Source organism: Lontra canadensis, unplaced genomic scaffold (genome assembly GCF_010015895.1).
Source record: "Lontra canadensis isolate GAN:19392208 unplaced genomic scaffold, GSC_riverotter_1.0 scaffold2, whole genome shotgun sequence".
In the NCBI taxonomy this organism is placed as follows: Eukaryota; Metazoa; Chordata; class Mammalia; order Carnivora; family Mustelidae; genus Lontra; species Lontra canadensis.
Window position 1 is genome coordinate 27,375,275 of NW_022630996.1, and position 144,179 is coordinate 27,519,453.

General features: G+C 38.8%; 1 protein-coding gene, 1 long non-coding RNA gene and 1 pseudogene across 2 annotated transcripts; 2 read left to right on the forward strand and 1 right to left on the reverse strand.

Moving 5' to 3' along the window:
• Window positions 1-14,451: 14,451 nt before the first annotated feature.
• Window positions 14,452-101,637, reverse strand: MDFIC (MyoD family inhibitor domain containing). Its single transcript, XM_032871003.1, has 5 exons — window positions 101,517-101,637; window positions 101,055-101,240; window positions 82,557-82,679; window positions 48,521-48,796; window positions 14,452-14,951 (listed from the first exon to the last, which is right to left on the reverse strand). The coding sequence occupies exons 2-5, from the start codon at window positions 101,137-101,139 to the stop codon at window positions 14,704-14,706; spliced, it is 732 nt and encodes a 243-aa protein (XP_032726894.1). The 5' UTR covers window positions 101,140-101,240; window positions 101,517-101,637; the 3' UTR covers window positions 14,452-14,703.
• On the forward strand, window positions 15,994-48,102 carry LOC116875462. The gene is made up of 4 exons (XR_004384197.1): window positions 15,994-16,029; window positions 36,597-36,639; window positions 42,257-42,476; window positions 48,037-48,102. It is a non-coding gene; the product is annotated as an uncharacterized LOC116875462 (long non-coding RNA).
• Window positions 101,638-130,283: 28,646 nt separating the features above from the next.
• On the forward strand, window positions 130,284-130,801 carry LOC116872402 (annotated as a pseudogene).
• The last annotated feature ends 13,378 nt before the right edge of the window (window positions 130,802-144,179 follow it).

Here is a 144,179-nt window from a genome sequence, read left to right on the forward strand (position 1 = left end):
TATTATTTATACCAACTGCTGTACTCTCTGGATTAATTTAATATTGCAAATTATTCTTTAAATTATTGTATACATAAAGGCACCATGATGTACAAAGTAATGTGAAGTGATTTAAATGGTAATTTCTATTTTGAAAATATTTTGCAAATTGAAATTTGCCTTTTGAGAATCTCGAGGCTCTAGGCCTCTATCTCAGAAAGACTGTGGGCCTCATTTTCTGAGTGTTTGCTATTTTCCCTGATCTCAAAGCCAGAGAGGGAGCCCCAGAAGCAGTGGTATCTGCCTGCCAAAAAGTTGGAAACTCTCAAAAATAAAAAAAAAAACTGGACATGCTTCATCATCTAAATAACTTCAGAGGAAACAGATTTGATTTATAGTGTTAATTTCCCTTGCTAAACTATGGCAGACAAGTAGGAAAGATGAGAAAACTTTTTTTGATTTTAATATAGAAGATACACTGGAGAGATACCAGACCTATTATGCTGTCTGAAGTTTCTGAATTCCTACGGAAAAGGATTTCCCATAGTTCCAATAAAAGCAATTTTCCCCTATGAGTGCAGTGTTCTTTTTCACTGTCCTGTAGACACAGAGATATAATATTCTGTTGTGCCACTATCTGGTAGTCTTATGAATCCTCTTTTTTTTTTTTTTTTGGATACTTTGCCAATAGTCTCGTCATGTTTTCTTCGTAGAGTATAATTGCATGTATTTGTTCTCTGTCGTGTCTTCTGTTTATCTGGGTTTTTGTCAGGGGTTTCTCCTCTTAGACATTTCTTTTCTTTTTTTCTTTTGAAGATTTTATTTATTTATCTGACAGACAGACATCACAAGTAGGCAGAGAGGCAGGCAGAGAGAGGGGGAGAGAGAGAGGAGGAAGCAGGCTCCCTGCTGAGCAGAGAGCCCGATGCGGGGCTCGATCCCAGGACCCTGGAATCATGACCTGAGCCGAAGGCAGAGGCTTAACCCACGGAGCCACCCAGGGGCCCCTCCTCTGAGACATTTCTCCTCTGTTTTCATGTCTATATTATTGTCAGGTTTTCCTAGAGAAGATTCGGTAAAACCTTCTTCAAGTCAGTTGTTGTGGACATTCTTCCAAGATCTGTAAGTCGGACATCAAACAAGGATACACAGACACACGCCACACACACGCTAGAAATTCATTATTTTCTGGGGTCTTTTTAACTTAGATCTTATTTTTTTAATATGTGGCTTACCTGAATGTGATAGAAATTTGTATTTCTAGCGGAACTGAAAGCAATCAGAAGATAGAAAAGGAAAAGTGGAAAATGATCTAGACACACTTTCTGGACTAAGTAAATAGTATTGACACATTGCAACTATAAACCTAGAGATTATATGATTTTTATTCTCTCTTGATGAAGTTCAATATAAGTTATTTCTCTGTGAGGCTGTATATATATATATATATATATACACATATATATATATATTGTGTGTGTGTCTGTGTTTTGTGTGTATACACATGCATGTGTGTGTGTGTGAATACACACACACACACACACACACACAACCAGTTTCTCCCATTAGCTGGTAAGAGTTCCTAGACCATAAACTATCGCTGCAAATTGATTCTACATTCCCTCAAATATGACTTCTCATAAGCCAAGTCCTTTAAAAATACAACATTTCATATATTTCTCAGACTACATGTCAAATCAGTATCACGCAAACATAATACTTTAACTACTTTCTTAGAGCATGGTGTTGAGAGGAAAAAATTTAATATATCTGTGCTACATCTACATTAATGCAGTGGTGCAATATTGAAACTGCTTTTATCTGCCACATTTCTCAAATGAAAGCGGCAGCTAAATTTTATGGTAGTTCAACTGTGAACCTTGCACAAAATCTTGCCTATGTGGATGTGGCCCTTTGGTGTTATTAAGGCTGTGGTCTTTATTCTGGATCTTAGACTTTAAAAGTTGCTACGGACATAAGAAGCCTATCATGTGGTCATGTCTACACCATAAAATCTTTCTGGGGTGCGCAGCAAATTCTTGATAGAATTCATAAGCCTTTCAAGAAATCAGAGTAAAATTCTGCCTGGTATTTGCGAAGCAGGCAGCAGGGGAAACTGTGGTCTACCTTGGCTCCCAAAGATACTGGACGTGAACTGAACGATAGTTCTTGAACGGTTCTGGAATAACCCACCACTTGTTGGCATCCCCTGTTATCTACCTATTTGTACTTCACACACAAGGAAAGCACAGATTCCACCATTTAAATGTATGATGGCTAATAGTAAGCATTTTGAGGCAAATATGGTTTCTATTAGAGTTCAGTTCAATCTTGCAGAGAAGTTTACCAGAGAAGAGGCCGCAGATAAACAGCTTCCCATATGAGTATGTTTAAATGGCTTAGAAAGGAATTATGTTTTAAATATCCTCATACTTCTTAATAAATGGAGTGTGCTGGAATCCTTGCTGTGATGCTGATAAACTCCTTGTATCACTCACAGTCAACAGTACCTTTTCCTGAGCTGTTCCAACGAAGGGAGTGACGTTGACGTTCACTCTTGGCAAATCCCCCACGGAGTAACCTGAGCTCACAGGGGCCTCGCCACAGTACCAGTAATGACAGGATTCTGAGAGGATTTGAAACCCTACCTCAATAAATTTTTTTCTGTTTTTCAACATACATTCAAAGCAATACTTTGGCATTGTAATGCGATTCTTGACAGGGCTAAGGTAAATGCATCATGCTAAACTGAAATGTTTCTGGCAGATGTCTACTCTGTAACAATCAAATTGTGTGTACTGTGATATATGACAACCACAGTGCTACTTCTGGTTGTAAAACTTACAAGTGGAGTATTTTATTCATGCAAACTTGGAATGTAATTATGCAACGTATGATCCCACCGTGTATTTTCATTCAGAAAAACTTTTGAAGACAATCTGCCAACTTCCAAATGGGATATTTTAGTGCCTGTAGAAAGAATGGAACTTTTTCATCACAAAGATGTGCAGCATTTTGATGCTTTGATGGGATGTAAAATCATATACTTGTTGAAATTTAAGAAAGCATACAAGCAAAGTGTTTACTCTTCTTAAATATTAACTTTGATCCCCATGGAAAGTTGTTCAAGGTTGTTCAAGGCAGATGCTCTTCTTTAAAGAAGAAAGGATTGCAATGCCAATGTTATGTATCAAAATAGTTTAAAAATAGATGTTTTGGGATAGCCGCTGCTTAATTATATGTATCACACATACCCTGCTGTATAATTTAAGTCAAAGAGCCTAAAGTTTTGTTTAAAGGAAAATGTAATCCAAATGAATGGCAACTCTGACTTGGATGATGCATGGAAATCCTAGCACCTGACTCATTCTTTTCTGTGACACAATCTCTGAAAACAACCCCCTACCCCAGGAATTGGAATAGACAACATTTTAAGAATCTGGCAAATCTAAGTTTTTATATTATGGTTTGGATTCCCATTGCCTTGTCCTCCACACTTTCAACCATTAATAAATATTCTGATGAACAGATAAAAGCCCTTGGTTCATTTTTTAGGATATAGTTGCCAGATACAAATCACAGTAGTGTCTGGGCAACTTCACTGTCCTTCCCTTAAAGTATCAGCTTGAACCCAAGTGGCTTCCTTTTGCCCTGGTGGCTCCCTCCTCCCTGATTATTATTAGTAAGCACCTATATTTTAAAGATCTCCTTGAAATTTAATTAGTATTTGCAATGTGAATTTAAATATTTACATTTTGATGTGATTACTTTTTAAGAAAACAGTCTAATTCTATGATCTTTTTTCTATTTTTTGTGGGTTTTTTTTGTGAAGCAAAAAATAGTTAAAGGAGGCTTGGGGGTATTTTTGGTTTTTTGCCCTTTTTTTTTTTTTAGAGGGAAACATAATGTGTGAGGCACAGAACTTAAGACAAATTAGACAACCTCTGGGGGCCAGTAAACACCCTCCCAGACTAACACAAAACTTGGAAGCTGCCCAATTGAAAATTTGAATCAGGTTGTGCAAAAAGACAAAGGCCGGCAAGAATATAACTTTGGAAGATTTACTCGCTAATTTTAGAGCTGCTGGAGGCCCACCAAAGAGATTTGGGTCATGCATTACCTAAGACTTATGATGGGAAGTGGACTTACTCATTAGGGCAATTAAAGAATGACTCATTTAACTAACCGTTAGTAAGCAGTAACTGAGTAGTGATCAGTTTAGCTAAAAATGATCAAACCGTTGTGTGTATACTCAAGTGGAAATTGTCCTCTCTTTCAGTGGTTATGCTTACAATCATCATCCCGTGTGTTATGGAAATACACGTGTGATTCTGCTCATTGTTATTCATGCTACACACACACACATACACACGTTCATTTATTCATTCATGTATTAATTTAACAAGTATATAAATGAACACCTCTTACCTGCCAGGAACACTGGAGATCTTTGTCCATGTCTCCTTACTCCTGTTTTCCTCGTACTTCCTCCCTGCACCCCCTGCCCGTTACATGCATTAACATCCATATGGTATTTTTCTCACTGGTTCACCACCAGAACACCAGGTATGCAACCATTCCTACCATGTAAACCCTAAATGGATTTCTAATATTGGTGACACTGTTGATAAGTACTTTCAGACCCATTATCTCACTGAGTGAAAACATGACATTTGTGACTTTAAACATTAATGGACTTTAAAACTTCTGTGAACTTGACTTTTGTACAACATTCATGCAGTTGGTTTTGTATGCAAGCACTGGGCACATGTAACATGTCCATTCTCCAAGGATAGTCTTTCAGTTCTCTTCCAGAAATGTCCCTCCTCGGTCCCTCCTCTACCCCTATCTGTTCCTACAGTTAGTGCCTTAGTTTAGGCCCTCACCATCTTTTGTGTAAGTGAATACACAGTCTTTTAACTGTCTACCTAAGTTCATCTTCAGTCCCCTCTAATCTGTCATTCATACTGCTGCCCCAATAAAATTATATTAAAATACAAATTTGATCCTGTTTCTTGGATTACAGTCCTCACCAAGCTTCATGTTGCCTACAGGTTTGAGTTCAGAAACCTTCAGCAAAGCATTTATGGTGCTACCTGTTGGGCTCAGTTGTTGTTCTTGCCCTCACCTGTGCTCTGTCCTTCTAATATTATCGCAACTTGAGAATGAACAGATAACTATTTACTCTTTCTCCAATCCTGGTTTTAATAATCCCTCCTTTGGGAAACCTTCCTGGCTCTTCCAGAGACCTTAGTCACTCCTACTCTCTACTCCTGCAGCAATTCTGTCTCTTAACTCTTGAATTCTATCAATTTAATGTGCGTTCTCTGGGAACTCATTAATGGACACCTTGCTGTCCCTACTCACAGTCCTGGGTCTGGCACACATAGGTGACCAGTAAATGCTCCTTGACTAATTGGGTGAATATCTGAAATACCAATTAAAATGTTGCCATTTACCTATCTAGTGTTGAACCAGACAACTAAGGCTGATGTTGGACCTACTTTAACTTAGAAGTATCCAACTCTGAAGGCATACAGATTGCAAATTGTTTTATTATTTTTGTTGACATTCTTATGGCATCTCTAAGACCTTTCTGGAGGGACTGATTTCCAGGCTAAGATTTCTATTGTGGGTCTGCTTACATCGATAATGATGTTGAGTCATTCCAGGATGTATGGAACAAAGTTAAACCTCATCATCTGTTGGGATCCTAGAGCTCTAAAAACTCTATCTTAGATTTTGGATCACTCACGGTAATGATTCCCTCTTTCTTTCCCTGTTCCCCTGCCAGCTTGTTATAGTATCAGATGTTAGCATGAAGGTGTGTAATCATCAAACCTGAAATTGCTAAATTAATTTGTGGAGTGTCTAGTGTGGTTCTTGTGATACTAGATTTGACTGTCAATGCTAAAGAGACAAACATCTAAGAAACCACCAGAGTTTACATTATTTTGATAAATCTGAGAAATACATGATAACAAGATTGGATTCAGACAACATGTGCATTTGCACACACACAGACTCGCTACTTCATTAGAGGACTGGTAAAAAACAGATGGCTCACTCAAAGGCCTTAATTAAAGAGCACTTAATAAAAAGGACTGTTCACAGAGGAAGAATCAGTCGTAAGGTAACTAACAGAGGAATCTGAAGTGCCAGGAACTAGCCACAGTGGGAGACGTTACTTCCCCATGCCTGAAGGGGCAGAAGCAGGGAGAAGGATGACTACATAGCAGCACTTTATGTCCGGGAATGGAGTTGTGAAGGTCATTACCTGGCAGAAAGGGGCCCAGGGAGTGGGATAGGAATTAATACCTTAACCTCTCTCTCCTCCCGCCTTCTGATTGCCCATCAGTACTTGCCATCCACCAAAGCCAACTAGAAACCAGAAAGCAAGGGAGCCTGACACAAAGGCAGAGACAGAGAACAGACCTAGAGAGACAAATGGAGAATGACCAGCAAACAATTCATGAAGAACATCTAACTCCCGATTCCTTATCCATCTAGGAAAAAAAAATTTTTTTTTTGATGACTAGGCACAAGATAGCAGAATATTGTGGGTTGACAGACTTTGGGTCAATGCATGTAATGAGAGTTAAGTAGTACAGTGGCTGTGATTTTCAGTCTCTAGGAGAACCCATGCTAGGACACCACTCCAGGTGACAAAGATGGGAGACGGGAGTAAGGCTGGTGAGACTTCAGATCCCCGTATCCTCAAGCCGGCTTCAAGCAGAGCAGTTGTGATTGAGTCTATTATATTAAATAACATGTAAAATTTCTTAAGCAAAAAACGGTTGTAATAGCAAGATCTGGGAGATCAGGTTTCCTGGGTCTAAAGGAACTACTTTAGAAAATGAGCTTAAGCAATCCGTTGTTTCATCTGCGAAATGGAAGGAAAAAATGCATATCCTAGATGAATCACAGGGTTGCAAAGATCAAATGGGAAAGTAGAAATGGCTTCCTTCTGAAAAGCTAAACAAGCGCTACAAATGTCAGGCCCTACCACTTTTGGATAGTATCTTACAAAGCTGGTCCCCGAGTATATGCTTGCAGTCATCACATCCGCGGTCTTGACTATCTTGCCTCTACACATGGAGCACTTCAGTCGACTCCAACTTAAACAGCACATACAAAGAAAAGATAAGCAGTAAGAAAATCCAAATGTGTTGGCAATATCGCTGCATGTTAACAAGAAAGAACCAGGTTTCACATTGAACTCCGTTTTCGTGGCGCATAGCTCTCCTTTCCATAGGTCCTATTAACTTCAAAGGGAGCTCCGTGCATGTAAATGATTATATTTATTGGATGCGCCAACTCCTTCTTATCCTCTGGGCACAATTAGAAATATCATAGAAAAATGAATGTTAGAGACTTGGATCCATATTTGATATTCTATGGGAAATTTCCCATAGTTACAGATGTTAAAAATCCTGCCCAATGGTCCAGTTATGAATGTGTACTATTTCTGCTTCTATCATCTTTGGAATTATTTTTACTCTTGTTTTAGAATATTCTTTTTTACATTAAAGGAAAAAATGTTCTCTTTAGGTCCAGATCATCCCGTGATAAAATCTTGGCTTATACAACTTGGTACGGTGATAAAAATTTGGACTGCATGGCCCTGCTCTTTTGGGGAACCGTTTAGTGCTTCCCAGAGAGTCTATCATTAATACTTAACAACAGTCCTGTTACTGCTTCAAGTTCACTCTGGGAACTGTTGGTTGGGTCAGTGTCTGGGAACTAAATTCCTGGATGCCCAGTTTAATATTAGATCCCCTAAACTATGCTGTAATTTCAGGATTTGTTGTAAATTCAGACCATTATTAATATTCTTAGTAGCGGGGGGGGGTGCCTGGGTGGCTCAGAGGGTTAAGCCTCTGCCTTCGGCTCAGGTCATGATCTCAGGGTCTTGGGATCGAGCCCCTCATCAGGCTCTCTGCTCAGCAGAGAGCCTGCTTCCTCCTCTCTCTCTGCCTGTCTCTCTGCCTACTTGTGATCTTTGTCTGTCAAATAAATAAATAAAATCTTTAAAAAAATATATTCTTAGTAGGTAGCTGTACACTCAGGTTTTCTCCAGTTCAAATTGCCACAGTCAATGAGAACAGATGGTCTAGGTGTATGAAGAGCTGCAATTTTCACACCTACTTGCTATTTGTTCTTTAAATTCAGTGGTCTAAATGAACCTGGCTGGCTCAGTTGGTGGAGTGTGCAACCCCTAACCTCCCGATTGTGAGTTCGAGCCTCATGTTAGGTGTAGAGATTACTTACAAATAAAAATCTTAGATAAAAATAAGTAAATTCAGTCGTCTAATGGTTCTTGGTGGAGGTGTCCCTGGAACTCATTCTGAGAATGACTTCTGTCCTCGCCCAGACTCCTCAGTGAACGTTAGGGCCTTGGAAGTGGTACAGATAGGACTCCTTGGCCATATAGATTATTATACATTCTGTACTATACAAACAGTATGTGTGTCAGACAGCCAAGAGGGCAGGTTAAGTCTTTACCTGTACAGTTCTTTAAAGTGACAAAGGAGGGACAAAAGTGGAAGAATCCCCTCAAATAAAATATTGAGAACGCTGATGAAAGAGAAGATGTATTCTATGAAAAGATGAAAACCTTTACTGGAAATGTACCCGCATGAGGGGTGGGGTGACAGATACAGAGACTTATGTGATGTTGTGAGAAGCAATTTGATTTATGAGAAGAGTCATTCTAAGTAGTCTTACAGACAAATAAGACCATATCCACAAAGTAATTTGGATCCACTGTGAATTATTCGTAAGAAGTAAGCAAGCAAAGGGAGTCTAATTTTAGTAAATATTGATAGAGCAAAACAATCATATTTCTAGTGAAAATGTGTGTAAGTGGGTTTATTTTGAAAGGAAAAGTCCTACTCCCAGTGTCATAACCAATTAAATTCTCCAGGTAATGACCCCATTTGCATAGTGAGCGGAACCCACAAGTGGGAATTTTAATGGGCACACCACCTGAGTACAGTAATTGAGAGTGACACAACTTGAACTAGTTTTGTGCTTACCCCACTGAAAATTCTACTCATATTATTTTTAATGTCAAGCTACAAGTCAAATTTCAAGATGATGGATTTGTTCTTTTTTAAGCACCGAGTTTGAGTAAAAGAAATGCTTTAATTCTGTTATGCATTGCATATCTTTGCTTTAACTAATCTGTAGTTCTGATTCTCACCATTGCTTCATTTTCTTCAGTGATTGGAATTTAATTTTATTCATTAATTTGTGAATAATTAGATAAAAAAAATAATGTCCTCAGCAGCCAAATTGCTTTTGGATTGCTATTTAATGTACTTTTACCAGGATATGTATTCTCGTTAAACCGGGATAATAGTTTACTAAAATGTAATTGTGTAAATATGCCCAATTATTCTTTGATGATCTAAGAAAATCTAATAGAATATGCATTCATGAATATTTCTCTCCTCTTCCGCCTCAACACCAAGAAAACGCCCCTCCTGCAGAGCTGATCACAGATGCCTTGTCATCTGAAGGTGTTACTTCTAAAAGATACTCTCCTTATCTCTCAGGCACTATTCATGTCCTTGAAAGAACTGAGCATTCTGATGGAGGGATCATATGACGTCCACATCAAATTATATAATAAAGGTGATCTCCAGACTCTAAGAGTCACACATGACGAACTGCGCTTTCTAGGTTTTGAGATGACATTTTAAAACTTCTTTTGTTTCACTCTAAGATTGCTTGAGATCCTAACTATTTGTAGGTGTTTGACACCACTCGGCCACATCTGTAATTGGCATTGCATCCAGCAGACAGGCTCTGTACATCTTTACACTGCAACCTACCAAGTTAAGAAATGTATTGGTTCAATATAAAACAGCAGGCTGTTTTTAGACATAGTTACTAGTGCACAAGCTTTAATATGGCTTGGCTTCATCCTATAATGAGATCTTTTGGTTCCCTGCTCAACAGGCTTTTATTCCTTTGCAAAAGGCTATGAACTATGTCAAGTGGATCAGCTGCTTTTGTACACCCTCTTTCTTGGCTTTGGAACGTAATTCTTTTGCTTCTACCCCTTTATGCATCAGACAGAACTTAAGAACCTTTTCAGTTTTTCAAGCTAAACTTAGAATTTGTTTGAATTTGCTTTTTACTATTTTCCTAATAATTATATTCTCAACCGAACCTCACACAAAGACCTGCCTGGAAGTGAGCACTTAATTGCAAAGCTCCACTTTGTCTTTAACACGTTATCTATACCCCATGTCGGTAACGTGTCAAATGATGGTTTTGTACCAGTGATTTCTTCCCGGTCCCCTCGCAACTGAAAGCAGCACTCAGTTTCAGCAAGCACCCAGGTGAGGGCCCGAGGGCATAAATAACAGACACACAGTGGAGCCCAAACTAGTGTCCCGAGTTCAGTAGGAAGGCAGCAAACCGCTCATGTTGTCATTTGGCAGCTTGGCAGTATCGGTGTAGCCCCCATGGCCATTGTCCCACCATTGTCCCCCTTTTGATGAAGAAGGGGCTGGTGCAGGTTTCTGCTTGCCTAGGTGAGGCGCGGCTGTGCTCATAATCCTTTTCACTCCAGAGTGCCTAGTGACACCATTAAAATTTGAATATTTATATGATATTTTGATTTGCAGCCCTTTCACGGTCGGTCGAGGAAGCAATCATTGTTGGGCATTTTGAGATGCAAAAATTTGTGCTGGGTTTAGTCACTACTGATCATTTTTGCCAAAACCACCCTCCACTGGAGGGTTGCATCGTTGCAGTGTTCTCCCCGCTCCACACCCACTTCTGCAAAATCTCTAATATTAAATAAGCAAGTAAATACTGGCAGTTTTCTCACGAGAGGTACCAAACTCCTTACCTAGGCTGAAACTATGTGAGAGTCCTGACTCCTTACTGAGGTACCTTGAGAAAACAGACACTGGAAATTTACTGGTGACAGTGGGGCATGGAGAAAGGTTAAAGAGACTCCTTTGTAAAAAAAAACAACAAAAAAAAAAAACGCTTGATCAAAAAATGTAAACTGTAAGTGTGCAATAAACCCTATCAATAGGTTAACCAGTCTTTAAAACAAAAATGGTATGCTTTAGGGGTGCCTGGGTCGCTCAGTTGGTTAAGCGTCCCTCTTTGGCTCAGGTCATGATCAGGGTCCTGGGATCAAGCTCCCCATTGCATCAGGCTCCCTGCTCAGTGGGGAGCCTCCTTCTCCCTCTCTGTTTGCCCCTCCCCCTGTGGTGTACGTACTCTGTCATATAAATAAATAAAATCTTTAAAAAAAAATGGTATGCTTTACTACATTAGTGTAAAAGGAAAAGAAAAATGGATAGTGTATTATTTGATGAAATTTTATCTTGCCTGTCAGATTAGATGTAATAAATCTACGGGCTTACAAATCACAAGTAATTGGAAAGGGCATAAAGGTCTTGAATAATTTGAAAAATAACCTCATTAATAAATAAACTTATTCATTAGGTGGTTGGGTAAATCTAAGCATTTAATCCAGAATTCCAGAAGGCAAGCCACAGACTCAGGATTCCAGTCTTATTTATGTTAGGCAGTGACTTTGACATTTATAACATTAGAATCTAGGGCACTGATAGAGGTTGTATGGATAAAGAATGAAAAGTTATTACATAAGGTTGCCTTGGTTACTCCTTGAACTGTTCAGAGAAACCCTGACTAGGTTAGGAAAAAGGATATAGTTGATAGACTATAAGAATGCAAAAATCCGATTCTATTCCTAAATAAAAAGCCTTCTAGCTAAAGTGATTGGGGGGTGGTTAAATAGTAACTATAAAACACTACCTCCTACTTAAAAATTGCACTACTAAAAACCCTAGATGAAAATACTTCTGATGATTTAACTTTTGGATGAAATTCATTAACTCTAATACCTGATTTCATAGTTTCTTTTGTGTTTAATCTCAGTGTACATATTAAAATGAACTTTGTTTCCATTTACTTCTTTTGGAATTATCTCCCAACTTCTAAAAACCATTTATTTAAGACCATGTTTTAAAATCATATGTTAACTATGATCTGCAGTATAAACGGATCTGAATCATTCATAGTTTATTTAGGAGCATGAGTCATGTAATTTACATAAGGAAATTAGGAAATCTTCAGAAAGGGAAGTAACAAGATAAAAGCCTCAAGTTTTAAATGATAGTCAAATTCATTCAAATATCAATGTATCAATTAGGTAGAAAATATGCTAAATCACAAGAGAACTTTTTTTTTATTTCAAAATAATGTATTCAGGATAATACAGGTCCAGTTTAAAAATATTAAAGGTTAAGTTTCCACATTTAAAAAGAGACCAAATCTGTAACTGTAAACTCTAGCACTTAGTACTTAGTCATGACGGCCATATATTCAACAAAACATTTTACATACAGAAATTCTAACATATACTGAAACTATTTTCACATTTTCCTACTTTGGTTTTTTTTTTTCCTCATTTAAAAAAATCATACAAATACTTTATGGAATGACTAGAGTAGACAATAGAGGAAAAGTACTGTGAATATAAATATGAAAAAAAAATTCTGCTATCAATTAATGTTCTCTGTTATGGAGAAACATTCCTTCAAAAGTGCTAATATTTTCCTTGCAAACAGTGGCAGAATATATTTAAATATTAGATAAACCACTTGGTTGAAAAATCTTGCAAGATAAAAAGTGACACATCTTAACAATTCCAGGTCATTAAAAGGCTAATTTATATGTCAATACACAGATGATATTCCTCTATCCTAATAGATACACATAACTTTGAGTATACGTAAATATTCAGATTCTGGCTACTATGAAATAGTACAAAGATTTTTTTATATTTACTGTAACAAAAACACTCTTTAGACAAGAGAAAGATAGCGGTTTTCTATAATTCTATTTAAACCTGACAACTTAAAGGGTATGTGTGTGTATACGTGTGTGTATGTGTGTATGAAAAGGGGATTCAGAAGTTTGCTTTTTTTTTTTCCTTTAAGTCCTTTAAGTAATGACAGAAGTAGAAGCTAGGTTTTATCTCAAAGGAAAAACCAGAGGTGACATTCCTGCGCTTTGGGTTTAAAACCTTTCTTAAAAGGCTAGCCTTGCTATGCATTTGTTTTCACTATCAAGTTGAATTTCAGCTGGAAGAATTAAAAAATAACTATTAATCCAAAAGTATCCTTCCAGAATTTCTACAAGGAATTACATTAAATCAAACCAAACTACAGTTCTGGGAAGATCAGACTTAGTAGGAGAGCACACAGTATGGAAATTTACCCCCACCTTCATCTGGGCTACACAAAGTATCTGTGTCTTATTAACTATATACTTCAGTCGATTATGAGACTATTTCTTTACACTGCAGCATCTTGATAACCTGCAGTGTTGGTTTCGTTTCACACAAAATTGCAGTACTAAATAAAATCTGGTCACAGTAGCAGATGTCCAGTTTCCCACTGTATTGGAAGGAAGGGTTTACATTTAAGGTGAGCCCTGTTTATAAACATTGTGTACGAAGCAAAACAACCTCCCCCTCCTGCGAAAGACTGAAAGCTCTCAAACGCTCCCCGCAAAAAAAACCAAAAAACAAAAAACAACAACAAAAAAAAACCACTTTTGATCAAAATCAAAATCAGAATACTGAGATTTTAATATTTTTTAAAAAATCACCTAATTTAAATGCATTTTGTCAAAAGTATTCCACATTCTTAATAAAATAGAGCTATTTTAATAAAGCATTATATTCTTATCAAAACTTTATCATAACATTTAAATGATGTGTAAAAAATTGCATATTTTTCATTAAATTTTATAGGCTTTAATAAAAAGGTGTATTCCTGCAACTAAAGAAAATACATACTTAAGGCATTTTTCTTTTAATGGCTTAAGGGCACACACAGTTCAAGCTCCCCACCTAAAACTTGGTCTTACTAAATCTGATTCATCCAAGCCATGGATGGATCACTCATCCTAAAAGTCCTCCTTTCAAATGCCCCCTTTTCTTTGAAGCTGTGTGCCTATGCCGGTAGACAAGAGCTAGTCTCTTCTGTGTATTCCTAGAGCCTTTTTAGCCTCTCTCTCACATCATCCACACGTCAGTATGCCTTGAGGACTGGTGTGTACTTGACGGGTGTCTCTCCTCTACTAAACTGTATAGTCCTCTGGATGGCAGTTCAGTGGCATCTGTCTTTGCATCTGAGCAGACCATTACACACAGTAGGCGCTTAGTGTCTGATGAATGAGGGGAGAAAGGGAGAACCCAGCACAGAGCTGAACACTAGGTGCCCAACTATGGTGTGGCTTTTTCTCCCAAAGTTCACTTTAAAAGAAGGGATGCTTACTTGGAACCATAAACAGATAAACATCAAAAATATAAACTGGTTTAAATACAGAGAAATAATACACTTAGAGCAAGAGGCTCTTAAGAATGGTTAAAAGCAACAGAAACATGCATAAAAAGGAGACATTTAGTTTTTTTTTTTTTTTTTTGGTCAAAATGTCCCTCAGTCATTGTAACTTATTTAGTTTAGAAGTAGTTAAAATTTCACATATTAAAACACGTAGATTCGGTTAGAGAGAAAAGGCTTTCAGAGATTACTTAAAATAATGAGTTAACAGTGCAAATACTGGGTTGCTTCATGAGACTCTCATCTTGTGATTTTCTGCCCCCTTCAAAGAGAAATTGTAAAACCTCCAGTTTTAACACAAACAGAAGATAAATACCTATGAAGGAAAACAAATTCCACAGCATTCCATACAGATTTCCAAGCAGTCCGATGATTCACAACAGGCATCCATGATGCCACAGTCCATGTCACAAGGGCAGTTACAGTCGTCCCCCATCTCGTCTCCACAGCAACAGCAGCAGGCTTCTGAGGTGCAGATGCCACAGGAAGCCTGGCCCAGGACAATATTGCAGAGGGTGAGGAATTCACAGAACAAGCAGGCCAGGATACAGTGGACACAGCAATCTTCATTGTCAGTTGGGAAGAGACCATGTAGTGAGGAAAAAAAAAATGAACACAAATAGAGAAATCATCAATGGGCTGAATGATAAGAATTGATCAAAATAATCCAAAACCCCATGACATGCAGTCTCATAAGCCTTCCCGTGGGCTGGAAGCTCACAAAGAAGCTTAAATTTTAGGAGAGCCATCTTTAGAAGTCGATATTGCATTCAGAAAACAACCAACCAACCGAAAAGGTGGTGGTGGGGTGTGGGTACAGATGTGTGCATGTGGGTGAGATTTTGTTATTCTCACACACTGTACAGTGGTTTTAGTCCTTTGTTCTACTGCTCTGTGCCTCTCACCCATCTTCCCTACATCCTATTGCTCTCCATCACACAGGCTAAACACTTCTGTGACCTCGCAGTCCTTTAGAAATAGACATTTGACTGCACCACCCACCTGCTCCCAAACTGGAGGAAAAAATATTCAGTACGATACATTCAGTAGATTACTGAGCTTTTCCAGGATTATACTGTTATCATGGTTTGTAAGATAACTGTTATAAAGAGCTAGATTTATTATCCTATGAAGAAAATAGAGTTACCTTTCAGAAAGCCAGTTCTGTTCAATATGCCTTCACAGAGATATGAGTACTAACTAGTTCTAACACTTGTGACCTTAACTTTCTACTTCATTGGGAACACTGCTATTTCAAGGCTGAAAGGGGAATCTACAAAAACTCACTTGATGTTGAAGAACCTTTAACTGAGTATTCTTAAAGCCCTAAGAATCTTGTTGAACATAAGATTCTTTATATGTTAATCACAGGATACATCATATACAGAACTATCCGTATTGGATCTATCAGTTTCAAGGGGGGAAAGAATGGCCATTCCACCCAGCCTGAGAAGGACATGCTTACATCTTTGAAGCCTCCTTTGGTCCCTTCCTATGTAAAGCTCCCTCTTCCACAATATAATCAATGTCTTGAATTTTGACTAAATCTTTCCCTTACTTTGCACTATACTTTTCACAACAGTAAATGTGGAAACATCCCTTAGTAGCTCTCAGAAAGGATAAAGGTACCTTCTGGATTCCTGTGAGTAGCATTTTTTGCTCAGTACTGTGTATTTCCCCTCCAGGATCCTGTTGCTAAGTTCACTTGTTTTCCAGGTGTAGAGTATCCCAATTGATTAAATATACCATAATTAATTTATCCATACTATTTGTGAATATATTTGTCATATCCAATGTTTTTGCTATTCCAGACATTACTGTTTGGAATAGTTTTGTGCAAGTGTCTTAGAGCTCCCATGCTAGGTCACTGGCAGAGCTCTGGGCTCACAGGATATGCAAACTTGTTTCCAAAAACACTGCTTCCTCCAAAATGTACTCCCCGCAAACCAAGCTTAAGAATGCTCAATATCTATATCTTCATCAATCTTGGAGATTGTCCTGCCTTCATTAATGCCAGCTGAGTGTGAAAGGGCATCTCATGGTGGTTTTACTTTGCATTTATATCTTCACTAGTAAGTCTAGACATATTTTTGTGTTTCCTCTTCTTTGAAACAGGTGTTCAGGCCATTCAAGTTCCCCCTCATTTTTCTAATTAAGTTACATGTTTTTTTTCTTACTGATTTGTAGATATTTAATTTAAATATCAGTCCTTTCTCAAAAATGACTATCTGCTCTCAGTATGTGGCTTTTTTAAGGTAAAAATAAAATAACAAGAGACAGATGAGTTAATTTTTAGACCTTGAGAGTTTAAAGTAATAGATAAATCTGAATCAAATCTTACAGTTAGCTAAAGGTATGGGATTGATTACATGGCTGAGGAGGCATTAATAAGATTCGGTAGCAGAATGAAATAAAAAGTTTTAATGCCTGATTCAAAAGAAGGGAGCCCAGCCATGCCTACACAGAAAAAAAGAGGAAGAAACCAATAATCAGGAGGGGAGAGACTGAATGTAATTGTTAAGAAATCAAGAGCCTGCAGGATAAAAAGGGACAGGAGTGACATTCCAAACTAAACAGTTAATCGCCACTCACAGGACCTATCCATTCACCGGAAATTAAAAGCTCTTCCAGATTTTAGACAATGACAGTTGTCATACAGAAATGAGAAGCCCTACACCCAGAGTAGGATCTGTCCAAACTCCTACTTTAAGCCAACAAGATTCACAAATTAAAGTCTATTAAACTATTTTTAGTAAACAAAATGAAAAAGTTCTTCGCTGCCAAGAGATCAAACACTCCTTTCTAGACTCTCTTCTATAACAAAATGTGATTTTTTTCCCCAAAATGTGGTTTCTATAACAAATAGGTATGACTGGTTGTTTTTCATAGAATGGAAAGCCTAGTGTTAATGAAGGAAAATTATTTATTTGCTGTTTTCAGAATTAAGAAATACGTTTTTTAGGAGAGAGATGTTTTCATCACTATTTTTTTAAACGATTTATTTTTAAGAGAGAGCACGCACAAGCAGGGGCAAGGGGTAGAGGGCAAAGCAGACTCCCCACTGAGCAGGGAGCCTGATGGGGGGACTCGATTCCAGGACCATGACCTGAGCTGAAGGCAGATGCTCAACCATCTGAGCCAGCCAGGCACCCACACCATTTCATTTTTTTAAAAACTATTTTAGATACTTACTTTGTACTAAACTCTGTGTAAGGCTCTTTCCAAATATGAATTCCCTTAATTCTAATAATATGTTCAAGAAGCAGTACTGGTATGATCCCCATTTTACCAATATAGACTTAGAGGAATTTTAGAAAATTCGCCCCGAGTCCTAGAGGCCGGCTGCAGAGTCAGAGTGAGAAGCCACGCGCCTCGCCAGAATGGGCCAGCCTCGAGCCCAGCATGCTGGGCTGACCACAGGGGTGGAGCACTCGGTTCATCTTCCTTGGGGGAAGATCAGTTATAAATCCAAAACTTTCTGATTTGTCTTGATCTGTTTTTAGCCTTGATTCATGTTCCTTTCCTTTCTAAAGATGAGTCTGAATCTCACTTTTAATGAAGAGTTGGTAGTAAAGGCTATAACCCTCAACGAGAGCAAAGTTGATGAGTAGGAGACCTCTGATACGCAGCCGGTCACGCTGTGGAGATAGGAGACGGTAGGCAGCCAAGGGAGAGCGTGTCTCAGAAGAAACAAATCTGTCAATTGAAAGGATAAAAGTTCAGGTCCATCCTTACCTGCACAAAAGCAGTGAATGGATGACATAGGAATTCTGGTCAAACACAGTCATGACACAGGTCTCAAAAGAAGAAGTTCTTTATATAAATACTAAAACTTACACAGACACAAAAAAGACATTATCTTAAAACACCGGTTCTACATCATTTACTTGGAAACCACTCTGGGCTACTCCGAAAAACCAATCAATTCAAGGACACCTAAAAAAAGCCACAAACCAAAACACAGTTCAGAGAGAAGAGTGATACTAACCAAGGTGCATCTGTACAGACGGGGACCACAGACACAGTCATTATCTGTCCTTTAGAAGTAAAGAACTACCTAGGTACGACGACAACAAGAAGATCCCTAAATGCTCACTGATCAGTTTTTCTTTTTAGTTGTGCTCTAGAAAGGGCAGTTGGATCACGTGGTGACCTGAGGTAAGGAAGAGGTTAACGTAAGGCCAAAGAGCTGACAGTTTCTGCCGAGGTCACCCCACCCCCTTCAGGGGAATCAACAATCACAAACAGCATTACCACGCTGGTTTTATTTGAAGCAAAGAGAGGATTAGAAGTATTAGCCAACTAAGAAGACAAAAGAAGAGGAGTCCTCTGCATTGATGTAGTTCACAGTCAGAAATAATTATTTTCCCCCCTGTTCTTGAGGTTTTTCATTTTTCTGGTTTTATTCAGTCATATTTGCAGTTTTTGCCAAAAGTATTTAACCTCTGAGAAGCCAACTAGGTTCTGGGAAAGATGCCTGTCTCAGACTGGGCCAAGCAAGAATTGCACAATTCGGTGTACTACTGAGAGGGGAGCTCAGCGCAAGACTGACAGCTACTGTAAACTGAGGGAAACAAAGGAACACACCAGCAGCCAGCAGCCACAAGAACCCGTAAAAAGAAAGCTTCAGCACAATATTTGATTAAAAGAAACCAAAACCGTTACGAATGACTGCAGACAACAAACCCAAACAAAATCTTTTGAGTCCTGTGAAAGGTCATCTATCTGGAAAGCATCGAGCTGTCCCATGCCATGAAGGTAACACCGGAAACCTAGATAACCAGCATCCTTAGATGACTGGTAGAAGCCTCTGTGACTGGTCCAAGGGCCTTGGTTTTGTTTAAGATGAGACTGGAGGCTCATTTTTAGAAGAACAGATTAGTTTAATAAAGAAATCCCAAATTGATTGACTCGATCCTATGTGACCCAAAGTGCTTATGTCAGATTGATTGGCCCAATCCTATGTGACCCAAGGTGCTAAGAAAATACGAGGGAAGCAGTTACAGTGAACAGACTACTGACTTAAGAGCCATCAGAAAACCATGTGCACCCTAAACTCTGCTCTGTTCTAAGGGAGCCTCTTAAATTTCTTTGGTTTTCTTTTTTTTAAGATGTGGTAGGACAGGTGCTCTGAATTTCTTGGAACAGAGACCCCAAACAGCAGAGTACTGGGAAGCACAGAGCAATGAATTCTGAGAATAACCCACAAACCATTTCTGAGTGCACGCAGATTTGTATGTGTTTTATCTCATCTCTAATAGCATTTCCTATGACTTAGACGCTTGAAACGACTTTCTTAATCAGGTCCCCAACAAGCAAACTGTATACGGAGAAAAAGAGGTTACCATTTGTAACAGACTGACAGTGTGCCAAAAAGCAACTGCAGACAAAAATATAAGCAGTCAATTATGCATAATTAGTAATTTAGGAAATTGCACAGAGATCAAACCTGACTTTATGACCAAAGCTACAGAGAACCCACAGGTGTCGCCATGTCTTTAAGCTGCTAAGGCTCACATCTGCCCGGTGGGGGTACAAAGGGGCTCATTGTACAGGGGATGCCTAATTGGGTGGAGGCCTTCTTGTGCCCAGACGCAGCTTCACTGCGACCGTTGTTTCTCAACGCAAAATCAGAAAGCAGGCTAGAAGTGGGGTTTAGTAATCCTGAATCACAGCCAGGAGAGCTAAGTATGTGGCCTCTGTGAAAAGCCAGCTGTGAGGGATGAGACACAGACATCTCCAGGGAGTTCTGCTCAAGTGTATTCGGGGGCAGGAACTATTTACTAATACAGCACGGTAGCTCAGCTCCAAGGAGGCCTGTGTCTCCAAGCCAGAGGACACGCAGCATCTGGCCTACAGCCCTAGGATGACCTGCCGCCTGCATAAATTGGCCCAAAGTGTCCCTCCTACCCAGAACTCTCTGGCACACTGCTGTCCCCGTGAGGCCATGCTTCTCAGCCAGAACACAGTCAACATTTTCCTAGTAGGGAAGAAAGTGAGTTAGGTCAGGAGGTAAAAGAAAAGAGCTGTATTTTCCACTGCAGTACAGAGAAGACCACACTTAGGAAAACTGAACAATTATCTTTACTATTATCTTTCCTCTCAGCAAACTCAGAACAACCTTGGAAAAAAAATATAAAACCGTTCTCCCACCTCCCACAAAGGGACTCCTTGATTTTCCTCCCGCATGTCCAAATTCTGGATTCCATCTTGCACCTATGGGAAGTGCATTTGCATTTTAAATTACACTTAAGTGAATAGCACAGATTTTTTTTTCTTCTCTTACTCATTTATCTTGCTGCCTGTTCCGTGTCCGATTCATTAAATATTCCAAACTCTGAAGGATTTGATCCAGTAATTGTTAGTCAAGACTTAACTGTAGCACTGAGTCACGGAGTCCTTTCTGAAGAGTCGCATCTACTAAGTCTAGGAACACAGCCTTTTATTTTATTTAAAGATTTTATTTATTTATTGGACAGAGAGAGAGATCACAAGTAGGCAGAGAGGCAGGCAGAGAGAGAGGAGGAAGCAGGCTCCCCTCTGAGCAGAGAGCCCAATGCAGGGCTCGATCCCATCACCCTGGGATCATGTCTGAGCCAAAGGCAGAGGCTTAACCCACTGAGCCACCCAGGCGCCCCGGAACACAGCCTTTTATAACAGAACACCCCCTGCCCCCATGCCCCTCTGCCCCCCTCGGAAGCTGTACAAAGAAACATGAAGAGGAGTAAACGCTCAGTTAGTAGAGGTGTTTATTTAAAACATTTTACATGTACAGTTAGTACCTGAGCAGAGAAGAGGTAAAGAAAAGCTTAAAAAAAAAAATACAGATGGTGCAAATAACATTTACATTACTTTAACCAGACAACAAGCTGGCTAGCTGGTAATAAAAGCACTGTCCTCAAAGGGTTACGATGAGGATGACCGTGCCTATAAGTGCTCAAGAAGGGATTTCTCATAAAATACTTACTAAATATTGTTACTGTCATAGTGACAGAAATAATACAAGATTTCTTCTAGGGAGCCCACCCCTCTTTACCTACCAATATTTCATTACTCTGATCACCACACTAAAATCAGGCCATTCCATTTTAACTGAAGGAGGGTTATAAAAGGCTCAGTTTATAGTTGAAACATTTTGAAAAGAGAGACCCAAAAAGGCAAGAAAGAGAATCTGTAGAAGAGTGAAGCAGGCAGAAATCTGCCCAGGAAAAATTAGGAAATTTTATGTTTGGCCGCAGCGGAAGACTTAAAATAATCATCTTTTTCCATATTTAAATTACGTCCATTTACTTTTCTCTGGAAGCTGGAAGGCTTAAACAGAGAAACACTATACTTTACATGAACCTAGTCAGTGTTGACTTTATTCAGTTGGCCAGTTGGAAAACCCCTAATCCAAAAAGTTTAATTAATAAAGTTGAATGTAACTTCTGGATAACAAGATCCACTTTAGATCTTAGAAGAATCTTCCTAGAAAGAGTATGTCTAACGGTCTGCTGAAATTGGTCACAATGCCATCTATGGCCAGGAAAAAAAATATTTTTTTTATTAAAACTAAGATTTACTTTTTTTTTTTTTTTTTTAAACTTGTTCTTTCTTTTATTAATGTATTGGATCACATTGGTTGATTTGCGGACGTTGAACCAACCTTGCAGCCCAGGAATAAATCCCACTTGGTCGTGGTGAATTATCTTTTTAATGTACTGTTGGATCCTACTGGCTAGTATTTTGGTGAGAATTTTTGTGTCCGTGTTCATCAAGGATATTGGTCAGAAATTCTCCTTTGTGACGGAGTCTTTGCCTGGTTTGGGGATCAAGGTAATGCTGGCTTCATAGAATGAGTTTGGAAGTTCTCCTTCTGTTTCTATTTTCTGAAAGAGCTTCAGTAGAAAAAGTATTAGTTCTTCTTTGAATGTTTGGTAGAATTCCCCAGGGAATCCATCAGGTCCTGGACTCTTGTTTTTGGGGAGGTTTCTGATCACTGCTTCAATCTCATTACTGGTTTTTGGTCTACTCAGGCTGTCAATTTCTTTGTGTTTCAGTCTTGGTAGTTTATAGGTTCCAAGAATTCATCCATTTCTAACAGGTTGCTAAATTTATTGACATATAGTTGTTGATAATAATTTATAGCGATTGTTTCTATTTCCTTGGTGTTAGTCATGATCTCTCCCCTTTCATTCATAGTTTTATTAATTTGGGTCCATTCTCTTTTCTTTTGGATTAGTTTGGCCAGTGGTTTATCAATCTTAATTAATTCTTTTAAAGAACCAGCTTCTAATTTTGTTGATGTGTTCTACTATATTTCTGATTTCTAATTCATTGATTTCTGTTCTAATTGTAATTACTTCCCCTCCCATCCATGGGTTTGGCTTAATTTGTTGATTCTCTGGTTCTTTGAGGTGTAAAGATAGTTTGTGTATTTGGGAATTTTCTATTTTTTTAAAGTTATTTTTATTAACATATAGTGTATTATTTGCCCCAGGGGTACAGGTCTGTGAATCGTCAGGCTCACACATTTCATAGCACTCACCATAGCACATACCCTCCCCAATGTCCATAACCCAACCACCCTGTCCCCACCCCCCCAACACCTCCCAGCAACCCTGTTTGTTTTGTGAGATTAAGAGTCTCTTATGGTTTGTCTCCCTCCCAATCCCATCTTGTTTCATTTTTTCCTTCCCTACCCCCCAAACCCCTCACTTTGCCTCTCAAATTCCTCATATCAGAGAGATCATACAATAATTGTCTTTCTCTGGTTGACTTACTTCGCTCAGCATAATACCCTCTAGTTCCATCCATGTCATTGCAAATGGCAAGATTTCATTTCTTTTGATGGCCGCATAGTATTCCATTACACACACACACACACACACACACACACACACACACACACACACACACCCCTTCTTTATCCATTCATCTGTTGATGGACATCTAGGTTTTTTCCATAGTTTGGCTATTGTGGACATTGCTGCTATAAACATTCAGGTGCACTTGCCCCTTCGGATCACTATGTTTGTATCTTTAGGGTAAATACCCAGTACTGTGATTGCTGGGTCATAGGGTAGCTGTATTTGCAACTTTTTGAGGACCCTCCTTTCTGTTTTCCAGAGTGGCTACACCAGCTTGCATTCCCACCAACAGTGTAGGATGTTTCCTCTTTCTCTGCATCCTCGCCAACATCTGTTGTTTCCTGACTTGTTAATTTTATCCATTCTGTCTGGTGCGAGGTAGGATTTACGTTCTTAAGACTGTTCAGAAATGATCTCAGAAATCTCTCCTCAAACCTTAACGTTCTTCCCATTTTTCCTGTGTCTCTTTCACAATTCACATTTCAGTTTCTCTTCTTACCTGTGCTTGTCTAAATACTGTGAAAAGTAAATTAAGATTTTTTTTTTTTTTTGGCAAAATAGTGCCCAGTGGGGTGGGAAGGTGCAGAAGTTTTTATTTAATAAAACAAATTTATTTAATATTAATGTACTTATTGAGGTATAATTAACATGTAACGTATTAGATTCAGGTTTACAACATGATTTATTGTAATTGCTCTGTGAAATCATCACCACAATATGTCTAGTTACTGTCTGTCACCATAGTTTTCTCAGGAGAACTTCTAAGATCTACTCTCTTGGCAACTTTCATAGAAGTAATATGTTAACTATAGTCACCATGCTGTATGTTACGTCCCCATGACTTCTTTATTTTGTAAGTGGAAGTTTGTCGTTCCTTCATCCATTTTACCCACCCGCACCTGCTGCCTCAGGCCACCACCAATCGAATCTGTTCTTTATACCTGTGAACTCATTTTTTTCTGTTTTTAGATGTCACATATAAGTGCGATCCTATGGTATTTGTCTTTATCTAACTCACACACTTAGCATAATGCCCTCAAGGTCCATCCATGTTGTTGCAAAGGCCAGATTTCCCCCTTTTTTATGGTTGGATAATGTTCATTTGTGTGTATACACACACACACACACACACACACACACACACAAAATTATATGTATTGATCATATCCTCTTTATCCAATCATCCATTAAGAAACATTATTTCCATATCTTGGTTATTATAAATCTCCAGTGATCATGAGGGTGGATTTGCCTTTTTGAACTTTTCATTTCTTCTGGATAAATACCTGGCATTAGAATTACTGAGTCATATGGTACTTCCTTATTTATTTAAAAAAAAATTTTTTTTTTTAGATTTATTTATGAGGGAGGAGAGGGAGTAGTAGACTCCCCACTGAGCAGGGAGTCCAATCTGATGCCGGGGCTTGATCCCAGGACACCAGGATCGTGACCTAAGCTGAAGGCAAAGAATATGACTGAACCACCCAGGTACCCTGACAGTTCCATTTTTAATTTTTGAACAACTTCCATACTGTTTTCAATAGTAGCTAAACCAATTTACATTCCCACCAACAGTGCACAAGGAGTCTCTCTTCTCCACAACCTCAACACTTGGTATTTCTGTCTTGTTGATACTGGCCAATCTGACAAGTGTGAGGTGGTATTTCATTGTGTTGTTGACTTGAATTTCCCTGATGATTAGTGATGTTAAGCACCTTTTCATGGGACATGTTGGCCATCTGTATATCATCTTTGGAAAAATATCTATTGAAATCTTTTGCCCATTTTAAATCAGATTCTTTGGGGTTTTTTGCTGTTGAGTTGTAGGACTTCTCTCTATATTTTGGATACTAACCCCTCATTCAATATTTACAAATATTTTCTCCCATTTGATAGCTTGTGGTTTTGTTTTATTGATGGATTCCTTTGCTGTGCAGAAGACTTTTAGTTTGATGTAGTCCTACTTGTTTATTCTAGGTTTGCTTTTGGTAGCAAATCTAAAATAATTGCCACCAGAGTAGAAATCAAGGAGTAGCTTACTGCCTATATTTTCTTCTGAATTTTATGGTTCAGGTCTTACAGTCTTTATTCTATTTTGAGTTAACTTTTGTGTATGGTATACAATGGTGGTCCATTTGCATTCTTTTGCATGTGGTTGTCGAGGTTTCCTGGTATCATTTACTGAAGAGACTTTTACTCATTGCATATTCTTGGCTCACTATGCATGCATGGGTTTATTTCTGGGCTCTATATTCTGTTCCATTGATCCATGTGTTTGTTTTTATGCCAATACCATCATGCTTTGACTATTACAGCTTTGTAATATAGATGAAATCAGACAGTGTGATGCTTCTAGCTTTGTCGTTCTTTCTCAAGAAAGACCTATTCAGGGTCTTCTGTAATTCCAAACTTTAGGATCGTTCTATTATTTCTATTAATGCCCTTGCCATTTTGCTAGGGATTTCATTGAACCTGTCAACTGCTTTAGGTAGTATGGACATTTTAACAATATTCTTCCAGTCTATGAGCACAGAATATTTTCATATTTATGTTGTCTTCAGTTTCTTGCACGAATTTCTGTTTGTACTCAGGGTACAATTCTTTTACTTCCTTGGTTAAATATATTCCTGGGTATTTTATTCCTTGATGCAAATGTAAATAGGATTACTTTCTTAATTTCTCTTTTTGATTATATACATATATATAAATGCTACACATTTTTCATACTGATTTTTGGATCCTGCACCTTCACAGAATTGGGTCTAACAGTTTTTGTAAGAATCTTTAGGGTTTTCTATACATATTATGTCATCTGCAAATACTGATAGTTTTATTTCTTCCTTTCCAATATGTATGTCTTCTGTTTCTTTCTCCTGACTAATTGCTCGGGTCAGAATTTCTAATACTATATTGAATAACAATGGTGAGAGTGGACATCCTTGTCTTACTCCTGATCTTAGAGGAAAAGCTTTCAAGCTTTTCACCATTGAGTATGATGTTAAGCTGTGGGCTGGTCATATACAGCTTTTGTTACATTGAGATATATTCCCTCCATACACAAGTGTTCAGATTTTTAATCATAAATTTATGTTGAATTTTGTCATAATTTTTCTGCATCTATTGATGATCATATAATTTTTATATTTTATTAAAATGGTATATACATCGATTTGCAGAAATTGAACCATCCTTGCATCCCTGGAATAAATCTTAGTTGATCACAATGTATGGTCTTTTAAATGAATGTTGAATTTGGTTTGCTAATATTTTGTTGAGGCAATTTGCATGTACGTTCATGAGGGATACTGCCTTGTAATTTTCTTTCTTGTAGCATCCTTGTGTTGTTTTTGTATCAGGGTAATGCTGGTCTTATAAAATGAGTTTGAAAGTGTTTCCTCCTCTTCTATAATTTTTGGAAGAATTTGAGAAGGATGGGTTTTACAATTCACCAGTGAAGCCATCTGGTCCTGACTTTGGTTTTTTGGGAGATTTTTTTCTTACTGATTCAAACTCCTTACTAGTAACCAGTCTCTTTATATTTTCTATTTTATTATGATTCACTCTTGGTAGTGTTTCTTGGTTATGTTTCTGAGAATTTATTTCTTCTTGGTTGTAAAATTGGTTGGAATGTAATTGTTCATAGTAGTGTCTTAAATCTTTTGTATTTCTGTGAAATCAGTTGTAATGTCTCCTCTTTATGATTTTTGAGTCTGCTTTTTTTGTGAATTTAAAGGTTCACCAATTTTGCTTATCTTTTCAAAGAAACAGCTCTTGGTTTTATTCATCATTTCTATTGTCTTCTAAGCCTCTACTTCATTTACTTCCACTCTACCAACTTTGGTCTTCATTTGTTTTTCTAATGCCTTGAGGTATAGAGTTAGGTTGTTTTAGATTTTTTCTTGTTTCTTGAGATAGGTATTTATCATTATGGACTTCCCTGGTAGAACTGCTTTTGCTGTATCCATTATTTTTGTTATGTTGTACTTCTGTTTTCATATTTTCAGGGCATATTTTTATTTCTCCTTTGACCCAGTGGTTGTTCAGTAGACTGTTTAATTTCCACATTATTTGTAAACTTTCCATTTTTCTTGTAATTGCTTTTTTTTTTAAGATTTTATTTATTTATTTGACAGAGATCACAAGTAGGCAGAGAGGCAGAGAGAGAGAGGAGGAAGCAGGAACCCTGCGGAGCAGAGAGCCTGATGCGGGGCTCGATCCCAGGACCCTGGGATCATGACCTGACCTGAAGGCAGAGGCTTTAACCCACTGAACCACTCAGGCACCCCCTGTAATTGAATTCTAATTAAAGACAACTACAGTTAGAAAAGATGCTGAATATTGACTTCAATCTTTTTGAATTGATTTAGGCTTATTTTGTGGCCCAACATGCTTTATCCTGGAGAATATTCCATGTTACTTTTGGGTGTAATGTTCTGTGTATATTAAATCCATCTGGTCTAATGATCTGCTTAAGGACAATGTGTCCTTATTGATTTTCTGTCTGGGTGATCTATCTATTGATGAAAGGGGGGGTATTAAAGTCCTGTACTATTAGCATATTGCTATTTCTTCTTTTGGGTCTGTAAATATTTGCTTTACATATTCAGGTGTTCCCATGTGGGCACTTAAATTATTTAAAATGTTAGAGAGGAGAAGGGAGTTGAGGGAAATTGGAAGGGGAGGTGAACCATGAGAGACTATGGACTCTGAAAAACAATCTGAGGGTTTTGAAGGGGTAGGGTGTGGGAGGCTGGGGGAACCAGGTGGTGGGTATTGGAGAGGGCACGGATTGCATGGAGCACCGGGTGTGGTGCAAAAACAATGAATATTGTTACGCTGAAAATAAATTTAAAAAATTAAAAAAAAAAGTTATATCCTTTTGTTGTATTGCCCCCTTTATCAGTATGTGCTTCTCTTGTCTCTTTTTACAGTCCTTATTTTAAAGACTATTTTGCTTGATCTAAATACACTTACTCCAGCTTTCTTTTGGTTTCAATTTGCATGGAAGATTGTTTACCATCCCTTCTCTTTCAGTCTGTGTGACTTTACATCTGAAATGGGTCTATTGTAGGGAGCACATAGATGAATCCTGTGTTTTCATTCAACCTTTTTAATAGAAGAATTTAGTCCATTTACATTTAAAGTTAATTACTGATAGGCATATACTGACTGCCATTTGTAAAAAAAAATTTTTTTTTTTTGGCTGTTTTGTAGCTTTCTGTTTCTTCCTTTCATTTGCTCTCTTCCTTTGTAACTTAAGATTTTGTACAGTGGTATGCTAAGATTAATCTCTTTTCCATATTTTGTGTGTGTATCTGCCATAGGTTTTTGCTTTGTGGTTAGGAAGAGGCTTATATATAATAACATTTCTAACAGTCTATTTTAAGTTTATAACTTGTTTAAATGCATTCTAAAGCTCTATATTTTTACTTTCCCCTCTTCCTTGATGTTACATTTTATGTTTATCTTAACTACTTATTGTAGTTTTACTATTTTTCTAACCCTCATACTATCTTTATAAGTGATTAATCTGCCATGTTTACATTATTCTGAATTTTACTATATATTTACCTTTACCACTGAGATCTGTACTTTCATATGTGTTTCTGTTGCTCATTTGTGCCCTTTTACCTCAGCTTAATGAAGTCCCTTTAACGTTTACTGTAAGGCAGGCTTAGCTTTTGTCTGTCTGGAAAATGCTCTCTCCTAAAATTGAGAATGACAACTTTGCTGGAGAGTGTTCTTGGTTGTGAGTTTTTCTTCTTTCAGCACTTGAAATATATCATGCCATTCCCTTCTGTCCTGCACAGGTTCTGCTGAAAAATCCAAGTATAGTATGTAGGGGTTCCCTTGTATGTATGTTGTTTTTCTCTTCCTGCTTTTAAGATTCTCTCCTCTTTAACTTTTGACATATTAATTATAATGTGTCTTGGTGTGAGTCTCCTTGGGTTCGTTATATTTGGAAATTTCTCAGCATCCTATATCTGGATGTCTGTTTTCTTCACGGGGTTAGGAAAATTCTCAGCCATCACTTCTTCAAATAACTTTTTTGCCCCTTTCTCTCTTCTCCTTCTGTGATCCCTTCAGTGTGAATATGGGCCCACTTGATGTCACCTAACTCCCTTAAGCTATCTTACCCACTTTTTTCCTTTCTATTGCTCTGATGAGGTGAGTTCTACTGCCCTGTTTTTGAGTTCACTGATTTTTTTGTTCTGCTTCAGATATAGTCTGCTGCTGAATCCTTCTAAGCATATTTTTCAGTTTGGTTTTGTATTCTTCAGCTCTGTGACTTCCATTTGGTAATTTTGTATATTTCTTTCTTCTCCCAAGTTTGGTGAACATCTTTAAAACTATTACTATTATTTTGAACTGTCAGGTAAACTGCTTAAGAACTTTTTCTTAGGTTTTGTCTTGTTCTTTCTTTTAAAACATACTCTTTATTCATTTTTCTTGACACTCTATGTTGGCTTCTATGCATTAGATCAAACAGCGACCTTGCCCAGTATGAAGAAGTAAAGTGGCTTTATGTAGCAGATAAATCTTATTGTTCAACCCTATCCTAGCTCTTGGTTGTCTCTCAAACCTTAGTATTGTACAATAGCCTACTTTATTTTCAGTGGCTCCCAGTGGTTGACCGTATGCTGAAAGTTATCCATGTTCCAAAAGAAAGGATCTCAGTCAGCACCTAGACTCAAAACTGTTTCAAAGACAGACTCGCCCCCCCCCCCAACACACACAACAGCAGCTTTTAAAGTATGCAAACATATATAATCCTGTAGGACTACAACTATGACTCCCACTGCCTTCCACAGCTAGGCAATCTAGAGGTGTCCACTGGGTGGAAGTTAAAAAATCAGGATAGCAGGTGGGTATGCAAGTTCCTTTTGGAAGGATACTGGTAATCTGGAACAAGGCAGAAGGGGAGCTCGAAGAAAGCATGCACAGGCCTGTGGAGTCCATATCAGCAGGCCCCTAGATATATGCCCCACCTGAAGCCTGCCCAAAGTCTAAGCTCATGTTAAGCATATAGCCCCTCTTGCAGAAACACTAGGACTATGTTTCAGTCTGCTATCTATACAGTGCCCTAAGAGTGGCAGCTGGCCAAGAACGGTCTCTCCTGTGTTAGTCTGTGGGACCCAGGAACACAGTCCCTGCTGTCCAACAGAGCTAGACAATCCAGTGGTGTCCTTGGGCATCAGACACAGGTATAAGTTCATAGGCAGTCTAGATGACAAAGATAGTGACCCCACTGTGAGGTTTCTGGAGAAGATTACAGTAGTTTAGTTGGAGGGAGGCAGAGGGAAAGCAACCTCCCTAAGGTAGTACCTGCCAGCTTACCCTCGATGACCCTTAGAGGTGTGTTACATTAGATGCCTGCGCCCTTACTGACACTTGTTTATGTTAGAGAGTATTTGCCTATCTTAAGGTTTAGATCTAACCTATCAATCAGCTGCCTCTATACTGGGCCATGGGGCCTGTGGGTCCAAGAGCACAAGCCCATTAATAGCCTTTCCTCAGCTCAGCATAGTCTTCTTTTGGGTCTTAGGGACGCAAGCACCGCTGATTTAAAAGCTAGATGTTTGGGGGCTCATCCATCAGATGCAGTCTTAAAGGTTAGGGTGCTGAATGTGGGGGAAGCTCCAGGTTTTGAGTTCCCTCCTAAGTGTGCATCACTGCGCTGGAGTGAGCTTTACTGCAGGATAGCCTCAGCCTCTTCTGCTTGCTTTGGATGTGGGTTTTTTTCCTTGCCAGATGGGAAGGATGCACAGCTAGCTTGCAGGTCCTTTTCAGAAGAAATAGTTCCAGATGTAGCTGTAGATTTGGGGTGTCCATGGGCGGAGGTGAGTTCAGAATCTGACACTGCCATCTGGAGATGCTTAGTCACCCATTATTAGTCTATTACTGAACCCCCCCAGAATGGGCAGGGTTACTCATGACATAGATCTTGTGGGAACAGACGGACAGACAGACACACACACAAAGAGAAGCTGACAGTGTTCACAGGGCTGGGACCAGGCCTCTGCACCTCTGTGATCCAAAGGGTTGAGAGGCCCTGGCAATTCCTGTTCCTGCAAGCTCAGATGGAGGCAGGACTGCAGCTCTGGCAGGGGGAGGGGCCTCCTACAGGCAAGAATAGCCTTGCCTTGAGAAGGCTCAGGATGTGCTCCCCCCTCCTGATAGAAGAGCCGGGCCCCAACCAAAGAGACACAGCAGTCTGACAGACACCCCAGGCAGGATGAAGAGTAAAAGCCTAGTGAAATGAGACACCAAAGCACATTTCAAAGCAGTGCACAGGAGGTAAATCCTGTTATTTATGGAATTAATTTGTGAATCAACGATGGCATTGTTACTCTTTCCACATCCCTCCCTCTCCACCCATGTTATCTATTAATACCATTTGGGTTTTTTTGTTTTTTTTTTTTTTTAAGCCTCAGATGAACAGGACAGCATGACATTGAAATTATAAGGTATAAATACCTCCACCTTAATTTAGTGTACAAACAATTTCAGAGCCAAGAAAATCCAAGAACATGTTGTTTGCAAGGACCCTAATACTGACAAACCTGGTTTTCTCATCCAAAAAAAATTCTGTAGCCTCGTTATTTTAAATCATAGAAAAGATGATAAAAAACCAAAAAAACTCTTATTGTGCTGCCTCTCACTGCTCTGCCCTTCACCCCTCCCCACCCCAACCCCACTGAGGTTTCCCTGAGTCACAGTTCATTACCTAGGCTGCCCATTCAGGCCAGCAAATGCCAGAACGACTGGGAGGAATACCACAAGTGTCTGTGGTGTTTGTCTGTCTGTTTGGGTTTGGTGAGGCTTCTAGCAACCAGGAAATGACATTCTATTTTCTAAGTCTTGACTTGTCTTGACTCTGTCACTAATTGGCTAAATGACCTTGAACAAATCATTTCACTCGGTGTCTATATGCATATAATGCAGAAGAAAATGATCTCCAGATTCTTTCCGGTTACAAGATTTCTGTTAAAGTCTAGCTCAGGGTCTTTTCTTGGCCTTGAACAGAGCCATTACTTGGCTTCACACAACAGTCTAAGTACAGTGGAAAGGTAATGAATGCTGAATATGTGTGGGGCCCCAAGCTGGCTAAGCCCCAGAAGCAGGTGAGCCCAGGGCATGTGTTGGGTGAAGAGAAGGTAAAGGTGGCTCCAGGTAGTCCAGAGGTTATTCAAAGGCACACGAAGAACAAGATAGTTTTAGAAATGCAAGTGGCTCAACATTTTGGGGGCAGAGAAAACCCTCAATTTTCCATTTTGGAAAGGAGGAGGCAGGAGCAACATCAATGATAATAATATGGTGTCAGGAGGGTCAGGTAAGGTGACTTTAAGGAATATAATGGGGGCCCTCGGATTCGTAGGAGTTGATAAGACAACAGATGAGGCAGTGATGGTTAGAAAATAGTGAAGTATGACTCCCTAGTTTCTGGGGCCATTTACCAAGAAAGAAACATAGAAAGAAAAATAGTGTGGTTTAAAATACTTTGGGGAGGTGCCAGGATAGCTCAGTCAGTTAAGCGTCTGACTCTTGATCTCAGCTCTGATCTTTATCTCAGGGTTGTGAGTTCAAGTCGCACACTGGGCTCCACATTGGCCATGGGCTCCACACTGGCCATGGAAACTACTTAAAGGAACCTATTTAAAAAATAATAATAGACATGGCAGTCTGAAGATACTCAAAAGGGAATGTCCAAGAGGTGGACATTTGGACAAGAGTGGAGACACTGGCCTAGAGTATAAGAGACAGCTCCAGGGTAGGAAGCCACTCGTGGCTGAAACTCTTATAACGAATGAAATTATAAAGTTGTCCAGGGAGAATGACATCATTTGAGAAAAACTGAGGACTTACTAAGGATGTAGAAACTCCAGGGACTGGAGGGGACATGGAAGCAAGAAAGAAAAAGATTTCAAGGAGATTGTGTCAAATACAGTGCTTAGCCAGAGACATTTCAGTGATGTGACAGGGAAACTGAAGAACAGTGGGAAGAGGAGTAATTGAAAAATGAGGAAGTAGAGACAGCAAATGCAGATATCCTTTCAAGAAATCTATGCAGAGAAAGCATCTCCTGCCCCTGGAGAGTGAGGGAAAGCTTCCCAGAATTTCATTTAAAGAGAGTGGCAACAGAATAGAGCAGCCATTATGGAAAACAGAGAGAGCAGGTCTGCTTATCTGCATAGTCCACTGCGGTGTCCCATTCCCCAGCAGTGTGCCTGCCCACGAGCAAGCTTGGTGATGTTGAATGAATGAGGGGCATGCCGAAGGTCTGCTGAGGGATTCTGAAGAGCCGGTTGAGACCCAAGATCACACATGGGTCATGATGGTGATTTTTATGGAGGTTTAGGTTTCCTCAGTAGTGCTCAGCTCCCTGGTATGGAGAGAAGTTGAAAAAGTCTAGATTTTGGTTCTGAAAGGCAGGTATGCCAGAAGGTGAGGGTCTTAAGCAAGTTAGGAGGTTTAGCAAGGGATCTGAGTATCAGTTAGGAAGATGATATTTGGGAGGCCTAATTTTATTTACATACACACACACACACACACACACACACATATAATGGGCCCACTGGGGTTCAAGAGCTAGTATGTTCATACTTTGTAAAAAATTATACTTTTAGTCAGAAATAAGTGACCGAATAACCAAAAGCACTAGATTAAGAAATAAAATGGGACTGCTCTACACACTCTCGTACCCAAGCCTGGGCACAGGGCAAATCCTTACATACCTGTTGACTTTATGAAATTCATTTGTATGGCCTAAGGCGGAGATGACTTTTGGTTTTACTTCATCTTCTCCTGTCACTCCACAGAACACGTTTTCCGGGAGAGAGCTACCACAGACATTGAAAAGTTCTTTCTAAAAGAACTGCTCTTCTGTCATTCCAAAATGCAATTTCTGCATCCCTCACTGAGCATAATTATTAGGAAAAAAAAAAACAAACTTCAGCGTCTAGTGTCAACTTTAAATTATGTTATGTTATGAGGATATTATTCCCCAAGAGGTCCAGTTCTTCCACTTTGATTTCCCAAGAGAATTCAGAGTAGAAATTTAGGCAGGTTTAATATGTCTTTGGGAAACTAGTATATTAATCCATTTTGCTCTTTACTTTCAATTATCTTCACATTTCCCCCCCCAATTCCTGGATTTTTCAATCTTTGAGGAGACAACTATTTATTTGTATGAATGTTTTCCCTGTCAAAGGAAGGAATATCATTAACTTACCTGAGCAAACTGTTTTCTAATTATTCCATATTTTCTTCTAATTGCCTCCTCTACCTCCCGAGCCAGCATCCACCACTTGACATTTTCGCTTTGGTCAAGTGTACAAGAAGTAGGGAAGCCAGTACAAACTACCAGGGTCCTGTGCTGGGAAGAGGGCCTGAAGCCACACTGTTGTTATATATCAATTAAAATCTCTTAGGAAGATTTCTCTGAGACCACGGGAACAAAATTCTCACCAGGTTGTTGACCTCTGTTTTCTCCTGTATTTTTTATGGAGAGTTAACATTACCCAAATTGTGGCATGCAAAACCACAGAAATAATTTTCTCCATGCCTCTGTATCCCAATATTGTTGACTATGCTCCGTTAAAAAACAAATAATTTTACAAAAGTATGCATGAAAAGGTAAATGTGAGAACAACGGCTACTTACTATTTAACAGTTTTTCAAGGTGGAAATTTGGATATGTCTTTTACACTTATTCCAATTTCATGTGAGCCAAAAAAAGCTATTAAAAAATCTGCATTCTCTGCATTATGAAAACTACACACAGAAATGCAGGATTACAAAGGAAATTATGCTTATAAAGAATGCTTAGGATGTAGCAAAGGAGGGTAGAGCACTTTTTGTTTTTTTGCATGCCATGGACAAAAGATTTTTAAATGTGTAAAACAGAAATGATTTCATAGGAAACCAATTATGTTGAAATAGTTATTAAAAGTGGAATAAAAGTATTGTTAAGTATGTGTTTTTTCTCACACATCAGTAACAAGATTCTGTGGTCATCTGATAACTACTATAATTTTACAGTAGTGATTAGCATAAACAGTATTTCAGGATTTCTGCCACAATGGTAATAGGATATGAAAATATCAGTGACAGAGTCAGAGGTACTATTAATGCTACTGAAGTTTATTACTTCCATTTATAGATGAAGGAAATGCTAGATTTCAAGTATAGAAGTTAAGTGAAAGTCACAGACCTCTCCCAAACTAGGAATCTCTCAATTGGAGGATCCTAGTGAATCTTTCAAAAAGCTTCCTACTGTATTCAACTTAAACCTTCTATATAAGAAAAAATGAATGCCTTGCGGATTTTTTCAGAAATAAGGCAAATTTATACTATCAGCTCCTCCTCTACCCTATTTTATACTATACTAATTGAGAATTATACAAATTAATTACAAAAGGTCCTCAAAAGCTGTACTAGTTTTACACTATATATTGGTATTAGTGAAAACATTTCTAAGAGAAACTGTATATATTTGTGTTACTTCAATTGATCTTTTAAAATTACATTCTTAAATGTCCCTGTGTAACTCCATGAAGCAACTATGTATCCTGAAAGACAACTCAAATATCACCAGAGCTTAATTCAATCTAGAAAAATAAAACATTATTTTTTTTAAAAAAGTGGGTCTCAGCTTAAAAGAAATAGCTCTGAAAATCTCCATGCACCCAAACTCACAAATATACAAGCTAAGAATAAACTTAGAAAATACTATTAAAACATCACTTTGAAGTCACTGCCACTTGGGTTCTTCTGAATAGCAATAAATTCTTCAATGAAATCATGCAAAACTTCTGAGTGGGGGAGAAAGACAGAAAAATGAGGGGAAAGACAGATGGGGGCGGGGTGGGCGATGAGAAAGGCAGATGGAGAGAGCTATGGAAGGTGTACTTTGGAGTAACAACTCAACTGAGACAAAACTTGGCTTCCAGGCCAGATCTGCAAAGATAGAAGCTTCTCTAGGGACAAAACAGACCTATTCCTAGAGATGAAGGACACCCTTTTGTTCCTGTTCCTTCGGCACCACCTTTTTTTAATATCCCCCCAAACTGCAGTTCTCTATTCTTAAACATTTTAGTGTGTATTTAGACAGTGAAACAATAGTTGTTTTTTTTTTTTTTTTTTTTAAAGTAGATCAAGATGACAGTGTGGGCAAACAAAGGAAAGAATTCAAAGAACATAATACAACATGGGGCAAAAAGACCCCAGGAAAACTATGAAGGCACCAAGACAAAAAATACACAATATAGTATTCATCAAAAACGGTTTTAGTTGAAGTCAGAGGAAAAAGAATATAACCCAGTTAAACTTAACACTTTGAATTTTCTCTTTCTTCCAGATTGTCAGTGGAGAGACCACAGGATATTTGGACATAAATTAAAGTATGGATTACACATCAGTATTATCTTCAGTTCATTAGCTTATTTAAATATTTTTATTCTTCAAACCTTCAGAATTTTTTTTTTTTTTTTTTTTTTTTTACAACGCTAATACTATAGCTAAAGTAAATTTTAGGTTAAAGTGAAAGAAAAATGTCTTGATTTATCGTGAGCATCTGAGATAAAGTTTTGCTGTGAGTTGTCACCTCTGATATTTGAAGACAAAAATTATATCCAATGAGCAATACTTTGATACTATTTTCCCTCTGTATACTTAACAAATTGCAAGAGACTCATGAGTCATCAGCCAGTTTTCGTCAGAAGATTCAAAACATCCTGCACATTCTGTATCTTTTCCCAAAAACTTCCCCCTTTGAGAATTGTAGTATTACGCAGTGTCTAGTGCTATTATTGTAACTATGAAATAATTCTTTGAAATCCCTCTAAAATGAATGGAAACTTTTATCATAATTAGCATCATTCCAAATGATAAAATATTTTCTTAAAGTGGAAGGTTTCCAGAACTGCAAATCCATGCCACATCCTACTGGTCACCTGAGAGATACCCGGCTCAGTATATAGGGCCCACAGTAGTACACTGCTTATTCGTAGGAGACACTTGGTAAGATCACCTTTTAGCACCTGCCTGCTTTCTTTTAACACTGTAAAACCTATGAAGGGGGTGCCTGGGTGTCTCAGTGGGTTAAGCCTCTGCCTTCGGCCCAGGTCATGATCTCAGGGTCCTGGGATCAAGCCCCGCATCGGGCTCTCTGCTCCGCAGGGAACCTGCTTCCCCCTCTCTCTCTGCCTGCCTCTCTGCCTACTTGTGATCTCTCTCTCGCTCTGTCAAATAAATAAAATCTTTAAAAAAACAAACAAATAAATAGAACCTGTGAAGAATGTAATATACATACATATATCATTAACTACAACCTAAGGCACTTTGTAACAGATCTCCTCCCCTCTCTCCTACTCCAGGGCACCCTTCTCTCACCTTAAGTAGTTCATTATCAGTAACAGGCAACCAATGTCTCCCATTTCTAAAAACATTCCCCTTCAGTTAAATTCCTTGAACGAGAGTAGGCTAGACTCGCCATCTTTAATTCCTCTCTTTTCATTCTCTTTAGAACCATCTTCAATCAGACTTTTGTCCCCATCACAACACCAAAAGCATGAAGGTCACCAATGACCCTCACAGGACAATGTCAAGGGTCATTTGGTTTCCAAGCTGTCCTTCTTTCATGGTGCCTTCTCCATCACCAGTTACTCATCCTTTTTTATTTTAAATGGTTCCTCTTCCTTTTCTGACCTCTCTATATAAGAGTAGTCCAGGACTCCTGCATCCTGTGCAGTAGTTCTTAACTCTGCATGCATATTGAAATCCTGTGGGGAGCTTCTAAAGGATACTGATAACTTAGCCACCCCGACCGCATTCCAGATGAATTAGAATTTCTTGGGGCAAACCCAGACAGTGGTAATTTACTTCCTATATTTTTTGCCCAGAATCTCTTACTCCAGATACCCAGGTGCCAGGGCTGAGAACCCCAGCCCTAGGGGATGCCGTCCACCGAACATTCTATACCTTATATGATGGCTCATAAAATATATCTCTCGGGCTGCAGACCATTCCTCTGAATTCAACTCCTCCTTTCACATCACCACTTAAATAAAGGGTATCTCAGATCCATGGCCATGACTAAAATCCTTATCTTCCTCCACCAATGAAACCCTGTTCGTCCGGTAGCCTTCTCATCTCCATTAATGAGAACTCATTACTTGAGACTGCTTAGGCCAAAAAAACATGGGAGTCATCCTTAACTTTGTCTCTCACACTGAAATCTTAGCATTCAGTAACTTAGTCTGGCCTTCAAAATACTTTCCTATGCAATATCTCACCACCTCCACCACTGCCGCCCTGGTCCAACCCAGCCATCTTCCATCTGAATTACTGTGGGAGACACAAGGCAGGCTTCCACCTTCAGCCCTCATGGGCCTATAGTGGACTCTCAGCACCAGAGGCAGGTAATGCTTAAAAATGGTAAGTTAGATCATGTCCTTCATCTGTTCAAAACCCTAACAATAGCTCATCAGCATCCCCGTTATCTGCTCTCCCTTTGCTATTCAAATGTCTTAGAGACATTTGATTTTAGAGTGAAATGTCTGAAGGTGTCCAATGTCTTTACTTCTGGGAACAACAAAAGAGATAACAGGATCCCATTTCCATCTTTCTTAAAGACTGGAGGAAAAGAATCACAACTTTTGTCAGATTCTCAAGCCCATGAACGAAAAATGAATCACTGTGTAAGAGACTATCATAATCAATATTCCAACTTATTACAGGTTAGGTCTTAACCTTTTCAACCTTTTGCCTGCAATAGTAATTCAGTTAACAGTAGGCCACATTAAAAGATAAACTTACTTTACATACATTTTAAAATTAACCTATCTTCTATTTTTCTGGATTATGCAGTAGTTTCCTTACTAATCTTTCTTATACTTTTCTTGTAACTGTTTAACTGCTTTTTTTACTTGTTGATGTTGTATTTCCTTTCTTATACTATATATATATATATATATATATATATATATACACACACACTACTTATATACTTATATATAAGCTATGATTTAAATTGAATTCTAAATTTCCATCAACTTGTGGTCCAAAATATAATAGTGAGAAATTTGGAGGCACCTGGGTGGCTCAGTGGGTTAAAGCCTCTACCTTCGGCTCAGGTCATGATCTCAGGGTCCTGGGATCCAGCCCCACATCAGGCTCTCTGCTCAGCAGGGACCCTGCCTGCCCCTCGCTCTCTCTGCCTGCCTACTTGTGATCTCTCTCTCTGTCAAATAAGTAAATAAAACAAAACAAAACAAAAAAAAAAAAAACATAAACGAGAAATTTGGAACACAGAATACTAACCGCCCACCCTGTCCATGCCTTCCATTCAAATGCCAGTTAGTGTTCCTGGAATGAGGTAGGAGTGAGGGCTTGAGATAGGCTTTTAATCACTTGAAGTCACATTTCCTCATACCCAGCCATTCCATAGAAGTTACTCAAAAGGCTTCTAAGATTAACCAACCACACAACAGAGTATAGTCATCTAGGTTAACAATTCAGTAAATGCTTCTTGGGCCGCTCAGTTGTCTGGCTTGGTAACTGAACTCAAGAGCTGAATTCTTCAAGAAGTTAATGTTACTACCTTTTTATATAATCAAACTTTGCCACTCTCCTAGATCCTTTCTACTGAAATGTAGACACATTCAAAGCTTTCCCCTCTTAAAACAAAACCACCTCCCTGGACCCACACTTCCATTCTGGACTATAGCCTTTCTAGAACTATTGTTATCAGTGTGTTTCCTCAGCATTCCACTGCCCACATCATCCTGGCTGCTTTGTGAAATGGCTCTAAATTAGGTCACCCAATGACGTCCACAATGAAATCCAACAGAATTATTTCAGTATTCATCCTGCTGAACCTGTCAATTATCCAGTGCAGCCTTTTCCTAAAACATTCTTTCCATGACACTACCTTTCCCTTTTTTTCCCCCCTCAGCAAGATAATCATCCTCCTATCTTTGCCTCTGACCTCTCCTGTAGGTTATCTTCTCAGTGTCTTGGCCTCACTCTGACTTTCTCTATTTGACATCACCTATGAAGAGGAGTCTGAACTTTCCATGGGATTCCTCCCAAGCGCACAAGCTGAACTCCCATTCCCAGCCCACCAAACTGGCTGGCCTCCAGTGATCCCTGAATCACTTAGCTTTCAGCCATCTGATCTTTTCTCTTCAATCTCTTAAGAAAACTCATCCAAATTCACAATGTCAAGTATTCTGTGAGAATATAAGTTAGCATACTTGCTTCTAACTCCTCCCAAGCTCCAAGCATGTATTTCCAAATGCTCTTGGATTGTATGTTATCATTTGAAATTCAATATGTCTAAAACTCAACTTCTGGTCATCCTCAAGCTACACTGAGCTGCACACGATTTCCTAATTTCTGTTCATTTTCCCAACTTATTGAAATAGAAAACTAAGGTCAGTCCCCATTAGGATGGATGTCTGACTGCTGTTCAGCTCTACTCACTTTTAACCCTGGGACCCAGCAATTAATCCTGACACCCTGAAGAAAACCTCTGGTTCTCGGTGCTCACCTTCAGCACAAGTCACAGGGTTGCAAATATTTATCCCAGAACAGCCTCGCTGCTGTACCTGCCCAGTGCTGTCTGATCTATTAAAAACACCACTGAAACTTTTCACTACGAATGCAAAAATTAAAGTGATGGTGTATTAATAGGGTCGTAAGATTTATTCAGTTTTTCCATTGAGCCTATTCTTCTGAAGCTGGGTTTCTGAACAGTCTCTTCACTCTGCCACCCCACACCCCAGAGCTTCCTGGCCAATCTATCTGTATCTCCATTGTTTAATTTCCTCCCCACCCACCTCCTAAGTGAATGCTAAGTTCATTTAAATTGTTAGAGCAGTGGTCTAAGCAACTTGTCTACAAAACCCAAAGCCAAAGGTAAAGGAGGTGAAATGCATACCTAGCTGATGGCCTCTCTCTCTTCTTTCACCGGGCCTGCAAAGGGCTCAGCTCCTTTATTTATTTATTTTTTAAATTATTTTTATTTATTTGACAGACAGAGATCACAAGTATGGAGGGAGGCAGGCAGAGAGAAAGGAGGAAGTAGGCTCTCCACGCAGCAGAGAGCCCGATGCGGGGCTCAATCCCAGGACCCTAGGATCATGACCTGAGCCGAAGGCAGAGGCTTTAACCCACTGAGCCACCTAGGCGCCGGCCCCATGCTCAGCTCTTTTAAAGAAGCAATCTAAGGTGTTTCAAATGTTAAGTTATATGTATTTCAGGACCTTATAAAATCTTTCCTGTGCTCCTCATCAAACTGATGGGTATGGGAATAATTTAATCTACAACATATATTACAGAGTTAACCTATTTTTCTCAACTCTAAAGGACGTGTGTTCAAATATTTGCATTTAGCCCTAAAGACACACTTACCATTTATAAATACTTTGGATAGATAATCTGTTCAATTAAAAAAAAACAAAACACAGCTGATTAAATATCTCAAGTGAGCAAAATGATTTATATATGCAGAATGATTTATACTTTGACACTGTCAACTTTGATCAGGACTTCCTGGCTCACACACCCCTCTCACTGTATTACTGTTATTCCATTTAGTTTGTTAGTTGAGCAGTAAAATTTACTAAAAGCCTGTTTTCCACTGGACCGGCAATTACTGCCTCGGAAAGCAGAATTCTAAACCTTTCTCCCACACAATCATTTTGACATGGAATGGAAGGCACTGTGCCTGGGAAAACAGCACAAAACAAAACATCATCCAAGCAAATTAAGTATTTTGAGGAATGCAGGGACATATTTTGCCAAAGCCACAAAAAGTTCGTTTCTGGAAGCTCAGATTATAACACTATGGTCATATCATAAAATCCCATTATTTGTCCACTAAAATACTTGTACTTCTATAATTACAGGCAAAACTGACATTTTTATGGGGGGGAAATGAATATAAGATTTATAATATTATGTAACTGAAAACGAACAATTCAATTTGAATTTTACCTTTCTTTCTGGCTTTAGGAGTTGGAACCTGTTGTGGACTGAAAACCTCAAGGAATGATGAGGCAACGATGGGGGTGAGAGGCAGAAGTTCTGAGTTCCAGTCCTGCCTCGGTGGAGTTTCTTCTCGCCTCACTCTGACCTCAGATATTTGCACTCCTATGGCTCCACATTTTCGCCCTTGATGATTTCAGCCACTCTGAGATTTCAACTATAATGTCTATAAAATGTTAAGGAACAGGTACTTGTGTTCTCAGATTTATACTCCTTACTTGCTTCAACATCGGCTGAACACTGACTACAAGCCAGATTCTAGGCTCTGCTGGAAATTAGAAGAAGGCAGAAGCTTTGCCTTCAGTGAGATTAGGTTTTACTGCGGGAAGACAGATAAACTTGAGTATCCTTGCGAATGGGGAAGGTGCTACGGGAACACAGAAGAGAGGCAATTAGCTCACAACGGCATCAGGAGATGATGCCCAAGTTGAGTTCTGAACAAAATGTGCACAGGTCAAAAAGGCAGAAGAAAATTATGAGAACATTCCAGGGTGAGGTGGGGGGAGAAGCAACAAGGACATTTAGCTGTGCCACTAACCACACACACAGAGAACTCTAAGGATTGCAGTAGAGGCATACTTTCAAACACACGGAGTCTTTTGATGGAGAGTGAAGGATAGGGGAAGTCAGTGGGGGGGAGGGGGTAGCAGGACCTATCTGATCACCTTGTGCCCTTTTCAAACTGTCCTGGTAGTTATGTTAAATCCCCTTTGAAGGCTGTGTGCCCCACCCAGCCTGTCTCCAAGGCAGGCCTATTGTCCTCCTCCTGATTACCATGCCCGGTCCCTCTCCTGCAGACCATGAAAAACTACTGCACTATGAATACAAGGGGAAATACACAGAAAAGGGGGAGGAGGGGGAGACTAAAAAGGTACGAAGCCAACAGAATAGTTAGAAGAGAGGGAAGCAGAGAGAACCAGTAAAATCAAAGACTGAGTTTAGGTCTATCCAAAGGCTTCACAGAGCTTGGTAGCATCCCAGCTCAACAAGTCTAAAGTTGTAGTTATTTCTAACACATGAAAGGATGGTAAAGGCAGTCTCTGTGTGGGTGCTTACTAGGTAGCCATATTGAACAAATATTAAGGCATCTGGTTTTTAAAAAAAAAAAAAACAACTATGGAGTTTTTGCATTATGGAGAGAAGAATTTTTTTCAAAGGGATGGACACTGGATATAAAATGATGTCCTTCTGAGAAGCTGTGTGAAAGCTTCAGAGGAACAGGACATCCTAGAGGTGGTGTAGACTTGCCATTTGTCACATTTCCAGTCTTACTGCTCCTAATCCCACTTTAACAGTGAGATGCTGATGGTTTTCTGGAAAAAAACACAGTAAATCATAACACCCCTTCAGCCTGGAATGTCTCTCCTTCTACCCAGTGTACTGAGTTTCCCCTGCCTTCTCAAGGAAGTTAACATTCTTAACCACCGTGAGTTCCTTAAGTGTCACTGCTGTCATTGTCATTATCAAACACTTCCATCTGGGCCAGACTGCTATTCTAACTCCAAGGAATTCGACAGCAACTCCACTTCACAACAATTCTATTAAGTAGGGACCAATAACCTCCCCATTTTACATTTAAGACACGGAGGCATAAAACCTACCCAAAGACGTATCAGACAATGGTAAAGCCAATATTTGAACCCAAGCAGACTGATCCCAGCATCTGTGTTCTAATCTGTAGGCCACAAAAAAGAAAAGTAGGCCACAGAGCGTCCATGTGATAAAAAATGAGATGGATCTGGGCTGCCCGGGTGACTCACTCAGTTAAGCGTCTGACTTCGGGTCAGGTCAGGGACCTGGGATCCAGGGACCTGGGATCCAGCCCCATGCTGGCCTCCCTGCTCCTCTCTCTATAACCTTCCCCTTGCTTATGCTCTCTCTCAAAGAAATAAAATCTTAAAAAGCAAAACAAAACAAAACAAAACAAAAAGATCCTAGATACTACCATATCTACAAGGTTCTAGATGGTCTTAGTCAACATTTCTGTTCAATGAGCTCCTGGAGCTAGAGGTACATACACAATGGCACCTTAATCCAAAAGGCATGCAGTCTGTTCTAAAAACCTCTTTGTTGAAACTTCTTAATTTTTACAAAAATACAGGGCTCTAATTGGCACACCTGAAATGTTAGGATTCACCATTCCTAGGACAAGAAAAGTGTCTGAGAGTCTAATGAAAACCCTTGGCAATTTGAATATTATAAGATACTAAATCATATTATAATTATTGCAAAGGTCAAGAATCTTAAACATTTAGTCTTAAAACTCTCCACTTGGGTGATGCAATCAGAAAATTAAAGTATGTATGAAAATATTTAATTATACAAAGTAAGTAGGAATCTACCTATTTAATAACCTTTAAATAAAAAGTACAATGTTCTCCAACATGGGTATTTTTTTTCCTCTACTGCATAAAAGACACTTTTTAAAATGACATTTTTTCATGAATATGAGTACACATTTATTTTCCAGGGCCAGTTTGAAGGAAGAGTAGGATAAAGGTGTGTGAGATAAAACACTGCCTCACTCACTAACTGGCAGGCAACTCCAGGAAGCCACTGTGCTGGGCACCACGATAAATTAGAAAAACAAAACGGACTCATCTGAGTCCAGCCTCTGGGAAAGGTAAACAAGCACAGGGCAAAAGTCTGCAAATTCCTTTTAGTTGGAAAGGCACATGTATACAAAGATCCCTGCCTAACCCACAGGTAACCGGGTCAACACTGGGTGCAGCGTTGGAATGACCGAAATTACCTTTATATCAGGGAACTCTAGGAAGGCAAAATACCAGTGCTTAGGAGCACAGGCTATGGAGCCAGAATGTCTGAGGTTGAATCTCATTTCTACCACATACCAACTGCTGTCAGTGGGTTCACTTGACCCATCTGTGCCTCAGTTTCCTCATTTACAATGAGAAAATCACACAGAGTTGATGGACTTACAGTGCTATGGGGAGGATACAAGGAGATCACATGAGTGCAGCAGGAACACAGAATGAAGTAACTGACGAATCAACAAGGCTTAGCAAGAGAATTGATGGTGTGCATTTCTACTTGCACTCCCGCCGTAGCTAACCCACGGTTAGAGCTCACGAGATCTTGCCAACGCACGGGCTCAATTCCAAGGCTGGGTGAGTCTTTAGCTTTGTGGCAGCGAGGAGCCGCCATCTCAAGAGGTTTCCCAAACTTGTCAGCAAAGAGGTCCCTACTTCTCTTACTGAAGCAAAATGAAATAGTTAAATATCTAATTCCATCCTCTGAGTCAGAAAAATGCCCCTCTGTTTGTCACTATTATTCATGTGCAACACAAAAATAACCACAAGGGACGTTTGTCCAGAAAAAACAAACATTGTCAAACTGTGGTTAGTTGATTTGAGGTTTATGATGAGTAAGACTCTGCTATTCATTTGCTCATTTTACTGTGAGAGCAACAGGCATAGACAATAAAGATCGAAGAAAATGTAAAACAAAGAAAAACAAAACTGAGAAAACTATATTAAGCCCCTCATTTTTTGAATAATTTTTATCCATTTTTATTCGTGTCCTAAATCGAGTGTTCAACACCTACCGTTCTGACATACAGAGCTCCTGAAATCCAGATGCCATCCCTGTGCGTCAAATCCATCCCTGCCCTTGCCCAGCCCCATTCAGCAAGTATTACATTTCTGCTCAACCTGGAATCCCATATTCTGTTGAGCAAGAAACTTGCCCTGCAATGCAGCAGTCCTACTGGGAGGACAGCATCACAGAATCTTGGAACCCAAACTAACTTGGAAGATTTCTCTGCCAAACCAATTTCTAGAGAAAGCAGCCCCAGAGAAACCCGAGTTGCCCAGCGAGCTGGTGGCCACACTTGCAATATTGGTCCTTTCACTTGCTATCTGCCTGTTCTGTCCTTTTTTGTTTAGCTTACAGCACATTTACCAGAGGAGAAACATAACTTCAAAACTGAAAGTCAGTGCTCAACTTTAAATAGCATCAAAAAGCATGAGGACACCTAATTTGGAGAATATACATGAACTGGGACAAGGAAATTTTCATCTGGATTTGAGCAATCCCCACACCAGGAACATAGAACCGGCTAAGTTCTATAGCCTCCTGGCCAAGTTCTGGATAGGACACTGTACCATATATTTAGACCTCTTCATTTGTGTTTCAGAGGACTCGTACCTCCACTCCAATCTGGAAAACATTTCGTGATAAAGAGCAGGATTATCCTTAATCCTTATCCCCCTCTCACACTCAAAGAACTGAAAGAGAGAGGGAGACAAAGAGGAAGAGTAGAATTCTCTTCAACACTATTGATTCTCCTCTTCCTTTGTGTGTTACTTAGGAAGCTGTATTCCTGGGGCACCTGGGTGGCTCTGTTGGCTAAACGTCTGACTCCTGATTTCAGCTCAGGCCATGATCTTGGGATTGAGTCCCCGTGTCAGGCTCCGTGCTGGGCATGGAGCCTGCTTAAGACGCTCCCTTCTCCCTCTGCCCCTCCCCCTACTCACACTCTCTCAAATAAATAATAATCTTTAAAAAAAAAAGAAGAAGCTGCCTTCTTCCATCAGAAATAACTTGAGATGTGATATTAAAAATAAGAAAATAATGAAAAATTTTCTAAAAATTCCACAAGCTATTTCAAGTTGGATTGATACGCACTGTTCAGGTTGGACTGAGAGAGCATTCTTTAAAATAAGTAAATATTAAATGGCAAATAAGAGGTTAAGGCAGTAATAAGTAAATTCAAATGTATAAAACAAGTAGATCTCAATTATTTCACCCAATCACCTAGAAGCAAAGATACTCTAAAGAAAATTGCATTGCCTTCCCAACTCCTTGGAGAGCCAGTTTAGTTAACAGCCTCTCTCTGCTTCAGAGATGACCATACAGCTTACATGTCAAACTCATTTTAAAGTGTCAATCATGTCCCTTTCAATCTAATTAGTTTGGAAAGTAGTGTCACTGACCTAGAACTATGCAGACCATTTATTATCATATCATTTGATCAACCTAACACTTTACCTCAGTTGAGTTTGAGACACCTGTAGCCAAAATGTAATATCCTTTCTCCCACTCACTACTGGTAACTCTCGATACAATTTCCTATTTACAACTCAATTTATCTCTATGGATAAGCATGGCCAACTTCACAGAAGCATCGACAGAATTTGCCTTACTTAAGATTTCATGGTAATTAAAATTGAAAGGTAAGGGGAGTAAGAAAAAAACCAGATATACCTCAACGAGCGGGAGGAAAGATACATCTACATCTATATTTAGAAAACAGATTTGAGTTTTTGGATCCCAAGAACTGCTAAAGGAGAGGAAAGAGGAAAAAGAGAGGAACACGGATAGGCTGGCAGAAATCTGGGACCTTATACATGGTAGGGGGACTATTCTTTTTACAAAATATCCGCATATAATATGGCAAGCTAGTTTTATAAAAGAAGTCTGTGGGTTATAAACCCACTGTCATCAGATGGGTTCGTGTCATAATAGAGAAAACCTTTCTCAGGTTCATAGTATTTAGCCTTTGACCTGGCCAAGGGCAGGATGGAGCAGAACTGAAGACATAAGAATTAGCTCCTGAGAGGTCAGAGAATACCCCTGTACCTCCATGGGAGGAGCTAAAGGCCAGAGCAGAGCGAGTGGGGAATGGTGGGGGGGTTGGTTGTGGAAGCCCTGATGGCTGGAAGATACTAGCATGGCCCACTCTCTGGCAAGAACATGACAACCACCAAATCCCTTTCTCATTTTAGTGCTGCGTATTTAAGAACTCATTTGCACATACTGTATGGAGCACTGGGTGTGGTGCATAAACAGTGAATTTTGGAACACTGAAATAAAATAAAAGAACTCATGTGCAAGATGAACATGCAAGCAGGTCATCTCTCTGAACCACAGAATAATAAAATGAAGCAGAGACAGAGAAAACACATGCATCCACCACCAGTATGTTGCCTTCATATTTTTAAACGTGGTATGAAAAACAGTAAGTATATCAGTTCTATTTAAAGTAAGGACTCCTCACTCTAGAAGACAATAATCTTTAAAGCAGGATGTCAGCTGCTGGCACTTCCTTTCCTAGCCTGTGTTTCCCTTTGGAGTGGTTGCATTTTACCAAAATTCCAGTTTGTCTGAAATATAGGCAGGAGTCTTGGTTCATGTTTGCTTGATCAAGTAGTTATTGGTGAATAGGATTTTCATCCGGTCAAATAAAATAAGCATATATCTCCAACTTACCTTCAGGTGAAGAGCCTGTCTTTTGGGAGAAGACAGCATTTACTTTACTCTTCTTACTGATATCGCTGTTTACAGACAAGCTGGACTGAATTTTTCTATGCATTTTGTGAGAAACAGGTGCTGAAAGTCTTCGATTCTCTGCAGATACATGCTTGGCCCCGTGGTGAATTCCATTTCCATTGCTCAGACTTGTGTGGCCGTTCTTTATCTTGCTGGTTTCTTCCTCAGTTGGTTCCTGTGAGCACGCTGGAAGCTGAGGCAAGCGCTGGGGTTGGGCTAAACAACAGGAAAAGTTGGTCCAGTTAAAAAAGAAATATTTGAAAAATCATCAAAATAGATTCGGAACAGATTCCCCCCCCCCCTCCCCTGCCGCTCCGGGCTTTGCCCACGGTTCTACAAAATGGAGAGGAAAAAAAAGGAAAAATACTAATAAACATGGACATTGAGGAAACATAATAAGTAAAAAGGTTAGTGGGGCAGGGTCATCAAAAGTGACTTTATACAAGGCCTATGAAAATAGTGGGAAAGACTGCTTTGTTTTTTAAGAAAATTTAAGTTGGGATTTATAGGCCTGTGCCCCTGGGGCAAATAATACATTATATGTTAATAAAAATAATTAAAAAAAAAGAAAATTTAAGTTGGAAATCTGAAAAAGTTATTACACACTCATTAGACAGCAAGTGTTTGTTTTTCTATGTACCAGGTCCCTCTCTTTTGGTGCTAGAAACATGGCAATATTATCTCAATAACCCTGATACTGGGATAAAATATTTAATCATCTTTTGAGAAAAAAGGAAAAAAGCAATGAATCCAAGTATCATAACTAGACAATATAGAAAGAAATAGTTTTCTTTTCAATTTCATTTTACTTTAATGTTTTAAAAAAGTTTTATTTATTGAAGTAATCTCTACACCCGGTGTGGGGCTCCAACTCATGACCCCAAGATCAGGAGTTGCATGTTCTTCTAACTGAGCCAGCCAGGCACTGTTTCTATCTCATTTTGAATCCTGGAGAAAACATTCCCTATATTTATTTTTTAATTTGGTATAAAAAATAAACCATTTATGAAAAGTTGGAAGTAGAATCTGATAAAACACATCTGCCAAAATTAAATGTCAGCACTTAAGAAATGCTCCCATTCAGGTCAGGACCAAGAAAAAGTGGCTCAGCTTCATCCCTCTTATTCGACATTACACTGGAGGCACTGGTGAAAGCAATATAACATGAAAAAGAAATAATAGGTCTGGAAAAAATATTTTTGAGATGCATCCCTAATTTGAATGTTCTAGGGGAAATTTTAGGAGACTACAAACCCTGAAACACTAAGAATTTAACAAGATATATACAAGATCAACCACATTAAAATCAACAAAGTTCCTCTATGCCAACAGCTAATATACAAGAAAAAATGAACCCTTTACAATATCAAAAAAATAAAAATAAAATAAAGGGAAAAGCCCCTCCCAAAGCTCCCATTAAGTATCTAAGAATTAAGCTAGGAAAAAAAAAATGGGGAGATTCTTGGCAAAAAATCACAGAACAATACTGAAGGACATAAAACAAAATCCTACTAAGTGTAGAGTAAATATTCATTCCCCCCAATTTATTTGTTCAGTGTAATTCCCATAAAATTTCCAACAGACTTTTACATGGAACTTGAGAAGCTGATCCAAAAATTTATAAGGAAAAGTAACCAAGAATCGCTAAAGCCATTTTAAGGAAGTAAAAGAGGGTTGCAGCACCTGACTTACTACACAGTCTTCTTAAGAAACTCCAGCAACTAAAGCCATGTATTATGGGTCCAGCACAAATAACCAGCGGAAAAAGAAGAGAGCACTCCAAATATGTATGTGTTTGCACATCTAAGTGCATATATACCTTATGGCGATAAATTACAGGTGCATGAAATGCCTATATATGAAAAGCAAAACACTTCAGATTGAAGAAAAAATATGAGAGGTGCCTGGGTGGCACAGTTGGTTAAGCATGGGACTCTTGGCTTCAAGCTCATGCCATGATCCCAGCTCTCTAGCATGCATGCTCGCTCTCACATAAATAAAATCATTAAAAAGAACAGAAGAGACTTACCACCATGATACTAAGGAAGGACAAATTTGATTCTTTGGACAGTGACTCGTAAAGAAGCAGGATGACTGATAGGGAAAAACTGTACTCTAAGATGGCTGACCAGACCAGCAAGGGAATTCCAGTCCCGTCTCAAAGCCCTTCCAGGTTCTTCTTTCCTACTCCGATTCCGGCATGCGTCAAAAGTACCAAGTATGGGGAAGTAGAAGGGTATAAATCCCCCTCCCTGCTTGTGCTCAGGGCTCAGACCTTTGGAGAACCTCCTCCTCTGAGCCGCAGGTGTTAATAAATAAACCTCCGATCCTCCAAAGTCTCCGAGGGCCGTTTGGTTCTTCCACCAGGATCCAGTCCGGGTTCTGCAACACGACTATTCATCATTTGTGCTGCCTGGAACTTCTGAACACCCTCACAGATTTTCTGGTCAATACCTCTATCCCATTCCTCTGCTCTTCTGCAGTTAGGGGGCAGATATGTGACCTAAGCTCCACCAAGCACAAGGATGACTTACAGACCAGCAGTGGCCATTGCAAGACCCCAGCCACGACAGGGACGTGGAACTCTCAGCACAAACGATACAGAAGGCGTTTGTTGGTCTTGGCAGTGGGGTGCAGTGTCTGATATTCACTCCCTAGCGGACCATGGGCTGATGGTGCAGCAGTGGGGTTGTCAACAGAGAAGCCCCACTGAATGGATGGGAATGATCTTGGCTTTGGAACTCCTGGGAGGGTCCGTGTGCTGGCAGCAAAAGGCAAGCTGAGGACGAAGCACAAGCTGACACCCTGCAACATTTCCACCCACTGCCCCCACTCCTGGGTGTCCCCATCCCTCCAGGTAGCTCTCAACTGTCTTAATATTGATGCCTTACTGGAGGGGAAAATCAACCTTAACTTGACAATGCAAGGCCTCCAGTATCTTGTAGGCCCTCCTTAGCATAAGAAAGTTCTTTTGAAAACCTCCCTTCTTCCCTACCCCTAACTCCCGAGTATGTAACCAGATACTCCTCACAACAACCCCCCAGCCCCACCCCGTGCTGCAGCTCTTTCTGCCCTCAGGTCCTGTCCCTGTGCTTTAATAAAACCACCTTTTTGCACCAGAGGTCTCAAGAATTCTTTCTGGGCCGTTGGCTCTGTACCCCACCCCACCAAACCTCACCAATTCCAAAACTACATCACTAGTAAGTTTTTTTCCATTTAAATTAGCCACAGTGAATTCGAGTTTTTGCAGCTAAAGAGCCCTGATTCCTCTCTCTCCCAAATGTTATTTGTTTATACTGGTTAAGAAATGAGGTTATTAAAATCAACATTTACATTGATTGAGTGGCCCCTAAGCAAAGCTATCAATCATAGTGCTTCAGCAAAAACAACAGAAAGAACAAAAACTATACCATTCCTTGCCAAAATTTTACTATTTTACAATTTCCTGTAATTTCAAAACCAAAACCTGCTATTTTAATTAGTCTTTTTTTCCATTTATGATTATGAGCAGTTATGAAATGTAAATTAAATCTGAATACTAAGAACTCAATTTAGAAAAAGTGCTGCATGCAAAGTTTAAGAATTATACACGGCATTGACAATGTCTAAAAGGACCTAATTATCTGTGATCTGGGGATTAGCCAAAACGGAATATATTTTTGACAAAGAAGATAGTTTGCATTTGAGTAGGTTTTTAGCACATTGTTTACTTCCATTTTTATTCACATATCCTATGTCTCTTGAAGAAAAACATCTTTAACATATCAAAACATTCTACTCATGATTGTGCCTATTTCAATTTTAAAGACATTCATTTCTTTATTTAACAAACAAAAGCATACTTTCCTACCAAATCTTGTTACCATTAATACTCGATTTATGAAACTTATGAACTCCTCATACAGTACAGTTTTTCGGTTCTTCAGCGATACTGGAGAATGATTATCTAAAAATTAAAATTTTGGGAAAACCACAAAGTAATGGTGTGAAAATATATCAAAATATTTTGGTTTTCTCCTTATTCTTGATGGAAAAAAAAAAAGGTTACTTCTCTGTTCAGCAGCTCTATGTGACCTTCTTATAACAAAATTGGACAAGGCATCTGCAAGAGGAGATCTATTTCTTATGGGTGTGCAATCATTTGATCTAGAGATTAATCTGCTGCTCCCCTAGCTTCTTTTATCAACTAGAATGACATCCTAATGACTGCTATTGAACATGGATAGTTATGCATATGTATTTAAAGGGATGCCAAAGAAGACAGTTAAACCTCATTTGGTGCTCTTTTCAGAGCATTTACCAGTAATCTCGCCAAATAAATGGAATGTTTTGGCCCACTTTTTCTCTGAAAAGAATATTTCAAGCAATCTGAGAGCTTGCTTAAATTGAAATGTCCAACTGACCCATGCTAAGTAGCCTTCTTATCAATCAAAAATGTCCTGTCATAGTCCTTATGGATAAATTTAAAATCCGAGATAAATTTAAAATTACCATGTCATAGTTAAACATTCTCAGTAAATAAAAATAAAGGTGGTAAAAGACAACTATGTCTTGCCACCAAATTCTCAAACTGACAGATCTGACCTTTTTCTACTATCAAAATTGACTATTTGCAAATTACCGGGTATGGCTGGCGTGGTATTCAAACATATCCTTAATGATTTATCTACATTTCAGTCTTCAAAATGATATCTATTTCTGTTGGCAGATAAATGATAGTACATTCGTTTTTGTTTCACTGTCACCTAATTATTTTTCCTATAGTTTGTATTACGGTCAGGTAACAACCGAGTATTATCTCTTTATGCCAGATCTTTAACATTAACACAATTTTGTAGTTTTATGATTTGTTCAGATACATGCAGTGTGTAAGTCAAATTAAAACTGGATAAACCCTAGATAGATTAGCTATCTTAACATTTATTTTAACTTCACTGCTAATTTTTCATGGGTGTGACTTGAATCTTATGGTAAAATTATAAGTAAAACCAAGTCGGAAACAGGGTTTTATTCTCAAGTAAAGAACAAAAACATCTCACTGATTAAACCCCAACTCCTTGGCTTTAAACAGATTTCTTCTCCTCATTGTGTAAAAGTTGTGTATGGCTTTAAAAAAAAAAAAAAGCACACTAATATGGGAACGACACAATGCTTCTTAAAACACAAGTGATGCCTAGGGACCCTCACTCTCCCTTTAATGATCCACTGCTCTCATTCAGCTGTCTTTCTTTTTTCAAATCTTTACATATGTGACAGCTCTCAAAAGTAGACCATAGACCATCTGGCATTTTCAGAGGTGTAACTTGTGCAAATTCAGCTCTATTGGGAGCGCACTGCTATCTTCTGCCTGCGTTATAAAGGGACAATAGAATGTAGAACTTATGAGTTGTTTTGAATTATTCATTTTTTTGCCTGTATATTCAAGAAATTTTACAAACTCTGCATTTTGTACTACATAATCACATGCGTTAAAGGTACAAAGAAACTTTTTGACACCTCTTTTCTACAGAAAGCTGGCATTTTGTTTGATATGTGAACATTCAGCATCTGTTCTATCATTCTAAACAGGATAGGTGCTTCTACAAAAGACCCCATTTTAAACTTACTCTATATGAGCAAAAAAATGGATTCTTGATATTCAGTAACGAATGCAATACACATCAAAATTTCAAATACCAGTTATATGAACATTCAGCATCTTCAAACCTGGATAGCATTGGTCACCCGCTTACCGTATGTGTAAAGAATTTTTTTTTTAAATCATTGCTCACACAATGCTGCATGATTGTAATTTTCATATCCGTGATGAATTGTTACAAACGTCTTAAGAAATACTGTGCTTTCCGGGTTCAAATGTTTTCAATCAGGAGGGAAACCAATAGAATTAAATCTAGTGATTTTCAATAAGAATAATAAATATGGGAGTAATGAGTCAATAGCATGAACTTCTTTTGATTAAAAAAAAAAAATCTGGGTGATATTGTAGCCAATAATAACTACACTCGAAACTGCAGCTGCGGAGTGGCAATATAAAGCAACATTTTGTTACAGCCTATAATCTATTAGTATGGGCAAGTCATCTTCAGTCCCTGGTCTTTTTCACAAATCATATTTAATAAAATTACAAAAGAATTCTCATACCACGCACCCAGTTTAAATGCTGGTTGTACACATACAAAGAAAATGTAAATGCTTAGAATTCACAATTGTAACAAAATTATCAAAATAGAATACTGCCCAGGGATGACTTGGTATGAACAGAACTTACTCTTCCCAGAGATAGTTAATGAAGCTTTTACCGGGTGAGTGGTCTTATGCTCCCCCATGGTCATTCTGAGACAAACATGCACGTGTGTGCACACACACACACTCAAATGGTAGAGATTATATATATGAGTAACACAGGGTTTTATTATAAATATGTATAACATGCATCTAGACAGAATAATAGCTTTAAAAATCACTTCAAGATGCACTCGTGATAAAACTGTATTTACCTGTCATAATGTAAATTAAGGCTAAAATCAAGTGAAATAAGTGCACTAATGGCCAACTCTGTTCCTCAGCTTGATGCAAGCCTTCCGTGGTGTACCCTAGAGACACCCTGTACCCTAATACTCCCACAGTCTGGGAGCACCTGGTGTTTTCTACCTGTTTCCTCAATTCCCCTCCAATGGCATATCTGAAAATTACTATTTCTCTCTTGAGCCTCTGAACTTTTTCAACAGCTAGTACATTTTCATTTTATTTAATGTATATATTAACATGGGGAAATGTTATTTGGGAACATTGATCACTTTGAGAATCCCATTCAAATTCCATCTACCCACATGACTTGGAATGCACAGAGGGGAGGAGACTGTCTTATTACGAAAGCATTTTTAACAGTAATTCATCAGTAATCAGTGACAGGGGTTGCAAAGACTTCTTCCCAAACAAAAGGATAAAACTTTCAAAGTTGTCTGGAGAATCCATCCTTTTCTTCATTTGGTAAACAACATTAAGAGAGTACTTAAACATCTTTCAGCAGAACCTGAAAGAGGAAGGACTCCTAGCTTTTCCCCAGATTCACGCTCCCCATTGTCCTGGGCTCCTGGCTAACCCACTTCCCCAGTCCTCCTGGTGGTTCAGCTCAGCCATGTATCCATGTTCACTCTGAAAGAATGAGAGCAGAAATTATTTCTGCCACTTCCAGGCCTAGGCCTCAGCCTGGGGTGTGTCCTCTATACTTTGTTTCTTGTATTTGCCAACAACCCAGCTTTGACCACAGCAGAGGGAAGATCTTAGGCTGGAGAAACCAAATGGAAGGAACGTACAGGACAGCAGGGAGGAAAGCCTCTCACTGACCTGGAATGCTCATCCTATACTGTTTCCTAAGATATAAACTTTTATTTAGCCATGGGATTAATGCCAGGACTCGCTATTATAAAACACTAATACAGCTTCTATCAAGTCCTATGAACAACGATGCACATTATATATACTTACACGTGAACTGCCCCTTGCCCAAAGGACCCAAAAGATGCCACATTTCACTAGAAAGCAAGAGTACATTATTAGCAGCAGAAAGACCACTGCCACATCCACAGCCTGTGATGAATCTCAGAAGATAGTAGACAAGTCTTATAATGCAGAAGCAGATTATTACTGAAGGATAAGCATGTATCACGCAGTTCTGTAGGGAAAGGACCCCAGGATTTCTCTGCCATTCGAAGACAATTTGTATCTTCACCACGGCTGGTGGGAAATCTAGTCGAGTGACCAATCATCTGCTTTGGTCAGGACTAAGAGAAGTGCTGGGATGCAGAACTTTTAGTTTTAAAACCAGGACATTTCTAGGTGAATCAGGACTTGGTCTCCTCTCTATCAGGGGCAATTTGTGCACAACTGCTACTGTTTTCCTTCAAAAGATACCAGCATCAGGAGATGGAGGGATGGGCACAGGCTTTGAGGGAGACCCACTAGGGTTTGAATTCTGGAGTCAGTATTTCCCAGTTCTGTGAACTTGAGAAAGTCACTCCATTCCCCTGGGCATTAGGACCTTCACTGGCAAAATGAGAAAAAGTGACGGGTCCCTCTTGACAGGTTTAACACTTCCCAGTTTCATACCATTGTTTTTCTCTTCCCTACAAAATTTTCCTATCATTTCTTTCTGATTTACTATTAGGCTTTTATTTTTTCTTCCATTACTAGGGGTTTTTGTTCCCCCCTATAAATCAAAACAAAACCTTTTTAGAAATAAACAGATCTGAAAAGAATACACAAACGTTATCTTTCATTTTTCAGAAAAATAACGACTTCATTGAAAAATATACTAAAATATAAGGATTATGAAGGAAAATAATCAGCATTTTAAGATTTGCATGTTTTACTGAAAAGTCCCCAGCAGTAAACCAAAGAACAACAAAACATTTTCTATATTCCCTCCAAGTGTAGCCTTTCTTGAATGTTTGTTTCTAACCACAAACGGATGACAAACTTGGCCTGACTTTATGCCCACTCTTGCACATCAGTTTCTAGTAACTTACATGGATAATATGAGCCCACCGCTCCTGCATTTGAGAACAGAGTATGTTTCAGTTTAAGTTAGCAGGCTTCCTTATGGATTGTTATCTACAAGCTTTATTTATATATTACAAGATCATATTGTCTTCCAATATAATCCCATAGTGAAGATGGGATCTCTGCTATGGTATCCCTTTGTTCTCAGGCTCAACAGGTATTTCCATCATTTGATCAACTGATAAAGTGACATCTGCTTATAATTATTTATAACTGTATCAAAATTATCTAAATAAATGCATATGTACTTATATTTTATAGAAAATAAATAGCCTAAGCAGTGTTTTTTGGATGACAGGAAAACATATGAATAAAAAGCACAAAGTCACAGTCTTCCAAAAGTCTATTTTACATACTGAAATTTTACGGTTTTTTGTTTTATTTTGTTTTCAGTTATAAAAGACATTTCTCAGGTTTTTTAAAAAAAGCAATTAGTGGGCAGGCAAGCAGAAGCCTGAAAAGTCCTAGTTAAGTTTTAACAAAAAGCTTTCCTCAGGATTCTTAGAATAGGCAAGAGAAGCATCAGATAGCAATGACTCATATTTCAATCTTTAGACCATAAGTTAAACATTTCTTTGACCTTGCTGGCGTTTCACCCTGGGTTTATAGGAAAAGATTTTAAAAATTATTAATACTTGTTTTTGTAAGTATTCACTTTAAAAGCACCTGACTATCAGAATGGGATAGGACACATTCACACGTCCTTAACAGGTCAGAAATATTTTTTTTTTAAGATTTCATTTATTTATTTGACGGACAGAGATCACAAGTAGGCAGAGAGAGAGAGAGAGGGAGAAGCAGGCTCCCCGCTGAGCAGAGAGCCCGATGTGAGGCTCCATCCCAGGACCCTGAGATCATGACCTGAGTGGAAGGCAGAGGCTTATTAACCCACTGAGCCACCAGGCACCCCAGGTCAGAAATATTTAACAACATCAAACAACATATACTGCAGTAAAATTAGTGCTGGTAACAATTAAGGAAAGTACACACCAAAAACCCCAAGTATCTGAAACTTCGGAATTCATCCTGGAACTTTACATGCTGATTACAGCTTTCAAGGACCACAAAGCATGGCAGACCCCCCATGAAGAAGCACGCAGCACTCTAGGGTTTCAACTTAAGATACACACTGACACACTTGGACGGATGGAGAACTGCTTTCTGACATAGGTCCTAGACCCGTCCCTGCTAAAGGGGTCCCTTTAGCCTTCCCCCATGGGATAAGGGCTCTCCAGTCAAGCAAGGATACAAGTTAAAAAAAACAAAAAACAAAACAAAACAAAAAAACTTGAAACCGAGAGCTCTGATCAAATAGAAAAACCTGCATAGAAAGTAAACTGTTAAAATGTACAACCACCTAAGTAAAGCCAAGAATGGAGAAGATGAGAATCAATACTTCCTACCATAGAAAATCAGGTGGCCGAGGAGTTAGTTAAAAGAAGCGGCCACCAGTTCCTGGAACACGGATCACGTGGGTACTAAGGCTGGAGCTTTGGGGTACTCTGCAGAGAAACTTATATACTGGTATGTTGGACACCTGAGGGCTTTCAGCAGCTGCTACAAGAAAACAACAAACTCCATTCTAACCGGTGATGATAAAAGCCAACTAACTGGGGGGGAAAAATAGAGAGCGCTACCCTTACCTGCAAGCAACACAAAGCTAGCAACACACAAATAAACTTGGCTAACGTGTAAATCCAAAGAGGTGCCCCCCTCTGCAAAGACCAATTTCACAAGCCTTCCTTGCCTGAGCGCAAGTCCTGGTGATCAGAGCAAGGACTGGATTTTGGCCTCCACTTGCCTCTGTGCAATTCAAGGCATACAACCCCAAGCAGCAGCCCTAGTGGCCAGGGAGGTGAGACCATCGACGTTCAGATGGTCAGATATGGTAACTGAATTTCAGCAGCCCAATTACAGGTTCAGTCAAAATCCAGCAAGCCGATCAGGTAGACTCGAAGTGCTGAACAACGGAACAGGGAGAGGCGTGAGAACCGGGAAGCCTGAAACTGCAGACTCTGCCGGGTGCCTCCCGCACTCACTGCCCGTCAGTCGTTCACACAACTCTGTCACAGGGGATACAGGCTGCGGAAGCAGCAGCCTCTGGGCCAAGCCTCACCACCCAAAGAAGTAATGCTCGTGACAGCAAGCTACTACATGGAGACAGAGGGAGACCAGAGCTCAAAAACGGAAGTGGCAAGTCAAGGGACCAGAGTCAGAGATCATTATTCAGCACTTCTGATGCCAGTTACCAGAACACCAAGTCTTCCCCCCACCCATCTCCCAAGAAAGGGTACTGATAAGCAATGAACGAAGATGTTAAAGAAATTATGTTTTAGAATAAATCTCTAGCTTAGCAAATAAGGGCTTGTGACAGTTCCACCTTAAGCAATATCTGAATCTAAGTCCTTATTAACAACAAGAAGAGAAGTGCTAAGGCCCCTATAAGGGGAGAAGCCCTTCTCCGTTCCGGCCATGGAGTAAGTACATTTCCACCCAACAGGGGAAATCTTAGCCGAGAATCCCGGAGTAAGTACATCCGCTGACAGGAGAACCCAGGCCAAGGTCAAGGGAGAAGCTCAATGAAGAGATGGTTCTGTACTATTCCTAACCTGAGGCATATGGATAGTCCCCAGACCAGTACCGTACTTGAAAGTTGACAATGCAGCTATCCCATACTCCCTTCACCATCATACAGCCAGGAGTATGATAAAACATAAGTTGCAAGATCATGAGGAGCTAACTCCAAATTTGACTGAGGTCACATTTCTGAACCATCTCAACGGAGGCATAAACATCACCCAGAGGTCTTCGGAACAATGACATGACACCAGCTCTAGATGCATCATCTGAACGTGACTTCGATTTGTCTCCCATTAGGGAGAGGCAGAGTACACATGTTTGTTCAAAGGATAACTGGGTCTCATTAAGAATATTGTGAAATCATATGCATGGAAACAAAAAGCACCTGTGTGTCCACACACAAGTAAATGCGTGGGGTCAAGCAAGGACTGGACCATAGCAGACACCTAACCTTGATCCATCCCATATCATCCACTTTCTTCTGGTGTCAGCATAGCTGTTTGTGAGAGCAGGACCTCAATTTACTAACAAGAACCCTTCAAAAAATAAAGCACTTTTAGTTTCCCATGTTTTATACACAGAGCTTAACACCGGGCATTCACTGACTTGCCTTTGATTATACAGCAAGTGCCTTAAAGACAAGATTCCGTCTTCTTAGAGTTCCATCAACCTTATCAGGCACTACCCGCTGACAAAGAACCTTGTACAATGTTCAGCACCCAGTGGACACCCAGTGAAAATTAACTGATGATGATGAATTATACTAGCTTTTAAGCTGTCACTTGATCCCAGTATATAACAACCTTTCTGAATAAATCAAGCAACAGTTTGGTATTCAATACCATTATAAACTTCATCCTTCACCTTCACGAGTCTAGGGAATTGCTGTAAAAGCATAATATGAGGATGGTGGAGCTACAGCAAGGATTCGAGAAATTCTCTCTGCTGTAACAAGGGAATTAAAGATTTAGTTACAGATATCATACAACGTGTAGGGAAATGCATCAAAAATACTAGTTAAGTGACCTTCTTGAAAACAGCATTAAAAACTCAGTAAAAATTATCTGACTAAAAGTTTCCCCCCCACCCTTTAATAAAAGTAAATCCAACCTAATGTATAAGTAAAACTGGTATCTTCTTTGAGGTTAGAGCAGTAGAAATGCAAATTCCAGGCCGAAGACAGGGAATCTGGTGGAGGAAACAATGCACTGCTAACCGAACGTTTAAAAAGAAATTTATTTCTGGTAGCTTATACAAGGTAAATCAGAAAAAAAGTAAATTCCACTGTTATTCCCCCGAGCTTTAATATAGGTCATAACCCTCAAAGTTCACTGGTGAGTATTTGTTATTGGGATAGCTTTTCACTCTTCAATAAATTCCTTTAAGATATGGTCCGAGAAGAGGAAACCTTTGTGTTTTAGTTCTAAGAACATCCCATTATAGATGATGCTCTGACATAATTTAAAGATTTAGGACTCCAAGCAAAGTGCTCAGAATTGACTCTAAGGCTGGGATTGTCACAGTGATCATGTCAAACCCCTACAGGAGATCCTGGAGAGCTTCCTCCCTAAGGAAGTAGTGAACAAGCTGCTTACCCCACATAACTGAAAACAACCTTCAAAAAAAAAAAAAAAAATAGGGCAATGAAGTATATATGAATTTTAAATTCTTTCTTAACTTGTGAACCACAGATCACATAACACAATGGAAACGTTTAACACAACGGAAAGGATGACATAAACACAATGGAAAGGTTTCCATATGTAAACGCATAAGCAAAAATAACATGATTTTCTCATTCTCATTTTGTCTTCTCTGAGGATGAAATCTCAGCCCCGCTCCCCACCCTCTTACGGGGCTACTTTACATTTTTGAAGACTGACTTGGAGAATGTGAATTTTAGTTTCTTGTCTTTATCAATGTATCAAGGTGATTTTTAACCTCTATGGGAATAAAATTGTTACCCAAACATAAGCCCCAAGAAATGGCTTCCATACAGAGGAAGCAATTTATTAACCACATTTAAAGATAGACACAATGGAGACCATTTATAAAAAGTTTTCTTCCTCTGATTTTGCCATTTAAACCCACTAAATCCATCAAGGTGCCTCTGGTGACAAAACTAACTTAAATGTATTATAAAATATTTGTTAAGTATACTATAGTGCCAGGCACTGTTCCAGGCATAGGAGAGATTACAAAATTTACATATACCTTACCCTCACAAAGCTTACAAATATTTATTATCTTGCATGACAAGAAATCCCAAGATAGGGCAGCTCTACTAATATTAATTTCCCAGGTTCTGTATTTTCACCGCCATCCTCGGCATGTAACTTTCCCATCAGACTCTTGCCTCATAGTCACAAGACTCTCTGAAACACCACCAGCCATCACATCCAGAGATGATGACAGCCCTTGAAAAAAAGACATGCTCTTTCCTACTGTCCCTTTAAGAATATAGAGAAGAAAATCTTCTCCTCCAGGAGATGTCCCTCAGGTTTCGTTGGTGCACACTGGGTCCACCAAACTAAAATGAAAGCTTCCTTCTCTCCCCACAGATCAACACTTGCTGAAAGGTTTGCCCCCTCTACCCAACTCTATGAATGCTTCTCTATAGAAAGAAACCTGTCATTCATTCATTCATATAGTCATTTAATGAGCATTTACTAAGCGTTGCATTCAAGTGCCAAGTCCTTCTGACAACGTGCTCCAGCACCTGGAACAGGGGTCACTTAGAAAAACAAATGAAGGAGTGACAGAAACAACAACGTTCATTCTACAGCTCCTAATTTCAATTATTCAAGTAAAACCTTAATAATTACATATTTCTTACCTTGAAAAGTAAATAAGGAAAACGTAAGCATAACAGCTGCCTTTTCCCATACCTCCCTGATATAATTTGACTTCTACTTATTCCAGACACCAATCCTCTGGCCCTGTAACAACTAGCCCACATGCACGGTGTTATTTATAATATGCCAGACATTAATAGTTCAGATGAAATGGGAAAAATGAGAACGTCTAATGTACTTGTCACCACAGACCTCATATTAATCTCATTAACATTTAGAAGAATGTTGCTCTGTCTTCCAATAGTAGATAAAAACCCATAAATAATCACTGGAGTTGGTAAAAACCACCACCAACAGATGTTAACACTTGAAGACAAAGAGTGGGAAGTGCCCATCACATATAAAATTATGTTTTCTTTATGTGTTATGCCTTCTTTTACCAAATACTTTAGTGGCATTTCCACAAAAACCTGAAGGGGAAGAATCCTCACCAAGAGGAGTAATAGGGTTTCAGGCCGGCCTAACAACAGAGCAAAGTTCTGAGGCAGAACAGGGCTCACAGCATTTCCTGCCCGGCCGTTGAACCAGTGTGTCTAGATAATACTCCCACGGTCCTTTGGACCATATACTTACGGCCTAATTCAAATTATAAACATTAACAAATACATTAGAAAAATCACAGAATGTGCTTCCATCAACAATTCCTGGTAATATTCTCCCAGATACTATGTTTCTTCACCCTATAAGCCATTACTATAATAAATGATTCACTTATAAGACCACTCTCAGTAAAACCGACCAGAAGAAGTTCACTTACATGCTTTACTGTGAATCAAGATATTCCCAGTAAAAGACTTCTTAGGAAATTACAAAAAGGGGCCATCAACAGTGTATGTAAAATACAACCACAATTTGGAATATTAGGAAACATTTATAAAAATCTTATCCTTTAATCACTTTCCAAGAAAGAAACACATACATCCATTTCTCGAAAATGTACAAATCTATTTATATTGAAATTGTTCCGGGGCTAGAGAGAGTAGCAGGACTCATTCGATGTTCTTTAATAGAAAAGTGAATGGTTGTGCAAGAGTCTTGCTACTATTCCTATGAATCTGCTCAGATTTTAGATAAGAGACTATCACTGTGATTTATACTTACCTTCCTATTCTATTCCAATTTCCCAAATCCGATTCCTTTACTAAAAATACAATTCTTTAGCTGTAGCTCTCAATCTTTTTCCAACTCCATAGGGCTTATTTGAGCAACACACATCCTTTAGTAGTATCTTATGTGGGTTCAAAAAACAAAGTTCTCCAATGACTCTCCTATCTCCTGGTTTGCGTGCAGCACCAGAGAATCCTAATTCTAATACAGGAGCCACAGATAGGTAGAATGCAGACCAAGAGCAAATTTTTATCATGAAGGCAAACAAAATGGGCAACTAGGGACACCTGGGTGGCTCAGTGGGTTAAAGCCTCTGCCTTCGTCTCAGGTCATGATCCCGGGGTCATGGGATCGAGCCCCTCATCGGGCTCTCTGCTCAGCGGGGAACCTGTTTCCCTTCCTCTCTCTCTGCCTGCCTCTCTGCCTACTTGTGATCTCTGTCTGTCAAATGAATAAAATCTTTAAAAAAACAAAACAAAACGAGCAACTGGACAGTCAGTAGATTAATTTTATCTACCTGAGGTCTTAAAAATTCCCCTCATATTCTAGCACTTATTTTCTATTAGTCTTTCAAAGACAAATGTCATATGATTTCACTCATACATGGAATTTAAGAAACACAACAAATAAGTAAAGAGATAAAAAGAGAGAAAGACCTGAAGGCAAACCAAGAAATAAAGTCTTCACTACAGAGAACAAAGTGATGGCTACCACAGAGGAGATGGGGGGATGGGTTAAAAAGATGATGGGGATGAAAGAGGGCACTTGTGACGAACGTTGGGTGTTGTAAGGAAGCAGTGATTCACTATATTGCACACCTGAAACTAGTACTACACTGTATGTTAATTAACTAGAATTTAAATAAAAACATACACACACACACACACACACACTTTCAAATCCCACATTGTAGTTTAAAAACTCCACGTGGCAACTATATATTCTCATGGATAATCAAAGACCATTTTCAATAATTTTAGTTCTGTTTCTGCCACTATCTTCTTGGGTCACTTTAGATGACTTGTTTACCCCTTCATGCTCAATTTGCCAGCTGAAACAAAGCAAAACAAAAACTCACAAAGGTTGAACACACTGATCTCTAGGGATGTTCCCTAACTTTAACAGTATAAGAACATATAGGCCCATGATTCATTTTCAACATGTAGAAAAACAATGTAAGTGTAGCATATTACCATAAACCAGAAAATATGAATGTAAGCACCCACGTTGTTAGGGCCTTAACATTCAGAATCTAAGTCATCTAGAGAATATCGATTAATATAATTATTCAAATGTCTTTTTTTTAGAGAAAGATGTATGAGAGAGTGGAAGGTATGACACGTAAATAGAACCATTCACTGGGAGCAAGGTTAACCAGAGGGAGTGACAGTTGTGACCAAGTGCTTTGCTCTCCACCTTCAACCAACAATTACTAATTTAACAAAGTTCACTTAGCCAGGTGTCAGGAGCTCAGGCCTGCTACTAGTGACAACAGTAAGCAAGAGGGGGTAAAATTAAACCTCTTCCATTTTTTTTTTTGGTCTAACATGGAAAACCAGAGACCAAAAGAGAATATGAACCTCAGTCTCTCTATATGTTGTGTGATATCTGGTTTATGACCATCAATCTTAAGGGGAAAGGAGGGTGAGATGACAACTATGACTTGTCCTTTAGGCAGCTGATTTGCACTGAGGGCCCCCTGGCCAGGAGACCCCTCACTCCTGTTCCAGGCGCTCAGGTCTGGAGCCTCCCTGGTTTAAATTCTTCAGAATATCCCTCTGTTGTGTCTTGTGAAGGTCAGAGTGGAAATGATACGGTTACTCAGACTCAAGGGGTGGAAGAGACCAGATGGTCTAAGTCATCTGTAAGCAAACTTCTGAGCGGCACACTTGTGCATTCCCAATTTCATCCCCGACTCCAAGAGCCTTTGTGCCTCCGATCTTGAACCTTTTCAGGGTAGTGCCATATCGTGCCATGCTAATACTCCGGTTTTGGCTAGTCCATGCTACAAAGCCAGTTCTAATTTCTCCACCTACTTTCTGTCTTTCAGAAAATGTTTAACATCTCTGATCTGTCATCTCCTTGTCTTAAATTTATGTCTTTGTTAAAATTATCATTAATTTACTATCATTTCAGTGGGATTTCCAAAGAGAACGGAATATATATGTTCAATCTGCCATGTTGAAGCAAATAGTTTTAACAAAAACCATCACACACACACAAAAAAATCTCAAGAAAATGTGGCAAAATGTTAACACCTGTTAAGTCTGAGCTCGGCTGGCACATGGGTGTTTTTGATATTCTTTTTTAACTCTCATTTTTAAAGGAGCTAATTAAATGCTAAGAAAAATCAGAATCTATTTATTAAGCACCTAAGGCCACAAACCAGTGAATTGCTACTGATTGGTAACTTAGGTAGAAGCATCATTTTATCCTGATAACACTAATACAGTGGGATATTACCAGGAATCAAGGGCAAAACAGTATCACCTTTTTCTTAAAAAATAATCTTTTGTTTTGACTGAGATATTTCACTACATTTAAAACTGAAAATGCATTTTAAGGTAAAGAGGGGCATCTTCAGTGCAGTGGCTCATGTCCTTACATTTTTGTAGGCAACTCTGATGATGTGTTTTAGGTTGTATTTATTTTAGGATCATAAAAAGAGGCCATGCTGCGTGCACCTGACTCTCCCCAGCTAACTCCTGGATAACCAAGGAGAGACCCAGAGAATCACACTCTACTTTCTTTCCTGGTTCTTTGCTTAGTATCTCTAGATCCGCCCGAAAATGGGAATAAGGAAGAGGCTCCATTCTTTCCAAAGAATAACTCAGAATGGTTCAGCATTTCTTCCTCTAACCCAGGTACTAGTTATTCTTATCATAATGTCTAACAAATTCCCATAGAAACTTAAGATTTAATGAAGTATTTCCACCTAGGTTTTCCCACTTGCCTCCTCACTGACCTCATGAGGTACTGAGGGAAGACAGTACTTCCCCCGCCATCCATCTTCTGAAGATGCAGAACATGAAGTGACCTGGCATAACGCCACAAGGCCAATGAGTTTCAGGCAGGATTAGAATCCGAATCTGAGGACCCAACAGCTTATCTTCTTGACCTACACCTGGTCTCTCTCTAGGCACGGGGGTTGCACGCTGGCCCCTTCACAATGTCTGACCAGGAGCCTTCCTCCTGCCAAACACCGAGCTAGCCGACAAGTCAAGCTTTGGGCCATTATTTCATTTTCACTTTTGCTCCAAATACGTTGTCTATTTGGAATATGGGAGTCAATAATTGGCTTGCCACATGCATACCTTTCCCTGCCTGAGAAAAGCACCATGCTATGTTTGTATCTGTCGTTGGTGACACCTCCAGTTCTTCCCAAGTCTTCATATTTATCATTAACAGCATGAGAGATCCCAGCACTGCGTCTGCAAGGTGGGCTAGAGTGGGTTCCATCAGGCCCGACTGACTGGCAACTCTCTAGCTGAAGCAGCCTGCTTGCAGACTTGTGAAAAAGAATTAAGTTATCTGAATAATGAAACTTCTTTATGACATTTTTCCAAGGGGCTGAGTACTGATACTGTGTGCCGAAAACAAACAACAAAAAGGTAGGGATCGGTTAAGTGTGGAGATAGACATAATAATGAGTCTCTCTCCCAAACAGACCATCCACAAACATTTTCCCATTTGTATTAACCCGCAGAGAAGTGAAAACAACACTGTCCCTGCAATTACAAGAGAAGCAACTGAAACCATCCCTGAAATGATTTCACGTCATCCTTACCTCCGAGAAATGCTATTCTAGGACCATAAACAGCCATCTTTTCAATTCATTGTAATTTAGTGTTTCACACACTAAAATGGACACTAAAATCTGTCATTATTACTGACCAAACTATAATCGCACGTACTCGGGCTGCCAGAACCCTAGATTCTGACTCTGTGGGCTTAGTTATCCCATTTTAGTTTTTTGTCAAAGAAGTAGTGGTTGGGCTTTTGTTTGTTTGTTTTTAGTAAAAAAAAAAAAAAAAAGAGAGAGAGAGAAAAGAAAATTAAATGCAGAAAATGAACACTCCCTCACATTCGTGCTTTTTGCACATTAAGTATGCACTCGGTGAACTTCCACTTAAATATTTTTTACTTTAACACTGTGGATGTCATCAGAAAAACAAACCAAAGACTTCTCCCCAGTTAGCGTTCTAATAAACCCCTCATTTTCTTTAGCCTCAATGGAGACGAGGAATCGATCATGAACACGATATTTCTCAAAAGAAGCAAACCCGAGAAAGGTGATGAGCAAGGGGATGAATCCTTGCCTAAGTAATGGGCCCCGTTTCTTAGGAAGAAAACTTTTGGACATATTTAAGATAAGGACAGTATCTGTACTGAAATTAGAGTACTAACTTTGAAGAGTTGTGCAAAAGATACAATATTTTGTTTGTGTCTCTCAAGATGGTGAACCATGCTTGTGGAGGGCCTTATACTACCTACACTGTACATGCTGGAGCCTCACTAATTAGTTTCCATGGTAAAACCGAAACCTTTGAAGGGACTCCCTCAAGGCGAGAATGAGGAGACAGGACTACCCAGGAACAGTTCTGGTAGGAGTATTTACTCCTTGTAGCAAAACAGCTCCTTCCATAGAGTCAGTTTCTGCACTTTTACTTAATAAAAACCATTTATTCCAAACTCCCTCCCTCCCTTCTTCCCTCAGAATGTATTTATTCCACAATTCCAAGTCTTCTTACTCTGTGGGTGCTGAATTTTCTGGGGTAGCTCCATTATTCGGAATTTTGCAAAAGGGTAGCTCCTAATAACGAAATGACCAAGCTCCTGTAAATGCTGAAATATTGTGATACTGATTATTCTTACACAAGCAAATGATTATGACTGGTTTACTGGCGACAAACAATGGTGCCAAAATTGCACGGAACTAATGTGTTCCCAGCAGGTCTATAAATATTTGCTATTATTCTTCTTTTAGTAACTAGTTCCAAATGAGCAAACTATGAACTTCTAGACAGTAAGAATGGTGTAAAACTGCCCCTAATAAATCTTCTCCGTCTTATGCTATATTTCCATACCATTGAAAGAAATAGCTGATATTGCACAAAGTTTTGGAATACACTGTTCTCCAAAGTATGTGCTTCATCAGCAATTTATTTTAACATCCACATCTCCCTCTCTAAAGGAAATGAAACTAATTATGTATTGTCCCAAATGCCCAGATACCACTGATATCATATGAATTCATATATTATTCAAAAAGCTGATCTTTTTTTACTTATTAATATGATGCTTAGGTAAACTGTATCTCTATTATAAGGGACTTTGCTTTATTCCGAGAACAAACTCTAGCTATAATAGTTAAGGAGATATTCTTTCTAGTCTATCTACAAACACTTGATTGGGAGACTGCTTATTGCAGAGATTTTTAACTGAAAGCGATAGCTTATTCCCATTCAGGACAGAGTGTCAAGATAAGATGAAAGCAGGCATTTGTAATTCCTCAGAAAAACAGGCAAAAGTGTTTTCAACCTTAAGAAATCAACTCTTAAATAACATAAACCTTGATAAGATTCCAAAGATAATCAAATAATCCCTTATGGCGGCATCAAGTTTTCGATCCTAAAGTCCCTTCAATGCGCTACCCACCCCATCATGCCACTTCACAAGGCCACAGTGCAAATTATGATAGTTCATTTCCAGTATCATAAAGCTTAAAGTGCTGCATAGTGAAACTAAAAACACAAAACGCTTTCTCAACCATGTAAACATCTCTCCAGAAAACAACTTCCCAGAAGGACTAAGGGCAAAAACAAGAAGCCAGGATCTGGGTTCTCCCAAACAGGCAGCCACGGCTCTCAGCCCCTACGGGTCATCAATCATCAATCACAATTATAAGAAATCACCACCCCCCAAAAAAAGAAAAAAAAGAAAAGAAAGTTTTTGAATATTCAAAAAACTGCTCAATGTGCAAGCTTTTATTTTTGTTCTAGGGCAATATATTCAATTGAAAATCTTACCAGTTCTAAGTCTGAGCCATACCTCAAAATTAACGGCAAAGAGGGCGCCTGGGGGGCTCAGTGGGTTGAGCCTCTACCTTCTGCTCAGGTTGTGATCTCAGCGCCCTGGGATGGAGCCCTGCATCTGGCTCTCTGCTCAGCAGGGAGCCTGCTTCCCCCTCTCTCTCTGCCTGCTGTCCTGCCTACTTGTGATCTCTCTCTCTGTCAAACAAATAAATAAAATCTTTAAAAAAAAAAAAAATTAACAGCAAAGCTCTCAGAAATTAAGGTTGCCCGGGACTTACTCACATCCGATTCTAGGTTCATTATATAGAGTGGGGCCTGGGCATCAGTATGTTTTTAAGCTCATGTGAAGAGCTGAGAACTGTTGTTTTGAACAAAGGGATAGGACTATAGCATCATATTCCTGCCTCTGTAATTTTGGCTTCAGTTATTCTGATTTCTTCTTGGTGTAGAAGGAAATGAGTGAACAGCAGGTGTCAAGATTCTCTGCCCATCTCTTGGAATCAGAACAGGCAAGTTCTCATGGAGGCAATGAGGAAACAGTTCTCAAAATTAAACAAGCCTTTTTAGTAAGATGTCAAGTATACTGTTAGCCCGGAACTGTCTTGAATTCATCACAACAAAGATAAAATTCCAAAGGACTATAGCACATTAAAATTTTCCTAACTTTTTTATGTTCCAACACAAAGGCAGGATATAGTCACATCATGATAGTGACAGAATGGCAATAATTGCCAAGTAGGAAAAAGGATTAGAATTTTCAGCTTGGGATAAACTTATAATTTGGGAAAACTATCACCTCCCCTGTGACTTGAATGTAATCTCTAGGGGACCATGAATACCATAATGTCTCAACCCTTTCCCTACTCCATCCCCCATCTGAGACTCAAGGCTAGATGATCAGGAGATGAGCTGTGCAGCCTTAGGTACACTGCTTGACTTTTCTGAGCCCAGCCTCATCTAGAGACAGTAATACTTATTATTCCACCTGTCTGATAAAGTTGCTGATAGGCCAAGTGAGATCATCAATATGAAAAATTTCATTAACTGTAAAAAGCTCTAAGTAATAACATTGTTAATATTACTAATAAAAAGTATCCTTTGATATGCATGAACTGTAGACTGAGAAAATTAGCTCCTTAAGACAGGCAAAGACAGTCAATCCACATTTTAAGACAAATTACTACAGCTTAACCAATTCAAAGCTGTCAGTCTCCTACAGAGAAGCTAAATGTAGTCAAAAGGTACAGATTTTCATTTATGCAACAATTAACATGACAGTATTGGGAGCAAACTCTGTGCATGGCCCTAGGCTAGATGCTGGGAGGGCTACAAAGCTGAAAGAGCCGCCAATTCTGCCTTTAAGGAGCTTCAGTTCAGTGACAAGGAAGAGGGCCATCCACACGGCAGGACAACTTCAAAATTAACAAGTCCTTTAGGAGAGATGAAGATGAACGCAGTCTGTGAGTCCAGAAGAGGGAGAAATCACAGCAGGCCTTGCTCATGCAGCTGGAGATGCATGGAGACAGGTAACCTGACTGAAGCAGAGGAGGAGGAAAGGATTGCACATGTAGAGGGAAGAACAAGGAATCTATTTTGGCTACAGTAAAACTACATGAAAGGAAGTTGTGGAGGAAAAAGCTGAATTTCTTTTCTTCCCATATACATCCAAAACAGCTTTGGGAAAGTCCACAGTGGCCCTGCACCAGGGCTCATTGCTGGGGTTGCAACAGAAATCCAGCAGATCGTAGCCACGGCATAGCAGAACTGGGTTACAAATTGTGACAACAATTCAAAGGAAAGGGTACTTGGAGAAACAGGGAGGAGACAGAATTCTCTCTTCAGAACTGACAATTAAGTCTGGAGCTCAAGGAGTTTGGGGGGGTGGGTGGGGACACGATGACCCAGAGTGGGAAAACTCAGAGACAGAAAGGAACTCAGGGCATCTGGAGGACAGAAAGAAAGCCAGGATAGCTCGGGAGGCAGAGAGAGGAATTTCCAGCAGGAAACCTGTCCTGTCAAACACTACAAGAGAATTGAGAGGAGGCCGCTGGGCAAACTGCCCTATCAGTATTAAGAGATCGTTTTAGATCTAGGACATCTATCAAGGTAGACAAAGTACCAGGCGTGAAGACCAGAAGTGGGTTTGAATACCAGGAGCTCGTCCTAAAATATAGCCTAAAATGTCTCAGTGATAGAGACAGATACATTAGAATATAAGAGGAGTCTTTAGAAAATAGTGTCACAAAATCAAAAGGCAAGAATGGACCAAAAGCAAAGATCAACTAGAAATTAAAGTACAGGTGAGAAGCAGAGAGGTCTCAACTGAGATCAGAGAATGTGTAGTCATCCTAAAGCTAATCGCACTGCCTAGAACATCTTTTATGTAGGAGTCCCCAGGCCTTGGAATCTGAACAGAGAAGACGGACCGTGTTGGCTGTTCCCTTGTAATCATGGCCAACTGTACACAAGGTCACAGAATTGGGGGAGATAATGGAAGATCATTTGCAGGTGTCAGCAAGCCATGAAAACAAAACAAAACAAAACAAAAAGACATGTGGAGTTAAGGGGATGAGATTCAAGTCGGGGGAAAAGAACACAATTAACACATTAGGCATAATTAAAGAACGGGCAGAAATGAGAACGCGAGTTTCTGATTTCAAGATCTTAGAAAAGAGACCTTGGCGGCAACAAGGTCCAAAGTGTGTCCATGTTTGTAAGGTGGCTCCCGTGAAACGGATTTGAGGTTCTTTGAGTGAAAGTAGTCAAGCATCAGTGTGATTTCAAAGAAAGGAAAAGCAGCTCTACAGTTCAAGGAAATTAAAAGCAGCCTTGACTCAGAGGACAAATCGGATACTAGCAGGGATCGAAGAGGTCATGCTGGGAGGTGGAGCCGGATGCAAGGGCAGGCACCGCACCATCACACCCAACACCGCTCCACACGGCACTCACTGAAGACTCTGCCATTCGACTGTGAGTGTGGGCGAGGCCAACACCCCTTCACACCGACCTTCCAGGCCTCGGAGGGGCAGTGAGGCTCAAATCTAATGTCTACATCAACTGAAATTTTTTGAGCCTGATGTGAATCAGTCCAAACAAACTTGGACTTTATAGAAGAAGTCAGTATTATTCCATCTTCTATAAAAAAAGACCTGATATATATTTAAAGTATGTTCTAAATATTAGACACATATATTTCACTGGGGTATAATCTTTAAGAAGTTAAAAAGGCAAATGAGATATATCTACCTGGAAAACACTGAAGGGCATTGGCTCTGGTGCTTTTAACAGTGTAAAGCCAGATCAAAAATCAACCACCTGAAACTGGCTAAAATGAAAAATATTAAAAACCTAAATATGTAAGAACATGGGTTTACTTTTATATTTCCGGTGGTACATATTCATATTCAGAGTTATCTGACAAGACTTTTAAAAATCTACTGGAGGGACGTCTGGGTGGCTCAGTGGGTTGAGTGGCCAACTCTTGATTTTTGGCTCAGGTCATGATCTCAGGGATGTAAGACTGAGCCCCCATCCCCAACTTCTGGTAGGGCTCCGTGCTCAGCGGGGAGTCTGCTTGAGATTCTCTCTGTCCCTCTCCCTCTACTTCTGCTCACATGCTCTCTGGTAAATAAATAAATCTCTTCCAAAAATTTGCTGGATATGAGAGAAGTGCAATAAAACCTAACTCACGAGAAAGAGTAGGAAAATGCTAACTGCACACGATCACACCATTCCTTGGATGTGTTGTTTTCACTGCTGCTGCCTAGATTTCACTCACTTTTGTGATTATGACAGCACCTTGGCAATGCTCAATGAACATGGAGAAGGTACCCTGCAAAGATGGGCCTCTATGTTGATGATACAGATGCTTTTTTTTTTCCCCCATTAAGACAAGGAACAATAGGCAACATTCAAAGATGAGATGTATGGTCTCATTAGACCACACTGGCATGAGGGCACCTAGCTGGTTCAGTCGGTTAAGCCTACAGCTCCTGGTTTCGGTACAGGTAATGACCCCAGGGTTGTGAGATCGAGCACCATGTCAGCTCTGCCCTCAGTGCAGAGTCTACTTGAGATTCTTTCCCATTCCTCTCCTTCCCCTTCTGCTCCTCCCCATGGCTTGTGTTTGCTCTCTAAAACTAAATAAATAAAATCTTAAAGATCACGCTGGCATGAATCAATTATTTATGACAATTTGAGATGGTAGGAATCTTTTTTTTTTCTTAAATTTCCCAGTCCAAATTCTCAAGAACCATGGAAAATGTATTTAATGATATTATGTTCCAATGCAGAACAAATCACTCTACCCACTCTCTTCTCTAGCTCACTTAATGCAATTTTACCCTCCAATACCAGCATTGAAGGGTTTCAAAAAAATTTCCCTGACTTCTGGGTGTCTTACTGTGGAACCCAAGGACTTAGGAAGACTCCAGCTTCTGATGGAAAACTGTGGAGCAGGATTTACCATCAGTCCTGAAAGACTCAGTGAAGGAAACACGGGACGAGTCACTGTATTGACTCCCAAGTGTGCTAAGATGAAGGGGAATGGAGCTCCTGGAAGGAGTGGAGAGGGATTTTCAGTGTTCCTTCTCGTTTTCATACACCTCATCCTCTACCAAGCCATGGATAAAACTAAAGCCAGAAGCAGGTCTCAGTCCTTCTGTGCCTGGATAAAACCTGGCAACCACTGCCTTCAAGAATCTGTTACATAGCAACTGTCCCACATACCTGTACAAGCTACTCATATTTGTTACAAAGGCAGGATCTGCCCAGCCCAGAAAAACTTCCTCATTCTAGAATTTCAGAGCCTTACTGAAAAGAAAAAAAAAAAAAAAAAAAAAAAAAATTCTAAAATGGGTGTACAGTATTCTTTTTTGCTTACCAGAACTGAATTCCCACTCCCTTGATGCCTCCAGCCAGGCCTGGCTTTGTAGCCATGGGACTTGTGTGTGCAATGGCACAGAATCCCACGCTCAGAAGGACCCTGAGTGGGTTCAATGCTCTACTGCTGCCATCTTGAAATTCACACTTTTTGAATAAGGGGACCGGAATTCTCATTTTGCACTCCATTCCACACATACCCCACCCACCAATTTATTTAGCTGGTCCTGTCTCCTGCAGAACCTGAAGGAACTGGAATCTTCTGGCTTGTCTGTTACTTGAAACAGTTCCTACAAGGGACTGGGCTCTAATATAACTTTGGGAAGCTGGACCCTTACCCTGGCATTGTTAGCTATGTAGGAGAATTTTCTTTTTAAAATAATCCCAATCTCGTATGTTACTGGACTAGATGGAGAAGACCTTTCTAAATCTTACAATGAGGCAAACCAGCAGCTCCAAACAATGTGCACTATTTTTCATTCATTTCAGAGCCCTCAGCTTAGAGAATATCAAACGACTCTTCCTTTCCTCCACAACAGGTAACTAAGCTTAGGGCAAAGCAGAAGGAACCAGAGATAACCAACTTGCTGGCTTCTCCTCAACTATTAAGTTTCGATGAGGAATTCAGAAGATTGAGAGTCAAACATACATAAGCCCCAGCTTTGCCTTTTAATGACCATAAAGATGGGAACAAACCTCTGGATTTGTTTCCCCACCTACTGAACAGGGCAATTTTTATGAAGCCTCTAAAATTTCTTCCAAATCTAACAATCTGGGTTTGGGAGAAACTATTTCAGTCAGCCATCCTTGCAACTGTACCTTGTACCCTGTCCTCACCAGGGACCATTCCACTTCAAAATTTAAATTCTTACTTTCTGTTTTCATAATTCATCTTCTCTTTCCACTTTCCCTGTTCACTTACTCCATTGATACCTGTTTTGTTTCTCCAGGAATAGAAACCTTTATGGATTGTCAGCTTCTCTGGCTATTTTCCTTATTTGTTAGACCTTCTTGTTTTTACTTCCTTCTCAACCCATCAGACAGCCGCAACCCAGCATTTCAAAACCCCTTTGGAAAATGTCCTTAAAACCTCTGCCATCTGACCTTTGGAAACAACTATCATTTGTCCAAACTAAAACCCTTGGCCTCATTCCCAGCACCTGCTTTTCTCTCACCCACTGTATACCACAGAAAGCTGGATCCCACCTGCCATGACCCTAACCAAGACGTAGCTTTCTCAGCTGGATTAATACAACAGTCTCCCTGTTGGTCTCCTGATACTTTCAGTTTCCCATTCTTATTTATATTCCAACTACCGCAACAGTAATCATCCTAAAATATAGGCAAATAAAAACATAAACCTACCCTACTCTCTTCAATACCTTCCATCTTCCCTTAGCCCTCTTAACAGATTCTTTGCCTCTTACCTCTCTCTACCTCTAGTCAAACATTTTATATCTCAGCTTATAGAAAACTTCTGTAACTCTCCTCAAGCTGACCTATTACCTCTAGACCTGTAAGTGTGCTGTTTTTTGTTTTTTTGTTTGTTTGTTTGTTTGTTTTTTTTTTGGCTTACTATGGCACCATCCACTCCCGTGCTCTGCCTGAGTTGGCTAACTCCTTTAGGCTTTCCTATAGACATCAGTCCCTCTGGAACACCCTCTTTGACCTCTCCCCAATGTGAGACTTTGTGCTTCTCAAATGTGAAAATATAGCAGCCTGCCCTTTCCCATCATAGCACTCATAATACACATTTCAAGACCATAAACTCTGAACACACAGACCACACCTGCACTGTTCCTCACTGTATCACCAACATAACACAGAGTCAGCCCAGTGTAACACTCCATCTTAATGTAGCCGATTTCTTATTCAGCTTTAGAAGTTATATTTTGACTGCTAATCCTGAAAGTTATGTATGAATAACATACTCCACAAAAAATAATTTATGTGTAAATTCACATAGTGTTCAGCTCCAGGAAGTTGGGAGGTTTGAGAACTAAAATTATCTAGACCACAGCATTTATGGTCTTGATCTTTACACGTTAGTTATTCCTTCAGTGGTTAGCATTTTCAGGTTGATCTCTGAGGTAGTTCCCAGGCCTCAGCACCTCCCTGAGGCTCAAAGAAAGTCCCAAATGGGAAAGGAATAAATCTGATTCCCTCACTGGACCCTACCCACCACTTACACTTCAATACTATCTCATCTCCCCCCAGTAAAGACCAGAAGATTTTAAGGATATCAGAAAGAGACTAAAAATCTTTGACAAAAAGGCAGCAGGAGATAGACTGGAAATGAAACCAGTCATGGTAGAGGGTAGGGGTGAGGGGTGAAGTAATAATGAGACTATTCATAGGAATAGTAAGAACAACAACAGCAACAACATACACTGCATGTTACAGAACACAAAGCATTTAAAAAGCAATTTGGAAAGGCAGAGGATGAGAGGAAAAGGAAGAAGAAAGGCAGAGAAGGAGGGAGAGTGGGAGGTTGGGCATAAACAAGGGAAGGAGGGATGAAGGAAGGAAGGAAGGAAACTAAATCAGTCTCAGACTCTTTTCTTATTGGCTAGACAAACGGGGAACCAAAAAAGGTCCTACATAAAGTGCCATCTCTACCCACCCCCATGGACAATGAATGTTATTGAGATCATGGCCATAGTTCACTGAGAACTCTTCAGAAGAACTTATCAGCAAAAAGCAGTCAAACCTATGACTTGACTGCTTTAATACCCTTACAGTCATCTATAAATATTTGGAACTTGACATGAATGAATCATGTATAGCTTGGGAGTAAGAAGGGAGTTAGAAGGAATAAAAGGAAGAATATATTGATTTAGCATGTTCATGAGAGGACCTTAAAGTCGGAAATAGTACAAGCAAGATGGGTAAAGAATCTCATTAATTCTATGTGCTTCCTACGCATTTAATAAGCATAAACCACATAGCATCCAATGTGCTGGCTAACGTTGTGACATAAAAAACCACAATCTTGGGAAGACATGGTCTACGTACCCAGCATGTCTGCACACGTAACCCATTGGAATCATGGATCCAAAAAAAAAAAAAAAAAAAAAAACCCAAAAACCAAAAACAAAGCTTCGTAACTGATACCTGTACCCAAGGATAATAATAATGAAAATCAATAAATTCATTCAATGTTTACACATACAGCTCTGTGCTAACTAAGCATACAAAATACGTTTTCTCATATAATCCTTAAAACAGGGATGCTTGCGTGGGTCAGTCAGTTAAGGAGCTGCCTTCGGCTCAGGTCATAATCCTGGAATCCTGGGATCGAGCCCTACATCTGGCTCCCTGTTGATGATGGAGCCAGCTTCTTCTCCCTCTCCCTCTGCTACTCCTCCTGCTTGTGCTCTCTGTCAAATAAATAAATAAAATCTTTAAAATAAATAAATAATCCTTAAAATAACACAATGAGGTATACAGAACTAGCCTTCATTTTAAAAATGAGAAATCTGATCACAGAGTTTAAGTAACATGTCCAACACTAGGAATAATGATGTCAGTATCTGAACCTGGCAGTCAGCTTCCAAGACTCTGAGCCTAGGATGCCCAATGCAGAAACAATGGGCAATGGTTCTCCCTAGCATCTTGACCAAAACCCAGATAAGCTTGGAATGATGCACCCTTAGGAAGAAGTATGTGAATAAACGCGAGTTCTATTCTAGAATCCAGCCTAATCATGGTCATTGGCCAATGAGATAAATATAGATAACCATCAAAAAGAGCTTCTGATTGTCCACTCAACCCTGAAACCAAATCATGAGTTGAATTTTGGAATAGCTGGTGGTTAACGATTCTTCTCCACAGCAATAACCAAAGCATCTCAACTGTAGCCACATTACCATTTGGTCAGCGTATTTTTTTAAAAAAAGAGAATTTTTCTTAGAGACAAATGGAGGAAAAGATACTGAGCCAGATGAAGTCACAAAGGCTTATTCCCAATATGGGATCCCAGAATGAATGAGCAGACACTATTAAGAGAGAATTCCACATCACCTAAGAAACATAACACAAAACTACATTCGCCCCCTTCCCCCACAGTCTTACTGGATGATACTTATTTCAGGGGCTTGTTTATGTCCTCTTTTATATAAAGTGAATTCTAAAGGAATAATAGTAATAATATTAACTATAATGTGCATTCAAACATGAGAACTGCTGAAGAAATTTAAATCTAAATATCTCACGCTCTTCCCTTATCATCAAGTAAGAAATGTTCTCAGTATGTAAACAGCACGCCTGAGTCTCGGCCTTTTTCAGCATTTGACATAAAGAAGGCATTCCCTCAAGTGATCAAGTAATATTCACTAAAGAGTGATCAGAGGTAAGTTGGCAAAGTCTTGGAAGGAAGAGAGCTCCTCAGAACCGAGCCTGGCGATGTTGAGAGGAAACTCCAAGGATGCCAAGAGGAAGGTTTCCAGCAGCAGGAAGAGTGAAACAGCAGGAAGCATTAGCTCCATGAAGAGGAGACAAGTGTGAATTAGAGAAGAGGCTTGCATTCTTCTACCAATTAAGTGCTTACTATTAGGAGAGCTAAAAACTCTTCAGAATGAATAAATGGGTTAAATAGAATGAGGATTACCATTTAAGTGGAGCATTCTAACTTTGCTTCAGATCATGGGAATTCTACAAAATCACAAAGGAGAGAATTAGCTGTACAAAATAGTTTAATTTAATGGGAAATTTATTTCAGAAGAGGAGCTAAGGAAAATTTCTGGAGTTAAGTAATGACATTTAGAATTAGGAGACGTTTATGTAAAAGCAATGTCCAAGGATAAAGTTAAATAATAAGAATTTTCAGAAAGACCTAGAAAAATCTGCGATAGAGACCTGAGGCACTTTGGAAAGAAGAACAAAGAAAAATGTAAGCTCTCTCTCTATAGGAAATAATTAGAATAGAACTTGACCTAAATTAAAGGAAAATACTACAAATATCTGAGTATAAACACAGGATACACACACACACACACACACACACACACAAACTCTCTCTCTCTTTCTCTTTCTTACCTTAGAAATCCCCCCAAAGACTAAGATCAAAATGTTACTTCTGTTCCTTTTCTAGTCTAATTAAAACATGAAATGTTGCCTATTGCCTGTTATCAGTTTATGCATGTTATGGGTTAAACAGAAAAATTAATATTAATTGAGGGTGTCACTTCTCTGCCACATTTATTTTACCAATTCAGAGGAATAGTGATTATAAAAACAAGGCAGAACTCCAAATTATATACTGAATCATATACGCTAATCCGAGGGGAAAAGCCAAAGTCTTAACTCGTGTTCCCATAAAAAGATCCTTTTATAAACTAAAATTTAAGCCTCATTCCAGAAATTATAGGCCAAAACGTTTCCTCAGAATACGAACCCCCTTTTAAACTGTAAAAAGAAAATTCATAAGATGAAAAAATAAAACCTCCCAATCATAAAATTTCCTCAAAAACCTCCATTATGCTTTTAATTCTTTACTGATTTAGGTCTTTTCTTTTTTTTTTATTTTTAAACCAATTTGAGTAGTTGGAATTGTCTTTTTAATTTAAATTTCATAAGAAAGAGATTCACAATACACATTCCCTGACCAGATTGTGTGTGGCCTATTTATTCGAAATATTCGATTCCATATGGATTTCTTCTCTTTTATTTATAACTTCCAGAAAGGATTCTCTGTAATAAGTTAGCAACTCAAGGGCAACCGATTTGAAATCCAGGCCCTGAGAGCACTGTACCTGAGGTCTGCCACCTGCAAGGTTTTCTAGAAGGGCCAGGGAAGGCCCACAGAGCTCGAACTTCTGTGTGGAGCATGAACCAAGTGTGAGCCACAAGTGGGTGGTCCACTGAGGTCAGGGTTAAAGTTCACAGAATAATTTGGAAATTATTCTCTGCTTGGATCTCGTTTATAAGCCTGAGAATACACCCTTTAATTAGAATACAATTTCCAAAGCAACCACTCCCTTGACTTTCCAGAGCTCAGTTATTCTCAGGAAAGTAAAAACAGCCTCATCACACTGACAGCTAACAGTCCCCTATAAATTACGCCTTAAATGTCCAACAAAGAAAGCAGCAGGCATCCGGGACAATGTAGATGTTAGCTGCCAGCCTTCTAACCACTCTCAGGAGCAGAGAGAGAAAGAGAAGTCCTATTAAACCAACTCACTCTCGTCCACTTCTTGCTTATGCAGCTGAGCCGTCCCATGGAAGCTTGGAAAAAGAGTGGGCTGTGCATTTGAAAACGTTCCCACACCCCGGCCGGCCTCATTTTTCTGACGATCCCTGCGTCCAACCAACCTCACACTACAGTGGGAATACTAAAATCAATTCCATGAGAGCCAGCTGCCCGCCTCTTCCACAGTGCTCAGGGAGCCACAAAGGACTCCTGGAATGGGAGCCAGCCCTGGCCTGACTCACCACAGATGTTCCCTTCCTCCCCCATGCAACTGAGAGCCAGGGCCTTCTTTCCAGGGCCTATTGTTATTACAAAATATTTTACTGGGCCCCCTCAAATGTGCTAGATGCCGAAGAGGAAAACACACCTCCCTCACCTTGGAGTTAAGAGAGACAGGCAGTGAATTATGCAGAAGACCACCTACTCTACCGGGAAGGCCAAAGAAGAAAATCCAGACAGCTCTGTGGAGGCCAGTGTCAGGGAGCTGGAACAGCAGAAGCTATCACAGTGTCAAACTTTGAAGTGCTAGCCAGCCTTGAGTCGAGTCTAAAGATGACATAAATCGTTCCGTTTTGGCAAATCCAGATATCAGATTTTTCTGGAGACCCAACAAAGTTGCCTTTGCCTAGAAAATGTGTGACCAGGAAGAGGACAAAAATATAGTTTCTGAAATCTGTAATCAGAATTCAGAGTCCAAGGTCACCCGTAAATATTCAGAGAGTCTTGCCAGCTATGTTTCGGGCCGGGGGTGGCATTGCTGCCTTTGGCCTTTTTCTTCCGGATATCCATTCAACTGTCTGTTTCCCAGCAGCCTTCTCAGAGGGGGGCATAAAACTAGACAGTGGCTCCCAGATGCTCCACTGTCCCTTGGTACAAGCTAAACCATCATTATCTCCAAAGAAACTATTTAATGCAATTTACATTTTTTTTTAAATCACTGCCCACCTAACTAGTGTAGACAATAGGGCAAAGAATTTATTTTCAATCCCTTCCCTTTAATGGTATGAATTCTGTAACTAAGATGGAACTTCACCAAACACTATAGCAAAAATCTTTATACTTATTTGTTTACTAGAAAGAATAATTCACTCTTTGAACCTACAGAGGGGAGGTTCCAGGTCTAGAGAACGTGACACAGAACCCGCATTCTGAACAGCACCCCCGTGATACTGCTGTTGCCAGACATTCCCACATTCAGATGAAAATACACCAAAGCTTTTGTACATATTCTACAGACTACGTTCAGGAAGAGGAAGAGAGTAAAAAGAAACCAAGTAGTGCTAAAAATGTTAATTGCAAAAAAAAATAAAAAAGAAAGAAAGAAAAAAAAAAAACGACAACAGAAAACCAGTTTGGAATCATTTGCACAAGAACAGGGACCAGAATGGTACCAATCACCACAGTGCTGTTTACTGTCCTTTTGCTCGGTCTTTATCTTTTTAGTTTCACAGTCCACTCAGAATTGTCCAACTTCTACTTCAACACTGCTCAAGAAGGAAGTAAGTTTAACTATATCTCTAGAAGAATAAAGTCCAAAATTTACAGGTCAATTCCTCCTTTAGATAAAATAAAAAGGATGAAAATGGACAGACAGTATTACTTATATCCTAGTTTTAGCTCTACATCTTAAAATACTCGTGAATATACTTTCAGATAAACTCTGCTGATTTAGAGATTTCTGAGAGAACTACAAGGAACAATTAACTGAAAGCATACTTTCATAGCGATATACCTAAATCACTCTGATTTTCTCTACAAATACTTACTTCGGATGAGTTCGTCATCTGAACAGCTTTCCCAAATGGACTGGTCTTGCATCTCTCCATGTGTGAAGCAGCTATCGGTAGCTTGAGTTACAGTTCTCTCAGTATTTTCTTTATCACATTTTTCTAGATAAAACACAAGATATATTATTATTGTTATATATTTTTCTCTATTTTTTTAATTTTAAGGTATTTTTTTTCCCCAAATACTTCCAAGTCTGCCATAATTTAAGCAAATGGGAGCTGTATCTCTATCGACTGTTGCATAGGTTGTTGAAGTAGTAACAGATTTATTGAGCACCTACTATGTGACCAGCATCAAAGAAACAGACATGTGTACAGCAAAAATAACCTATTAAGATTATTGTTAAGTAGAGCCCCGTGGGTGGCTCAGATGGTTGAGTGTCTGCCTTCGGCTTGGGTCATGATCCCAGGATTCTGGGATTGAGCCCCACACTGGGCTCCCAGCTCAGTGGGGAGTGTGTTTCTCCCTCTCCCTCTGCCTTTCCCCCTGCTCATGCTCTGTCTCTCTCAAATAAATAATATTTTAAAAATCTTTTTAAAAAAAGATTATTGTCAGTAAGTCATCATAACACAAGTGGTCTGCCATGACAGAGTCATGTGCAAAGGTCATGTACAAGATGAAAGTGAGTCTGTACATGTAGGGGGCAGGCATGGTAGGGAAAGCACCAAAGGAGAAGAGATCCTACTGAACGGCTGGGCTAAAAGACCGCAGTTGAACGAGGAGGGACTGAGAAGTGAGAAGGTGTAGAAACCAAGCGTAAAGTTCTCTCTGTGGAAGCTTGGGAAAGAGGCAATGACTGTGTTCTGCATCCTCAGAAAGGGAGGCTACTGAGGATGGGAGATTTATGCATGAGTTTATGGGTCCCCGGGGGGAAAAACAGTAAGGAAAAGTAACACCTTTTTGGGACATTAGAACTCAAACAAAAAGCTAACTGTAACACAAGGTGAAATCCATGTTATAAGAGGTCCAGAGCACTGAAGACGTTTGAAGGAAGAAAAAGAAACTCACCCGATTCAGAGCTCAAGAAAAGCACTAGAGAAAAAGGTGCATGTTGGACGGTCTTCAAAACATTCGTAGGAATTCTAAAAGCAGGGATGGGAGAAAGGCCATGCCTGGTAGGAGAATGGCAAGGGCAAGCTCTACAAGCAAAAAGGTTCCAACACTCTGGAGTGTGAAAGACTTTAAGAGGGACATTAGGAGATAAGACTGTAAAGGTTTGATTAGGGACACAGCATGGATATGCACACAAAGGTGAGAAATCTGGACCGAATTTAAGGCAAGATAAGTAAGTCAAAGTAGCCACTGAAGCTTTATGAAATGCCTTATCAGAGCCATGCATTAGGAAGATTAATACATTTGTGCACAGCAGTGCCTCAGTCCTGACTGCGCTTTAACTCACTTGGGGGCACTCTTAAAAAAAACAAAACAAAACAAAACAAAACACACAGATTCCTGGGCCCCACCACCAAAGACACTATTTCAATTTGAGTGTGGGGCACTTAGGTAATTTTATTGCACTTAATAACCCTGAGAATCACTAGAGTATGGATGTACCTAAGAGGGAGAAGAGAGGTAGGGAAACTAAAATAGAGACTTAGAAGAGTCCAGTTTGATCAGAGTTGAATATACTGAACGAAGACAAGATGGGAAAGGGGGATGTGAGAATATAATTAGATCTATTTCTCTATCTGTCTCTATCTATCTAAAACTAGAGCTCTGCATGGATGGGACTGGAGATGAGGGAGCCCTCTCCGTCAAGGATTTGACTGGGAAAACCTGGAGGCCAGAAGAATAATTTATTAATTTAAAAATATGTATTTGTACACAGTAGATGTTTAGGCTTTGTGCCAGGCAATGAGGATACAATGAATTGTGAGATGCGACTCGGGCCTTGACGGACTTTACGGCTTAGTGGATGAGTTTAGTGTTGCACATTTGAATTTGCAAATCATAAATAAATCAAGTTATAGCTGGAAACAGTGACCTTCCTCGATTTGACTGCTAAAGCCAGTTAAGTGAATGGGCCCATCAGAAGAATTAATACATTAAATAAGAATACCAAGACTGGCCCGTACAATTAGAAAGGAGTCAGAGAAGGACGAGAAGCTGGATGATGTCAAGCCATGGAAGCAAGGAAAGGAAAGAGATTCAAACAGAAGTTGTTAGTCAACTGTGTTAACATTTCCAGTGGAAGGAAAAAATTTCTGCACATGCAAAAGTTTCTCATGTACCATGGGGATTTCACAACAATTGAAAAGTTCTGCCATGAAACACATTTCAACACATGAAAATAAATGGACACCCTCTTAGGACTAAATCCAGAGGCTAAAGTCTCTGAAAAAAAGCAGGGTCTTCAATGCTAAGTATTTTCAGAAAGCAAAACCACATTCAGATAGCAGTAAAATATAAATCAGAAGCATGCTAAACCAATATGTTCTAGAAGATTTATGTAACATTTACTCAGCATTATCCGAGAGAAAATGTAATCTTCCTGAGAGGTGTTCGTTTCAATTAAAATCTTGACTTTTTTAAACAACTCCAGAAGTCTTTCCACTGTTACAGTCAACTCAAGGCCTTTCTGAGATTATCAACAGAAGAGCTTTTTTATAAAGACTCATAGTTTACATACACCAGCTCATCAGCACAGTCCTACATACTTGCAGCTACTGTTATGTAGCTAACTGCCGCCAGGTGTCATGCTAGTAGGCTTGATTCAATTAGTAACTTTAATTGAAGCTGAATGAAATTAATTATATAATTTTGAGCTGTTCAAGTTTAATTCCATTAAAATTAATTCATGAAACCAGGGCATTATGAAGCATTGCTGACTAAAAGAAAATAGGTATGAATAAAGCCTCTAGACACACTTGACTCACATTTGAATCATGTCCAATATTCAAGAGCTCAACACAGGCCCTCTAGACTCTCCACTGAATAAATGAAAATGTCATGTGGTCCGTACGCACACGGGTCTAGTAGTGACCTACTCGTAAAAGGAACATAAAGTTCCTTCTGCTTTAAATATTTATTAAGGAACAGTTTCACTTTTTTTTTTTTTTAAGTTTCCTGATCTGTGAAATTCTAGAGTTAGAGTTCCCCTCAAGTTAAAAAAGAAAAACTATCACTCTCTGTCCCATTATGTTCAAGAAATAATCACTAAAATGTAATTACTCTCAAATCACAATCATCAGTCTATCCAGCTTCACCTTCTTTGAAAAGTAAATGTCTTGGCCCAAAAGTTGGCCTCAGCTTTTTGCTATGACCCACAGCACCCAGGCCAAAGCAAGGCTCAGAAAAGGTCTTAAGTATAAAAATTAAGTCGACTTTTGCCAATTCTCCACGTCTATAAACGAAACTTCTGTGACCACTAGAGTGCTGTACAGCTTTCTCACATATGTATATTGTTTTATTAACATATCTGTAATACTTAATGGAATACCTATTCAGCAGCCTCATAAATGGTGCACAGTTCCATCTAACACTGAAGAAATGCACTGAGGCAGAGGAAGAATTAATTGATAGACAATTATAAGATGAGCACCACGATGTCCAGCCACAGAACCCACTTTACTACAACTTTCAATACCTTGGGTCAGCCACTCCTCACTAAGATGAACTACAGGCAGTTTCAAAGAGCAGATTTCTAGGATCAGTATAGGTTTATGGTGTTATTTCTGAACTGCCGAAGCAGGGCCACCGTCCTGGTTTAATCATTTTGGGTTCACAAAGGTTTGTAGTGGCTATTCATCTAGTATGTGGTCCCCAAAGACATGTCCCACACATCCCATAGGTAATCAAGTAACTTCATGATCCATGAGATCAGTCTGTATCTTTCTGCAAGAATTCTGTACGCTTATCCAAGCAGCACTCCTCGCTAACTTAACAATCTTTTCTTGAAAAGAGACCTTCATCCGCTCAATAATGCCGTTCTTTGCAGAGCTCCTTAACCATCAAGATGCACAGGTCCCAACCTCAGAGGTCCCAACTCAGGTGGTACAGGAGAAGTTCTGTCATCATCATAGATAGCCAGGTGTGAGGGAAACTGCTCTAAGTTCTTCTGTTCTACACAACTTAGAGAAAACTCGGGAGTGCCTATTTAACACTGAGACACAGACCTTGCTTTTTGCATCACCTCATCAAAGGATTCCAAGTAATCAGAAAATGCAAGTTGACCTCATCACCAATACAGAGGTATTCAGTTGTGTCTCCATGCTGGAACAACTATGAGAATATAAAACCTGAATCACAGTGAACACTCATCACTTCTACTAACAGATGACTACAGAAGCGTGTTTTAGAGACTAAAAGAAAAACTGAAGATACCTTAAAGATAACACTAGACCAGAAAATACCTGCCTACTTCTGGCAGCCACTTCCAAAAGGCTGGCTTCCCAAAGAATTCTAGTTACCCTGAATACCGAAGTACAGACGAATCTTTGGCTGGGGTGGTGGGGGGGAACCCCAACAACTACCAAAAACCTCAGCCCTGACCAAAAAAAAAATCCTCTGGCTGGGCAGACCCAGCATATACACAAAACAAGAAACTACAAAACTGAGAGTAATGAAAAATGAACTGGGTTATAATTCTGATTCAGAAACTGACCAGCTGTGTGGCTGGGGTGCATTTTCTTCAACCGGAAATGAGGGCATTGAGCTGGATGCTTGCAGAGGTCTTTTTTTTTTTACTCCAAATTCTGTAAATCTAACTCTGCAAAGGGGCTGAACAGCCAAAACTTCATTGTGAAGGGCACTCAGAATGTTGTGGAGGAAATTGGAAAAAAGCCTTCGTAAGGCATTAGATTTAAGTTAATTCTCCAAGAAAATAATAAGCATGAATTAAGCAAAAGAATCAGAGGAAAATAATAAGAATTCTAAGTGATCAATTTAAATACAATATGCCCTACATAGAAATGACTTTCTTACAGGATTAATACTCTTAACTTTCTGTTATTTTTCTAAAGAAAGGTATGGATGGTGAGAAGCAATCTCTCTCTAATCTCAATCATTCCCACTGACGAAGAAGGAGAAAGAACCAAGTAAACAGAATTTCCATTTAATTAAAAATTCTCTAATATTTTACTTAGTTGACATTATACAAATTTAAAACTTTGAGAGTAAGAATTTTACTTATCTGAGAGCTAGGGAATAACCTAGTTGAATGGTGATTAACAAAAGAAAACTCGAAGAGCATTAAAAATAAGCAAATTCGATAATATGTATGTACAACATTATGTTATGTTCTATGCACACAACAGCCACTCAGCTGGTATATGGTTGTTAAACAACTTTTTGAAAATGAAACAACACTTCCTTTTGTGGAAAGAGTAAATTAATGAATTTTTGCAATTATAGCATTAGCAATTTTCAAAGAAATTTGATATATAATATTCATTTGATCTTCAGAACCATCAACGATATTTTAAAGAACACATTAGCTCCATTTTACTGATGAGAATACAGAATGAGTCTCAGAGACAGATATGCAGTTGAAAATAGGATCAAAGTCAGAGCTAGAGAGCATTGTGCAGCTCAGCTCATTTCATACCACACCTAGTGCAGAAAGACCCACTGCAACACTTAGCCCTTCAAAATTCCAAAGAAACACATCCTACTCTCGGTCAGTTAGGTTCATTAGCAAGTTATTTTCAATATAAATTTGCTCCCGGGTAATTTATAACTAGTTCCAGTTCTGCCCATTGTCGGTAGAAATGGTAAAGGTAACCCTTCCTAAACAACAACACTTCCAACTACTGAAGAAAGATATTCTTTCCAGCAATCTGTCCTCAAGCAAATGTACAAACTCAATAGCTAAATGCTGTAAGCACGTAATAGTGAAAGAATCTAGTCATGCTGCATAAGGATGATTAGTTTGTCAAAGCTACTAATGAGCTTTTGAACATAAAGTTCTGTATGTGCCACGGGTTTCCAAGAAATGGAGACAATATTGTCATGTAAAAGTCCAGATGTATCTGATTCCTTCCTGACAAAGGAAAAGACTCTCATTAGTTTCTCTGGGACAGAAATACCATCTTTAAACCATAGTTTCCACTAGAAGTGGTTAGGAGCAGAGGATCTCAAATCAAAACCACTAAGCTATAGATCCTGGGAAAACTACTTTTGCCAAAACAGGACCAACAACAGTATCTATCCCATAAGGTGGATGTGGAAAGAAACGGAATCATGCCTGGGAAACAGAGTTTCTGGTACAGAATAAGGGCTCATCCATATTTGCTATTAGTATTTCATTAACTGTTAGGACAATAAGAATCTCTCTCTTTTTTTTTTTTTTAAAGATTTTATTTATTTGATAGAGAAAGATCACAAGTAGACAGAGAGGCAGGCAGAGAGAGAGGGGGAAGCAGGCTCCCTGCCAGGCAGAGAGCTCGGCACGGGTCTCGATCCCAGGATTCTGGGATCATGACCTGAGCCGAAGGCTGAGGCTTTAACCCATTTAGCCACCCAGGCGCCCCAATAAAAATCTTTTTAAAAAGCTACCATATGGGAGCTGTTGAGGGCAGTTATCTATTCAATAATCCCTATGTGAAAAACCATGTAAGAAATCTGTTTCTAGACTGAGTATAAGGAAAACTACTGTGGTCTCTGAGAAGCTATATTTTTTTTCCTTGATGTACAGTGAACATCAAATTTTTTAAAAATGCCTTCTTTTTGACCCAAATTTATATACAAAATTGAGTGACTCTGACCCTACAGTCTCTCTGTACATTTCGATTTCCTCCATGTTTTGATCTCCTAGATACCTGTATTTTCTATTATTATGTTTTAATCTTCTTTTAAAATGTACTATTATAAGCTGCCTTAAATATTCTGCTGAACTAGGCAGGGGTATATCTAAATGCACAAACCAACCATCAAATACATTTTCTACTTGTTATCCAGACTTTATTTGCTTACTTCATGAAAGACTAATATAAACAATGGTGCTTGGCAGAAATCTTAATAAAACCTCATAAAACTTAGTGTAAAATACACATATATTCATATAGAAAAGGAATATACATAGTTTTCTTTATACTTAAATTTGGGGGTTTCTGCATGTTAGGTCTCATCCAATTCAACCTAATATTTGGTAATAATCTATGACAGATCATTTATAATTTACATAAGATATATATTCTTACTGCTACGCAATCTATATTCACGCCTCCTTTTTCTGAAAACAAAATTGCTTTAAACAATTTTTACTCTTCCATTAAAATGCCCGTATTATTTCAGGTGATCTATGTGTGCTCCGGTTTATGAAACCTCAAGTAATCCAAGACTAAAATAACTGGGAAAAGTAAAAATATCTAGGTCTGTTTGTCCCAGAGGCTCAGAACAATGTGGAAATCTACAAATGCTTCCCAAATGTAACCTTTAAAAACCACAGATAAGGCAGATTTCAGGAAGACCTGAGGCTCTGGAATTTTACTTCTTTACTCATCAAACAAACACTAACAAACAAACAAACCCCTCAAGCCCAATGACATTCAAGAAGCACAGCAAAACCACCTGCTTTGCCTAATGCTCTCGAATGGATCAAAATCTCATTGTCCAAAAACAACAACAAACAACAACAACAACAACAACGAAAAGCATTTTTAACAGATGAATGAGCATATGCATAAAATTTCATAATTCTGTAAAGACAATAAATTATATAAGCACAGATCATTATGAAATTTACAGACATAAATGCCTAAATCAATTGAATTGATTCACTGTTACCAATATTTTGAAAAGTGAAGACTTCTGAGCAAAATCTAAAAGGCACTCCCTCAAAGCGTTTCTTATGCATTCAGAGGCTTAAGGTGCATTTACATGCAAGAGTGATACAAATGACACTGACTGGACTAGTTCACAGGGTGGGGGTAGGGAGAGCAGGTTATACACACAGCACAGTGGAAAACAATTCCGCAATCAGATCAACATACAACTGAATATGACTATGCAAAAGAAGAGGTACAAAATGCCGCTGTAGTTCTGGTAATATCTCAATCGGGGCTCTAAATAAACGGCAGAAGGAGCAGGGAGAGGTGAGGTGACAGCGAGCTCCTACTAGCAACCAGGACACATTACTTCAGTCACGTTTTATCTCCTCCCTTTGACATCTAAACTACAGTTCCCTGTCCTAAAGATATATTTTCAGGATGACCTACCCTGAGGCCTAGTGAACTCCCGCCTCTTCAAATAGATGTTCAATTGTGTTCTTTCAACCAAGTATACCAGGCTAACACCAAACACTCACCGGCTCATGGAATTTGGAGTTAGATGGGCTTTTAGAGGTCTCAACCCAACCGGATAACCTGAAGTCAGATGAATACTTATCACCATCAAATATTCCTGAGAACAACCCAAGAAGCGAAGGCAGGAACCGGGACACAGCTTCAGCACATCGCTCACCCAGTCTGGGACTGTTGTGACAATTCAAAGACTTTCTTCACAATTGGCTTAAAATCTACTTCCCTGTCTTTTTCACCAATTCATCGTATTTTGCTCTTTGCAATCTAAGACTAATCTTCCTTCCATGTGTCAGTCTCATCTTAGAAAATATCTCCTGCTCTTGTGTCTTTATCTTCTCTGTGCCAAACACCCTTAATTTCTTCAGTGGCTTTTCAGGGCCTTTTTTTAACTTCTGCCCACCTTTATGGACAGGACAGTCTTCTTCACCTTGTCTAGAAAGCTATTATGAAAGAGTTTTGTCTTACTGACTGCGAGAACACAGAGAAGCCATATCTACAGCAGTTCTCTTGCTTAGTAAATGACTAAGCCTATGACAAAAAGGAACTGAGGACTCTGACATCTTCCCCTTTTCTTAAAATGAGGTCACACACCCATCTTTAGTCTTTTCATGATCACTGTTTTAACTGCCACAATTCTAAAACTTTTCTGTTACCTCTCAGTTCTATCAGGTGGAGATGAACCCTTAACTTGGTACTGTTATGAGAATGAAGGCCAACGGAAATCAAAAGTGAACCAAAGGGGGTTAGTTCTTCTGCAAACGCTTTTTCACAGCTATGCTTTGAGTCCAATCCTGATATAGGTTAAGTGAGAGAGGATGGAGAAGAGCATTTCACAGAGCAGTGAAACCATAAATAAGATAATGATAAGAGAATCAGAGCTGGGGGCACCTGGGTGGCTCAGTGGGTTAAGCCTCTGCCTTCAGCTCAGGTCATGATCTCAGGGTCCTGGGATCGAGCCCTACATCGGGATCTCTGCTAGGCAGGGAGCCTGCTTCCCCCTCTCTCTCTGCCTGCCTCTCTGCCTACTTGTGATCACTCTCTCTCTGTCAAATAAATAAATAAAACCTTTAAAAAAAAAAAAAAAGAATCAGAGCTGTACTGGAATTTATTTTTTGGACTTCAGAATGATAGACAGAGATTATAGGTCATGGAATTTATCCTCTCTGGTACTTCTCCTAAAGGCCCAAACTAGAAGCCTCTCATAGAATTCATTAACCTGGCTTCTTTTCTTTGAGACACTGCCTTCTTTGGATTCTCCTGTAAGACAACCAACCCCTGCTGGCTCCATAATCTTTGTAATTTCATTAACTTCTACGAGGGACCATAATGACTAACTCTAGGAGACAAACTTCTAGATCCATTATTCTAGGCCTGTTCCCATGTCCTGACCTACAAATCTTAAGTTAACTCTACATCAGTACATCTTTAGCAACTCCAGCTCCACATTTCTTCAAAGTCATCACTTCTCGTCTGTCCTGTTTCTCCAACTGTAGTCCGTATCTTGGTTAATGGTATTCAGACTCATCTTTCAATTCTCTCTTTTCCCGGCCCCAACAAAATCAATTATGAGACTGAGCTACTTACAACTTCCCAATTTCTCTCAGATGCAGACTTTTTTTTTCCTGTGTCCACTACCAGTGCCACCAATCCTTATCTCCTCCAACCAGAAATACTTTCAACACAAAGACTGAATATGCTATGCCTCAGCTCAAGAAAAATTAAATTCATTTTGCATACTGATGAAAAATTGGTATAGTTATTTTCACGTTGTATACATCTTAATGTAAGCTCCTACACCTTCCCCATGCTCCGTAATTTCATCTCGCATTTTGGTGAGAAATAGAGTAATACCCCTCAGAAAATGCATGTTGCTTAAATGATGGAAAAACGAAGAACTGAGTAGGTCCACATTTCTAGAGCCCAAAAGATCAAGGGCTGATCCATGACGGAAAAGAGTAGGAGGACTATATCTTGAAGGGGAAGCCAGTTCCTTTGTACTCTGCCAGCTGCTTTCGGAGCGCCTGTCACCTACTCAACCACAAACTGCTTTATTTTTAGTGCTCAACTCTGCATAATCCAAACCATAGAGACCTACAAACTGCGAGTTCTTCAGAGGGGCTCACCAGCAGTCCAACCCAGCAAAACTGACTCGCTGCCATTCTGAGTTTCTCATTCAACCTCTGAATTTGTATGCTCCAGAACTACACCCGTCAGTTGGCAACTGGCCATCAACTCATCTGTCACACGGTTCTTGTTGGAATGTGCAACTGATATTTAGACAAGGAATTAAAATTTAATTTGGCACATTTATATCTCATCCTCTCTCTCTCGCCTACTTTATAAATTCCTTGTGGGCAAACGCTGCATGACACATTTTTAATCTTCACAGGGCTGTGTACATAGTAGGCACACAAAAAAATGTTTATTAACAGGGTTTCTCTTCAAACATGTCAATAATGAAATCTATGTGCTGGCATGAAAATTAACTTCAGACTTGACTCCTGAAACGACTAAAAAATTCAGGCATAAAAGCACATGCATATGAATCATCTCACTTCAGGTCACATGGGTGTGAATCCAAAAACAGAAGTGGACTGCAAGTAGAAACCACAAACGAAATTAATGTTAAAATAACTCTGTTCACAGCTCCTACTCAGTGAACCCTAACTGATTAAATTAGAATCTTTTACAATACAATTCGATTTCAAAAACAAAGTTAAAAGCTTTCCTTCTTCAGAATACGTGTGCTGACGTGAAAAGAAGATACGAAAAGTTTAACTTTGGGAAAGGAGGAGAGGAGGGAAGGGAAAAAGAGACAGAGCCACAAAGATAAAGAAAAGCGAAGCATCCAAAAAACTGGTGCACAAACACATGTAAGATTAGGTCAGCAGGAAGGATTGAAGCATCCTTCACCTGCTCCACTGACTCACCAACATTCAACTAGCCAAACATCCAGAATGTAGCCAGTGCAGAATCTGTCTTCCCTTAACAAAAACTGATTATAAAGACCTTTAGAAATAGAAACATAAAAATCACATCCCTTGCCTTTACATACAGTAGAATAATTACATTATCTCAGAAAGACAATTTGGTTGAATTGTTATCCTCTGTTGTTGCTTATTGTATCTTTCTAATTTTCCATTTGTAAATGGCTTAACTTTAGATTGTGTCGATTTACGCTTCCTTATTTTCCCCAAATCTTTTATTATTATAAAAATATAATGCTGGTAAAATAATTGCACACAGCTATTAGAACTTTCCATGAAATCACCTCAACAAGATCCAGGAAATAAGGTTCAAAGAAACAGGAAAGACTCTTACACACCCAAAAATTCCAATTTCCCCACTAGCTCTATAAAGGTCATTCAATTTATTTATATATATATATATGTATATACACATATATATGTATATTTTTATATGTATTATATTTACTATTTGTATATTTATTTATATTTTATATGTATATATTTTATTTACACACACACACACACACACACATATATATATATATATATTTTTTTTTTTAATAAAAAATCCTTGTATGTTAACTGACCAAACAAGGCCAACAGATACAGTTCTTGCTGCCCTGAAACCTTTGCCTGCCAGTTGCACTTCTGGTCTCTCTGCCTCCCCATACACCCTAGAACACAAGATTAGTTAGAAGAAACACACTCTTCCCACACATGTATAATCTTCCTCCCTTGTCCCCCACTGCTTCCACCCTGCCAACCTCCAACCCTTTGCTAATTCCAAAAATACATTCTATCAGCTTCTATTCTCAAGCTCCTTCCTGCTCCTTGCTGAGAAAGGCAATCAACCATGCTGACCTTGTCCACTAAAAATTCATGCCATTCATTCTTAGTTAAGCCCTCAGTGTTACTGAGCAGACTTTTGTTTGCCCCAGATCGAATCCCTCTTGAATACTTCATTCTTTGAAATCTTTTCCACTCATCTCAAATTTCTCAGCTCATCCTAAAACCACCCCCCAGTCTTGCTCCCAGGAAATGTTACCATCTACTTTTCTGAGAAGATCGAGGCCTCCCAGGATCTCTTTTTCCTATCAAACTTTCTCTAGATTATCATTCATCATTTTCTCCCATACCCATCTGAAAAGGGAATATTCTCTACTTTCCTAAGACTGGTCTCTGTCCCATTCGGTCCCAGAATTTTACTCTTTCAATTACACACACCCATCACACCATCACTATGCTCCATATACTTTCATCTTCAATCTCTCTATCCTCTAAATTTCTTTCCATTAGCATGTGATGAGCATGCTCCAAATCTACCCATCCAACAGAAACCTTCTATACACCGTACTTCTCCCTTACCAGACTGCAATTTTGTTCATCTTCCACGACCACTAAACCTCTAATGTTTCTATGACCACTCCTTATGGTCTTTCTGCATTCTTTTCCTTCTCCTCCGTAAGAGTGCCCGTACCTCCACGTCTGCCCCTCAGTCCTCTCTCTCATTCTTGTGCCCATCCATCAGCTACCTGGTGGTGAACTTTTAGCCTAGGGGCCTGACCCTCACCATTCTCCTAGGTACAAGTTCCACTTTTCCATGGTTTATTGGCTCTCGTGTCAAGGGATAAGTTCTAGGAACCAACGGGATCAAAAGATGACTCAACAGCTCCTCCTATGTTGCCACTCAGGCCAAAATGGCAAACCTGTGGACTACCTTAATTTTTTACCTTTCCAGCATCTCCCATATTAAATATGTTGCCCAATTCTATCAATTGAATTCAACAAAATTTGGACACTGTGCTTTAGGAGTCACAGATGATGAGTAAAAATAAAAAGACTTCCAGGGGCTCTCACATCTAGGTAGAACTCTATCCTACTTTTGCTATAGTTCTTCAACTAATTTTCTCAATTCTACTCCTACTGGTGCTGCCCTGTGTCCTCTTTTGTCAGGTGACAATAATAGCTTCCTGGATAATCACTACCTTCACTCTTGCCCCTCCCACCAACACCATCCTTTGTACTGCCACCAGATTTATTTTCCTAAAAATACCACCTTGGTCCTGTCCTTCCCTTTCTCAAGAACTTTTAAAGGTTCACCACTGTTCACAGTAAAGGATATTCAAACACTTCCATGGAGAATTAGGGCCATCCTCAAAATCACCTCAGTTTATCTTCTCAACCTTATTTCACTCTTGCTTTCTTCCTACAATCCGTACAATGGGTTTAGCAAAGTACTTAGCATTCTGTAGTAATTTCCTCCAAGCTCTCCTTCCCACCATCCATCTCACAGAGCTGAGTCCTGCGATCATGGTTCTTCATCCAGCTCAAGTCAAGTTTCCCTTGAGGTTTTTCCAAATGCCCCAGCTAGAGATACTTTCTCACTTCCATGTTCTGCCTTCACACTTCCTTCATACATGTTATAGCACCTATCAGTCTACCTTGCATGATAGTTATGTGTGAATGTATGTATTTCCCCATCGTTCTGTGAGACCCTGATTTCATTTAGTCTATTTCTCTCTGTACTTGTCATATAACAAGGTTCAATTGATCACTGTTTCTACAAGACAGGATCACTGAGATTCCAAAACTCCAGCTCACAAAGGAACACAACTAACGCAAATTATGCAATCTTTGCCTCATTATTCCATAATCCTGGGATCTCCAAAGAGAAGTGTAGGGCGGCAGGACAAGAATATCTGCTGAAATGGTGGAAGACAGTATAAAAATATCTGTTTCACTTATTTTTATCTCATCTGCCTACAACTCTTATTTATGTTTTCTTTTCTAATTTCACACACAATACATTTGTATGGTGGTAAACAAAATTTAAGAAAATTCTTTGAAGATGAATACTCAGCACTATTTTTATTAATTGGGTAGGTAATAAAAATGCTGAAGACCAGTAATACAGAGTGATAGCACTGAAAATTTGGAACTTGAAAAAGAGACTTTCTAAAAGCTTTCTGAATTCTTTCTACTAAAAAAAAAAAAAGAGAGAGAGACTTACTAGAAATCTATGATAACTTGTCTTTCTACAGATAAAAGACTCTAAAACAATGATTTCCAACCAGAAATAAAGAGCACATGGAGCCTGTTAAAAGTGAAGATTCCTGAGCCTTCCACCTAGAAATGGACACTTTAAGTCTAGAGGGGGACCAAAAATGTCAGTTGCCTTGAGAGATCAGGATAGCATCTCAACACTACTGACATTCCAAGGCCAGATAATTCTTTGTTGTAAGGGGCTGTTCTGTGCTGTGCATTCTAAGATATTTTGCATTAACCCTCGCTTCTACCCACTAGATCCCAGGAGGACCCACTCCACTCCCTGCATGTCTACTAAACAGGCCTCCAGATGTTGCCAAATATCTCTTGGAAACACGGTCATCAGCGACTGGAACCAGAGACAGAAGCTATCCAAAGATGACACACACTGAGAAATGCCATCCTTAACCAGAAGGATAAAACAATATGATACAAATAGAAGAATATGGGTATTACAAGCATACACTGCATAAAATGAAATAAACAGGCTTCTCATAAAGGAAATCTGATTAGCCACTATAAACTCCTGACAACTCAGCTAATCTTCTAAGTCAAAGCTCTTCTTATGTAATTTCAACTCAAAGATTTTCTCCCTAGCTTCTATTTTAAATTATTTTTAATTAACTTCACTGGCATTTTGCATCCTGCTATGAAAAGTCTGCCTAATAGTCTCAGAGGACTCTCCCAAGAGAAAAGAGTGCATTAAATCACACATTATCACATTAAAGTATATTCCAGCACTCACAGTCCAACAGTCTAAGTCTTGGCAAATGCAATAGGGCGTGTGGGGGGTGGGGGCGTGATGCAGGGACTGGAACAGGCTCAAGTGATTCACAGTATCCAAAGCCTATTATCTTTAATTCATCCAGCCGTAGGAAACAGTTGTATTGATTCTCTCCTTCAACCACATTTATCACAATGACATATATTCCACAATTTGTGGTTCTACCCTGATTTCTACTGACTGCATAAGACCTTGGCCAAGTCACTTAAATTCTTTGGGCAACCTTTCTAAAAAGTGAGCAAGTTGGACAAAATTATTTCTAAAAACCCTTCTGGTTACAAGTCCCAAATGTATGGGTGAAGTACTTAATTAAAAAGCTCTTTCCGCTGTATGGATTCTAGTAACTACTGCACCAAAAGGTAAGTACTTATATTTTCTATGTTGGTAACACAATGAATTTTAAAATGTCTAATCCTAAAAAGAAAAAAAAAATGACAATTTGATGAACCACATACACAACATCCATATCTTTTAAATTTAAATTCAATTAATTAACATACAACGTATTAGGATCCACTCTCTCTTAAAACGATATTACATTTTACTCATCCTTCACCTACTAAGGTGAAGAATGATATACGACGAATACGATTTACATATTACTCATCCTTCACCTACTAAGACATTTATACAGGTTCTCTGCATAATTATAAATATATGTTTATGTGCTATTTTCTGTAACAGAGATAACAGATCAGTTTCCTAGAGGCCATTTCCAGCTTGAAAGTGTAGTTGTTTGTTGGCCTGGACAAAGATTGTATTTAATCAATAGCCAACTTTTAAACAGGGAGAGATGATACATAAAAACCTGTATTTCCAGTGTCTCTTGAAATACTGGAAGATATTAGCCCAAATGGCAACAATGAGCTGGAGCCTCCTGGCCCATGAGCCATCCTATGGCCCACAATCCCTGCTGCTCCCTCTCTTCTGACATCCACCCTGGTCCTGGTTCCCTCTCACAGCCTGGAGCATATGAGCTTAGATCCTTGCTCTGTAACAATTTTCAAAATACACAGAAAATACTTTTAATGCTTTCAAAGTAATAGAATTTTCCTTCCAGAATCACAGGAAAAGAGTAGAAATTTTGAAGAAAGAGAACTATGCTTTTAATAAGAAAAACCTTCCTAACTCTGAATGCTAATGAGTAAAATGAGCTACACTTTGGGGTCTAACTAACCACCTGAAAGAATGGAGAAAGAAATGCTAGAGTTGATGGTGAGTTCACTATAGATCCCCTAAAATGTCTTGTAACTTGAACATTATAGGTGCTCAGTTAGCAGTATGGATAGCTCTTCATAATCCAGTAATAAATGTATAGGTTTTATGTCGTCATCTATGTACCTTTGTTTACAAGTTAAGACTTGACCTTCTATGTCCCGCTCATGAAAAGGTATTTTCTGCTAATTTTCTTACAACACTCCATTCTTCTCACTGATTTCAATATATAAAAATTTTAAATTAAGTTTCCATTAACTAAGCACCCACAACTTACCAGAGAATCATTAAATTGTTCTTCTGAAAGGATGATAAAAGAATCCAAGGACAGAAGGAAGAGGATAAAACAACTCAAGCAAGAGCTTGAGAGTTAAGTGCTCTGTGAGCAAAGCTGCTCTCTTCACTAATGTCTTTACCAGTAAAACCAACCTAACCATGGAAGGCAGCATCTTGAAGCTCTTATTCTACCTACTGGCTCAATTTTTTTTTTCTTTCAATACACTTTATGAAATCTGCTTGTTTGAGACACAGTATTATAACAAGATTCTGAGAATTCTTTTTTTAAAAGATCAACTTTGTATTATAGTTACAATTAAATTGATGCCTATTTAAAGGATGTTGTGAGTCAAAGATAAACTAGTAAAAAAGCACCATATAACTATGTTGTGAAGGATAAGCCAATTTTCAGGTACAATATAGTCCAAGAGTTTCTACACTGACAATGTAGGTGTTGTATGCAGTCAGTTGCACCTCAGACCATTCTAGATGACCACTTCTTAATGCCAGATCCTGGGGTATTCTACAGCATTGCATTTGCACAGGTATATTTAGTACCACTGCAAGTTCTGACTCAGAAGATGCATTATTAAACTTGGACACTGTAGATATCACTATGTAAAATCAATTGTTTTTGGAGTACATCTGATGTGGATTTTGACATAAGCATCGTTTAACAAGAGTGATTAACAGCTCAAGTGTGAACATAAACATCAATGAGTCGATAAGACTATGAAGGGCATGCCCAACAGGAAAATGACTATGTTGGCAATACAGAGTGAAGAACGTGGGCTGCTTCTGGGAAAATATGTTGATCATTCTAGCTCTCTGATTCGTTCTATTTGTTCTTCAGAAAAAAATGACTCACTGTTTAGAAGCAAAAGGCAATGATAAACATAATTCAATTTTAACAGCCCTGAATGCCAGAACATTCTAATTTAGTCATGGATGTTTTCTGCAAAACCTTTTCTGAGTTCAACATTAACTACTTCTTTTCCATTTCTGCTGCCTTAACAAACACAAATGCCATCACAAAAACAAAATCCCAAGAAGCTCACTACATTATGGTCAAAGGAAAAGAAAAGCTATCAGATATGCTTAAAATCAAGAGTATAAAGTAGGTTTCTGAGATCTGGAACATTTAGCTTATATCAATATCAGAACTTTTTGAATCAGAGCCACGCTTAGAGGAAAATGCATCTGAAGAGTAAGGTCCTTGTTCACTGCCGCCATCGAAGACCTGAAGTAGGTTACCTTCAAGAGAAAAAAGATACTGCCTGACTTGTTTATAAGCTTCTTAGGGAAGTTTCCCAGAAACAAGATTAGTTTCTCTATAGGTTGCCTGTGTTACACTTTGGAAGAACACAAAGGAGCTAATTAATTCTTGGAAAGTGTTTCTTTTAAAGCATGTTTATTTCAAAACAATTGAAACATCTGTGAGAGTCATTCCCAAGCAGTGGGTCACAGAAACCTGGATCATCCACGGAGTCACAGGGTGGCCCACAAGAAACAGAAGGATGAACAGAGAGCGCATACTTGGTCAGAGAGCAGCAGTGTACACCGGGAGCTGATGCAGACACTAGAACCCAAGCGAAGCAGGGGAGGGAGGGATCCCACATATTTGAGTCTTAGGCCCCAAAATGCATATGCTTAAGAAAGACCAGTCATGTCATCCCCATCCCCCCCCCCCCCCCCCCCCGCAACCAAAGGAAGGGGGAGTGGAAGGACCAGCGGATCCCGCCCTCTTATCCGGTTGTTGATCTGGGGCAGGAGTCCTGGAGAACTTGTTTGAGTAACAGTAACTGTGCAAAAGTTCACAACTACGAGGTGAGAATCCGTCCTCCCTGCACCAACCTCCACCCCTCCGCCCCCATCAGTAAACGTGGGAACAAATTTTTAAAATGCGACAATGACAAAGCGTCTTGCAACTTGCAAGCAGGCACTCACCCTGGGCTGGGGCGCCCAGCCTGCCGCAGCCCGCCTCGGCCCCGCGCTGGGGCCCGGGAGCGAGGGCTTCACCCGCGCCGGACATGGGCCGCTCCACGGAGCCCGCGCCGCGCTGCCGCCTAGCTCTCCGCCCCGGGGGGCGGACCGAAGGGCTCTTAGGTGTTGGGTGCAGAGGACTGACTGCTTCTGGCGGAAAAAAAAAAAAAAAAAGTGTTTTTAGAGACCAGCACACCACCCTTACGGGACATTCCCTCCCCCTCCGCTTCCCTCCCCCAAACCCCACCCCGGAGAAGTTTTGATTTGAAACCCGGGAGGAAAACTGCTACCCCGCGCGTTGACAGTGGGGGTGGGAGGGGGGAGGGAGGCGCTGAAGGCGGGCGGGGAAGGGAGACTGGATTTGGAAGCTTGGGGAAGGGGACCAAACCCCTCCTCCTCCTCCTGGCGGGGCCGACGACCACCTACCTCAGCATCCCCCCAACTCTCTCAAAGCCCCTTCTTCCTCCTCCTCTTCCGCCCGGAAAGTTAGCAAAGCTCTGGCAGCGGCGGCATCTTGCCCCAGCGGCCTGGCAGCGCTGGCGGCCGCCCCGGCGCGTCCCTCCCCGCCTCCCTCAGGCTCAGACCAGACACTGCAGTGGCGGCAAGTGCGCCAGCGGCCGTTCCTCCGACTCCGAGCTCTCCGCCCCCTCTTTCCAGCCAGCTCAGTCCGGCCCGTTCCCCTCGGAGGGGGACTGTTCCCCTTCTGCCTCTCTTTTCCCCGTCCAACCCCCTCCACTCCTGAAACACTTTTCCTCTGTTGCTCTTTTTCATCATATCCGGATCAGGCGGCCTCGAACTCTTGGCGGGTGGCCCGAGCCCGGGGGGCGGTACAATGTGGGCTCCCTCTCGCCCAAGCCCTCTGGGTCAGAAGGCCAAAGCCTGAATGGGCTGGCTCAGAGCAAGGGGTTCTTCTAAGGGCTGGGAGAAAGGAGAGAGTTGGCTGGTCCCTGGCTGCCCTGGCATCTTCCTGGCCATACTCACCCCAATCCCTCTCTCCCAGCCTTTCTTCCCAATCCTGTCCCAGACCTACTGAGGCTCTGGGAACTATCTGAATGAAGGAGAAACCTTTAGGGTGGAAATGCAAAACCAAAAAGAGTACAAATATTTATCGAACTTTACAGGTGGGATAGCAGAAGTGTGGTTTTGAAAGTGTGCCCCTTAGTAGAGTGTTTAAATTCTTACTCTGTGCCTCTTAAATTACCTTTATTCTCTTTTTCAAGCCTTGATACTAGTCAAACAGGATCCTAGTTCCATAAAACCAGTTGCACGTGCTTGAAGCTGGGAAAGGCATCCAGGCTCACAAGACTGACGCCACAGAGGACACTGCAGCCCAGGGCCCCAAGCCAGGACTACAACACCCTGAATGGCTTCTGTGGTGAGATAAACTTGTGGTCGGAAGTCAAAAGCCAAGGAACTCTCAGACGTTCTGATTGTAGCTTAATCTGACGAGCCTAGAATAACAAGTACAAAGTAATTTGCAGATATAAAGTATTTTAATAATACATTCACATAACCTGTGCTCTTTTTTTCATTCATGGTAAATGAAATGCAGAATTCATTTGTAAAAAGGTAGAACAAACTCATTCTTCAAATCTCTAGGACAAGAGAGGAATCACAGCCATGTTACCAAAAAATGGAAGAAAATGTGCACTGGATAGATCTTTCTAGGTATATCATTCATAATATCTCAAGAATCTCATTTCTTCAAAAAAACCAACTGGAATTGAGGGTTTGCTCCTTGGTTTAGGAATCAGGGGGCCTTGGTATTAGTACTCAACTAATTGAGAAGATCTGTTTCTTTAGAGTCAGTGCAACCAAACTTTCAATTAAACCTGAAAAACACAGTCTTTCAAGTTTCTGATGACAGTTATTCAGACTATGCTCACCAAAAAACAAATGACATTTTCTCTGACTTAGGACTAACACATTTTTTTTTCTTCTATCTTTAGTGTAGAGGTTTCAGATATGGTGTGCATAGAAGTGCCTTAAGTTTCCTGAAAACTTGTACAGGGGCCTGGACTCTGGAATCTACTTGACGGAAGCAGATCAGTTCTGAGGATCACTGCATTACCACTCAAGAATGAACATTTACAAAGCATCACTATATAGTGCACAGTTAGCTGCAATCAAAGAAACAGGAAGAAGGTAACCACTCTGAAAGATTCTGTTTTAGCCCTTTCTTACTATTTCCTTTGCTTTTTTTTTTTTTTTTTTTTCTGATCCCCTCACAAAGATGGTAAAGTCCATGAATATCAAGAAGTTATACCACTCTTCTGGAAAGTCACAGTCAGTGATAAGTATGTGGTAATTTTGCAGAGTACTTAGTGTTGCACACATGTGAGTCAATCCTTGAATTTAAATGTCTTCTTAATGGGAAAGAAATAAAATTCAAATAAAAATATTAGGAATAAATGAGAGGCTATGTTGTACAATCACCTTGATGGTCAAATGCTGTATCTTGTTCAGCTGTGTGACTTTGGGCATCTTAGTCAAACTCTCTCTCTGCTTTGGTTGGCGCATAAAATAAGGATGGTAAGAGAAACTCTTTACAGAGTCCCAGAAGGGCTGGTGGGATAATTATTAAAATAATTATAAAATAATTAAAATAGAAATTAAAACTATAAAAAGATAATTCTCATATAGCATTTGGAAGAATGTCAGATAGGAGGACAGGTGCTCAAAAGCGTTAACTGTTATTACACAGCAGAAGCATTTCGACGGGTTACACGGAGCATGGCATGACGGCAAGATCACAACGGCCACATCAACATACCACGTAACCATGCATGCACTTTACACAAACTTTCTCAATGAATTTTTATATTGGCTCTACCACTAACTTGCCAGGATTTCATTGCTAAAATTTAGAACTCAGACCTATCTGACTATAAAGCAGATTATCTCAATTGTTTAGGCAGATACGAGTCTTCCCTCTGGAAGGTATAAATGTGGCATCCGATAGACCAGAATTTAAGTGTGGGCTCTTAAGTGTTCCCCAAGCTTCCCAATTACCCCATCCCTTGCTGTATTTGTTCAGTTTGACTAATCACCTAGCCTGGTTCCTGATGAGCAGCACTCCACGCCCTCATTCTCTCATATGATAAGTGGGACCACTGCCCATGGAGTTCACAGCCTAGAAGAAGTATGGTTACACAATCCCTTAACAACAGATTTGCTAAGAAGCACGGCAAGGGAAGTTTTGGCTGCTAGGATAGTAACCTAGCAGGGAGATACAGTCTGGTCAAGAGAAAGTTCCTGGAAAAAATTATGTCTCTGCTGAGACCAGAAGGAGAAAGTGAAAAGAAGAGAAACAGACTGCCCCAGGTAGAAGGAGCCATGAGGGTGGCAGACCAGAGAGTGGAGGACAGCCAAGCATCTGTGGTGAACTGACAACAGTCAATGTAAGTCCAATGGCACTGAGACTAGAGTTCAGGAGTCCAATAAGGAGTCAAGGGAGGATGCTGGCAGTGAAACCAAATAGAGATATAAGGTAGGGAGTTAGAGGAATCAAAGGTGACTTCCAGTTTTCTGAATCTAGGTGGAAAGTGGCAATACCACCCACAGAGATCGAAATATCTAGAAAAAACAGGTTTGGGAAAATCTGCTGAATTAATCATGCAAATCATGTGGTGTCTGAGAGCTAGAGAGCTAGCAAGAGAATTAGCAAGAGAGCTAACTGGAAGCATCCAGAAGGTTGCTGAATAGGAGCTGGGAATATAAGCACATAGATGGTACTTCACTGGCTAGAAATTATGAGTGCCCAAGATGAACATGTCATGTAAGCACAGAAGGCCTAAGACGCAGCTATGCCCTGATACTCAATACAAGTGTGTTCTCACTGGCCTCTCTCCCTTTCTCTACAGGCTTCCCAAGGTCATCATACTGTTCTCTCTCTAGCTTGAGAATCACCATTATTTAGTTACTACTGATTAGTGTACACCCACCCTCCCAGATGCCCATGGGTATCATCACATCATCATCTTCGTTCAATCAGGTTTTGCCACACCTCATACTATAATGACCTGGATGGGTGGAAGCTATGCTGGGTCGGGCCTCCCATTATAATTAAGTGCTCTAGTCCTGGCTCAAAGCCCTCTACCTTTAAAATCCCAATGTGTATTGCAACCATTTCTGCTTGGTGATATACACACCAGTGATAGAATATGTGAACACATTGTCAAAGAAGTCAGACATGACCTAAGCAGATAAAATGAACTAATCAAATGAGTTTATAAAGCATCCTTATGGACTAGTTAACCTTCACCATTTGTTCAACATTCAAACATTTATTGTGCACCTACTATATGCTACATTGCCACAGGTTAGGCTTGGTTGCTAAAAATTTTTATTTGAGGTCTTGAAAAGCAGCTAAATTAGTTTTCAGTTGGGCAGAGGCTGATTGGCATAGCTCAAGTCAGAGTAACTACCCTCACATAGTAAGCTTAACCAGAGTTCTGCAAGCAGGATAGGTCATTGTGTGTGGATCCCAGGGGGTGCACAAGACAAGTCTCTGGAATGTGAAAGAATAATGAGAAAATATTTTAATTTGAGCATTTATATTTTTCTCTTGTTATTTGTAATTTCTATTTCTGAGTATGTGTTATAGTGCATATAAAACATTAGTAAAAAAGCACTTGCATGTCATTTATAAATATACGTTAGAGGTTCATACTAAAAAATATTCTATGATTTGTTTTGTGGGGGGAAAAAAGGCTTATATACTTTAATCATTTAAAGTCAGTCATTCCCAGATTGTACCAAGGTCTTTGGTAGTTTTTCTAGAAAAGATATATACCTAACTCATTCGTGTGGAAGTGTGACTTTAGCAAACCCAAAACCCAGAGACATAGCAACCAGGAAATCACCCTAAGACTCTAAATACCAAAAATAACCTTCATGACCTTCACATCATGCCAACACAATGGCCATCAATTTTCTCAAATCCTACTCATTTTTTTGTGTGTGAACACAGACCTCTAAACAAACTTTATTTTCTATTGTCTTAGCTGACAAAAAATTCAGGGCACAGGGGCTTTGAGAAAAAGACATTAGCTAAGGGAGCTATTAGGTCAGAAAAAATGACAGCAGAAGAAATGGTAGATGACAGACAGGGAAGATAGAGGAAAATAAACACGTCATACTGGTGCCTTTGTGAATTCAGCCCAGTGAAAGTGAATGTTTCTAACGAGGGTCTAGGTCATTAAGGAAGATTCCGTTAAATTAGTACTGCATTCTGTTTCTTATGGAAGCAGGTTAGTATTTTTATATTTCAGGAAAAATTTCACCAAAAAATGTTCACATAGAAAATTTGTTGCTACTTGAAAGAGTATCTTTCACAGAATTACATTTTTATAGCTGCAAGGGAAATGAGTAACCATGATTCTAGGCCAATTTGTTTTAACTGTATTTCTCCACCTCCTAGTGCTTTCTCGAAGAGAAGAGGTCAAGTGGACAGGTTTCTGGAATCCCATTCTTACTTCAAATAGAGTGCTTTCCTCTTTTTCTCCATAACACATCAGTCCTTCCCTTAAAATTTTTTAAGTGAGAAAACCCATCCATCTACTTTTTAAACATTTGAAAACCACCATCTTGCCAAACTCGCTCATTTAACACGCAAAAGGATGTGAAGACAAAGTTCATTATGCTCCACAAACATGCACTGAATATCAAGCCATATGCTACATACTTCCTCTATGCAAAAACAGAGGAAATAGTAGGAGCTCATGGTGTAGAATGCTAGGAGTAGGGCAGGGAACAGAGTGGGACAGGGACAGTCACATAACCATAGGACAGGGCAGACAGGGCACAAAGAAACCAGCACCTTACTGCTCAGGCGTAGGTGGGGACAGTCACGGGATGTTTCAGAGAGAAGATGATACCAAGCTGAGTATCACTGATGAGTAAAAGTTTGCCTGTCAAGGAGCTCAGGGAATTCCAGAAAGCAGGGGTAACACATGCAAAGACCCAGGAGTGGGAAAGCCCCACAGAATTAAATGACTTGGCAAAGGTCGTTGAGTGGGTTCACTACAAAGATGACCCTAGAGCCTAAGTTTCTGGATATCCATGCTTCCCATTGCAGTTGTCTAGCTGAGTCACATCATCAGTGAATTCATCTGTTCTAAGTGATAGTGAAGAAAGGCCATACCTAATCCTATATTTAGGAATTCCTGAGATTTTCTGTTGTGCATACATGGCCCAAGAACTGGGCACAGGATCTCCTGCTGCTGGATTAGTTTGACTTGTACTTCCCAGCCAAGCCCTCCGTGAGTGTCCTTTCAGTTGGCTGACTGCTCTGGCCTGCGGCTCTGGCCTGCAGGGTATTTTCTTGCTGTCACTATGCTTTTCTGCTTGTGTTTTGAAGGAAAGGAGGGAGACATTAAGCCACACAGTGGCACATGTCAGATAAGAACAGCATGAGTGAAGACAGAAATGAAAATGGGGATATTGTATACAATGGAAAATAAGGAGACGTTTTCTTGGTAGACAGAAAGCAAACCCGGATGTACCAGGCATTGTGGAAAAGTAATGAATACAGGAGGGCCCTGAACACCATCACTGACCTGCTAAACCTGCAACTGCAGGGTGGCCATGACGAAGACATTTAAAAGATACTCAATCCAGAGACCTCTAATCAACTATGGGAAAAATGTAGGGTTTTCTTGACTACCCTCCCACCTTCCATTGTTTTCCTCTCTCCTTTTCCAGCAGCCCCTGCCCCCCAGGCACTTGGAGTCCCATTCTATTCTCCTGCTATCCCAGAATCCCAACATTAGTCCCTGGGCAAATAATGTGCTGAAGTTTAAAGGAATGAATTCAATTTAATGTATTAAACACAAAGATATAAATAACTCATAGCCCCCCTCATTCTAGGAGCAACAGTCCTGTTCCTATGTTCCTAGTACCCCAAAATATACCCATGCCCATAAAGGGGTGTAGATTATTTATTGCCACATTATTTTGGTGGCACCAAGTTGGAAGCAACCTACATAGCCACCCCTGGGAGAGCAGGAAGTTAAGGAGTGGATGCAGAACATGGGGGTATTGTGTAACTATGAGAAGAAAGATTATATGCACACGATAGCCAAAAAAAAAAAAAAAAAAAAAAAAAAGAAGGATCTTTAAAACACTATTCGGTGAAAAAAGTAAGAAACAGTATAATTTCATCATAGCAGTGGTTAATGATTAAAAATACATGCACAAAAAAACCAACACAACTTATAATACACACAAGCAAAAGGACTTACATAAATTCCTTACAATGGTAATCTGTGGAGGGAAGGATGAGTGAACAGGAATTGAAGAGAACATGCACATGCAAAGAAGCATGTGTACAAGAAAGGGGACTTGCATAGACCCGTGATAAGGTGATAAGGTGCCCGTGATAAGGTGCCCTGTACCAAGGTACTGATTAACTCTTCTTTCAGAGATTCAAAACAGTGACAAGTACTACTGCCAATAATATTAGTAATAGTAAGAGTAATAGTAATAATAATAATAGACTTGCCCAAATTTGTATTTGGTAGATTATCGGGCCATGCCATAATACAACCAGAGGAGGGGCTCCTGGGTGGCTCATTCAGTTAAGCATCTGCCTTTGGCTCAGGTCATGATCCCAGGGTCCTGGGATTGAGCCCCATGTCAGGCTCCCTACTCAGCGGAGAGCCTGCTTCTCCCTCTCTGACTCACTTGAGCTCTCTCTCAAATAAATAATAATCTAAACACACAGACACACACACACGACCAGAAGAATTGAAGATTCTGTGTCATATATATTGGGGCAGGGGTAATTAAAATGACTATGGATGTGATTACCTAATTTATCTGTGTTAAAGTTCAGCAACACCAGAATATTTTGGTTACAACAGCCAACCTATACAAAGACATTTTCTTTTCTCACTCTCAGAGACTTTCATTGTCCACAGAGTGGTGGCTTCTAAAAAGAGAGGTCTACATCTGAATCCCCAGAACCTGTGAAAGTTACATCATTTGGTTAAAGGGTCTTTGCAGACACAAATAAGTATTTGAAATGAAGAGATGATCCTGGATTATGTGATTCATAGTAAGTAGGAAGTAGGAACAGGATCCTGTGATAGGGCGCAAGAGGTAGAACCAAACCCTGTGCGGAGAGAAGAACTTCCAGAATGATACAGGTTTCGAGAGGAGCCTAGATGAGAAGGATTCAACCAGAGGAAAAGGGGAGGAAGAGAAAGGGAGAGCATACAGAGAACTCCAAACCTTGTACCTGTTCTTTTGTATTTCATAACACATGTATGCCTAATCCAAAACAAGACCATATTTATACATTCCAAAAACTTTTGTCTCAGAATTCTATTGGAGGAATTTCTAGGCTAAATGTTTTAAAATTTTATTAAGTTTTTAAATTTTAATTCCAGTATAGTTAACAGTTTTAGGTTAGCTCTAGACTAAGTTTTTTTTTTAACTCTCTATTAATGAGAATATTCAATTTTCCAAGGTGATCAGACATCACTCCATCTGAGGTATAGCCAAAATGCTGTTGGCTAAATGGTGCTGGCAAAAATCTACCTGATAGCAGTAGGCGGGGGAAAACAAAACAAAAGCTTGAAAAGCTCATTTGTATGGGCACCATAAATTGTACCACCAGTACCACCCAGAGAATTGTGTTGCCCCATGATGTTACAGGAGTAGGACATCAGTTAGAGTTCCTTGGGTCATTTCTCTCTTTACCCTATAGTCTTTGCTTTTTAAACTCCAAAGAATAGAGAATCTCTCCTGGGTCTCTCTGTAATGAAGAAGTGGGTATTTGAAAAAGTCCACTAACAAATAAAGGTAATGTTTTAAACAAAGAATGATACTTATAAAGGTATGATTACAAAGTTATTTCAAAATAGAAAGAAATCTCTAAATCAAATAAAACAATCATTAATGCCAAAGACGATAAGAAAGACAATGTTGAAACAAACCATTACAAAATGAAACCATGACATTTAAAATTACTGGAATACTTTTGGAATCTGTTTGGTCTATACCCAGGGCAATCTCTTTTCAGAAACTAGCATATAGACATTGTCTGTGATCATTCAGCATTACAGACACTATTCCTGTTTCATATAGGATGTGAATACCTTCAAAACCAGAAGGAAGTAACTTCTTTGGACCACCTAGATTTTTTTTTTCCTAATCAATTTTTGGAGAGGGTTGAGGATTTTCTTAGCATCTTTTGAAAAATCATTTCTAAAATGAATGAACTCAGGAAGTAACTCTAACTACTTTAAAAGTAAGGCTACTTAAGATTCTTAATTCAAATTATGATTCTAATTTTTAGTTTAGTGTAACAAACACAAACCACTCCTTTCTTTGGCTCTGCCAAAGTCATGCTTTCCAACACTCAATGGCCCTTAAGGGGCCACATCTCTCCCCTAGCCCCTCAAGCCCATTAGAGTAGACAATGGGCCAAGGGGCAAATATGACTTCTGAGAATTTGAAACCCTAATCCAAGAGAAAGATGAAAACTGTCATAAAACAATCATTAGTTTGAACTATTTCCCTGGTAGCCTTTGACCCAGGGCAAACAGATACATAAAAAATTTTAAGAGATGGAATGAAAGAAAACCATTTTTTTAATTCTCTAATAAGTTTAACATCATAATGATTTAAAATCATTAACATCATTTAACAACACAAAGCATCATTTTGTTTGTTAAAATTCCCCCCAAAAGTAATAATCTGTACTTGTAAGAACCTGGCTTCTAGGATTATGGGTGATGCTCATAACTATAATTAAGACAAATTTTTACCTACGTGCATGCAGTTTAGTGTATTCAGTAGAAACCCAATGGTAATCTCAAAATATAGAATAAAAGAAACAGTTTCGGGTGCCTGGGTGGCTCAGTTGGTTAAGCCACTGCCTTCAGCTTGAGTCATGATCCCGGAGTCCTGGGATCGAGTCCCATATCAGGCTCCCAGCTCTGCGAGGAGTCTGCTTCTCTCTCTGACATTCTCCCCTCTCATGCTGTCTCTCTCTCTCTCTCTCTCTCTCTCTCTCTCTCAAATAAATAAAATCTTAAAAAAAAAAGAGAGAGATAACAGTTTCTTTTTACATTAGAACTATTTTCAAACCATTTTGTTTTCCTAGCTATTTTAAGTATATAACAATAGCACTGTACTTGATAAATTTTAAAAATCAACACTTTAGAAAGCCAACTTTTTTTGTTCATAGTAAATTATGTTTTTAATATATTTTATTATTATATATATATATTTTAAAGATTTTATTTATTTGACAGAGAGAGAGAGATCACAAGTAGGCAGAGAGGCAGAGAGAGAGGGGGAAGAAGGCTTCCCGCTGAGCAGAGAGCCCGATGCGGGGCTCTATCCCAGGACCCTGAGACCATGACCTGAGCCAAAGGCAGAGGCTTAACCCACTGAGCCACCCAGGTGCCCCTATTATTATTATATTTTTTATTTAAATTTTAGATAGTTAACATACAGTGCAATATTGGTTTCTGGAGTAGAATTCAGTGATTCATCACTCAAACACAACACTCAGTGCTCATCATAACAAGTGCTCTACTTAATACCCATCACCCATCTAGCCCAAACCCCACTCATCTCCCTCCAACATCCCTCAGTTTGTTCTTTATTGTTAAGAGTTACTTAGGGCTTATTTCCCTCTCTCCTTTTTCTTTTCTCCCTTCCTATATGTTCATATGGTATTTGTCTTTCTATGACTGAAGTATTTTACTTAGCATAATACACTCTAGCTCCATCTAAGTCATTGCAAATGATGGATAAAAAATATATTTTATATATATATGTATATATATATGTGTATACACACACACACACACACACACACACACACACACACACACATATATATATATATGGTTGTGTATACATACACCACATCTTCATCAGTCAGTGGACATTTGGGCTCTCTCCCAAAGTCTGGCTATTGTTGATAATGCTGCTATAAACATCAGGGTGCATATACCCCTCTGAATTTGTATTTTTGTATCCTTTTGGTAAATACATAGTAGCGCAATTGCAGGATTGTAGGGTAGTTCTATTTTTAACATTTTGAGGAACCTTCTTACTGTTCTCCAGAGTGACTGCCCCAGTTTGGATTCTCACCAAGGGTACAAAAGGGTTCCCCCTTCTCTACATCCTCACCAACACCTGCTGTTTCTTTTGTTAATTTTAGCCATCCTATCAAATGTGAGATGGGATCGCATCATGGTTTTGGTTTGTATTTCCCTGATGAGTAATGTTGAGCATCTTTTCACATATCTGTTAGCCATCATTTGGATATCTTTTTTTGAAAAAGTATCTACTCCCGTCTTCTGCCTATTTCTTAACTGGGTTATTTATTTTCTGGGTGTTGAGTTTGATAAGTTTCTTTATAGATTTTAGATACTAACTCTTCATCAGATAAGTCATTTGCAAATATCTTCTCCAATAGGATGCTTTTAGTTTTGTTGATTGTTTCCTTCACTGTGAAGAAACTTTTCATCTTAACGAAGTCCTAATACTTCAGTTTTGCTTTTGTAGGAGGAGTTCGAAGGTTTTCCTTCATTTTTATTTTTTGGAACAGTTTGAGACAATAGGAATTAACTCTTCTTTAAATGTCTAGTAGAATTCCCCTAGGAAGCCACCCAGCCCAGGAGTTGTTTATTGAAAGATTTTTGATTACTGGTTCAATTTCTTTCCTGGTTATAGGTATATTCAAATTTTCTATTTCTTCCTGTTTTAGTTTTGGTAGTTTGTCAGTTTCTAGGAATTTGTCCATTTCTCCCCAGTTGTCCAGTTTGTTGGCACATAAGTTTTCATAGTATTCTCTTATAATTGTTTGCATTTCTGTGGTGTTGGTTGTGATCTCTCCTCTTTTATTCATGATTTTATCTATTTGGGTCCTTTCTCTTAGGAAGCCAATTTTAAAAGTAAATAATTATTTTCATTGGTTTAAGATGAGTTCTGTTACTGAACTATCAAGCCAGTAAGTAATCAATTGTCCATACAATCAAGTTATAGCTACTATATTATAAAAACTATCATAATGTACCACGCAAATTTATATTCTGAAAATGATCCAGTTGACTAAGGAAATTGACTTAAAATATTACTTAAGTCATGTTTCCTTTAGTATTTAACTTTATGAATTGTAAAGCAAATTTAATAATCTATAACATGAAAAAATTACTTCATTCCCCTGTCAATGTTTATATTATGCACTTATAACTATACACTATGAAGATATATTTAAGAACTATTATATTGTTCTCTTTAGCATCATGTAAATTTTCAATATTATTAAATAAAATAACTCATGCATACTGAAGGCCAAAATACATACACTCAGTATTTCCTATGCTAGCCACATTAGTAAGGATCTGGGCAGGCAGTACTCTGAATTGACCTTCAATGATCCTCACTTCCTGCACAGTCCCTTTCCTTGTGTGTGGCCTGACCTAGTGACTTGTTTGCAATGAGCTGAATAAGACAAAAGTGATGGTATATATATCTTCCACAATTAAGTCATGGAAGAGCCTAAGAATTCCATCTTCCAGCACTTTCTCTGTCTCTTGCTGGTAATCATGTTTTCTCATTGTCCTATAATAAGGAATTGAGGGTAGCCTTCAGTCAACAGCCCTCAGAAAATCGAACCTTACCAAAAACCACAAGGACCTTGGAAGCAGTTCCTCCCCAGTGGTGCCCAGGGGTGAAACCATATCCCGTGCGGACACGTTGATCTCAGCCTGTGAGATCCCTGAAGCAGAGGAGCCAGGTAAGCCTTCCTAGATGCATTACCCACAGAACCCATGAGTTAATAAATGGGTGTTGTTTTAAGCCATGAAGTTTGGGGGTCATTTATAAGGCATCTATAGATAACGGATAGAAAAAAAAAAAACTTGCTAAATTATTATTCTCCATCTACAAAGTACAAAAGAACACCATTCAGCTCTCACTATGGAGAGCTTAAGCTTTAGCAGTTGCCTTAATGCCCAGCACTTAGGCTAATGTTCCAGGAACAAAGGTTCCTTGTACCTTTGCTTCTCAATCCAAATAAACACCAGAGTTATCCTTCAGCCAAGTAAATGTGTGCTTACTCTCAGTGTCTGAATTTTTCCCATCATACTTACAGATTGTTACACACATTCCTTTATCTCCCTAAAGCATCAGACATTGATTTTTTAAAATTTTTTTTAAAAATTGAGATGCAGGATGTAATAGGTCATAAAATACATTTTTGACAATTATATATATCTATATAACCATCACCCAAAATACTGAAGCAACATATGTCCATTGATGGATGAATAAAGAAAAAGTGATATAGGTATACACACATATACATATATACCACATACAATGGAATATTATTTGGTCATAACAAAGGAGGTCATCTTGCCATTTGTGACAACTTGGATGGACCTTGAGGACTTTATGTTAAGTGAAATAAGCCAGATAAAGACAAATACTGCATGGCATCACTTATAAATGGAATATTAAAAAAAAAAAAAAAAGGCTGAACTCATAGAAACAGTAGAAAATTGGTTGCAAGGGGCTGGGGAATGGGGGCAATAGGGAAAGGTTGGTAAAAGGACACAAACTTCCAGGTACAAAAACAAAGTCTGAGGATCCAATGCAAAATATGAGAACTACTGATAATACTGTACTGTATGGCTGAAGTTTGCTAGGAGTATAAATGTTCCTACCAAATACACACACATCACACACACACACTCAAGGTAAAAGGTATTAATTAACAAATGGGGGATGAAGACATACACATATCAAATCACTAAGATGTACACTTCAAATATCTTAAAATTTTATATGTCAATTATACTCAATGAAGCTGAAATTAAAAAAAAAATAACCCCCTAATTAGCTCCCCCACCAACTGGAAATTAAAAGATGCCAGGATATACATTTTCATGTATGCAATTCCTTTAAGTTTGTAAATCTAGAGGAAATGATGATTTTGTAAAAAAATATGAACTACCAAAATAAACACAAGTGGAAAAATGGAAAAAACCTGTTACCACTGAAGAAACTTGAAAAGTGATTAGAGATACTACCAAAAAAAAGCACCAGAATCTCATAGGTTCATCACTTTCATTTAACCTTCAAAGAATAGACAAATTAAATGCCAAATACACAATTATAAACTGAAGAAGGTATAAAAGTTTTCTATCCCTTGTGTAAAGTTAAAATAACATTAACTCCCACACTTTGTAAATAACAAATAATAGTACAGATAAATCTTACTTATAATGCATTAAAATTTAAAATGAAGGCATACCAAGTAGAATCTACCATATTGTAAAAGAAGCATCATGCATGATAAAAATATTTATTCCAGTAATGCAAGGAGGATTCTGTATTGAGAAATCTGTCAACTTAATAAAATATGTCAACTAATTTAAAGAGAAAAATGCCAAAAACTTGATAAAATTCAAGTCATTACCTGTAAAAACATTAAGTAGAAGGAACACAGAAAACTACTTAAATACAATAGCCTCTTTAATAAAATCAAGAGCAAATATTACTCTAAATAGCTAACACAAAACCCAGTTTAATAAAAGGTATTAAATACTATTATTATTTAATATTGTCCTCAGAGTCTAGCAAATTTAACACAGAAGAAAATTAAACAATCAATATAAACATGATGGGGAATGGTGGTAAATTTTCTTTTTCCTAAAGTTGAATTGTATACCTAGAATTAGGAGATCAGTAAAAATAGGAACTACCAAAATGGATGGATGCATATAAAAGAAAGATTTTATTTACTTCAGAGAGCACATGAGCACAGGGAGGGACAGTTAAAGAGGGAGAGGGAGAGGAACTCAAGCAGACTCTGCACTGAGCCCCATACAGGCCTGGATCTCAAGATCCTCAGATCATGACCTGAGTCAAAATCAGGAGTCGTATGCTTAATCGACTGAGCCACCCAGATGCCCCTAAAGTAAGTATATTTTTTCAAGTCTAGTAACTTTACCTTAGGCAATGAGAAACTAGAAATTGAATTGAGATTGTTACCCCTTACCCAATAGTGATAAAAATCATGAATCACAAAATAAATTTAAGAAAGACCTATGACGTATATGAAGAAAAGTGTAAAATCCTACCAACAGGCTTAAGAAAATCTGAACAGGGGTGCCTGGGTGGCTCAGTGGGTTAAAGCCTCTGCCTTTGGCTCAGGTCATGATCCCAGGGTCCTGGGATTGAGTCCTACATCAGGCTCTCTGCTCAGCAGGGAGCCTGCTTCCTCCTCTTTCTCTGCCTGTCTTTCTGCCTACTTGTGATCTCTGTCTGTCAAATAAATAAAATCTTAAAAAAAAAAAAATCTGAACAAATGGGAAGAGTTGTTTTAGATGAGAAATTTTAATATTATAAAATGACATTCCTCTTAAATGTAATTTATACATTTAATGTTATTCCAATTAGAATTCATTCCAGTTGCATTTTTTCTTAATTTTGGGGTAAAATAATCTTAGAATTAATATGGAAAAATAAATACATGAGAATACATTATATATGATAAATAAGAATAACCTAAATAATAAGAATAACCTAATATATGATAAATAAGAACACTAAGAGGGAACTTGCCTTACCAGTTATTAGAAATTTCTACATGGTCTAAATAATCAAATCAAGATGGTATTGAAACCAAGATATTAGTGGAACAGATCCAGAAATAACTTGAATATGACAAACACTGTTATTCTTTTACAGTATAAAAAAGAAAAGATTATTTAATAAATGATGTTCATATAATAATTTATCTTTCTGGAAAATTAAGTTTAATTTTAAAACCAAAGGCAAAAAATGTCAAATGGATTTAAAGGTAGAAAATAAAGTAATATAAATCTTAGCAGGAAATTAAGCAATTACATAGAGAATATACAGGTGAAACTTCATACCAAGATAGAATAACTAGAATATGTATATAGGATACAGTGATGGAAAACAACAATATCCACTGTTTTAGACAAGACTACAAATTACAATACTGGTGGGAATAGGAAAAAAGATTGCTTTAAAAAGTAATCTACACCTTTAATTAAAATAAAAAATTACATATACCACTCTACCCATGGCAACTCCTAGGAACCTATCCATAGAAATATAATTTCCAGTAGGTAAAGATACATGAACAATGTTGTTTATGGCAATGCTCAGGGAAAAGAACTGGAAATAATGTGAATATTATCATTAAAAGAGTCATTGAATATATTATGCCACAATCCCTATTGCAGACTAGTAGAAGATTATTACAGAGAAAGGATCAAAGCTCAGTTGAAACAGTTCCCAAAATGTTGAGCTACAAAAACAAAATGCAAACAAATATGTTTAATATACTATTATGTAAAACACAAACCAAAAAAAAAAAATCCCTCAGGTAAAGACATGGATATACACTTATGTGTAAATGTAGCATATAACCTAACTGCTATTGTTAAACAACTCCAGGGGTACCATTCATGTATGTGAAGCTGTGTAATACATTCACTGTGTATTTTTGTGTATTTGGTTGTTGACACAGACCCACTATGGATACAATATACATGTGGCTATGAGGCAGATACAAACATAGTAGATGTAGATATAATATAAATTTAAATAGGATGGTATATACATAAATAGAGAAGCATGAACTTTGGTATCATGGGTTATTCTGGGCATGGGGAGGATACCAAAGTCCTTTACTGAGAGAAGGAGATGAAAGGAAGAAAAACTACATGTACACACATACACTGCCAAGATGTATAATTTTATATCACCTATACATGAATTTCTATCTGTGTGTTGTATAGATGTTAATAAAAATTCAAAGACAGAAACCAGTTATTTCTAAAATAATAATTTCTAACATTTAAGGAATTTTTACTTAGAGCAGACACTATGCTTAGCACTTTATCAGCATCAGCTCGTGAAATAAATCCTGACTAGCTATGTAAATTTAATTCATGAGTGTATGTCTTAATTGTCCACCCACACTTCGTTAAAATCTATCACTTTTGTTTATTTTTTTATTCATCGACCTGCAATGGAGGACACTGATCATTGCTTAGTACAACAGATGAACAGCATCTGTTTGCTATTATCTTTACTCAATGTTCATCTTCATTCTTTTCCTCATAGGCATTCAACTTAGCTAGGGTCAGTTAGGAGACCTTGCTAGTGAGAAATGGCTAAGAAACACATGTATGTAGAAGGAGCCATGAGAAAATCACTAGGTAATAAAATCACTTTGGTAGTGAATTCCAAATTAAACCATGATGTTAGGTCTTTGGACAAGTTACATAACTTTACTATGCACAAGAATAAAAAACAAAGTGGTTCAGTAGGTGATTTTTAAGACCGCTATCTTTCAGATTTCCCAAGTCTATCCCTTCTGCTCATGAATATGCAAAATCGAAAATCTATGTTCCTTTTTACTTTTATTCTTACTTTTATCCTGTCTTTTTAGCAAACAGTAGCTATATATTTAAGTGTATTACTTCTCCATTACTGCAAATTACCGCCAAATTTAGTGGATTAAAAACAATAACATTTACTATTTAATAGTTTCTTCAAGTTTGAAAATTGGGCACTGTTTAATTTGGTCCTCTAGCTCGAGGTCTCTCAAAAGGATGCAGGCATCTCATGGCTCCACTAGGAAGGATCTGCTTCTTAGCTCACTCATGAGATTATTGATAGAATTCAAATCCCAGATCTAATATTCTTCCTCTTTTTAATTTGATCAATTCTTAATTAAAAAGCTATTAAGGAAAATCCCACAACTCAAGCAACTGCAGATTGCCCCTAGAAGTAGAAGGAGTCTCTATTATCCAAAGGTGGCCTCCTATCAACCATCAGCAAAAAAGCTGCAATTCTTAGCCATACAAAGAGATGAATTCTGCCAACAGCCTGAATGAGCTGGGATGCAGATTCTTCCATAATTTCTAGATGAGAGCTCAGCCTAGCAGATACCTTGTAACTCAGCACAGGATTCAGCTAAGCTGAGCTTGCACTCCTGACCCATGGGAACTGTGAAACAGTAAGTGTACGTATTTTTATGCTGTTAAATTTGTGATAATTTGTTATGCAACAATGAAAATGATTACAGCCTCTATGGATTCTTTTTCTTGAAAATGTATCACATTTTCCTGGTTCTCTGTATGTCAAGTAATTGCAGATTATACCCTAAATATTGACTGTTATATTGCAGGGACTCTGGATTCCTTTACATTCCTTTGAAGAGTGTTGGGTTTTTGTTGTTGTTGTTGTTGTTGCTGCTGCTGCTGCTATTGTTTTTTTCTTGTTTTGTTTTTGGTCTTGGAAGGTAATTATCTTGATTTGATTTTCAAATTGAAAACTCTGCCTCAACTATGGTATCTCAAATCTCAGTTCAATTTTTCAGTTCTTAAGCATAATTCAGACATTTGGGCAGAGTTTATACACAGAACCTGGGCTTCCTCTTCCCTAGCTCTTTAATGATCAGGATTACTTGTCATTTTTGTATGACAGTGGCCATCTTGAGCTGTCTTCTGATTCCTTCCTTAGGCCATCAGAAAGGTGATGGTTTTTCTAATGGAACTTCAACTTGTTGCCTTTAGTCCAAAGCTTGCATAAACCAGGAAATCAAACCGTCCCATTTCCTTCATTCATTTAAGTACTAACTTTCTTCCAAAATATCTCAGCTTTTGTCCATTATCTTTATCCTTGGTCTTCAGGCAGGGGTTTTTGTTTGTTTTTGTATTATTTTCTCCAAAATGGATTATTGTAATATGTGAGAGGACCAGTCTAGTAGAAGCTTATTCCCTCTTATGGGAAGCAGACCCACCAAACCTATACTTTGATCAATAGATCACAGGTACAAATTTCTAAGTGGTTCATTTTATTCAGATGTAAGCTATATTATCCAATCTAAATCATTCTCTGTTTATAGAACAGCTAAAGTTCTATAACAAAATACCATTCATCACATTACTGTATACTATCAAAGAGCTGATAAAGGTTGGCTAAATTTGTGGTATATATATTTACTATGTATTCAGACTTATACCACAATATGTCTCTTTTTGTTTCATCAACATTTCAGTGAATGAGTATTAATGAAACCATGTATTCTGCTTTTTGGACCCTTACTATACATTGAACCCACAACATGTGTCTATTTTCCTTCATATATATTCAGAGTTTATCTTGTAACAGTTCTTTTGGAACCATTATGCAGGTATGCTGTGAATGCATATTAACAGTAGAATACATTTGCATAATAGTTCATCATATTGCATGCATAGCAAAATCTTTATAAATATATAGTTACAATATTCAAAAGCTATTTACTTAAACACATTACTTACTATTCTACATTCATGAAATGGTACTTCTAAATTTTGTAGTAGAAATTAATAGAAAACCCAGGTTTTCAGGAGGTTACATGATCAAATAAAAAAATACTTTTTTATTCCTGCTGATACCCTCAACAGAATACAGTCAATATAGGTAAAAGAATTAGCAACTTTAGTTGCAGTGAATATATTTTCATTGCGCTCATTGCATAGCTGTTATTTTTTTAAGATTTATTTAAGAGAGAAAGACAGAGATAAAGTAGGAGGAAGGGCAGAGGGAAAGGAGAGGGAATCTCAAGCAGACTCCTTGCTGAGTGCAGAGCCTAACATGGGGCTCTAGCTCACCCCTCATGAGATTATGACCTGAGCCAAAACCATGATCGGATATTTAACCAACTGTTATTGGTTACTGGCACTGTTATTGGCACCCCCAGCTGTTTTTTTTAAAGTTCTGTAATAGATGTAGAAGTTTGGATAAACTTCTAAAGTCCCCAAATCTGCAAAATGTAAATTAAATTTCATCTATGGCCATTTAACAAATCCTACAGTATCAGGGCTGGCTGGTTTTTTCATCAACTACAAGAATCCAGAACTGACCTAAACTCATAATGTGAATGCCACATGTCCTTTCCTCCTGATGAATCTTTGAAGGTCAGCTGGTCACCAAGTAAATAAAGGCAGTAAGATCGGTGAGTTCTGTGATTTTAAATACCTCAGATAGTGTTAGAAGGCCATAAACTGAATGACTTTATGTAGCTGAGAAATGCCAAGAGCTCTCTAGAAAAATAGGGTGTTTTATGTCCCATTAGTACAATGAAATCAAATTTCACAATAGTACAAAAGAGACAGTGCTCTGCATTCAGGAAGTGTGTTAACATGAGCATGAAATCGAGGACATTTAGCCAGGAGACTCCAGTTGTGTACAGTGTACTAAAATTACTTCATAATCTAGATGATGTTGCTTCATCCAGTAGTCATTGTGTTCAGTAATAGGTACTCACGTGGTTAATACAAAATGCCTAATAGCTTATGTTTCATTCTGTAAGTAAATTTAATATCGTATTAACTGTAAAATAAAACTGTCACATTTTTTGCAAGAAAGCACACTCTTAAATGCAAAAATTTTCATTCTGAGGGAAGTAGCTTTTTCTTAAACATGATCAGATTACTATTAAAATTATTAAAAGTATCAAAAGTACCTGTGGAAATGAGTATTGAAAAGAGGGAAAGGAGGGGTGCCTGGGTGACTCAGTCATTAAGCATCTGCCTTTGGCTCAGGTATGATCCTGGGTCCTGGGATCAAGCCCCGTACTGGGCTCTGCGCAGTGGGAAGCCTGCTTCTCCCTCCCCCACTCTGCTTGTGGTCCATCTCTCGCTATCTCTCTCTGTCAAATAAATAAGTTTAAAAAAATCTTTAGAAAAAAAAGAAAAGAGGGACAGGAACAAACAAGGATGCATACTCTCTCCACTTTTACTCAATATAGTATTAGAAGTCCTAGCCACAGCAATTAGATGAGAAAAAGAAATAAAGGGTGTCCAAATTGGAAAGGAAGAAGTAAAACTGTCACAATTTGCAGATAACAATTTTACATATACAAAACTCTAAAGACTCCAGCAAAAACAAAACAAAAAACAAAAAAACAAAAAACAAAAAAACATTAGAACTCATCAATGAATTCAGTAAAGTTACAGGATACAAAATCTATATATAAAAAAATCCATTGTGTTTCTATACACTAATAGTGAAGTAGCAAAAAGAAATTAAGATAACGATTCCATTTACAATTGCATCCAAAAAAAAAACAAAAAAAACAAAGAACAGATTTCACCAAGGAGGTGAAAGACCTACATACTGATGACTATAAGACATTGATGAAAGAAAATGAAGAGGATCCAAATAAATAGATATGCCATGCTCTTAAATTGGAAGAAAAAATATTGTTAAAATGTCCCTATTACCTAAAGCAGTCTACACATTCAATAAAATCCCTATCAAAATGCCAAGAGCCTATTTAATAGAAAAAGAACAGCCAATCCTAAAATTTGTATGGAACCACCAAAGACTTAGATAGCCAGAGCAAACCTGAAGAACAAAGCTGGAGGTGTCATGCTCTGTGATTTCAAATTATATTACAAAGTTATAGTAATCAAAACAGGATGGTATTGGCATAAAAACAGATACATCGATCAATAGAAAAAAATAGAGAACCCAGAAATAAACTCAGGCACGTTTGATCAATTAATTTATGGCAAAGGAGCCAAGAGGGAAAAGACAGACTCTAATAAATGGTGTTGGAAAAACCAGACAACCACATGCAAAAGAATAAAACTGGACTATTATTTTATACCATATGTAAAATTAACACAAAATTAACACAAAATGGATTAAAGACTTCAAAGTAAGGTCTGAAACCATAAAACTTATAGAAAAAAACGTACAGGGTAAGCTCTTTGATATCAGTCTTGGTGATGATTTTTGGGGTTTGACACTGGAAATAAAGGCAACAAGAGGAAAGGTAAGTGAGATTACATCAGCCTGAAAAGCTTCTGCACAGCAAAGGAAATCACCAACAAAATTAAAGGTCAACGTACCAAATGGGAAAAAATATTTGCAAATCATGTATCTGGTAAGGGTTTACTATCCAAAATACATAAGAACTAACAACTCAATAAAAAACCACAAACTAAAAAACTCTCAACAAACAACAACAACAACAACAACAAAAAAACAAGAAATGGGCAAAGGATATGAAGAGTTTTTTTGTTTTTGTTTTCATCCTTTAAGATTTATTTGCCAGAGAGAGAAAGCACAAGCAGAGGTGGTAGCAGGCAGAGAAAGAGGAAGAAGCAGGCTCCCTGCTGAGCCAGGAGTCCAGCACAGAGCTCAATTCTAGGACCCTGGGATCATGACCTGAGTTGGAGGCAGATGCTTAACTGACTGAGCCATCCAGGCACCCCTGAATAGGTATTTTTCTAAAGAAGACATACAAGGGCTCTTGGGTGGCTCAGTCAGTTAAGCTTCTGCCTTAGGCTCAGGTCATGATCCCAGGGTCCTGGGATTGGCTCCTTTCTCAGCAGAGAGCCTGCTTCTCCCTGTCTCTCTGCCACTCCCCCTGCTCATGCGCTGCTCTCTTGTGCTGTCAAATATATAAAATCTTTAAAAATATATATAAAAAAATAAAGACATACAAATGACCAACAGATTCATGAAAAGATGATGTCACTACTCATCAGGGAAATGCAAAATCAAAATCACAGTATCCAGCTCACACCTATTAGAATAGCTATTATCAAAAAGACAGGGATGCCTGGGTGGCTCATTGATTTGGGGCCTCTGCCTTAGGCTCGAGTCATGGTCCTGGGGTCTTGGGATCGGCCAGCGTTGGGCTCTCTGTTCAGCAGGAAGCCTGCTTCCTCCTCTCTCTCTGCCTGCCTCTCTGCCTACTTGTGATCTCTGTCTGTCAAATAAATAAATAAAATCTTAAAAAAAAAAGAGACAAATAAGTGTTAGTGAGTTTATTGGGTAAAGGAAACCCTTGTGCACTACTGATAGGAATATAAACTGGTTCAGCCACTATACCAAAGTTTTGAAATTCCTCAAAAAATTTAAAATAGAACTACCATAGGATCCAGCAGTTCCATTTTGGGGTATTTATCCAAAGGTGGGGGGTGGGGGGTGGGGGTGGGGGAGGAGACCACTAACTTCAAAGCAAATCTCTACTCTCCTATTCATTGCAGCATTTGCAGCATTTAAATAATAATAATAATATTTATATAAATAATAATAGCTAATATGTAGACACAAGGCAAGTGTCTATTAATGGATAAATATATCCATTTTATTATCCATAAAGAAAATAGGATATGAATGTACAATGGAATATTTTTCAAATATCATCAAAAATAAAGGGAGGAAATCCTGCTATTTGTGACAATATGGATGGAACTTCAGAGCATTATGCTAAATGAAAGACGTTAGACAGGAAAAGATAAATATCATATGATCTCACACATGGAATCTGTAAATCAAAACCAAACAAATCAAACTCATAGATAAAGCAGATTGTGCTTCCCAGAGGTGGTAGGTGTGGAGTGGGCAAAATGGGCCAAGGGGGTCAAAAGGTACAAACTTCTGATTATAAAGTATAAAGGGGGATGAAATATATACAGCATCTTGATTGTACTTAATACTGAATTGCATCTAGGACCCTGGAATCATAACCTGAGCTGAAGGCAGATGCTTAACTGACAGAGCCACCCAGGCGTCCCTTTGCTGGAGGGTTTAAAGCAGCAGTCTGATAATTGACTTTCTCTGCTTAAGCATAAGGAATAACATGGAGGACATTAGGAGAAGGAAAGGAAAAGTGAATTGGGGTAAAACGGAAGGGAAGACAAAGCATGAGAGACCGTGGACTCTGAGAAACAAACTGAGCATTTTGCAGGGGAGGTGGTGGGGGTTGGGGGAGCCTGGTGGTGGGTATTAAGGAGGGCACGTATTGCGTGGAGCACTGGGTGTGGTGCAAAAACAATGAATCTTGGAACACCGAAAAAAACAAAAAAGCAGCAGTCTGAGAAAGTACAAAAGCTCTTAGAGGGTAGAAACACAGCTGTGTCTATCCTATAGCTCAGGTTATTTCCTTGATCCTGCAAAATGCCTGGCTAGTGTCCACATGCTGAGTATTCATGAATGAATGAAATGCATACCTTAAAGTGTCCTTCCCTTTGATAACCTCCTCTAGTGTCATGTAGACAAAGCCTTACATATCCAATTGTTAGAATTGTTTGACTCATAAAGATATATGTGGCACATGAAATCGAATAGTAAAATAGTATGTTATTTTTCAGAAACCATGTAAAGCAAAGATCCCCAGATTAAATGAAAGTCATGAACTGGGGGGTTCATTCAAGGTTTCACTTTTACCTAGCCAGTTTCTCATCAGGACCTGTATCAGTGGAACCTCATCTGTAAAACTACCTGGCCAGAATCAGTTAGCTCTTATTTTCTTCTCAGCAGTGAAATTCATAGACTAGTATAACCTCAAATGTTATGGAGTATTTCTTAATTGATGACAAAGTCGATACCCTACATTATCCTTTCAATCCATTATACAATTTTGAGGTACTGAGGCAATGTAGACCCATAAAACAAATATTCTTAGACATTCCCACCTTAGCTAGGTACTATGGACTGTCACATACTCCATTGCTTCTTCTGAATTTCCATCATTTTACTTGTCATCTTAATATTTAAGGTAGCATTCAATTTCATCTTTCTTTTAAATAGGAAGGAAAAGAAGTAAAGGATAAAAGTACAATGAAGGATAGGGCAAATATCTCAGTTCTTAGAAAAATAGGTTTCCACTCTTTAAAGAAAATGATAAAATTCTAAAAAACTCAATATAGACAAATGATCCTTGAAAGTAGAAACTCATTAGGCAAATAAAAATTAAGAGTTGACATTACATAACAGGAGTTAGTTCCCTGAGAGCCAGAACCATGTTTTCCTTCTTTCATTTATTAAAAAAAAAATTCCTAGAACTTATCTCAGTATTGGACAAGTGTGTTCCATTCATCCATGTTGATCAAATACAGTGAAAATTTTAGAAAGACAAAATTTTGGATAGGGCATAAACTGAATGTGTGTATATCATGTAACATTTCATTCACAAAACATGGAGGCATGGGAGGTGGCCCTAGTCAAAGCAGACCCCATGTTCTCCCACATGAGAGGAGGAATCTTGAACACAGAGTGTATGCCTTACTAACTCAACAGCTGAAAACAAATGCAATTACTTATTTATGTAACTCCATAATTCTCTTTCCCTTAGCACCCCATTCCCACCTTCACCGAATAACCAGGGAGGAATAGTGAAAGCTAGAAAAATTCAGAATAAAGGAATTCCATGGTCCTCTAATAGTAAGGCAGCTGGCAATAAGTATGCTGGACAAGGATGGTGACATTTCAAGAAATGAAAAAGTCGCAATTCTTATTAGACTAAACCCACATATCAGAGTAAGAAGCAAAGTTAAAAGGGACATAATAACACAGAGTCCATTAGTGTTGATTCCCCACTTAAAAAAAAAAAAAGTAATAATTCAAAGTAGCACATAGATTGGGCCAGCGTAAGTGGATGTGATTTAGTCTATTTTCCAATCATCTTGAATTTTAAATTGTGACCCCTTAAGCACCTTAGTGTCTTCCTCCAAGAGCTGTGTGGGTCAACACACCTTTCTTCTCATCCTCCCCACTCCCAACCCTTACAAGCATTCAAACTCCGTACTCAGCTTGCTGCAACAGCTCTCTGCTACTTCTCCTGGCCCTGTTGGTCTCTGTGCAAGTCCACCGTGAACACCAAACATGGATTCCATCTTCCTGAAACCTTGAATTATTAGTCTCTTTTCTAAAATTTTCTGTTTAACCACTTCATTTAAGATAAAGTTCAACATCCTCAATCTATCGCTCAAGTCTCCAACCTCACTCTCCTTGTTTACTTGTATCTTGCTTTTCTCTACCCCAGAAGGGTCCTCACCATTCCTTGGGCATTCCATTCGCTCTCCTGAGTGGTACCCAGGCTTGTGATGTACCTCTTGCATAACAGATGCGTTTCCTTCCCTCTACTTCCCAAACTCTGACTACCCTACTGTTATCACCCATTATAGCATCTCACCTAGACCTTTCCATTTTCTGAATCAGAGTCCTGAGAAAGATACTGTGTGTGAACACTGAGAAAACCATCAATGGCCATTGTGTTCAGGAAATGCTTTCCTAAAAACTTGAGACTGGAAGTAAATATAAGATGGGCAGAATTTGACTAAGAAGGCATGGGTGTAATTCATTCTCTTACAGAGGCAGCCTGGGGAGATGGCAAAACCAGAGGGTCCTAATTCAGAATGTCTTCTTTCAAATTCTGTCTCTGTCACTTACACTCTGCATCATGGACCAGTCACTTGATAGGAATCTGGCTCAATTTTCTACTCACAGAGTGGTGACAAGGATTCTTTAGTAAACACTTAGTAAATGTAAGCTATACACAATACTATTAGTAATACAACAAAACTATCACCTGTGATAGGATACTTCCATAGCATCCTGAGTAAAATGATTCAGGATATAAAGTAAAAAAAAAAAAGAATCACAAAGAAGAAACATCCTGGAAAGTGAAAAGGTCAAGACAGAGTAAGGCAATCAGCAGGAGACTCTAATATCATGGTTCTCTCCATTAGATTCTTTCCTGGCGGTTTCATTAAGCCCATCAGCATGCCACAGAGCCAAGCGCACTGTAATGGCAGTTAACACACGGTAACAATGACTTACTAGTTAAAAAAAACTGGGCAGAAAATTGACCTATATAAGTTCATAACACACACACACACACACATGGTTATATTTATTTTCCTTATTTTGAAGGTAGGAAAACCAGAATGCTTAGAAATTAGGTTATTTGCTCACACAATAAAGCCTAAACACTTGCAGAATTCCATTAACTGGATGGCTCCCATATTCCAACCTGTAGCAGAAATCTGTCCTTAACCAAAGATTCTAATTTTCATTTTCTGGATGGATGTTTTTCAAACTTAAAATTGAACTTAACTTTCTCCCTTATGTGTCCACTCTCCCCTCCCATAAGAGCAGGTTTATCTATCTACTTCCTCTCTATTCCCATAACTTTTCTTTCCTTGTTTTTGGCACTGCCACATTATGCCTCTAGCTGTCCTGTAGTGGGTGACACAGACCTTGAGTAAAGTGAATGCAGTCTTCCTCCCCCTCATGGGGGGTCATCGTTGAGCAGACTTTGGGGTGAGTGATACTTGTAGAATGCAGTTAGGCTGGCTTCTCAGGATTATGTTTTGCTCTAAGTTACAACGGATTTTCTGTCTACTTCTATTGTATGAAGGATCTGAAAAAGGGACCAATGTGGACAGTGCAAAGCAATCAAGTCACTGGCTTCAGTACAGTCCTGGAATGATACTGTTCATATAATTTCCTCATAATACATATGTTACAAAACTTTTATTTCAAAAGACTTGAAGGTTTTCCCAGTTGTTTCCGGGTTAAGTATGTACATTCGATGTTTTGGATAAAAAGAAATATTTTTTTACCTATTAATTATAGTTCTTAGCTAACTTTATTAGTAAGAATGCCAATTCCATATTTAAGTCTCGGGTGTGGGAAAGAGTGAAATGTGGTTCATAACAATTTTCTGTTAAGATTTAAGAAATCAGTAAAAATTAGCCATATCATGCATGTTCCATGTTCATATTTCTTCTATAGCAGCTAAACTTTTTGATGATGGGTAAACCTGTAACTCACACCTATGCTCTTATATGACAAATTGGAAGCGATGGTACTGGTGCATAAAGACATAAACTCATGGGACACCTGGTGGCTCAGTTGGTTAATGTTAAGCATCTGCTGTCAGCTCAGGTCATGATCCTGGTGTCCTGGGATCGAGCCCCATGTAGGGCTCCCTATTCAGCAGGAAGTCTGCTTCTCCTTCTCTGCCCTTCCCCCCAACTTCTGCTCACTCACTCTCTAAAATAAATAGTCTTTTTTAAAAGAAGAAATGGCATAAAAATAAAAAAAAAAAGATATAAACTCACAGTGCTTCTGCATAGACACACTAGTTGAAAATGTGTGTTAAGAGGAGTTATTTGTGGGACAGAATATATAGTTCTAAAAGAATAGAATGTTAGACAATGTCTAAATGAGAGATAGGGGGTATGAAGAGGGTGAAAAGCCAACAGAGTAGTTGGCAAAACTAGTAGGGGGCAAAAAATCAGCAATATCAAAGGGCCACTAGGAACAATGAGATGTTTAATTAAACTCTCCCCTTTTTCTCTCCCCTAAATCCTTTGGAGCCTAACAGCCCCCTCCCCAACTCCACATGGTTCTCCTGGGACTTCCATCACTATATACTGCCTGTGGTCACAGGGATGGATATGAGCCATGGCCTGGGCAGTCATGCTGTGCCAAAGCTGATCCCAAAGAGAATCCTTCCCAGGATTTGCAGTTATTGGAAAGGAGAAATTCTCATTCCCTATGATTCACTAATTTAAGTGTATGACTCAAGCTGTGAATACCTTTATTCCCTGCCAAATGGAGAGCATCCCTTTCTACTAAGAGAGAAAAAGCTTGATACACAGAAAGAAGCTGATAGGAGAGATGGGGAGATGACAAGATTTCTATTAGTTTATGGTTCAGCTTAAACTAAGAATAGACACATCCCTATTCTTCCTAGTTCTAGGAGCCAATATATTCTTTTTGCTAAATCAAGTTTGAGTTGGTTTTTTTTTTTTTTTTTGGTCACCTATGACAAACATCATGGTTAATATAATAAACAATCACCAGAGGTGTTACCTATCTTATTGTAAAGTGAGGGTAATCAAAAAAGTCAAGAGATTGAAAACAGAAAGACAGTCTTTTGACTTTCATCTTTACCAGTGATCTTTGCAAGTGTAATTTCATTTTACTACAGAAGATAAAATCTGGTTTTCTGGTGATTTACTAAACCTATAGAACTAGATTAATTTTTAGAAACTTTATTTTTATCAGTCTCCTCTCCCTCAACATACACTCAACAGAATTTCTAATCTTTTGTTCACAAAAAAACCTAAATGCCCAGTATTATAACCCACCTAATTTGAAGTTAATGAAAGTATGAGCTACATAAGAAATTTAGTCTAAGTATTCAGTAAGTAGAAAAGCAGTTCTGACTTACAAAGTAACTTCTATTTTTCCTTAAGTAGTAAGGTACTTAATATAAAGCTTATATATGGTACACATACATTCTTGGAACCCACAACATCCCTAAAAATTACTTTAGCAGCTCTTCCTCTCAGCGGCCTGGGGTGACCTCTGAAAATGGTTCACTATCCGCTTGACCCAGGAAACCCTACAAAATCATGCAAATCAAGAGGTTCAAATCTTCTTGTTCACTTTAAGAACACATGTGAAACTGCGGGCCACCAGGGGTATGCATATCCGAAGAGCCACCAAGTATCTGAAAGATGTCACTTAGCAGAAGCAGTGTGTGCCATTCCATCACTACGATGGTAGTGTTGGTAGGTGTGCCCAGGCCAAATAGTGGGGCTGGACACAGGCTAGGTGGCCCAAGAAGAGTGCTGAATTTTTCCTGCACATGCTTAAAAATGCAGAGAGTAATGCTAAACTTAAGGGTTTAGATGTCAATTCTCTGGTCATTCAACAAAGCTCCCAAGATGCGGCGTAGAACTTACAGGGCTCATGGTCAGATTAACCCATACATGAGCTCTCCCTGCCACATTGAGATGATCCTTACCAAAAAAGAGCAGATTATTGCTCAGAAGAAAAAGATATCCCAGAAGAAACTGAAGAAACAAAAACTTATGGCCCGGGAGTAAGTTCTGCACAGAATAAATGCAAATAAAAATTTTTTAAAAATTACTTCAGTAGACCAAATAATAGTGAATTACATTGAGAATCAAAGAGCTTCAGTGAATATTTGTTAGGGTTAAAAGTATCCTAAATATAACAGATAACTCTTCTAGCATGTAGGCTTTAACAACATGGAGATTAGAAATCTTCTATGAGAAACAAAAATATATGAAAGAACACTTAGAGAAACTATTTTTCTCAGTTGGTATTGTTACTGTGAAGGCAGATCTGCTCTGAGCTCTTTTGCTCCAGGTGGTAGAATTAATCGCTGCATTGCTCTCTGGGGCAAAGCAGGAATCCCTCTCTCACTCTTAGGACATTTTTTTGCTAAAGAAACATAATGACTCAAAAGTAGGCTAATGTGCAAATTTAATAAATTCTTCACATACAATACTTTCTAGCCTGGATCTAAATCTAGATCAGTGGGCATGTTATGCTTGCATTTTGTAAATGAGATTTAGTTGTGCCTTTCCCTTTTATTTCTATGACTGGTGACCTTCTTGAGCCATCTCCTTGGAACATTACAGTTTGGTATATTTTTATTCTTTGGCCATTAGCACTCAGATTATGTACTTTTGGCATTAAAAATTCCATCTAAGAGTTTGAGTATGCTTCCTATTCCCTGTGACCTTTGTTACATTAAGAAATTACAAATTTTGATGGATCTTTCTGGACACATTATAGCAGTGTACTTGTTAAAGGAAAAAATTCCTGTGTACTAAGAACATATATATAAAGCCATACACTGAATTTTAAACACTTAATTTCAATTAAAACAATACCTAGTTAGATTGGATGCAGCTCATCCAAATAAAGTGAGAAGAAAGAATGGGAGTCAACAACCAGAAATGTTCCTTTTCTAACAATTATTCTTGGCAATCTTTCTTGTTTTCATTAAGAGGGCCGTGATCATCTAAGGACTACTTTCTTTTTTAACCTTGCCCAGAAAAATTCAATTTTCAAATAGCATAAGACACAGAGTGGTAGAGTTGTACCAGAAGACATGAACCATGTCACGAAAGGCTGACTCTGCCATAGAATTAGAAAAACAGGACCCATTATTCATTTTGAAACTTAAACAATTGACAATTTGAAAATGTCACTTGCTGTTTTATTAGAGACATATACTACAGATAAAGCAAACTTCATAGCAACCAGTATCTCAAGAGCTAAGTATTCTCAAAATGAGTTCATTCCGGTACCTTGCCAATAAGGTAAAATATGGTAAAATAACAAAAAATAACTTAGCTTAGAAAATAAAACATGGCACATTTAGTCCTAACTACAAAATGTGGAACTAGGTTAAGTCAAACAAATGGTTAGTGCCAAATAATTTAACCTTATCAGAAAGGGATAAATCTTTTTGCTAACTTTGAAAGGTCTCCAAGGCAAATTGCTGAAGGAGAGCAAGATGTAGAAACCACACATATGTGGAAATATAAGTGCAAAGAAAACATAATGTTTCTGTGGTTATCTCAGGGAAAATGATTAGAAATAGAAGTTGGGGATAGAAGGCTTACCCTGAAGTTTTTGTTTTTGTTTTTGCATTGTATTATAGCATTCACATCGAAATTTTATTCTCTTAGAATTTAGGTAATTATGGCAATTTTTAATCACTATCAAACTTTAACCACAAAATTATCTCCTTATTTATCTATAAGTACATAGTTGTATGGAAATTTTTATAAAAGATTCGAAGATTTTATAAAGTTTAGTTTCTCCAAGGAATATGCAGATGAGTAAATGTTTTTAAAAATGTCATTATAGGCTATGTCTTATACATATTTTGTTTTTCCCCTAGTAATGTTCTATATAACAGAGAAGACTGTTGATTGACTACAAAAATTAAAAGTAAAAAGTAACTAAACTATGGTACATGTCTTGGTACAATTTAATTTTCTGAAAATAAATAGGCTGCTGTGTTCTGAAAACAAGAATGTGAGGAGGCTTTTTAAAAGGAACAATTAAAAAAAAAACTTATGAATCTTAAAAGTTAATTTTTAAAATTAAGAATCTCCTGATGAGGGTTAATAAGGTGTGCGCTTACAGTGATGAGCACTGGGTGTTGTATGTTAGTGTTGAATCACTAAATTGTACACCTGAAATTAATATACTCTGTCAACTAACTAGAATTTAAATAAAAACTTAAAAAATAAAAACACAGTTACAGTAAGATATTCAGCTACCAAAAAGAGAGAGAGAGAGAGAAAAGCTCCTGAATTTATCCATTCATTTAACAGATAATGACTGAACACTTATCTGGGCTGAGCATGGTTGAAGGCACTAGAGATTCAATGATGAACAAAACGAAGTTTTTGCTTTCATGGAGTATGCACACTGAGATTAAACACAAAAATAGTACTGAAGATCCCAGAAGCCAAGAACAAGGGCAACATAATGACATGATGGGTTACCTCCTTGGGGTAGGTTTGCGCAGACCCATTCTAGGCCTGGCTATGAAGTAAGGCAGAGTTCCAAAGTCCTGGACTGTGGCGTCAGGAGAACTCCAGGGAGACCCCGAATGCCAACGGCCTCCTCACTGAGGCCAGTATATAAAAGGCGGACATGCCTGGCCCTGTGATCCCGACCCCTCCCTCAACACAAGTGACCGCTGCCATGCAGGTCTTTGTGAGAGCCAGGTAGACAGCAAGGAGATGCAGATCCACTCCCATGGCTCCCTGAGCTCCTGGAATACCTGCCCTGCTGGTTTGCTGATCAGTGACGGAAACTAAGGAGAAAGAAACCTGACCCAAGTCCCTGTTGTTATTCTTGTCAATCTCCCAATTTGCATCAGAGTTTTTGTTCTCTCTCAGCCTCACAATTCTTCAAGATAGGCAGATTTTTCATTATCTCTGATTTTCATTTGAAACTCTTTTCATGAGACTTTTTGAATGAAAGGTATTAGGTAGGGTCGTTCAAAGTTAAGAAACGTCCAGTCACAACAGGTTTTTTTGGTGTTTTTTTTTTTTTTTTAAGTCCCTAATAGATTTTAAAAATGGAAGGGAAAAGCTGGATTACAAAAATTGTGACATATTTTAAATATTTATATCTAACTAATTAACCCTTTTAGCACATACATAAATCTCATGTATATGTTGAAATAAAAGTATCAAAAGTCTAAGTTTGATGACCTTCATTCATGTCAACCTTTACCTTTCAAGTTAGGCCCCCCAAAAAGTGTGGAGCACATAATCTCACTCCACTTATCAAGCCTATGCACATCCATCAGTAGTCTCCTCAGTTTTGTGAAATACTCAGAAATGCTCCCAATGTTGCCTTCTTATAGCCATTCTCAATAAAAGTAAAGAAAATGTTAAGTTTTGGCTCTACTAAAGAAACTCTACAAATCAGAGTATTCTAGGGAAATGAATAGATACTGCCTGGGGAGCTCAGTTGGTTAAGTGTCTAGCTTCAGCTCAGGTCCTGATTTCAGGGTCCTGGGATCAAGCCCCGTATCAGGCTCCCTGCTCAGCAGTGAACCTGCTTCACCTTCTCCTTTTGCCTCTGCCTCTCCTCCAGCTCATGCTCTCTCTCAAAACAAAAACAAACAAAAAACACTGTATTCTTTAGATTAATAGATCACAAACACAAAACCATGAATAAGAAGACCCTTGAAAACTTTCTTAAAAAAAAAAACCAAAAAACAAAAAAACGACAGATTACTAGGCACTACCAAGAGGAATTTTAATTCAATAGATAGGAGATGAAGATTAGGCAACAGTTTTTAAAAACTCTTCAGGGGGGCCTAGGTGGCTCAGTTAAGTGTCCAACTCTTGATTTTGGGTCAGGTCATGATCTTGGGGTTGTGGGATCAACCCCTGCATTGGGCTCTGCACTCACCATGGAATCTGCTTGAGATTTTCTCCCTGTTCCTGCCCCTGCTTGAGCACATGCTTGCTTTCTCTCTCTCTCAAATAAGCAAAATCTTTTAAAAAGATAAAAAGTTAAAACCCTTCAGTAATCCTAATTAAAGAACAGGTTTGGTAACCATTATGTTTGACTAAAAGCTCTTCCATATGTTATTTTAGCTGGGCTTTTTTGTTCTATTAACATTATAGTCTATCCTTCTGGTTTTCTTAAATATAGTTCTTTTGTATGTAGTTACAATAACACTCTGATTAATTTTTTTAAGTTGAAATGCACCAATTTTCAAAATTGAAATTTTGAAAATGTAATTGAATTTCAAAAATGAAAATTCAAAATTTTCAAAAATCAGACATCTGATTCCTAAAAATGGTAAGGTATAAAAATAATTTACTGAAATATTATATTTATAATTCAAAACCAGAACAGTGGTACCAACTTCTAATAAAAAATATAACTAAGACAGATAGGTTGGAATTTTTTTTTTTTTAGTTTGGAATTTTTTTAATTAAAACTTTGAAAATTAGACTTTTGAGAATTCTATTATGACGTTAGCTAAATCTAAAAATTCCAAGAAGCTTAACCAACAAAATAGAAAGGAGAGAATTCCAACTGCTTTTCTGTATTATAGGTGAAAGTAGTTCTAGACTGACTGTAAGAACTTTTAGAATATAACTCATATACTTGAGAAACTGGTTGTCTTTTACAGAAGTTCTTAAGTGGGACTTTTTTTTTTAAGATTTTATTTATTTATTTGACAGAGAGATCACCAGTAGGCAAAGATGCAGGCAGAGAGAGAGAGGGAAGCAAGCTCCCTGCTGAGCAGAGAGCTCCACTCGGGGCTCGATCCCAAGACCGTGAGATCATGACCTGAGCTGAAGGCAGAGGCTTAACCCACTGAGCCCTCCAGGTGCCCCTGAAGTGGGATGTTTAAGGAATTCTATGTTGAGAATCATTTGCAATACTGAGAAGGCCATGAAGGAAGTGACTGAGTCTGATTTTCTTTTTCTATATAATTATCTATTCCATGTTTCTACATGGAAATAACTATTTTTCCATTTTATTAATACCTGTTTAAATAGAATTTGTTAAATTGAATTTCATTCCTCAATAACTGGAAAAAAATGTTGTTTTTTTCCATTGCATATATTATAGTTAGTTACCAGCACTAGGATAAGTAGTATCTAAAAATGATTCTGTCAACAAATGAAAAGGCAACTCATCAAATAGGAGAAAATACCTGCAAATCATGTATCTGTTAAGGGGTTCACATCCAAAATATATAAAGAATTCATACAACTCTAGAGCAAACAATTGGATTAAAAAATGGGCAGATGGTCTAAACAGGTATTTCTCCAAAGAGGATATACAGAAGGTTAACACATTCATGAAAAGGTATTCATCATCACTGATTAGGGAAATGCAAACCAAAACCGCAATTAGGTAACACTTCATTCCTGTTATAAGGGTTATTATCAAAAAGACAAGAAGTAACAAGTGTTGGTGAAGGAGAAGAGGGAACCCTCATCAATGGTTGGTGGAAATCTAAATTAGTACAGCCATTATGGAAAATAGTATGGAGGTTCCTTAAAGAATTAAAAATAGAACTACCATATGATCCAGCAATTCTACTTCTGGGTATTTATTCTAAGAAAACACACACATTAGCTTGAAAAGATATATGTACCCCCATGTTCACTGAAGCATTATTTACCATAACCAAGATATGGAAGCTACCTAAGGGCCCACTGATGGATGAATGGGTTTAAAAAAAAAAAAAAAAGTGACATATATATTAGTGGAATGTCATACAACCATAAAAAAAAAAAATGGTATCTTGTCCACTGTGACAATTTGGATGGACCTTGAGGACATTATGCTAAGTAAAATAAGCCAAACAGAAAAAGGGCAAATACCATATAATCTGACATATAAGTGGAATCTATACAACCAACCAACCAAACTTACAGAGACAGAACAGACTGGTGGTTGTCAGAGGTGGGGGTGGGGACCAGGTAATGGGACCAAAAGGTTCAAACTTAAATTATAAAAGAAGTCATGGGGATAGAACGTACAGCATGGTGACTACAGTTAACAATAAGTTTCGTATATTTGAAAGTTAATAAGACAGTATATCTGAAAAGTGCTTATCACAAAGAAACTATGTGTGGTAATGGAGGTTAACTAGACTTGTTGTGATGATCATTTCACAATATATATAAATATTGAATCCTTCTGTTGTATACCTGACACTAAAAGGTCAATTACATCTCAAAAAAATATTAATACGCAAATCCCACTCTCAAAGATGCTGTCTGAAGTGGAAATTCTAATTTTAAAAGTTTCCCAGGTGGTCCTAAGTGCACTCAGGGTTGAGAACCACTGATCTAGGGGGAGCCAGATACACGCAGAAGGCTCAAGTAAGTTCAGAGGTCAGTGGCCCAGGTTCAGTATGGGACTTCGGGATCTCAGGGACCCTAGCTCCTGTTACCTTGTTGCTCACTCATGACCTACACTATCCAGATCAACTCAAGGTCCAAAGTGACTGTGCCAGCTCTGGTCGGCATAGACATACTCCAGCCAGAGGATAGAAGAGGAAGAAAAGCAGCCTCCTCTTTATAAGAAAAATTGTACCTACCACTTTCCCTTTCATTCCCCTTGTCAGAACCTAAATGGACTAGATTATTCCTAGATTACACAAGCAGAGAAAATGTAGTTTTTAATCTCTGGATAGCATCTGCCCAGTTAAAACACACACACACACACACACACACACACACATTTTATCACTATAGAAAAAGGGGAGAAGATTATCAAGAAATAACAGAATTTCTTCCCCAGAAGGTTAAAATTCTACTGCAGTAGGTTAGGCTGTAATTGATGGGAGAAACGGACTGATAAGACTCCAGGTCAAGGGGCGCCTGGGTGGCTCAGTGGTCTAAGGCCTCTGCCTTTGCTCAGGTGATGGTCTCAGGGTCCTGGGATGGAGCCCCGCATCAGGCTCTCTGCTCAGTGGGGAGCCTGCTTCCAACCCCCCCACTCCCCACCACCACTTCTCTACCTGCTTGTGATCTCTGTCAAATAAGTAAGTAAAATCTTAAAAAAAAAAAAAAAAAAAAAAAAAAGACTCCGAGTCAAGTCCCTGGATATGCATGGAGAAAGTTAATCTTTCTTGCTGGTTTTCTCACCACTACTATTTCAGGATGATAATTCTAAATATTCCTGTGTGAACTATAAATGGAACCTATTAGCCCCCAAAATACCAACTTTGCTTTCAAGGAATAGGAAATGGAAATGGAAAGCAAAGTATCAGAGTCCAGGTGACTATAATTCCTTACCAAATTCAAACTTACTCGCTTTGTCTTCTTGTTTCTTACCAGCCTGCCAAAATAACAAATATGTGAAGTACTTTTCCGGCACGGTCGCTTCAGTGCCAAGTTAGCTCCCATAGACTCTGTAAATAGCCTTGCCTTGACTCTCTGGAGGTGTGTGTGTGGGAGATCCTGGCCTGGAGAACTACTTTCAGCAAGTCTTCAATGTGGTTAACACAAGCCAAAGACCAAGCTGAGGGCATTTAAGCGGATTCATCTTTTAAGACAATGGCAGCCAAGAATGGGAGCAATTGGCTGCCACCAGCATCCAATTTTTAGCAAATAAACCATAACAGGTAAGAAAGAGGTACATGTAGAACATACAGGTACAAGTGCACGGATCCTATTATCAAGGCATTGTAAGCTCATACGTATGTACGGTTCCGAACCCCAAAAGAATTCTATTTCTCATAGGACAAGTGGAATCTTTCTTTTTTTTTTTCAACATCATTATATGCCTCTGAACACCATTTTTACCTCATTTTTAAATATACATATATATTTTTAAGTACAAAAAGGAGTAGTGGAAGAATCTGCTGGAGCGCCTGAGCCAAGCAAAGGAAGTTAGCTTCAGCTGCAGCAGCACCAACGGCGATCAGGCGCCTCCTGTTTCTCTAAGGACACATAGTCACTGCTGCATTATTGGTCAGAAAAACAAGTAAATCACGACCTAAATCTCATCATGAAAAACATCAGTTTTATTCAAATGTTAAGCCATGCGGAGTACCCATATTCTGTAAGTTCTACTGCATTTAAGCAGTCCTGGTTCAGCATCCTAGAGAGCCTGTCTCTTCTAATTACTCTTCTTTTTCAGACACTTCTGAGGTATTCTGAGCCACGAATGGCATCCTATTTAGATACGCATTTTCTTAAGCCTGGCTTACAGGGAGCTGAAGGAGCACCCAGATGGGACTGAAGACCACGTATTTGCCTTTTTTACTGATATTCCAGGACCCACCTCATCTCATCCAAGAATCGGGGACAGCATCACCTTCCCAAGTTGCTCTCTCACAAAGGAACAACGTCGATAGTTTCAAGTCCATAATTAAAAGTGGGGATTGCTCAGGGCATATTGGAAGCCTGAATGGAGAAATGGGGAGAAGGTCTGGGGATATAGGAGAGAATGTCCTAAAGAGCTAACCCTGGCTGTTACAGAAGGGGAAAAAACGTAGTTGAAATCAAACTGGTTAAGAACACCAGAGATAAAGAGTGAAAGGTTTATACGTTTTAAAACCACAGCCTTTCAGGAGAAAAAAAGGACACAGCCCCTGATGCAGAACATGACATTTACCTGAGAACCTACCAGATCTTCCTCTATCTTCACCGGGTTTCTTCCTCAGGGGAGACCATGGGAGAAGTCATACATGCATCTTTAAAAACACCTTGAAAGGCTTCAGCACGGACCCTTCACCTACAACCACCATTCCCGAGGACAGAAAGACATGAATTACAGAAACGTCTACCCATTCCTGTCCTTTGTCTCAGGAGAGATTCAGAAGCAAAGAGCTCCTACATGAAGGCCAAACTTGAAACTTCTCCTTCCTAGTCTTCAAGTGCGCTCTCCTCCCACAGATGCCACAAAATTCTGCCATAGGACAGATACTGTGTGCTACACCGACCCGCCTTACCAAACTCACGCAGAACGCACCCTGTTACCTAAGCCCGAGGACAAAACGTCGACTCAACTCTCACAGATATACTCGGGATCCCTCACCTTAGAATCACCTGGAGGACCTAATTAAAACAACATTGCTAGCCTCACCCAGACCAACTGATAGAACCCGTGGGGGAGGGCATAGGTGATGATAGTTCTTAAAACTCTGCATATGATCCTAGTTGGAAGTTTGGGTCTCTCCAGCTTCTAAAGCTCTAACATGCATAAGAATCAATCGGAAAAATGTTAACTAAACTAACTGTGGTGATCTTTTTGCAATATATACAAATATTGAATCATTATGTTGTATACTTAAAACTAATGAACTGATTTGTGTCGATTATATCTCACTTAACAAAAACCCACCTCGAGGTGAAAAATAAATATAAAATATAAATACAAAGAGGGGAATTAGTCAGGATCAAGTTCTCCCTGGAGCTCTTAACCCTAGCTCACAATGTCACTTGGATTATTTGAAAAAATATGACTCTTCTAGGAAGGAAAAACAATAAAAATAACACTTAGAGGAGATTCTAGGTCATACATTTATTTTTTCCCTCTGTTCAAGATCTAGGTTACACTTCAAGAAGAAGAGCTAGTCCTCTAAAAATTTTTAAAAATGAATGTGGTTAATTAATATCAGGAGAAAAGACCTCTTAAACTACTGTAGAATGTTCTATGTAGTAGTAGTAGCTGCCCTGTTTACAGAATTTTCTGGAACACGAAGAGGGGGGACAGAAACAAGGGGATGGGGCATTCAGCTACGCTCTGTGGAGTTTTGCAGCAGATAAGAAAGCTATTTAAGATCACCAATGATTCCATTAACTACAAGGCTTGAATAAAGATCCAATTTAAGACGTACAAACTGTTTTCCGGTGATGGCACAAATAGAATGTTTTTCCACAGAATCCAATCGTTTAAATATGACTAAATGTTTGAATAACTACTACACCCAAAATTTCAGTTGAAAGACTTCAAAGTTTTGTCCCCTCCCATTCAGATTCTTCCAAGTGCCCCGATTTGCAGCACACCAGTGAAACACACCACCTAGACTTCAAAACATGCATTTTTCATCCAGATGTTTTAATTGCATGCAGGCCCCATGGCTGACTATTAATACTGATGACTGAGGAAAGGCATTACTTTTCAGGGTGAAGGTCAAATTTAGATTTTTTTTTTTTTTTTTTTAGTCTCCTTTCATTTTGGTCTTATTTCATTTTATTCTGTGCTATCTTTTGACAGGAAAATGAAACAAAAGGAAAAGGAAGTTTATACACATTTTATTTTAAGTTACAGTTTATATGAGCATCAAACACGAGTGTTTTATTTAATTCTTCGGGTTGATACCTTTCTGGTTTCCTGAAATATAATATCCATTAATCCCTGTTTGCAGACACCTTGAAATATTTATTGAATAATACAATACAGATTCTAAAACATAATCTTCTTTTATGAATACTGGCACAATTTCACCCAGCTCTGTGGAAGATTTAAGAAAAATGGCAGGGCAAGATCAGACATTGTTTACATCTCACCTCCAGCAAGATATAACTTTACTCTTGGCTGACCTTTAAGCAAAAGCAATGGTTATGTAACCAAGTAAGCTAAAAACTAAACAGGAAAAGTCACAGAGCCGGGAATGAACTACAAACTTACACTATTTGTTAAACTGAGATTTTTATCATGTTGCTCAAAGAAACACTAAAGTTTCCCAAATGGAAAAATGTGACCAAGGTTTTATCTTTGCTATCTGAATGTATACATAAATATTTCAGTATTTAAAAGAAGTTATTTAGGAGTCTACTCTAAAATGTATTGCAGTATTTTGTAATGGGAAGCAGTATTACGAGCTGACAAAAATGAAAATTTTAAATGAACGGCCTTCTGTCTTCGTGTAAGTCCTAGTTATAAGTAATGCTCATGCTATACTGTTCCTAAAACTTACATGCTGAGGTGGTTCTCAAACCTGGTTATCATTATAAAGTTTTAAGTACGGCCTTATCAGGGGGCAGAAGAATAACTTCTAAAAAAATTTTCTGGCCTTATTATTTGCAGCATATAATGAAGTGAATAGTGGCTCTGTTTTATGTTCAATAGGGGAAAAACCCAACATTCTTGCGAGGAGCAAAAAAAGTAAATAATAAATAAATAACACAACCTAGAAATATTCTAAGGTTTTGAAAGATCTTATTTTCAGGAATACATAAATATCTTTAGCAAAATATAGCACCTTTTTGATATCCCTATAATCAGAGTATCTTTAAATTATAGAACCAAATAGTCACCTAACAATTTTTATAGTATATCTATTAGTACTCTTTAAATTATTTAAACAATGAAACTATAGCATGAATTGCTTCTGAAGGAATTGAAAAGAAAGCTGAGAGTGAGAAAACAGCACTGAAAATGAATGAATTTAATCACACATTAGGTGCTATGTATTCGCGGATCAACAGGACACAGATTGCTTACAGTCTAATGGGTGAGATTCAGATAAGAGATAAACAAAATATAGTGAGATAAGTAGTTTAACAGGGGAAATCATATCCAGTACCTTGTAAGAGCACCTCAGTGAGTCTTGCAGAGGAATGGCCCCTGGAGAAGAATTCTTATCTAAGGAGCAATAATGAGCTACATTATCAAAATTAAGGTAACCTGATGTGACTAGAGTATCACTCATCAGAAGGGGAAGGGTGAAGTTGACAAGGAGAGCAGATCTGGAAGAGCCTTGAAGCTATGTAAGGAGCTTAAATCATCTTCTAAAAGAATAAGAAGAAATAAGCCAATAACCATACCAAAGAGTTTTTGAGCAGGGTTCTGACATGATTGTGTTGTCTCTTGGAGATGGTATTTCTGGTTGCATTTGAAGAATGAATGGAAGGAGTTCAAGATCAAAATTGAGGAGAAGAGTCAGGATTGAGAGCTGTATTAGTTCTGGTTCTCCAGAGAAACAGGACTAAAAGAATATATAGATACACGTAAGAGGAGATTTATTAAAATAATTCATTCACAGTCTTATGGAGGCCAGGAAGTCCCACAATCTGCTGCTTGCAAGTTGAAGGACCAGGAAAGTTGATGGTATAATTCAGTCCTCATCCACAGACCTGAGAACTGGGGCAGGGAGGTAGAGGTCTGAGAAGAGCTGAGATTTTAGGCAGGGTCACTGGTGGGAGTCCCAGAGTCTGAAGGCCTGAGAACCATGAACTTTGAGGTCAGAGGGCAGAAGATGGATGTCCCAGCTCAAGAACTGAGAGAGACAAAGAAAGAGAGAGAAAAGGGACAATTCACCCCTCTGTCACTTTTCATGTTCCATTCAGGCCCTCAATGGATTGGATGATGTTTATTCACACTGATGAAGGTGGATCTCTTCACTCAGTCTCCTGAATCTAATGCTAATCTCTTTCAGAAAATGCTTCCAGACACACCCAGAAATAATGGTTTCCAGACACACCCAGAAATAATGGTTTACCAGTTATCTGGGGTCCCTAAACCTTGTCCAGTTCAGATATAAAATTAACAATCACAAGAGCCTATGGCATTGATCTGGTAGGCGGTAAAACAGCACTGGGTGAGGAGAGAAAAAGATGGATTTCTGAGCTACTTAGGAGACATTGGATTGATTGTGCTCAGTAGGGGAAAGCAAGATGGCCATAGCATTCACTGAAATAGGAACATGCAAAGGAAAGCAAGTATGGGAAGGGAAGATACTAAGTGTAATTTTAGACATGTTGCCCTTCCTTTGAAAAGCCTGGCTGTGGATGTCAAATAAGCAATTGTATACATGGGAAAGTCTGGATAAACATTATGGAGCTCAGATATATAAATGAGATTAAAAAAGTTGTCGTGTTTTCCAAATACACATATGCAATTGAAAGAATACCAACATCTAAATGCATTATGTATAATATTTTTACTAAAGCAACAATATTTTAATCAGAAGGGTAAATAATAATGTGACCAGAAGAGGAACTGGAAGGGTAGCAACAATATTAAAAAGAAAAAAAATGGAATACAATAGGATTAGACTGAGGATAAAAATGTAATGGGTCTAGGTCCAGAATTTGTTCTCTCTTAAAGACACAAAACTTAGCAACATTTTTTATGTTGCTCTTGCATTTTAATTTTCTGTTTGTTTGTTTGTTTGTGGAATCAGTGGGTCTTGGTAAGATCAGTCTGCTTTTACGGATTGTAGGGCAATTTGTGTTAAAAACCAGCTGTAACTATCTGTTTCCCGTAGAGGAAAGATCCATAAATTAGAGCTCAGGTTATTTGTCAGTTATGTAGTTTAAAAATTCCTTGGCAGATAGGATTAAAGTGTGAGAATTGATCCTGAACTCCAGCTGAGGGACTTGTGAAATTATAAAGATAATATGTTCGCTACAACATTTCCTGCTGCCCGATTTAAAGGTGCTGGGTAGGAGGTCAGTGGAAAGGGAAGGCAGTTGGATGGCACTA

Coding starts and splice junctions, on each gene's coding strand:
- MDFIC (XM_032871003.1), bottom strand. CDS start 101,139: ATGTCCGGCGCGGGTGAAGCCCTCGCTCCCGGGCCCCAGCGCGGGGCC. Junction 48,797..82,556: donor AGATGACGAACTCATCCGAA/GTAAGTATTTGT, acceptor CCTGTTGTTTAG/CCCAACCCCAGCGCTTGCCT. Junction 14,952..48,520: donor GACAGGCTCTTCACCTGAAG/GTAAGTTGGAGA, acceptor CTGACAATGAAG/ATTGCTGTGTCCACTGTATC.